Source organism: Colius striatus, chromosome 9, assembly GCF_028858725.1.
Source record: "Colius striatus isolate bColStr4 chromosome 9, bColStr4.1.hap1, whole genome shotgun sequence".
Taxonomy (NCBI): Eukaryota; Metazoa; Chordata; class Aves; order Coliiformes; family Coliidae; genus Colius; species Colius striatus.
In genome coordinates, this window is record NC_084767.1 from 35,090,722 (window position 1) to 35,234,900 (window position 144,179).

Genomic DNA, 144,179 nt, shown 5'->3' on the forward strand with positions numbered 1-144,179 from the left:
AAACCAGGATTTGCTGCTCCAGGCTAGAAGGGTTGAGGGCCAGGGATGGCGTGCTGGTCCTACAACAAGAGGGGCAGGAGGTTTCTGTCCTGCTTTGGTACAGGCAAAGCCAAGAGTGAGAACAGTGCTCCCTGGCTTTGTCCCTGCCCAGAGCCTGGGCTGAAAAGCTCTTTGCAAAAGTCTGCGGAGCTCTCTAACAAGGGCAGGGGCAATAGCTAGTCTTTTCAAAGAAAGCTCACTTAATCTTTTCCTAAAGTCTTTTAAAAGTCACAGTACCCTTTACAAAGTAAATTTGTCCAGGTAAACAATGTAGGCTGACAATACAGCAGTGGAAGAACCAAACACAGAAATATTTATGGTTTTTTCACTTTCTCTTTCTGCCAGGAACTGCTACATCCCAGCTGAAAATGCCTCAACAGCTGGAAGGTCTGTCAGTGAGGACACACATATTGTCAGCCTGTGCCCCTATCCTGGGGCACGGAGCCTGGCTAGAGCCGTGAGCAGAGACTGGCTCAACTTGCAAGCAGACCTGTGTAATGTGGCGGGGCTTCATGAACACCTCTGCACACGGATTAAAGGTAAAGCCATTTCCTAATAATTTGTCAAGTTTTTAAACAACAGCAGCAAGTTCTTAAAGGGCAGGAGACAATCTTTTGTCTACAGGGTTTGGCATGGTAGGTTTTTGCAGGTACAGCTTCTGTCAGTGATAGTGCTGGGTGCACACAAAGCACTGTATTCTTGATACGGTACTCTAGAGGTGAGTAACAAGACTATTGACTGCACTTAGACTTACACCATATTTAATCCTGTTCTGCTTGCTCTGCTACATATTCATAAAAACCAAAAAGGAAACAGAAGTCCAGAGCAAGCCAACAGATGTCTACCTGGCTCTTAATTGGAATTTATGTGTCCCCAGTGTAGCAAATACAGCATTATTTACAGCCAGGCTCTAAGAATTAGATACATCTGGAGGAGTGGTGAAACCTGAACCAGGCTCCAAGAGTTGATAGATTAACTGAAATGAAGAGCTGCCCTATTTCCCCCTGCCCTATTTCCCCCATCTTATCTTCTCCCTTCCTACCTACAACCCATTCCCCATTGTGTGTCGAATCAAACTAAGATATTGCCTGAATGCTGAGAAAAAAAAAATGAAAAATACCAGCAAAAAAGGGCAAATTTCTGCTCTAGAGAAGCTTCATCAGCATTTTCTAATTGTACAACAATGATGATAATAAAAAGGCTGCCCTCTGCTCTCAGCTGTAATTTGGATAATCATCTGAAAGCCATAATGAAACTGTCTGTGATTGCTTTCTGCTGGGCTGCTAGTTCACAGAAACTCACTGTTGGAAGAATTAAAAGTTATGACTCCTGCAACAGTGATACGCCACTGTGTTTCAAAGGAACATGGGACTTGTATTCTCTTCCATATTCCTTTATTACAGGCAAAACTTAGAGCGTAAAGCAAAGAGGTGTAAAGACTTGAGCTTTTTTATTGATTTTTTTTAAGTTGTTAGGCATCAAGGTTGACAGTGGATTTGGGAGGTGTTAATGAGATCTGTGGCTACTTAAAAATCCCTGAGCATGTTGGCTAGTGTCCTGCCTATAGGCACAAAAAACATAGATCAATAGGGAAGAGAGATCTCACTCTGGGAGGAAGGCAGGATCTAGGTCAGGCTGTCTGTGTTCTGGATGTAGTTGGGGATATTTTGGGTGCATGAGATTTTGGCAGGCCTGAAGGTGAACTGTGTTACTGTCTGTGACATGCTGTGCGTACATCTTGGCTAGCAGATCCAGTGCTGGATCCGCTGGTTCAAATTGCCTTTCCATCCACATTCACTGAGGAGGAGTGTGAGGGCTTGAGAGCAGCCCTCGGCTAGAATGAGTGCTGCCATAGTGGGTGCAGCCTGTGGCCCCTAAATCTGGCTTCTGGAGCGGGTCTGTTCCCTGTGTGCCCTGGCCCTGTGTGCCTTGGTAGTGTCGTGCAGGCTTCAGAAGCAGTGAGAGCCGCTGAAACCCGGGCTGGTAATTTAGGTGTTTGCGAGTGCGTGGATTAAAAATCCTTAGGTCGAGCAGTCGAGCGTGAGCAGCGCGGAGGCGCTGGCAGGAGCCCGCGCTACCCGGAGCGCTGGGACGGGGCCTCTGCCCAGGGAGGGTCTCTGGAGGGCGCCGGCTTTGTTCCCTTCCCACCGCGCTCCACCGGTAGCCTCCTGCTCGAGAGGAAGGCGGCTCGTGAAACAGCTCCTGCAACCCCGACATAGGGCGGCGGGCCGGCCGGGACCCCACGCCTGGAATGCGGCAGGGCAGCCTCCTGAGCCCGGCCAGCCGGGCGGGCTCGGTCACGGCCGGTTCCCCTTCCCCGCGGAAACTCAGCTTTCCGGGAGGCGGGAGCGGTGCCGTGCCAGGCAGCCGGGGAGCGGGCAGCAGCAGGAGCTGCCGCCGTGACACTTGTACCCGGGCTGAAGTACCGTTGCCGGAGAAAGGCGAGCCCAGGGCAAGACCCCCTGCATGTCTTTCCCCCCAATTTCTCCCCTCATCCCTTAAGGGCGGAGTAAGACCCCGGCCCCATCCTGCGAAGAGGGCTGAAGGGTCCGAAGATGAGGTGGCGAGGCGGCGGTAGCACCGCCGAGGCCGCCCGCCTCCTCCTCCAGCCCGTGCCCCTGGCCCGCCTGGCGCTGGGGCGAGCGGCGTCGCCGGGTCCCGCGGGGCCCGCGCGGGGTCCTGGGAGGGGCCCGGCGGGCAAGAGGAGAAGGCGCTAGGACCCCCGCAGCGGACGAGGAGGCGGCGGCGGCGGAGCTGTCGGCGGCCGGGCAGCACCGGTACCTCCTCATCTCGGCCGGGGCGGGCGGGGGTCCGCCGTGCCACCTGCGGCCGCGCGCTTAGCGCGGGGCTGCCGCGGGACGCGCTGCCCGGGCGGAGGCGGCCCCGGGGTGCGTTGGCGGGGGCGGGGCGGGGGTGGGGCGGGGCGTGGGCGCGGCGCGGCGGCTCCCGCCCGCCCCAGAGCGCAGGTGGCGGCGGCGGTGGCGGCGGTGGTGGTGGCGGTTGCTCTTCTGCTCCCGGTCCCGGTCCTGGTCCCGGTCTCGGTCCCGCTCCGAGTCCCGGCGAGGCTCCGCTCCAGGCGCGGCGGCGGGAAGTGCCCGGGGCATGCGGCTGCGGTAGGACGCGTGGCGACGATGGGCGGCCGGGGGCTGCCGGTGCCTCTGGTGCTGGGGCTGCCGCTGCTGCTGCTGCTGGGGCTGCCGGCGGCGGGGCGCGCCGCCTCCAAGGCGCTGGTGTGCCAGGAGATCACGGTGCCGATGTGCAAGGGCATCGGCTACAACCTCACCTACATGCCCAACCAGTTCAACCACGACACGCAGGACGAGGCCGGGCTGGAGGTGCACCAGTTCTGGCCACTGGTGGAGATCCAGTGCTCTCCGGACTTGCGCTTCTTCCTCTGCAGCATGTACACCCCCATCTGCCTGCCCGACTACACCAAGCCGCTGCCCCCTTGTCGCTCTGTCTGCGAGCGGGCCAAAGCCGGCTGCTCGCCTATCATGCAACAGTACGGCTTTGCCTGGCCTGAGAGAATGAGCTGCGACAGCCTGCCCGTGCTGGGGGACACCGAGGTGCTCTGCATGGGATACAACCACACGGAAGCCACCACCCTGCCACCTTTCTTCGGGAAGCCCACGCGCCCAGCCAAGGACGTGGCCAAGAACCTGACGCCGCTTGATGGGCAGCGCTCCTCGGGGCTGGACTGTGGCCAGACTTGCAGGTGCAAAGCACCCCTGGTCCCCATCTTCAAGGAGTCACATCCACTCTACAACCGCATCAGGACTGGGCAGGTTCCCAACTGCGCCATTCCCTGCTACCAGCCCTACTTTACTCAGGATGAGAAGAACTTCGCTACCTTCTGGATCGGCCTCTGGTCCATCCTCTGCTTTCTCTCAACCTCTACCACCATGGCCACCTTCCTCATTGACATGGAACGCTTCAAGTACCCTGAACGTCCCATCATCTTCCTCTCTGCATGCTACCTCTTCGTTTCCTTGGGCTACATCGTGCGGCTGGTGGCAGGGCATGCCAATGTTGCTTGCAACCTGGAGCACCACCACATCCACTATGAGACCACAGGCCCTGCCCTCTGCACCGTGGTTTTCCTTCTTCTCTACTTCTTTGGCATGGCCAGCTCCATCTGGTGGGTCATCCTGTCCCTCACCTGGTTCCTGGCAGCTGGCATGAAGTGGGGCAACGAGGCAATTGCTAGCTATGCGCAGTACTTCCACCTGGCCGCCTGGCTCATCCCCAGTGCCAAATCCATTGCTGTACTGGCGCTCAGCTCTGTGGATGGTGACCCAGTGGCTGGGGTTTGCTATGTGGGTAACCAGAGCCTGGAGAACCTGCGGGGCTTTGTGCTGGCACCGCTGGTGGTTTACCTCTTCACCGGCAGCCTCTTCCTGCTGGCTGGCTTTGTCTCGCTCTTCCGCATCCGTAGCGTGATCAAGCAAGGCGGCACCAAGACTGACAAGCTAGAAAAGCTGATGATCCGCATTGGCATCTTCACCGTGCTCTACACTGTGCCCGCCACCATCGTCATTGCCTGCTACATCTATGAGCAGCACAATAGGGAGGCGTGGGAGCAGGCACAGAACTGCTCCTGCCCAGGTGACCCCAACCGCCCCAAGCCCGACTACGCTGTCTTCATGCTGAAGTACTTCATGTGCCTCGTGGTGGGCATCACCTCCGGCGTCTGGATGTGGTCTGGCAAGACGCTTGAGTCCTGGCGGCGCTTCACAGCCCACTGCTGCCAGGCCAGGAAGCCCGCGAGCACCTCTGTGTATGGCGAGGCCAGCCCGGCACTGGTCGCCAGGACGGTGCTGCCCAGCATGGCCTCCTACCACAAGCAGGTCCCACTGTCCCACGTGTGACCAGAGGAAGCCTCGATGACCCCATCCACAGGGAAGAGAGGGTTGCAAAGACCCTGGGCCACAGAAGAGGGAGTGGCATCTGGGCTACCTGTGGCATCCTCAGCCCTACCGTGGCGGTGCTGCCTGGGACCCAGTGTCTGTGCCTGTAGAGCAAGGAGCAGCTGCCGACCCCAGGCAAGGCAGGGTGGGAGGCTGCCAGTGATATGTGGGCAGAGAGACAGGGACTATGGCAGGCCTGGAGCCTGGTGCCATAAGGTATGACCCATTTGGGGTCCTGCGCCCTGTTTTGGGTCCTTGTGTGCTGCTGCCTGTGGGCCAGTCAGATGGTGGATAACCCTCGAGCACTGATTTGTGTCCCACAACAAGTCTCTGGGGTACTGCTGGGGCAAAGGGAAGAGCTGCAGCAGATAGAGAAGGTGGTGGCCCCTGACCCCGAGTGATGCACTGGCACAGGCACAAAGCTGCTTGCCAGAGCCCTGGGCAGTGCAAGGGGCGAAGGGAAGTGGTAGTGGAGGAGTGCCTCCCTGCTGCTGCACCTGGGCCACCAGGACAGAGTGAGACGGTGCTCTCAGGGCCCCCGACAGTACATGGGGCAGAAGCTGGGCGAGCTCCATGTGCCAGGGGCTTCGTGGAGGTGGCAGTGTGGGAGGAAAGGGCTGCGGAGAGGAGCTGCCATCTGTGCTCAATGCAGACAGGGCCAGGGGTCCAACTACCCGTGGCTCAGGTGGGGACCGATGACCCCAGAGGTCCCTTCTTCCCCAGGCAAGTGCTGGCTCTCCCTGGTCAGGGGGCTGGGAACTGGGGGCTGGGCAGGGGCTGAGGCTGGCAGGACTTGGCTCCTTAGCACCAACTTCCGGTTTCAACCCGCAGCTCTGCGATGTGCAGACAGCTCCAGCGCCCGCGGAGCGGCTCCAGGGCCTGCCTGAGTGGCGAGGCTGCCGTCCACATGGGGCTCGCAAGGAGCCCAGGGCAGCGCGGGCACTGGCCCTGAGCTGCGGAGTGCACTGGGAAGGGCTGCATGCCCCTCTACGCCTCTCGCCTCTGCAGCAGGGTGAGTTTCTCGCGTCTCACCCGCACTGTGCGGGTTACCCAGAGTGAGTGGGAGAGGCAACCCTGGTGCCCTGCCCGCCGGCCCTTGTGCTCTGCCCGCAGGCTGAGGCGCACAGCACAGCACCTGAGCCTGGCACAACCAACCCAAAAGGTTGCTTCAGCTTCTTCAGCAGGTAGCATGTGCGGCAGGGGGTTCCGAGCCAGGTGGCAGTCTGTCTCTCCTGGGGAGCAGCTGAGTTTGCCAGCCAGTCGGCTTCAACACTTTGTGCCACTTTTTTCAAAGCTGCACCTCTGCCAGAGACAGCACCCAGCTCAAGAGTGAGCAGTTACTTTAGGAAAACTCAGCAGAGCACCCTTTCCTCCAGCTTCCCAGGCCTTTTTCACTTCCCCACATCAGGCAGCAGCAGAGCACCGAGAGACCCAGTTCCTGGCATTAAATGGTGGTGACAGCTGGATTTTGATAAGTAGAATGATGTCGTGGGTAGGTTGGGAGGGCCTCTTTGTCAACTTCACTGAGCATAGCAAGGGCGAGGGGCTCTGTCTGTGGCACGGGGATGGGGCATATCTGCTGCGAGGTGGCTGCCCCTGTCTTCAGCCCACATAGGAAGGCACCCGGTTTCCCCCTGCCATAAGTGGTGATCGTGTATGTAACCACCCAGCCATTCCTCGAGTCTTTTTTTGCCCTCCTGCAAGCGTGGCACTGTGACCCAGCTCCTCGAACACTGGAGAGCAACTGCTGGCTTTGCTTCAGGACTGCAAGGATCCAAGGTTGTTCACAAAACCACTTCAGTCAAGAGGGTTTCCACCTCATTTTAAAACCAAAGCGTGGGAAGTGAGGGGATGCTTGAATGGCACATCTACTGATAAAGACACTGCCAAGGTAGTGAGTGAGTATGTCTGGGGCATCCTGGGCAGCGGAGCCGGTGGTGCAGGGGCTGCTCAGCTGCATGTATCCGCACTCTTGCAACAGAGTGCTCATTCTCTATAGAGTGTTGCAGTACTCCTTTGTGGACAGAATTACACCATGTTGTGTTAGAAACTGTAAATAATTGTATTATAGCTGAGTTTGTATGTAGAGAAGCTGTAGTGACCTTTGAAATGGATTGGGAACAGGTGTGTTCTCGGCAGTGAGGCAGATCAGGTGCAGAGACCCTGTGGGTAACTGTGTTGTAATCAGGGCATTGAATGACTCCAACCTGCTCCAGTCCACACCTCACTGGACTCCTCTTTCTATAGTGCCTTTTGTAGATACAGCTAAATACACATTATGCAATACAATACAAAAGCATGTCAAAGGTGGTGTTCTGTTTTTTTTTTTCCAAAGTGCAACTGACTGTGTAAATCTTTTTTTTAAAAAACAAAAGAAAAGATTAGCTACAAACCATTGTCTGTTATAAAAAAAATATAAGAGCATGTCCAGCTTTGATCTAACAGTAGGTTCATACAGTCAACTTGTGTTTGAGACTGGCTTGTCAGCAACAAGTAACAGGAGGAGAAAAGGAATCCATTCAGTGTTCCCTGTGTGCTGTAGCCAATTTACATGTTGTTTTTTGCCTGTCCCATTACTGATGCTGTTCAATATTATTTAAATAACTGTACTATGTTTTGTGAAAAGCTGAAGAAATTTTATTTCAAAGACAAGTATGAAGATTAGTTATTTACGAGGACCAAAAAAAGAGAAAGTGTGTGTTGTTTTCTTTGCTTCTGCTGGAATATTAATTACTGTGAAACTTAATGGGGGTGGGGGGGTGTGGAGGCACGTGCTGGAGGGCTGTGCAGAGCTCTCATCACTAGGAGTTGTGGGGGGACTGCTGGGGCAACACTTGCATGGCACAGGAACAGCATCTTCTGGGTGCACGAACCCTGTGTTGTTCTGGGTGCCTTTCAGCAGGGAAGCAAGGAGGACTGTCGTGTATCCCGGCCCTCACTGCCAGCCCTGGGCCTCCCTGGCGTCAGGTGTCCCAGCCTGGCTGTCCCAGCCTGGGTGCAGCAGCCTGGCTCTGCACTGAAGTGGGTTGTATCCTCAGGGCTGGCTGTGCTCCTGCCCATCAACTCCCTGACAGCATTTCCTTGACAGGCCAAAGTCACATCTCGCTGGTAGAAGAGAGTTAACTATATCAACTTTTATTGTCGTTCTGCCATTTGCACAGTATCAGCCTCTCACTCTGCACTGAGATCAGACCCCGAAGAGGTGCCCTTTGATACTTTTCAGGCCAAGCAGATGACAGCCCTTAGCTGAGCAGGCTCCTGCCTGCCAATTCGAGTGTCCACGTTGCCATCTGCTGCATGCTCATTCCTGTTGGGAGCAGTCCTTTAGGAAGGACAGCAAGGGGTTAAGGCTGGCTCCGTGGTGACTAATAGTGCAGGACTCTGCTATCTAGTTAGGTGTGTAGGCACACACCAGGTCCCACTAGATAGGATCTCTTACCTGGAAGCAGCATTCCAGCACTCAGCATAAACCTGCCAACCACACAGACTGACTCACCTGGTTCCTCAGCGCTGGGTAACCCTCCCCTTTCCCTGCCCTGCCCCCACCTCTCCCAAGTACAGGAAAAACATAGGCAGGGGCTGATCTGATTGCACACAGGGCACCTGTTTTGGGGTATGGAGGAGACAGTTCTCAGCACGAGGTTCTTCCTGTTCTTACTGAAGAGCTATGAACATTTGCTGCCTGGAAGTAACTCCAGCACCTCAATGGCAGCCTTGTTGTCATCATCACCTCTCAAGAATCGGCCGCATCCTTAGCTCCATAACCATAAACAGGAGTCTGGCAGAGCTGCCATCCCCCGCCTACCTCAGCCACTGTTTTGGAGCAAGGGAAGTGCCATTCTTTGCAGGCAACCATTTGTGAATCACCTGCAGGGTTCTGCTCCTGTGAGCTCACCTATGCCACATGCAGCACAGTATAATGCTTGTGCTGTTGCAGCACTCCTGTGCTCTTCGTGTCCACTTTGGTCAACTTAAGCCATCCTCAAGCCAATCACTGGCTTCCTTTGAACAGTGCAAGTATAGAACAGTTTCAGGCAGGAGGGCATGGGGAATGACAGTGTTTGACAGCATGAGGACCATGTGGCCTCTCAAATAGCTTTTAACATCACAGAGCAGAAGCCAAAAGGGTTGTTTCATATAATAAAAACCCTTGTCCACAAAGGCAGCCTGAGCCTTTTCTAATCCTATGATGAACAAGCCCATGGTCAGACAGGTAAATGTTCTTGCCTTCATTAGTCTGTTGGAGGAGGGGGAAGTAAGCACACTGCAGTCACTTTGGCAGCACCATTTAATTCACTGTGTATTGTCAGCTTATTTGGTGCAAGGGTAGTTTTCCCAGATAATGTTATAGAAACTTAGTCCTACATAACACTACTGTGCCATTGTACTGTGAGAAATACCAGCGTAGGACAGGGGCAGGAGCCTCCCTGGGGCTCAATTCACCCTATCCCACACATGCCCACCAACCCTCTATGCAAGCTCTTGCCTCAGTTGCACTTCTGTCCTCTTCTGCTTGCACAGGTTATACTTGATACCTAAACACTTATCCAGAAGTAGTGGTGTTGACATTTATTCCATCCCTCAAGTGTCTGTCAGCTGCCAAACCCATGCTGAAGTAGTTCTCATAAAATTCCCTTAGAAACAGAATACACAGTCCTGGTACACAAAGAGGAAGGGCTGCTGCAGCCTCGTGTAACCACAAACCCATCCATGACTTCCTCCTCCTGCTAACACAAGTCAGTGCTGACATCGTGCTTGCTGGGCCCTAACACAGCCGTTGTCTCTGCAAACGAAGTTACTGCCAGGTGGGAGCACTGCCCTGGAACTGAATACAGGCAGAGGTCACCTCAGCATAAATAAATATTATTCAGCTGTTGGGTTAAGAGAAGCAAGGTTCATTGATCCTGTAGCTGGTTGCTCTGCGCTGGGAGAGGTGGGTAACAGCCTCTGTAATTCCAATATTCAGACTATGATTGTATTTTCATTTTCAAGTAGCAGAAGTTACAGGGTCTCCCCCTCCCCCAGTTCATCTTCCAGCAGATCTGCTTACATGTAATTCTGATTCTGTAACTCCTACAGAAATGCTCATACTACTCATCCCCTGAAAAGGCAGATGGGTGGTTTACTATTTTCCTATGAAACCCACTAGCTGTGTTTTCCAGATTCCCTTTAAAGTGGGTCTACTTTTCCTCCCTTAAGCAGCTGAGTTGTAATTGAGCCTTGCTTAGCATCTGCTGAACAGAACAAAATCCCATTGATCATGTGCTCTGGGCTACACTGCAGTAAAACTAAAGCCTGTTGAGGTTTGAGGCAAAAATTAAGCTTGGAGCAGCAGTCCCCTGCAGGGTATATTGCAGAAACAGCCATCAGTTTCAGTTGTCATTGCCTTGCCCTCTAGATCAGCAGGAAGAGGCTCTGTCTCCTTTGGTAACTGAGGGCCTCAGGTCTCCACTGAGCCCCTCACAGCTGAATGGTCGAGACAGCTGAATGGTCGAGGCAGCTGAATGGTCGAGGCAGCTGAATGGTGTGGCTTCCAGGAGCCCTCTGCCAGCCCACAGCCACGTGTATCCAGACCCTTCCCACCAAGTTGAAGGCACTTGGCAGTGCTAAGGAAAGAAAAGCTCGTTAACAATTAGGTCACAAGTCAATCCAAGAGCTGGTCACTTGTAGCTTCCAATTTAGCACTCCTAAAGGGAGGACTTAGCATCAAATCACTTCCAGAGAGACTGGCCCTGGTTAGGGCCATTTAAGTGCAAAGAAACCATCAGTGAGCAGTTATTTGACCAGCCCAAGTCAAATTCTAAATCCAAAGGAGATGTGGGACAAGCCCCAGCAGTTGCCCCAGGCTCTCCCACACCTCCAGCTGAAGCCTGCTGCCAGGGCCCTGCCCTGTGCTGCGACCAAGCAGCACAGGGCATTCACAAATCACTGCGATAAAATGAAGGTGAGGGGCTGCTACAGGGAGTGGAGGGGCCTCACGTCACATCACAGGGGGTTTTCTTTCTTTTTTCATCCTTGAGAGAAGCTGCAGAGCACCAAATACTCATGAGGGAGAATGAAATCAGACAGCTGTACAGAACACACAATTCACCTTTAACTTTTAATTAAAATAGAGTTTATTAGCTTTTCTTTTAATACAAACATGAGAAAGGAAAAACCACCTGAAGATGTAGCATTATTTTCAAAATTGAATTGTTATCAATACCTGAAGTGTCAAGTTCCATGGATTTGGGAGCTCAGGGCTAGCATGTTTACATACCACAAAAGGCTGTATGCATCTTCTTAGCAGCTGAGTGCAGCCAAACTGGTTATTACACTCAGGCAGCCCCACTCTCAAAGGCACATGGACTTGCTATTCAGTGTAAGCTTCTGGGCCTTGGCTGGAAGAGGAAGTGCACAAAACCTGTGCTGTTTGGAGAGAGATCTCTCCTAGGACAAACCACCTAGAACCTATTTGGATCCAAGACGGGAAGATACTACAAAGACTTGTAACAGGAAGAGTCTAATAATACTTATCCTGTTTGGAGTTCCGTTTCAGAGCCTGAAAGTAAGCTCCACTCCAAAGTCTCAGGAAGAGAAAAACCCAAGCCTCTAGAGGAGTTTCAAGAGATAAAATTCACTTTGAAAAAGAAATTAAAATGGGTTTTATAGAAAGCTTTTTGATAACTCTCAACTGAACACAACATTTTTTCAATCTGCCTTTTTAGGTAGAGTCCAGGGTTCTTAAACTCATTACTGGCTCATTATGAACATAAATCCCTCCCAGGAAGCACAACCCCAAGGAGAGACAGATGGGTGCACAATATCAGCTTTAGGAACTCCACTGTATATAGCACAAGAGATCTGCAGTAGAACTCAGAGAAGCAGTGCTGCACACATGCCATTCACCACTGGATTGCTACACTGTTTGGGATGGTGATGATGTTTCCAGACCAACTTTCTCATTCAACGCCTCAGAAAAATATACAGATTGCATCTCTTCCATAGCAATATAAGGATTAGAAAATGAAAGAAGCACCATAATTCACAAGAAATGCAGCATGGACCCCATAACATTTTAACAATACATAAACCCACGTCTCTGCCCCCAGTCAGAACATTCAAAGTCTTTTGACAATCTCTACTGGAGTGAAGCTGTGGGTGCAGTGCTGGAATTCGTTCTTGCTGGCAGCTTCTTAGTTATGAACAGATCACCAATAATAGCAGCTTCTAGTAGCCAAACCAGGGAAAAGCCGTCAACACGTATCTATGCTACTGTTTTCAGCTCCAGAGTGGCTTTATACTTTTAAGAGTCCCATGTTTCCTTTGTTTTTGTTAACACTGCATCGACCTGAAATACAAATGCAGCAAGACTCTGGATGACAGAAGAGAGGAGGGAAAAACACTGTAACTATAGTCATGTGGTTAGTGTTTAAATTCTAAAATTTAAAACTGCTTATTATTAAAAACCTCAGAGTTCACAGCTATAGGCCTACATAGTAAGCAAACATCTGTGGGGGACAGGAGGAGAGAAGTTTGGTTTTGCACCTCTGGATACATTAGGAGGAGAGAGTTGATTAGACGTAGATCTTGTCTTTTTCACCAAGTATGCTCCTCAAGCTCTGGGCTCCCTTGGCTCCCTCTCCTTTTGCTGGAAGACACCATCACTGCTGGCTGGTGTGCAGGGAGTGGTGGTATTCCTCCAATTCACACGGATGCTGGCTCGTAGTGCAGCACCTTTCTCTCTCCTCAGGAGAGGATGGCGTTAGAACGGCGGATACCAACTAAGTTATCAGCACTGAAAGATCGTCTCATAGCAGCTTTTGACAAATCTTTGTATTTGTCTTCACACAGCCGGGAGATAGCCTGGAGACCATGTTCAGATACAAAAGGAAAAGTGTAAGTCAGAAAAGCCTGAACATTTCAAGGCAGCTTTTACAAGTGTATTATGGAGAGAGCAGAGCAGCAACACTGGGTGCTTTTCTGCTGAGAATGGAGGGAAAATACTGAAAGTGTCTAACAAGATGCTACCAAGAACCCTATCCATCTGAAAGGAAGGCATAAAGACAATGAGCTGTTTCCTTATCCAAGGAAACAATGAGACAATGTATTGTCTCATTCTTTTATCAGTCTTACTAGCTAATGGAAAATTTGGATCCATTTCAGACTTAAGAGTCTGTGGAAGCTCTGTTCCAAATTGCACCTCGTAGCTAGGTCTGCTGCCTGCAATGCCACAAACATTTTATTTAACAGTACAAACACAGCCATTTCTATGAAAGAAAAGACTCAAACTGAAAAGGTTTCTGTACTCCCTGGGGAACTTTGTCCCTGGCTACTCAGTGCAAGTTAGCCCACGAAACAAAGCTCTACTAGGACGTACGTCCATTGTGCCTTTGCCTTCCCAATACCCTTGTCCCCAACACGCTCTTCCCAGATCACTAACATGATCAGGCTTCTGAGAAGGGAGGGCAACCCACTGCTCGATGGCACAGCAATGGCCATGGCACTTTAATACATCTACTAAATACTAAGCTGTCCGCATGTGCTGATATTTAGATGCTTTTTCACTCATTTATTGGCTTGCCTCTGCTCTGCTCACCTAGCTACACAGTCAGCCTTCATTCTGGTGCTATTCCAGGAAAAATCTAATTATTTAAACCCAAATAACACAGGATTGTCCAGAAAACAATGTGTGTCTTCCCCTGCAAGGCCTGTTTCTGATTGGAGCCTTCATTATCAATGCAAATATATAAGTGTACCTGTAATAACAGGCTGAACTGATTTTCAGTCCTGAACCTTTCCTTCCATTAATAATTTACCACCTATCACCAGATGAACTTTCAGAGTCCTGCAATCAGCTACAAGCGTACACCTTCCCTTTAAGGCAGCACCCATTCAGCACAGCCGTGTTCTGAAGTTCAAAAGGTGAAAAGCACTCTGAGAAGGAATAAACTTCTAGGTGTATTTTAAAATAATTGTTTACATTTATTTCTGCCGACCTTCTGGAGGCATGCATTTGGCTCGAGAGTGGCATTCTTGGAGACATGGGCTGCATGAGCTCTTGGTCAAAGACCGGACAGACCCTCCATCCTGTCTTAATGTTAGCACATCAATCATAAAGCAACCTGTGTTGACAAATTAGCCCCAGTCACCCATATGGTATAAATCAGTTTTCAATCCCTAGAATACTAATTTGGCGCTTCATACAGGCTCCTATTGACTGCTTATGTGCATGTAACTGAAAGGTAGAGTCAAAAGTTCTAACAAATTGTTTAAATATTTATCAAGTTTTAGAAGTAATCCAAAATGTCCTCTATATATACATTACAGAAAATCACATACTGTACTGAAAATTACGCTGGTATTAAACACCAAGCCCCCAAATGCTACCAAAGAAGAAACAAAACAGGCTCACAATCTGTAAATCATCCACTTATGCCTGGGCACTGAGCAGTTCAGTAAACAATTTCCCGTGGAATATGAACTGCCCTACAACCACATTTACAATTAGTGACAGTGTTAGCTTAAAGCACAAGTAACATGGATGAGACAAAGAAGGAGAGCTGCACTACTTAACTTTAGAGGAGTCTGTAGGTACATCATACCAAGGGATCAGGAGGGCTCACACTTATTCCCAAAGTTCAGCCACTTCTGAGACAAAAATATCTGGCACTTGGCTGAATTATTGGGGGTGGACAACGGAACAATATAAGGCAGGAATACTTTAGCACACCCCTCTCTGAAAGGGGCTGTGGTATCGGTGTACACAGGGCCTGCTGTAATGCCTTTGTTGAAAGGTCAACAAAACAACAGGCAGAGTCATCAATTAAACCTGGACAGATGAAAGGTTATATCGATTCAACTAGAAATTTTCTCTGGGAACTCAGGTAATTTAGATATTTTCAAGACATCTTCCGTATCTCCAGCAAGCAGGAAGACTGACCCTGCAAAAGCTGAAGGTTTTTCAAAGGAGCCTTCATAGGAAAGGCAGCTGCAGGGACTGCCAAAGGGCAGCCTCTCTCACCCAGCAGAAGGGGCCCATTTACACTCATCTAGACACGCTGAAGGACTCCTAAGAAACAGTATTCCAAAAGTTTATCTGAAAGCAAAATTTCTTTGGAAAGGTGATGTTCTAAAAGTTGTGAAAAGAAACATCGTTATTTCTGCAGCTGTCCCCAGACAAATGGTTTATTAAGCCATGAGAGCAGTAACAGTGCTCCCTCTAATTCTAAAAGCAGCTGTGCAGTGGGATGCAGTGGTAAACTTTCAGCTGGTAGTATTTAGGAAGAGCTGAGTGTGACTGACTCTAGGTGCTTGGAATACAGACTATGACCAGGGAAGGACAGACAATCCATTACATATGACACTAATCCTTTCAATCTTAAGTAGCCTAGCTAAGCTACAGTTCCCAAAATAACATACATTTTATTTTGCAATCTGCTAGACTTCAGTCATCTCAGTTCCTTCCTTTCCTCAGAATATTAGCATAGCCTAGGCATGGTTTTAGAAATGTTAACTGTAGTTAACTGGGGTTAAATTAGCCTATAATACACTAATCTAAAAGCTTTATTAGTTTTTCTAACCACCACTTAACACAATTAGCAACAGATGCTCTTACTACACATGCAGACGGAGTTCCCTACTCAGCCACTCTGAGACCATTACCTCCAGTTTCTGTGCCCTCTCCTTACTGAGAGGCTCCAGCAGAAAGCTCAGGTTATTGTCATCTGCTAGGGAGCGAAGATCGAAGTAGTATTTGGCGTAAACACTGGCAGGAACATTGATATTAAACTGCAGTAGCTCCAAGAAGTGTCTTTCCATCTCATTCCTAGGAGGCATAAGGGACAGAAGACAAAAGTAAAAAGATTGGTTTAGTGGTCTGAAAACACTGAAGAGACCTCAAGCTTATTTTTAAAACCAGCAACTTTGAAATAGTAATCGGGAGCTGGGCATTATTAGTTTTGAGAGACAGGTCATTCAGGAGTGCTTAAAGCAAGATGCAGCTTTTGAGTCCTGGCACCTCCAGCCTGGAGAGAAAGGTAGTGCCCTGTCACGCACTCACTCGGCTGACTGGGGAGGTTCATTCTTCAGAGTTCCATTAGTGCAGCTGACAATTCATGCGCCATTCTCACTCTTGTACGGCCCCACACTATAGTTATCAGATGAAAGGAATGATGTATGCTGTTTATTAGCTCTGAAGAACTTGCAGACATTTTCACCAGGCTGATAACAGGAAGGGGGGTTATTGAAGTAGAGGCAGACTAACAAAAGGAGTAGGCAGATCACCACGGCAACAAATGGATCTATGAAGAGCTGCTGCTATTATCTCACAGAAAAAAGCCTCTTGAAGCAACATGGATTCATCTCCAATAAATAAATAAATAAGCAACATTAGGTGGGAGAAGGAATTTTCTCAACAGCATTAGACAGGACAAGAGTACTATGTCAAAGGGCACTGTCCAGTTTTTACTCATTTATTTTTACTGGGCAAAATATTTGGAGGGAAGTGGGGAGAGTGCCATGACACCAAAAAGGCTGCTTCAGATACTCTGCCGTGGCCAGCTAAACCAGAGATCTTCCACAGAGGAAAGCCAACGTTTTACAAGTTAACCTAAAAAAAGCAGTGGTTACCCAAATCAAGTGATTCTGTTCAACACTAACTCAATGATTGTTCCTACTCGTAGCAAGCCTGTCTCAACAGAAGTAGCTGTATAGGCCAACTGTGAATGCACCAGAAGGCAACTTGCCATTTGATGCCAAGGCTGTTCTTGCTCCTTGGAAGCTTTTAAAATGGATGTTTTACTTATTGGGAGCAGAGATGTGGGGGGAAGTAAGTCAAGGAGTCATCCAGGTTGTGTCCTGTGTTGGATGGTGGGTCTTAACATGAATAGCAGCTTTGTGCCTGTTCCTGCCATAGTGGGCTTAAGTATCATTGAACCTAGTACCAAAATTAATTTCCTGTTCATATGGTCATAAGCCTATAGAAATGTAAATCAGATAATGTTTTGATGATCAGCTGATCAGAGCTTGATTTACCCTCTGAATAAATGCTCTTCACTGTCCCTTTTGTACTCACTACACTAATACATTTTGATTGTGTAAAAATACAATTCTTCATTGGATTAACAAGTCTACTAGCGGTGGTTTATAACCTGGGAAATGATAATGCCCATGTGTTTTCTGTGCCTTATTTACAAATATATGTAGCCCAATGAATGAACAGCATGTGTCCCCTTACAAGCAATCATAGCAAGATTCGCAGCTGCACAGGTAATTTTTCAGCGATTATGGATTAACCCTCATCAAAGCAAGCAACTTTTGACAAAAGGTGACTTCCAAATATCAATTTAATTTGCTTTGATATTTTCACCATTAGAAATAAGTAAAGCAAAACAAAACCAAAAAACCCCACACACTGCTCTAAAAACAAAAGAAAAAACCCTTTCAATAAAAGAAAAAAAAAAATACACCTTTGCTTTGGTCAAATAAGAATAGACTTGTGATAGAAAAAAAAGAAAAAGAACCTGAGCAGCCTCTGTGGGAGACACGCACACACACATGCACGTTTGCAAATTGGGAGAACCAATGTGGTGTAAACCACATATAAAACCTTTTGCAGTTCCAAAGTGGTGTAACTACCATGCTTGGCTTGTAATGCCACAACAAGAGCATCCATCAGATTAGGGAGGTCATTCAGGATATGTAGAGCCAATAGGAAAATTCACAGAGAGGTCACAAACAGAAGTTGACACCAGTCCTTGTAGACACGCCTTTCCTGCACAGGAACGGCCCACTCAGGGAGGGACACCTGGCAGAGTCCTGCCAAGCAATCTTTAGCTGGGGAGCTAGCTGGGGTTTTGCATGGAGTTTTTGGCAAGCATCACCAGCCACCTCCAATGTCAGAATGCAACCATGCCCCAAATCCTTGTCTGTCTTCATGTTTTCCCTCAGTAATGTTTGTATTTATAATATCTAATACTGTCAAATGACTAGCTTTAAAAATATTGAAACTACTAAAGCTGACAATTAACTATAGTACCAACTATTAATTAAAAGTAGACATAAACTTAAAACTCAATTTTGTTGAGCATTTTAAAGTTTTCCAAGGTCCCAAATATAGTGATGTTATCCAACCCAGAAGCAGTGAAGTCTGCCAAGCTGCAACAGTGCAAAGCCTGGGGTGGACGCTCCTGGGCCACTGTGAGAAAGGGGTTGTATAGTTTCTGCCCATACTTAAATTCAAAGGTTTAAATCATTCAAATGAGATGGGATTACAAAATTTCCATCTTCAAACTGGAGGAAAAAATAAGCTTAAATTCAGTTTATTTTCCTTACCACTGACACTGCTTTGAAAATATAAGTACTGACAATTTCAGGAGACCCAGCATCAGCAATAGAGAATAAACATCTTGCTTGTTACAGATATTTTCAGTGCTACCAATTTGATTTATCTCAAATAGGGCTAGGAGACATCAAAAAGAGCAAGATGTACACTCCAGCACTCCTAGCATCGCTGACCCCACTTCAGCCATCTCGGAGTTATTTGCAGCAACACTTCAAGTATGTTCCTCAGACAGATGAGCACTCTGAGCCTGCTGAGTGAAGATGTATGTTGTATAAAATCACTAATTATGCTTTCCTGAAAGCAGGGCTGGCACAGCCTCCCATTTGGAGACAAAGAACACCCCAGCAAGGGGCACCTATGAAACAGGGTGCTATGTTTGCCGATGCTGTTTGCAATGTGAAATAACTTGAATAACAAAACTGGTTTGGTGCAGATAGCTCCCTCATTTTTAGAGATGCCACCCCTCACCTAAAGGAAGAAACCTCCTCCTAAAGGGTCCCAAATAAATACCTACTTACTGTATTTTAAATAGTAGCTTTATGGTGAATATGGGGAACAGAGCTTGGGGCAAGAACAGACTCTCCCACAGGCAGCCTCCCAGTGTGGTGTGCAAACCTTCACCACCTCAGTCTGCTGCAGTCCTAGACCTGACTGTAGGCCTGGACACGTGCTCAGTTACAGCACAGCAGTGTGGCAAAACCTAAATACACATAAAATGTGTCATGAAGTTTATTAAGGCCAGAAAGCCTGATATTAAGCCACTCTTCTAGCACTTCTACCACTGTGGTAATAAGGGAAATAGAGGAACAAGCTGGCAAACAGATTGAAAACAACAATGTTGACACCTCAAAGCTCTCAGAGATAGTATTCTGTGAGAAGGAATTTAAGACAAAGTCTAGTAGGCCAAATCCACTGCACGTAAACACAGCTCCAGCCCATAGTATGAGCCTGGAGCCAGAAGGAGAAATATCCTCTGAAACTGCAGAAATCATAGGGCTTAAAGCTGAGTCCAGAAAGACAGCAGATTCACAATTTCTGAAAGATTGAAATCTACATCTGAGACAAGAATATACACAAGGAACAGCCTTATGTAAAGAAGCAGTAGTAAGACTGAGGGTTTTTGTCCTCAGCACTGTAAGCAAGGCAAAAACTCACCCAAAGAAGGTGAGCCATAGCAGTAGCTGGATGTAACACATGCAACCACAGGTGCCAACACAAATGACACCTGTCTGCCAGCAGCAGTTGCTAGGAATTCAGATCTTGAGATATTTAGGCCTTAGCTGGACACAAGAGCAGACACATAACTCATAACTTATGGTTTACCTTGAAGTTTTAAAAATTCTAAATGAGAAAAAGCAAGGAACAAGTTTAGTTCACTTTTTTCTTTCTCCCAAAATGACTTTTGAGAAGACTATAAATTGGGCATTTTAGAGTTACACCAATGCAAAGAAACAAACAGCCAAGTCCTATGGCTCATCACTGGGGGAAAGAAGGTAAAGAAAACTAACTTTCAAGTTAGTCAACCAAGTCATTGGAAATATTAATACAGATATGTCTCAAAGTAGGGCTTATCTAAAGGTTCCTAGGTTAAAAAAGGAAACAAGGCCAGACACCAGCTATACATCATGTACATACAGTCTTAGCACCAGACACAGACACTTTTTCAATATGATCACAAAACTTGCAATTAAAAAAACCCCAAAAAACAAAACCAAAACACAACCCACTCCCCCCTACACCACACCAAAGCAGACTAGCCAGACCTTGCAACTTACATGTCCTCAACAGTAATGTCCTTCAATATTTGGCAATAATCCACATTCCACACAGCCTGATCATCCCAGACTTTAGAAGCCAGCAGAATAGCTCCTAGGACTATCCTCTTCCAGTTACTAGGGCATATGTCAATCTCTGCATAGGTTAAAAGCCTTTCCAAATAAACCTACAAAATGAAAAAAAAACCCAACAGTTTTATGTGTGTAATTGAGGCCTTGAGCTGAGTTCTGAGCAGTAAGCATGCCAGTCTAAATAGCTAAGCCAACTATTTTATCCAATTACTGTTAAGTGTGTCACAACAAATATTAAGGATTACTACTTGCACTTTAGAATCCAAACTTTCAAGAGTTACAAGTTCCATTTTTTATTATAACACAAGAAGTGGATCACAAAGGTATACAATAAAGATAATGAAGAATCAGTTCTAAGCAATGAGCACTGCTGTTTCTGAGAGACACTGCTAGAGTTCTTTCTGTTACCAAATCAGGCAGTCACTGACAGGTTCTCATTTGGGCCTGGGACAGTAAGTCACTTGACATCACACTAGACATGCTTTTGTCACAGTTAAGATTCAGCAACTGTAGCTTAACAGGAAGTGCTAAAAACGGCACTGTGATCTCTAGCCATGGGATGAAGATGCATTAATTGCTGTCTTCCCACAATGAAATGTGTTGTAGTGCTATTTCTGCTTCAACTTGTAAAGAACAGACTTTGTAGATAGCTGAAAGATACCAAAGTCCAAAGCAATGTCTTGATCCTGTATTCATTCTTCCCATGTAATGTCAAATTACAATGATGTTGAATCATCCTTTCCTTCAAAGTTTTCTGCTATTTGACACTCTTGTAATGATCCACCCACTAAGTAATCCGCACTTTTAAAACTGAATATTTATTATTTTCAATGTTCTTTTTCCTAATCTAAGTCCAAGGTCCCAATGAAACCTCAGATCAACTGATGGATGCCAGAAGCTGTTCTACAGGTCTAAAAAGACTTTTTTGTCTAAACAGACCTGTTATACAGGTCTGAGGGCTGGATCAATCTTTATGACTAGGGTCTCCCGTGCTTTGGGTCAGTCCTTTGCTTGCAGCCTTCCTGCAGCCCTCAGCTGTTGCTATAGTAACAGAGCCATCTAGTGGGAAAAGCCACAGCAAAAACAAACTGTTTTCTGTAAATAGTTTGGCTGGCTATATCACCTAGGGTTAGCTATCATCTTACTCTGTCAAAACTGCTTGTTGAAATAGCAAAAACCTCAAACTACTTTCAGAGTTTCAACAGCTCTAACTATCTGTCTTTTAATTACTTATTTCCTTGTTAAAGGAAGTCCTTCAAGTTGAGTTTGCTTAATTGCCACACTGTCTTTTGGTGACAGTTCTCTTCTTCCAGACTGCTTTTCAGAAAGAAGCCACAATGGAGACTTATGTCTAGTATGCAACAAAGTGCAGTTTAAGAGATTATCTACTGCAGTAATTACACAGGTTGTGGTTTTTGTTTCCCTTCATATATTGTATATGTATGCATATATGTGTGTATAAATAATCAGTATCATCGTCAATTTTTTATATACATCTTTCTTTCCAAGACCAAACAACAAACTGTAATGAGATTATTTTCTTACTATTGTTCTTAAGTTCCAAGTACCTCCATGTCACCCAGGCAAAAAAAGATGTAGCCTCTTTGGATTTAATAAAAAAGAAAGTTTGATAGAAAGGCAGCAATAATTCATGGTCAGAATAATGAGAAAGGTCACCTCCTGGAGTTCCTACATACAGTATTGATCTTTGATCCCTTAAGCAGCATTACTTGCACTGTTCTGGCTAATGTGAACTCAAAACTCCCACCTTCCCATCCACACGACTGAAATAAAAGACATCTTTCTGTCTGATCTTATTATACCCCATTGCATATGGTGTCCCACTGTTCTGCCCTTCTTAAGCTTCTTCAGAAAGTTACATATTATGAGACAATGTTTGACTGGACAATTAATTGTTACATGTTCATATATAAAAAAGGTAAGTTCCTTTTTAGTTAACCACTTCTTAACTACTTAGAAATCTTCTCTACTGAACTGACTTGTACAGTATCTTCATTATTAACAAGGTTCATGAGATAAACTATTTACATGTCAGTTCATCTCAGTTTGCTCATCATGGAGACAAAAAAAAGGTCTTCCAAAAGCTCACATTTCAGTGATGGGGCATCTCTTACCAGTGTCACTATTGCACATTCTGCTGTCAGCTGTGCAGCACTGAACAGTGTCCGAACAAACCGGTAGATGTGCTTGTGATCAGGGTCATGTTTGTAGTAGTCATCTGGAACTTCTTCCCGCTGAAAGAAAGTTCTCTGGGTTACTGAAAATCTGTCTTACATAATGCTAACTTTTAAGAACTTATTTCTTTTCACTGAGCAGAAGTGTATATATAACCCCTCCCTGTCACAGGGACGGAACAAAATCATACACTGAAAGACGCCAGCAGCCTTGCAGTATTACAAATATTCCACACAAAACATAATAGCTGTAGCTGGTATGTTTGTTTTGAACACTTTTTTGATATGTAAGGCTAATGGGAAAGAGTATGAACTATTATTATTACAGGTGCTAACTATTGTCTATGGGATATTTTACAGACTAAAAGATCTTTTAAAAATAGGTTTCTCCCTGCAGAGATATATACACACACCAGGGAAACACTGGCTCTTCAAAAGGCAAAATTAAAAGCCTTCACAGATTCCTCTCCCAGCTGAGGAATTGCTGAACAACACATCATTAAATCTGTCGCAGGTAGAACTGGAAGGTAACCTACACTGTCCTCAGAGGACTTGTTCTTGAGAGATTCCAGAAAGACAAAGTTAAACAACAGTTAGATTTAACTTTGGTACGATGCTAAGCTGTTTCTCAATACAGAAGAGAAGAGAAGAAAAGCTTATAAAGAGTCTCTAAAACCAATTCTAAAATGAATGTTTTTGAGAGTTCTGACCCTGTCACCCCAGGCATCCTGATATCCACCACTCTTTCTGGAAGAGTGAAACTTCATGAGCTCCAACTTTATGCACTGGTTCTGCAGGATTGATATTGAACACGTTTCTATCTACAGTCCAAATTAGACCTATGGTACAGTAAAGATACCTGATGAGAACAGCATAGCTGCTTGAAATTAAACAAAGAGTCATAAAGTAAGCAAAGCAGCAGGCATTTTCACATGGCTTTGTAGTTTAAAATAGCCAGATAAGTGTGTCAGGTAAAATGAAGACGGAAGTTAACTTTATACTCTCCACACAGCCTTCTAATACACCAGTAACCAAAGGAGGTTACTTTCTCAAGGGCGGCATACAATATTAGGACTAACATGAGCAGGTTCCCTCTTACATAATTCCTGTGCTATGAGCAGTACAAAAGTTCACCTGAAAGGACATTTTTGCTAACTGAAACTGAGGAGAAAAGGAATGAAATGTATTTGTGACTAAGCCCTGTGATGCTGGTAACTTGAAGTTTGTTACTTCTGCTATTAAGAGTCCACAGAGGCTGGATTTGGACTCCTCCTGATTGAATCATTAGTGGACAAAGTGTTCAGAGACTTATTCTAGCTAATGAACCTTTTTAAAGGAACTGTCGGCACCCAGCCACAACCCCATTGCTATGGAAACTAACAAGTCATTTGTACATTTCCCCTCCAGAAGTATGACACACAGCCATTACTATAGTTCTGTCTGTCTGCTGCAGTACAATAGAAGAGTTTAAGTGTTCCTTTAAGGACACAATGATTTTCCTCTGTTAATACTCATTAAATAGGGAGTGGGTTATGTAAAAGGATCAGAAGATGTCAGGTTGCTAAATAAAGGAAAGAAATTGTCTGATGAAGTCAATGTGAAATGACAGATTCAGGCAGTTAAAACAGTTTTGGACCAGTCTTTTCTCTTAAAGCATCATAGTCCATAAAAGAAGTCTTCTATACAGTTTTTCTCCAGAATTTCATTATTTTTATTGAGTAAAGAGTATTCAAGTGTACAATTCCTAGTACAATGAGTTGTGCTTAAGGATGAAACTGTGACAGAGCTAAAAACTGCTTATTAACAAGCCAAATCTGTGAGACAGATTAAGCTGCACTCAACTCAGGTAAGTCCCAGAGCAAATTGAATTTTTAAAGCCACTAGAGATTTGCTGAATTCATTTGAAGTGAAAAACTAAGTGGTTCCCTAGGACAGTTTTTAAGCTAGAGTATTCAAAAGCTGGACATAAAAAAACACATGCACCACTCTTCAGCTTGTCTATACGACAAGATTTTGCATCCTAAAGATTGTCTGAAAAGGTATACCAGGACCAGTTACATTAAAATAACATGCCAAATGCTCCTAGCTGTAACTGCAAGCAACATGAAGGATATTTGGTTTAAAATTTTGCCTTTCAGGTTTTTTTTAAAGACCAAACTCAGTGTCTGCTACTCTGTGTATATGCTTCACATATTATATTCTCCTGTTTGCAGTCATTTAAAAGGTTAGGCACACTGACCATGTTTTCCTGAATAAACAGGAAAGACTTTTAATTAAGGTAGTATTAAATAAGGTAGTATTAAAAAAAGGGAAGAAAGGGGTCAGATAAAGTTCAGATACAAAATATGCAAGAATCAGCATGTGCTAGCTTCCTATTTATGCTGAAAACACAGGAAACTGAACATACTTTGCAACATTTAGAAAGACTGGGTTCTGTTCATGATCTAGCTGATATCAAAGTTCAGAGGACACTGTCTGCACTGTATTTTATATATGAAGATACAATTTAGTATCAATTTACTTGTGACCTGATACTAAGACATTTTTATGACTTACATCAGATGTTAAAACAAACAAACAAAAAAGTGTGTATTGCTACACATGCAGAAGATAAAGTTAACTTACTGTGAGAGGATGAGATTTTTCATCAAAAATATCCAATGATCTGTCAGAATCTCTACAATGAAAAAATCTGGTTTAGCCACAAGAGTTAATTTGGTAATACGATGCTTCAGTAAAAAAAATCGTATTCATTAAAGAGGATAAGAGATAAAGAGGATAAATGATCTCTAAAAGTCCCTTCCAACCCCTACCATTCTATGATTCTATGATAAAGGGACATATTTTATGGAATCTGGTATGAAATTATGCTGTATTTTTGGAAAGCATTCAATTATGAGGTCTTACATTATAGAAGCTAACCCATGAATAGTTGTCTATGTTTTCATATTATGCTTAGTATAGCTCTCCCTTAAAACATGATGTCTCAGTGACAGCATGTCTTTCAAAAAGGCAGCTCTAATTTTGAAGCACATCCTGTAACTAGCTATAATGGCAACTGTTAATTGTACGTGAGACAGAATGTTTCTTCTCCCATCAAAACTAATCTGTACCTCTGTATTCAGGAAAGGCTAAACAAAGTCCAAAAGCTGATCTGTGGTCAGTTAAGTGTATTTTTCTCACTCCTTCTGTTATGTCTCTATGTCAACAGCATGTGCCATTGGAGGGGCATGACCCTTCTGTATGAGACCACAAGAAGGGTACAGAGACAAAGCAGATAGAGCATATAAACTGCCAGATTTAACTCCTTTAAGTTATACTAGTAGTTACTGAAGTGACTAAGACCATATCCCTGGCTCAAAAAGAAAGTTGTATTTCAGCAAAGAAAAGTTCACTCACCTGTTCTTTATATGGTAGAATATTGCTAATGTTACACTAAAAAAAAACAAAAAACAAAAAACCACAAGACTTAAAGCATATTCTGTGCAAACCATTCTACTATAAAAGCTGTTGTTCAGGGCAAAATGTTCAGAATCAATTATATATTGGTTTCGTCTCACATTCTTGAGAACTGTCTCATTTCTGATGTTTACCTGCCTAAGCACTATCTGGCCAAATCAAATTTGCTAGACAAACTACTTTCATATTCATTGTACAGATATTCATGCCACAAAATACATGTTAAGACATATTTTAACCAAACACCTTCACTGCCTGATCAGGTGACATTTACTGAAAATGTAGACTATTCACAGTTAAAATATAATAAGATTCCTACTTGATGTTACATATGCTGTTGTGGAGATTCTGTTGATGTTTTAACTCTGTGCCTCTGGTTGTCTAATTTAGAGCTTGTTTGAAAAAAAGAGAATAATAAAGACGATATTATGCCAGCATAATCCAAGAAGGAGATAAGAAGAGAACTCAGCCTCTGCTGAGTCAAGTAAGGCAATAGATTTCATATTGACACTTATCTACTGTGGCCAAATTTCATAGTTCATTGGCAGTAACAACAGGAACATTGCCATCACAGGAATTAATCACAGGCAAGCTCTGAGCAGTTGCCAGCTATATACCACTTTAAAATGGCACAAGCACCATCTTTTAGGTTCCTTCTTCCCTAGAAAAGGAGTGACATACTAGATATCTTTGCTTGAAATCAGATTTTAAAGTGACAAATCAACATAGACATTTCCAAACTCTACAGAAGTGTTAAAACAGTAAATTCTTCTAGGCCTGAAGCTACTTTGCCTTCCCTTCCCTTCAAGCACAGTAAAAGTTTTTAATTCTGGGCTGGTAGCATCTATGCGCAAAGAACTGGAAAGCTGGAGCAAGAACCAAAGCCAGTAACATACTGTTATCCACCACTAGAGGGCAGACTAATACCACTGGCAAGTCACAAACACAATCCTGCAAACTTTTCCTGCAACTCAATACGAAATCCATTTCATGTTTTCCCAGACTGAGAGTTTCTGGATTTGGCTTTCAATGTGAAGTCTTTGAGTTCCCCACCCCAATACACACTTCTAATCCCAAAATGTTGACATGCTTCTATGCTGCCTTGGATTCTCAAGTGCACAACAATAACTATTTTTAAGTAACAACAGCGCAGCAGATTTGTAACTAAAAAAGCCAAAAAACTAATTTCAGCAGTCATAATTAACCAGAACTCTGTACCCTTTCCATGACCAACCTGAATAAGCAGTGCTGAGTTCATCTCACTCAAGTGTGCGACTGGCTTTGGAGGAGACAAAACCACCACAAAATCCCAAAGAAACCTTGCAATGCTACTCAGCCCGCTGTTGATAACTGGTTCTTACCACTTTATTGTGCTTCTAAGGTTGGGTTGACTGACAGTGCTGTCATCTATAAATATTGTTGAACACGAGCTGTATTTTTTCGTAAGCTGCCCAGGAGACACCTTAGGTACACAAAAACAAGAAGGAATAGAAATATAGTCAAGAAAAAAGATTCTGTAAGCTTTAGTTTACCACGCTGAATACTGCCTTTACACCTCAAGTAGTTACTGCAGAGGAAGTCTTTATAAATGAATGCACATGCTATGAAAGCTACCCTATAGCCATGAAGGTCCTGAGAATATGCTTTGTCTAAAAGAGGTTTATAATCATCCCTGGTAATATGACATGATATTCTGCTGAAAAGTAATTTTCAGCAGAAATAGCTGCAAATTCACCCAGAACTACTAGAGTTGTTTCCTGAATTTGCAGCTTTTTGAAAAAGCAGCAAGTCCTCTGATTTTCTCAGTTCTCCTCCATTCCATTCTTGACAGTTTACGTCTCAGTCTTCCCTCTCTATGATGTACTTTATTAGATTTCCTTATGACTCCATAATCATTATCTCCTTCACTTTATATCCTATACTTTTACTTTTTCTGGTTATTCAGTATTGCTCCCTGTAAAGACAATTTTGCATTTGGGGTTTTGTCATGTTATATTTTACAGAAAGTGAGCAACATGAGCAATGTCAGGAAGAGGATTCATGTCATTCATGTCTTGTTTAGTATCTGGAATCTGGAAATAAAACACTAGTATTACTCTTATGTTTACTATTTAGAGCTAGCAATATATTCCATCATCTATCCTAATCTTATAGATTACATAATTGTAAGAAATCTTCCGAAAAATACTAAATCAGGCTCCCTTGAGCATTTGTAAAGAATGCCTTGCACTAGAGCTATAATATCATAGAATCATAGAACAGAATTGTTTATGTTGGAAGAGACCTTTAAGATCAAGTCCAACCATTAATCCAGCACTGCCACTTCCACCAATGAGACCACGCCTCCAGGTGCCACACCTACAGGTCTTTTATATACCTCCAGGGATCGTGACTCCACCACCTCCCTGAGCAGCCTGTTCCCAGTGCTTGGCAACCCCTACAGTGAATAAATTTTTCCAGCTATCTAATCTAATCTAAACCTCCCCTGGTGCAACCTGAGATTGTTTCCTCTTTTCCCGTCGCTTGTAGCTTGGGAGAGGAGTCCAACATCCACTTCATCTCAACCTGCTTTCAGGTAGTTGTAGAGAGTGATCCCATATCCCCTCAGCTTCCTCTTCTCCAGCCTAAATGTCCCCAGCTCCCTCAGCCACTCCTCATCAGATTTGTTCTCTAGACCTTTCACCAGCTGTGTTGTCCATCTCTGGACACGCTCCAACACCTCAATGCCCTTCTTGTAGTGAGGGGCCCAGAACTGAACACAGTATTTGAGATGTGGCCTGACTGATGCTGAGTACAAGGGGACAATCACCTCCTTGGTCCTGTTGGCCACACTATTTCTGATACAAGCCAAGATGCCATTGGCCTTCTTGGCCACCTGGGCACACTGCTGGCTGTTGATTAACAGCCCGAGGTCCTTTTATCCTGACGTATAAACTGTCTTGCTTCAGTTTTTCTCTGCAAACTTGATTTTTCATCTTTTGTTCATCTTATCTTAGCCAACCACACACTGTTGTGAACAAAGACACTGCATTCTTGCTTGTTTGTGTTCATCCTAGTGTAAGATAACTATATATATAATAGAGTTGGAATTGAGGGAAGAGTTTTAATCAAGCAATTCAAGATTCACTAGATTCATTTTGCCAGAATATTTTTAAATGCCTTGTCTAAAAACTTGAAAGTCTTTCATATGAAAATGTTGGCATCTTTCACAACTCAATGGCTGCCTGAGAATATCTCCCCTTCCAGACGAAGTTTACTAGCAAAACCAGTCCAATCATACTTCACCTTGGTGCTGGCAGACTAAAGCTGGAACTGTAATTGGAAAAGAAAAAAAGACACTTCCCATAATCATACCAAATACTTGAAATGTCATTATCTTACCAGTAACTTATCAATGGACACTTATACTGCACAGTATTTTTTTAAGCATTGTGTTAATATATTCAGTTCTTAAGCTTTACTAGTCAATAATTTTTTATCCACTTATTAATGACATTGCATCTTTTTTGTTGGGTTTTTTTGGTAAGTGTCAAAACTAACTAATATTTGTGGAAGAAGCTTATACTATACTTTCAGATTTCGAAACTAATGGATGATAGTTTATTTATCACACTGATAATCATGTTTGTTCATCATTCTCTTTTCATGCTGGATACATTTCTTACAAAAGTCCTGCAATTATGCTCAAACAGCAAGTTATTTAAGAGTTGCCATCTCAGCTCAGAAATTAATCCAGTTTTATTTCTGTTAAAAAAAGCCAGTGTAGGCAGTTTGACTGTTTTTCCTTTTACTGTTCTGAAATGCTCAAGGGGGATACAACAAAAAAACCCCATTCTTATTCTTTTGACATCAGCCATTCTATGCTCTGTGATTCTGTGCCTGTTTACATTTTAGACAGGAGAACACAATTCAGTTTTACCTTGTTAAGGAAGACTTGGAACGTGTAGGACTATATACCTAGAACTACTACAGTAGTCTCTTGAATTTGTTCAAATATGCTAATATTATCTATACAGCACAATAATAATTTGTTTTACTTACATGATTGATGTGGTTACTCTTCCTCTTCTCTCGCACTAGAAAGAGGGACAAAGAATATGACTGGAAAGGTTTATAAATACAATTCCAATTTACACTCAATAAAGTCATTCTATGAACCTAATCTTCTGACATACACCAGTATTAAAAGTTAAAAATTTTACTTTAGATGTCTAGGAAAGTAGTCTGAGGAAAAAAAATACTGAATTTTATCAAGCTAGTAAATGACATACTTCCAACTATCCACATGTACACTTAGGAACTACTTTAACCACTGCATTAAGGGAAAAAGGTCTCAGCACTCTGCATCATGAGAAACTTGCTGATTTTAGGGAGTTCAAATAGGCAATGGCCAACAACCAAAAGCAACCACTTAGCAATCAGAAGTAAAATCATCACATCCCCAACCTGGCAAAGACACACAAGGAAGAAGTGAGGTGCCCAGCATTACATATGTGTTCACTCTCCTCCTATTAGACAGCAGAAGGTAAAAAGCACCACTACACAGAAGATGCTGGTACAAGCTATGTCTGTCATATTACTGTAACCATGTTATTTGTGCATTTAAAACTCTTCAGGCTTTCAAAATAACACTGTAAGGTTATAAGGATTCTAAGTTGTGGCAGTAGCTATAATGTCATCCAAGAGGTGTTTGAAATGTGCAGGTCAGATCCTCTGTCTGTTTGAAGACTGACCTTAGAGGCTCCAAAGAAAAGGCCTCCATTTACTTGGTATCATCTCTCTTGTGGAACAATGCTAGTGCTTGTTTCCACTGCTCACAGATTATATGAGCATTGCAAAGTTGATAAAAATTACAATCTTACTGCTTGCCATAAGATTTCAAATAGCAGGACTGCAACTGACAGATCTGTCAAAACAGTTCCACTTTGCTGTGGCAAAGCTATGCCAAGGTAGAAGACACACTGCAGCTTTCCATCAACACATACAATCAAGTGCAATACTGTCTTAGAAAAAAATAGTACTTCAAACAAAAGTAAATTATAAAAGGAACAGAAGCATCTTTAAAATAGTATCTTAAACTCCTTTTTAGTAGCAACTTAAAACAGAATTCTGACAACAGGAAATTTTGATTTGTGCAATAAGGAAATTTTAAACACTTTTAAACAGCATTTTGGAATGCACTGGTTACAGTAATTGTTCAAAACTGTCTTTATTAAGTAAATCAGGGATCTGCAAAGAAACCAAAAATCCTAATACATCCATGTAATTAAAATTATGACTCTTGAATAATATTACTGACATCATTCAAATAGTTTGAAACAATATATTAAAAAACAATTGATATGATGGTTTTAGGCTTATTACTCCTTACAGAAAACTGTCCTTTAATTTTACATATTTTTTACATTTCAAGCAGTTTAAAACAGTCACTGGTCATAAAAAGAACCCGCCACTGTTGAAGCTTGAATTACGTTAGTGAAGAAAGCCTTGCTCCTTCAGACTATTAGTATCCAGACTCTGAAATCTCATGATATTTAAGCATTTAGAAGAATAAATAGTTTTAAGTGTTAAGTAAAACAGCCTACAAACACATTTCCGTGTAAACACACAAACCATTAATCCCTATGCTTTGAAGGAATTAAGGCAATTTCATTCTTCTCAAGCTGTATAATTAAAATAGATATTTTTCAAGTTTTTCCCCCATCTTTTTTAAGTTGAAAAAAAACCCAACTTAGCTTACCATCTGTTTGAGACTTGCTCAGGAAAATTGTGCTTGCTCTGGGATGATCAGATGGATTAGATTCCAAGGCTAAATCTGAAACAGAAAGGACAAAAAACAGAGGAACCTTTAATGGAAGAAGACTACTGCAATGATTGTCATCCAGCCTTAAAGTGCTCATACACAGAGAAAAGATTTGAAACACATAGAATGGGCTGTCACTCTAAAGCAAAACCTTACTTATGCCAAGATAATGACAATTCTGACATTTTCCCCTCTGAAGCAGAGACTGTGGACATATTCCTACTGCCATGAAGTTCTGAAGTAGATTACTGTTTCCATTGAAATGAACTCTGGAAAAGGAGATTGCAGAAAAACAATATGCCTCTTCAAAAGTCTGTATGTGTTAGGGTAGCTGCATGTGGAGCCTGTGCTCAGTACACAGTAGAACGCTAGAACGTTATCAAGAGCATAACTTAAAAAAAAAAAGACACAAGACAGTGCTCGTCTTTCACTCTATGCTTTAAGAATCCAATACTGGAGGAAACAACTGCTGGTCTTATAAAAGAACCTAATAAGGAACTTTTAGAGTGCTGATACATAACAAAACCTGAATCTTAACACTATTGTGTTCTTTTGGAATTTCTAGTAAAACCCAGTACAGCTAATGTATAATTACGGAAGAACAAAGTGATTGCTTTAATCTCCTGTCACAATGAAGATATATTATTCTCTTAGACTAAGATGGCAGTGACTACTAACAAGTTTGTTGATGTAACTGTTAACACCAGGATGAAATTGAGCTGCATTAGCTTTGGCAGAAGAAAGAGCTGTTCTGAGGAAGTTATGCTACAGGCACACTGACTTACATAAACATATGAACTGAATAATCTAGTGCTGTGATCCTGTACATCCTAGAAAGGGCAAATCCGCACACATTTGAATTTGTCATTCTGATCTTCCTCTGTGCTATTCATGTCATGCTAACCATGAAAGCATGCAAGCTTGCAAACTTGAACATTAGTGTTTCAAGGCAGTACACCAATGCAATTGCCACACCCCTAAAAAACAAACTCATCTAAGAATCAGAATCAACTCAATGGAAAAAGAAAACCAACTTAAGAGCTTTTTATGCACTCAACCAACTGAACTCTACTTAAATAGCAGGCAAAGTATGCTGAAACTATGTTGGTACTGGAAGTCTAAACTATGTGAATGTTTTGTGCTACTGCACCTAATCCATGGCACAGCCACAGCCCTCATGCATCAGCAAGTGAATGTAATTGCAGCAGTATATGTGTCCCCAAGTCTTCTCATTCCACATTCCTACTGGCACACAAAATCAGTATCCAGACCTGGATGTTTTCCAAGCACTTGGTTTGCAACATCACTAATCCAGTCCAGTGCTCTGACACTGGTCCAGGATGCAGATTACTGTAATTTTGAACCTTCACTGTAAAGTAAGGTAGCCAATGCCTATTTAGGAACACAAAGGTTGTTCAACCAGGAATTCCCCCTCCACCCCAAAAACGCCAGAGTATGCTATGAAAGCAAACCATCTCAAGCAGTTTTTAAAAGCTAACTTACAAAAACAGTAATTCTATTTCACATTACTCTGCTCATTCACGGCATACAGTAGATACCTGAATTTAATCATGTGGTTAAAATGTAAGAAGTCCTAGTTTAGAAGCCCTAGAATGGAATTTGCCTTACAGCTCATACCTGAGGAACTGGTAATACACATTTGAGTCTCTTAAAAAAAAAAAAAAAAGAATTCCAGCATACAATAGTATCCCATAGTGTCACAATTGAATTACTCTTTGTAACATCTCAACAAAATAGTGTAACTGTTTCAAATTTGGCCACAATCTTCACTAATTTCTAACAGTGATTTAGCAAAATCACTTTTAAGAGACAGTATAGAGACCAACTCTAGTTTCTAATGCTAGCACTCTACTAAAAAAACCCACCAAACCAGATGATACAGACCAAGGAATTCGCTAATAATGGCAAACATTTAACAGCTTTTTAGATTTGAGAAAGGCGTGATTCAGAAGTGGAAGTATTTTGCCAGTTTAACAAATAACTACCATCAACAGGCGAGAGAAGGCTGCAATATACAGATTTAAAACACAGATTATTAGCAAGCTATGAAGCAAACAACTTAGAATTTGAGTTCAGTAGCAACTTTTAGAATAACTCTAATAAGAAACAGAGGGGGAAAAAAAAGCTCAAGGAAGAGATTTATCTGCCTGCACACAATTCGACTCACAACCAAGTGTAACTTCCAATACTTCATCCTGGTAGCACAAATTGAAACCTAAGATATCTAGCCCTAAAAAGGGGTATAGTCTTGGGTAAGTCTTGATTAGGCACTACTACATCAGATGATACAGGACAGAAAGCTCAAGCCTCACAGAACAATAACAGAAAAAGAAAGCAGCATAGTATGGCACAGGTATCATGGAAATTTAAACATGCAGAAAAAAGAATGAGAGAAAAGAGAGAAGTCATGCGATGATATAAAAAGGAAGAAAACAACTCAAAAAACATTTTCATTCTAGAGACTATCAATTCTCTAGAAGTCAAAACACATTTTCTATCAGACCCTCACATGTAGTGATAAAGAGGCAAGAAGATTCCCACCAGAAATTAAGTCTGTGGGAGCAGCACAGCAACACTGCCACACTGCAATGGCCCTCCACCTCTGAGAATTGCGTATTAAAAATAGCCTTGCTCCTTATTTTTCTGCATCTCTCAGTGTCACATTATCTTATTCATAAAGTTGAGATGTCATTGTTACTAAGCAGCAACTCTTCAATAATTTCACTACTTCAGAACACTAAAATATTGCATTTCCTTCAACAATTTTAGTTCCAGCCTTTGCTTTACTAGACAACAGTAACATTTTGGTACAGTCCATCTTTAATGACTTAAAGTGTGAAAGATGCGAGTTTCTTAACATTCTCAATAAAAAATTTTAAATTAAGACAAATTAGACTAATGAATTTGCCAATAAATTTCAGATAGTCTGTTATTCTCAACAGCTTCAAATAAAATGATTTGTCCTTTAAACTATTATTCTGTTTCTACCTCCAAAAACTTTCCTAAAATTATAATTTCTAAATTCAACACGCTTTTTCTACTCCTCACCAGCAACACGTTTTAGTTTTTCCATTTGCCATCTCCTGTAATGTTCCCAGCTACACACAAGTCAATCTGTCCTTTAAATATTTCATGGGTGGCTTCTTCCACAGATTTAGACAGAAAATGAAAGCACTTCCACCTACTGATTACTCATCTTCAACAGAATATATCCCTCTGCCATAACAGGATGGACTCAAAAGGATGCTGTTTACATTAACTAACATAAGCAAATTTGAACACATAAAGGACTGAATGTGTTGTGCAACAAGGTGCTTTCAAACACAACCAGTTCTCAGAATGGAGTATTTTGAGTGAGAATGTTGGTGGAAACTACCTCAACCAACACTTGCATATGCACATTTCGTTCTCTCTTTAAAAATATTCCTAGCTTCACAGAGAAAATAAATTCTAAAAGGAAAACAACTGAAACCGATCCACATAGTTGGCCTTTGTTCTCAGAAATACAGAATCTTTGAGGAGGTTGGAAGAGACCTCTTGAGATCAAGTAATTCAAGTAATTGCCCAAGCAGGGTCAGCTACAGGAGTTTGTCCAGGACTCTTTCAGTCAGGTTTTGAGCATCTCCACAGACAGAGACTTCACAATCTCTCTCGACAACCTGTGCCAGGATTTGACCACCCTCATTGTTAAAAGATTATTTCTATAGATTGTGACATCCTTGTTTTAAAGCTATTTAAAACCTGTCAGTTGTTCTTTATGGCACTACTACAAGAACAGTAATATCATTACCAATACCCAGTACATATCTAAGTGCATTGCAGAAATTACTTCAATATACAACAAGCTCTCTTAATTAAGAAGGAATTATTTGCTTTTTTACACCACACTCTTGAGCTGGGCTCATTTGACAACAAAACGACATTTCAATTTGCTACTAAACCCAGAAGAATTTGGAAAGTAAAAGTGTAGACCATCTACTAAATACTGCGGGCAAGCCAAGGTTTTATGTTATCTATGAATTTCTATGGTTTAAATAAAATCAATACCGTATGAGTGTTCCAAAATTTCTTAAAGTTTAGAAAGACCCAAACTTGCTATCATTGGCCTGCACAGCAAATCTCAATGTGGTCCTACTGCACTCATTCACAGCCCATGTTGGGGAAACATGATAGATCTGTCCCACCCTACACAACACTCAGCCTTTCTCAACTGAGTGAAGCAGAGTAGTTCCATGTGTTTCATGATGTATCTGCCAGGGTTGTAATCACATCTATACATTTTAGCTAGGCAGATGGAACAGATGTCAGGAGTGCCACAAATTCCACAGTGAAGGCAGGACCAATAGAAAGGGACTAACCGCCCCTAGGATTTTATCTTTGAACTAGAAGGAAAATAGTAGATCACAAGATAGATCTTAAGAGTAACTAACATTTTGTTATGTGGTTTTGTACCACATTTAATGTAGTAGCATTTAAAAAGTTAAGCAGAGGAATTAGTTCCATGCTATACACACTTTACTCCCCACACAGACCTTCAGACATACACAATTCACTACCTTGAAAAGCTAAAGTAGAATTCCACAGCTCCAACGTTTTAATTGATATGCCAAAACAAAAATTTCCAATTGTACATACTAAAGATCAGTCAACTTTTATAATCTTAGATCCATGCTGATAATTGCAAGTGTAAAGAAAGTCTTCTCCGTAACAACTTCTCACATGCTCTCTAACTTACCACAAGACATGGTTCAGAAAGAAACACGGGTGAGTACCAGAAATCCCAGCCTCATCTAGTGTTTGCAGTTAATGAAAATAAGATGCACTGTGTGCCAGGTGTCATATGCCACCTGAGGGACTGCATATGTTAAGTTTTTTCTCCTCTTACAATTGCTTGCATTAACACAAACTTCAAATGAAGTCTGAGCTCTCATAAAAGTTAACAGCATCACCAAGTTCTGGGCCATTTTAGGCAGAAGCAAAGCTGTGCCACAGAAACACAGCTCATCCAACACTGTAGAATGCTACCTGGCTAAAGGTTAGTTTTTTGTGTAAGCTATTGAAATAACAGATATTGCCATCACCTGCAAGTGTGATCTTTAGTTTTACTTGCCTGGTTTTACTACACATTTAAATAAATAGCTCTGAGCTTTTTAAGCAAGTTGTGGTTTTGTTTGTCCCTTCAAGTTGAAACGTTACTATGTTTTCAGAAGAAAACTCCATTTTCTAGTGAATGAAATAAAGTACACATTCAAACTCAAGCTATAACGAATGATATAGAAATCTCAAGATGAGCTTGTTGGCAAGGATCTACAGATCCAAAGTCTTGAGTTATTAATGTTTGGTAGAATTTTTCTTCCACTTCCCAGAGTCACTTCTTTCTTCCTACATGTTGAAGAAACGTTGTTAGAAACCTCAATTTAATGTGCAATGTGAAAATGGGAGGAGTAGGTTTGTGTGTTTTATTGGCTCATGCAAGAGTTCAATTCCCGGTTAGTCAGCTTTTCAGTAAGACCTCACCACACCGACCACACTTGAAAGAACAGATACTTCTAGTCACAAAACATCTGTTGCTCTACAACACCTACACTGACAAGTAGGATGGAACAGATCAAGTCTCCTAAAGAAATCCAGAAGAGGAAGGAATCATAGAGGTAAGTTTCCTGGAAATAGTAAAAAAAAATAAATAAAAAGGTCAAGATTAACGTGAATGCAGTTTCCTTGTAAGTTTCACCAAAACCCGCAGGTTAGCCATGTAGTTCCTTTCAATATTTGCATTTCAAGAAAATCTCTCAGTTATAATATCCATTATACTGGATTCTTGAAGAAACACATCAAAACAAATCGGTTTTCCTTCCTATATATATGCTCCATAATAACTATTCTTAAAAACCTAAGGCTTACACAAACTTGCTCACTGCAGAAGTCTTCAAGATTCAGCAAAGAGAAAAGAAGAGGATTCCTTAGCTGTCAGCAATACCCAAGCATAAGAACACAAATACAGGTACAATACTATGGCAATAATTTCTTCTATTTCCAATTCTCAATCTTGTAGATCAATTTCGTCATTGTTCCTGAGGGATTTAGCAATTTGACCATTTCCACTGCAGGCACTTTACGGATCATTTTGTGAAGGCCATGACATTAAGCATCTTAAGCCAAAAACATGGAAGGAGTTTCAGGCTTAGAGAGTGTCAGTTCTTTCACATTGCCAAGATCACAGAGTATCTGTAACTTCCACAAATATATTTGCAATTAATTCCCAGTCAGTTATAGAAGAGAGATATAGAGAGTTCTGGAGAAAGATGAGTGAGTGTAAATTAGGTGAAAAACTCAGTGAATACAAGGAAAAAGGCAAGGGAACACCAGAAAAGGGACCAAAGCATCAGCTGGTTTTCACCCCCAAGTTCCTATTTTTCTAACTAGACGATGTTATTTGTCAGCCTGTGCCACTATAGATCTTCAAATAAAGGGGCACAAAACCCAACACAAGATGGTTAAGCCTTTCCTGTGCTGAAAATTGCTGGCATCAAAAACCTCTCCACCCACATGCTTCAAGTAAGCTGACATTATATGAGAGGAACAAATGAACAGTATTTAGATCTTCTACAAGGAGGTTTATAGAAAACCTGTTGGTGAAAGCAGATGAGAAAATCAATATATTCAAGTATCTATTCATCTTCAACTCTGTTTAATAACTGCAGCACACAGGCAACTTGAAGCTTGTCCCTTTCAACATGGCACAACCTCTACAGACAGGGGACTCCTGCACGAGTGCTTGAAGAGTTATTCTAGGCACTTGTTTGCCTAAGGCCTGTTCAGATAAATCTCACTTATTTCATTCTCCGTTACCTCTCCTCTTCAAAGCCCCCTTGTGTTTGTTTTCCCATCTAACCTCTGCCTGTTGACTATTTCCCTCTCAACACCTCTCCTGATCTGATTTGCTGTTTCTACTCATCTTTCATTGTCTTTTTCCATGTCATCCTCCATTTCCCACTCATCCCACAGTTCTCCAGATGAGGGTATCAGGTAATTTCGGCCTATTGTTCAGGAGGTCAACAATCTTCCCCTTGGGTTCACATGAATCGGGCAAACCTCTGCTCAAGACAGCTGATCTTAGTAAACAGTGGTGGGAGATAACGTTTGCAAATGCAAGTGAGAAAAGCCTGCCAAGTGATCCCTTGGTTTAGTTTTAGCAAAGGATCAAAGAATTTATGAAAAATTAGGTCTATGTTTAAACACTGGGATCTGGTAAGAAAGTCAATCATAGAAGTTCTCTCCCAAATAACCAGGACAAAAAAAAAAAACCAAACACCCAAACCACAAACCAAAACCCCCCCAAAAAAACAAAAAAGACCCACCACAGGAAAAAAGAAAGCAAAAATAAAGGTTAGTAGACACTCCTTTGGGAAAAAAACTAACCAAACAAAATACATAACAACAAAAAACCCACCAAACCTAGTAATCAGCACAGCTCAAATAGCACGTAAAGATGGAAGAGCTGTCCTTTCTAATCCTTGATGGAAAAGCCTTTTTGGTCAACTCAGACTGCTCTGACTTGTTGCTTGCATGCTAAACAAAAGAAGAATTAACTCTAAGCTAACCATTCAACTAGGAGCTTTAGGTTTAACTTTTGATATTTAACATTGACAGTGGGCATGAACCTACTTGGAAGAAATTATGATTTTCAAAGTAATATTTATTTCCATTTACTTAATACAACTTGGCTTGACAAACCACAAATGCAGGCTTAATTCTCATTCTGAAAAAGTGTACACAAGAGGTGATGACTCAGGACCTTGAGAACCAAAAAATACAAAGTCATCCTTTAAATTCTCTTAGCAGTGGATCTGACAATCCTTTCCCATTTGAATTGACTTTTGTTGAAATCTTACACTTTTTGTTTCACAGTATGTTTTATCTCCATCCCACTTAGCACTCCTTTTTTGTCTTACCTAAATACCACTTCATAACCTCCCCATTTTAAGAAAGTGACATTTTTCTTGTTTAATTCTGACCTGAAACAGAGAATCTAAGCAGTGCTGACTGGAAAACAGTGGCTGTTACACAGTGTGCTGGAGAAGCTACAGCATAATCTTCATTTAAGAGCATAGACCTGTCAGGACCACATTCCACTTGCCACAAAAAACCAAGGCAAAACAAAACAAAAAGTCCAAAGCTCAGTTGGTAACTTCTACATTCCTGATACAAGCAAAACAAGTGCAAAAGTATTAAGACAGACCTAAGAACAACAAAGAAAGACAGGTTTTTGAGGAATGAAGCATCTCCATCACATTTGGATGCTAGTTTTCTGATATATTTAACTGTGCTCTTAGAAATTCCTAGAACTGAGCAGCGTATAACAAAAATAGCCATGATGATCCTGACTTTTTTTTTCTCCTGCAGCTTTCTCTTTTCCCCCTGCTAAAGCACTCAATAAAACGCCAGTCAGTAAGTTCTCAGCCTTCCGTTACTGACAGAAGCATCTTAGTTAACCTATTAAACATTAATAAGTTATAGAGGTAATATTTATCCCTCAAATGAAACTGTTGCACTACCTACCACTTACAGCAACAAACCAATGCTCTGTAGTAGTCAACAGCACAGAAACATGTAGGCTGCTGGCATGGTTTGGATATGCAGACAGTTTTTATACCCTAGAATTGAGGGATGGCTATCTAGTATATGCAAGTGCTGCATTTACAGATTTCTTATTTTTATGAAGGTCTTACCACATACCACAGTAAAAGTGATCTTTAGAATAACTCAAAACATATACTGTTTACATAGTTCTAATTTCCATAGCCACAAAAGTAAAATTTGTGATTGATAGCTACATTCTTCCAACTACACGCTTTTATTCACATCTACAAATTCAAAAAATTAAGTACTTCTCTATTTTAAGGCTAGTTTTGACATCTGGATTAATTCACAATTAAGCTTAGTTACTTAGCACTACTGACATTATGACATACTAAAGACTCAAATGCAGCCCTTATTCCTGAGTAGATTTATTTTAGCTTAGGCATTTTTTTCCTGGCCTATGAGACTCTTTAGAGAGTTTAGCTCCTCCTCCCTTAATGAGTATAGGAGAGTTGAGAGATTTAATATCTTCCCACAAAAATAAAGTTTTATTTCTCCTAGATGGCAAATATAATTTCTCCTGCTGCTGTACTGAACAGTTGTCTCAAAGGAGATCCAAGGGGCTATCTGCTCCAGCTCATTTCTGTAACAGTTGCACCATATGGTGCTGTGCAGAACAATGCAAGTTTAATAATTCCATTTCTGAAGGCTTTTTCATACTCTTCTGCAGTCAGTTTCTCTCTGTTAGCAACATTCTTTTTCTTAAGTTCAAGAGGAGTATTGAAGGCCAGTGATAACGATTGTTGCATGCATCATGTGTTAATGTCAGACATGTTATCTTTTTCCAAATGAATATATTTCATAAAGGTGTGGTTATAATTATGAAGAGCAAGACACTTGTTAATGAACCAGATTGCTGTGCTGTACGCTTATGGTATCACGTGAACACACAGACAGAAGCACCCCTAACCTGTTACTCGTCTTGGTAACTCTGGCTGCTGCACAAACCTGCAAGCTATTCCAAGGCTTGTCTCTAAAGGAGATGCATCACAAGGCAAGTCACTGTGACACCAGTGCTCCAGGTACAACTGGAAGGAATCTGAACTGCAAACCTGTACCTTCCCATGAGCTCAAGGAAAGTAAACTGGCAACATGGAAAGCTACATGACAAGGAGTGATACGAGTCCACAGCTATAACCGAGTCCACTGCATAGCTAGATTATACTATCTACTGGACTCACGTCCAGTCACAGTGATGTCCTACGCACACAATCTTTGTAATTCTTAATTCTCTTATTCCCTACACACCCTCTTCCTTCCTCTTGTCCAACACAGGCTGGAAATGCAGCAGTTTTTGCCAAATGCCTGAGCACTACGACTGAGTAACGGCTCCATGGTTAAGGTGGAACTAACAGCCAGATTTCTGCCACGATTCTTTCGGATCGCGGCAGGGCACTCCCCGGGCAGGAGGCGAACCCGCTCCTCCGCCCACAACTGGCCTCCTTGCTAAGCGGCCGCGCCGGCTGCGGTGGCCTCGCGGCTTGTACTCGGGGCAGAGATTCCGGAACCGCGGCCGACTTCTCCGTCCGGCGGCAGACGGGCGGCATGACCGCAGGAAGCCCCGGAGCTGTCAGAGCCCTGACACCACCAGGTAACTTTGCTTGTGGCGCGACGCCGGACGGCGGCAGCCTGGGCGCCCCCCTACCACCCGCCCCGAGGGGTCGCCGGACGGCACGCGCCCAGCGCAGCCGGGACAAAGGAGGTGCGGCGCGGGCCGGGAAGTGCCGCGCCCCGGGCTGCCGGACAGCGCGGGCACCCACCAGCGGCGCAGCGAGGCGCGGGCGCCGCGGAGACAGCCGCTGGCGCGGTGGGGGTGTTGCGGCGCCTGGCGCTTCCCGCCGTCCGCTGGGCCCCACCGCTCGCCCCCCGCCGCCACCGCTCACCATCCGGGAACTCCCGGTCGCTGATGTGCTGGAGGTGGGGGCCGCCACCGCCGGGATCCGAGTCCCCCGACTCGGCCTCCGCCGATCCCGAGCCGGCGCCGCCACCCGCCGCCGCCTGGTACGCGTCCACCCACCGGTCGGGCCCCGGTGCTGCCCCGCCGCCGCCGCGAACCCGGCTGAGCTTGGGGCTGGCGTCCGGGGATACGCAGCAGGTGACGGTGTTGCCCATGGAGCTGGGAGCTCCCCCGCCGGGCCCCAGCTACGCGGCTCCCGGACTAGGGCGGGGGAGCAGGGGGAGCCGAGTCGCCGGCCTGAGGGAGGGGCGGAGGGAGGGGCGGGCCTCAGCGCGGCATCACCGCCATCTCCGCCGCGGCCCCCGCCCGCCCCAGTGGCCGCACCAGCCCCCCCCGCCGCCTCCTGCGCGCCGCGAGCAACGGTCCTCGCGCGAGCGGCCACCTTCCCCCGGGCCGGGGGGGGGGGGGGGGGGGGGGGGGGAAGAGGGGAGGCCCAACCCCGCCTCGCTCCCACCCAATCGCCTCCCGCCGAGGCGCCGCGTGACGCCACTCCGCCAATGGCCGCGGGGTTCGTCAGCGACGGCCACCGCGCCCTTCCGGGCCTGCCCCGTTGCTTCCCACGCGCGCACGTAGCGCCGGCCGCGCCCCTCGGCACCGCCCACGGCACCGCCCACGGCACCGCCCCCTGGGGCGCCTGTGCCCGAGCGCGCACGTGCTGCACCCGGCAGCTAATAAACCTACAGAGAAATAATAGCGTATAGTGTAATCATACACAAAGGTATTAATCAATAATAGCATTGATACTATCACGCCGGCATGCTGCCTCCATTGTGTCTTGAGTACCGCATTCCGGGGAGACTCAGTCAGGGATGTGGCCAACCTTGGTACTGCTCATGTAAGTTTACGAGGCTGTAGGCGAGTCTTGCCGGCTGTTTCTCCCCCTTAGTAAAGGTGTTATGATCTGCCGGGTTGGTCTGGGGTATTTTGCCCACGTGTACCCACGTGTGCTAGGCGGGTGGGTGGCTCGTCTTGCTGGGCGCGTGGCTGGGCTGGGGGTTGCAGCGGCTGCCTGGGAGCTCTGCCGTTCTGTTCTGATGACTACAGCAGAGCCCCTCAAGCAGTCGAGTGAAAGCAATGCTGCATCCTACTGCTCGCTTATGTCTTTCAATTGGCTACTCTGTGCGTTATCTGCCTGCAATCTGAGGAGGAAACTTTAGATGTGGCTGCTGGGATTCCCAGGGACTTCTGTTTTGCTGTATTTAAAGCATCCAGCAGCTGTGTTTCTGCTCTGTGACCCTTAGCTACCTGAGAGCTTCTCAGAGGACTGGAATGCTCAAATATACTCCAGGGAAGATGGGTTAGAAAGCAAGATACTGACAGCAGTCAGAGGCCCTGATAAACATACGTCATACTGCAGTGGATCTCCTCACTGTCACTACAAGAATGTAACTCTGACCCCTGATAGGATGAATGGCTCTGCAGAAGACTTTTCTTAAGAACAGTAAAACAAAGTATTACTAAACACTGGTATCATGCGGGAAGTTATTTCAGAGATAGGCTCAGGGTTTTACTCCCTTTGTAGGAAAAATCCCAACATTGTCTCTCACATGTGATTGTAGAGGCAAAGTCTTCAGACAAAACCCAGTGTCTTTGAAGAGGGGAAGTCACAGATGCTGCATTTCTAGAATCTGTACAACTTAATCCCAGACACAACAAAGGGAGGAACTAAACGATTTATAGTTTAACATGAGGATTATTCCCTCAGACTGATGAATTATACTTTCTTACTTGCCAGCAAGTTCTCTAAGCTGTGTTAGCTAAGCCTCTTTACATGCTACTGACAGTTTGTAAAGCCATGTTACTCTGGAGAAATCTGACCTCGTGGGTTACATGAGGGCCTCGGAGAAGATTTACTTTCAGCACTTTTTGGATCCCTTCAGCCCAACACAGCCTCCTACTCTCAGGTCTAGGACCAGGACTTAATCATCATGTGGACAGGAGACTCACCTGAGTCAGGGAGGGGAAAAAAAAGGTGCTTCACACAAAAACAACCATCCAGTTGTTGTTTTCTTCCTTCTGGCATTGCATCCACCATTTTTTGTTGAGGATGTTGGGGAAAGAGAAGCAAGCTGGAGGGTTGAAGTAATTAATTCTCAAGCAAGAATAAGACCTGGCTTCACCTGCACTATTTAATATTAAAAGTGGCATCATTTACCCTCTTACACCAGAAAATAAGTACCCTTACTTGTTTGCACCTGGCTGACTTAAAAAGCAGCAATGCGTGAGCAAGCTGCACTCCTGCTGTGCTGCTGGGCCCCATCCAACATCTCAGTGCCAAGGGAGGCAAGCCTGCTCCATCCGAAGTGGTGGTAGGAATCACAGGCAAATCTGCACGTCTGGGCCAGACAGCTGCAACACCAAGTGTCCGATTCTGAAACTCTGCCTGTCCTGTTCCTTGCTCCCATAGCAGCATGTGTGATTGGACTGTCTGGCTTTGTGAAGGGAGGTACAACTGCAGCAAGTGCCTTGTGGGATCCCATCAGCCAACTGGGACCTCTGCTAAGTTCACACTTTGGGGCAGTCTCAGGGCAGTCTCCCTTTGCCAAAGCTGTGGTTTTATACAGTGGGAAATCCTTGTTCAAAGGTGAAGAAGTGAGCAAGAATGTCTGCCCAGGCAGCTGAGCTCCAGGACCCAGCTATCAAGGGCAACAAACAAAACCCCACGTATTTGTCCTGATAAATGAAAAATGCTGGGAACTCAGAGTGGCTAGAGTATGTGAGGTGTCTCACTGCTATTTGGATGTGAAGGTTTTGCTTCCTTTACCTCCCAGAGGCTGAAGTTTCCAGTGGGTCTCATACTTGTTATCAGTGTGTAATGCTGCAGACTGGAAGGGAGGAGGGTTGCTCTTCCCCTGCACTAGGGCTGCTGTAGACTATCAGGATTTATACAAACATGCAGAGCGGGAGGAAAGAAATCAGTAATCTGTTTCCCTGTGTAGCCTTATTCATGTAGATCTTAAGCAAGAGGAAGCTGGCTTTAATCCCTGGAACTCACAGAAACAGCAAACTGTTCCACCTCCCCATCATTCCTGGAGAGTTAAGCTTCTGCTTCCATATACCTCAGTATGCCAGCAGAGTATTTTTCCAAATCTGCACGTTTCCCTGTAGCTGCAGTAATGAGAAATATTCATTTCCCACTTGATGTTGGCAAAGTAACTCTTAAAACAGGTCTGATTTATCAGGATAGTATGACAAAACCTGTTGCTGTGTGCATTTTCTGCAGAACCAGGTGACGCTGTTATAGGTATAGCTTGAGCAACAACCTCCAGAGATGAAACACATTATCTTTTATTTATGCAGCTTAGCACTCTATTGACTTACTGCTATGGCAATATACTGAATACCATCTATCATGATTTATTACCAGTCTCAGTTCTCTTCCTATATTCCGGCTCATCTTTCTACTGCTTTGCTTGGTTTACCCCAGTGAATCATCAGTTTCCATTATAAAAAAATCAATTACTTTTATGTATAATGGGCAGCACAGACCTAGTTCCACATTTTGCATGATAAGCAGGCATTTTGGATGGTGGATCTTGGCAATAACACATGCATAATCTGAAAATAGCTTACTACACGTTGTTTAGATTCAACCCCTTTTCCTCCTGCTCTGGGAAGATTGCTCTGTGCCACAGGACCTTCAGTTACTGCCCTTGCTCTCTGAGCACGGCATCCAGTGGGCAGCAAATCCTCCTTGCTTACAGACACACAATACTGTGCTTTGACATAGTTGCTTGGATGGAAGCGTTTTCCACTCTGCTTAAAACGTTTCCTGTTACTCGCAGAGTTCACCCCCTACCCGGTCTCAGGTAGGGCTGTGGCCAGGGCAGGGCAGTTCCCAGCGCAGATGAGGGTGCAAGGTGGGTGGGTCAGTTTTATTGAGCTCTCCTGATGACAGGGCTGGCCCACAAAGATTAGTAAATTCTTGTTGCAGAGTAGCAATAACGATGTCCCAAGTAATGGGGGAGATTTGCTACTATTCCTGGGGGGAGCTGTGGGTAACAGTGGCAAGTGCCTGTCCCTCTGATGGAGACATTGCTACATTGCTACAGTGTACCATTGCCGCACCTCGCTTGGGAAAGATACTCCAGCTTCAGGGTGCACTGGGTGAAAACCGAGTGCTACGAAAGAGAGACTTGTGAGTGGATAGAAATGGGATTCATGGGTGCATTTGCATGCTCGCGTCAAACCAGAGGCAGACCCTTGGGAAGAAGTGCAATTGCACACTGTGGCCTGCTCTGAAGGGGGCTCCAGACTGCATGTTTGCAGACAAAATTCAAACAGATCAGGAAGAGCTTGTGCCATCCTCTACAGTGAGCAAACACTTGCTATAATGGACATTTTTTATGGGAAATTCTTAATTCAGATTTAAATGCATGCAGTAATTGTAGTTTTGATTAGTGCTGAGCATTTATGCACAATTAACCTCTTAGGGATTATCTTTAGTTTCATGTGAATGCTGCCTTGGCACTGCGTTCAACCAGGGTAGCTCAGGCAAGGAGGGCACAGAACAAAGTTCTAGATTTTAGGCAGATATGAGCCTTGAATGAAGGTGTCTGGGGCTGTTATTTTTTTCTCTCTTTTCCTGTTTCTGTTGCATACTTAACAAGTTCAGCTGCCCACTATGGGGAAGAAGAACCAGCTCTCTCCTGAAAGTTGGCACATAAAAATATGCCCCCACTCTGCTGACCATGTAGCAGGGTGATATAGTGAGAGCTACGGCTACACTGCAACCAGTGACCATGAGCTGTGCCTGCTTTGGCTCATGCCTTGGCTCAGGGAGAGCATCCCCTCTCCCACTTGGCAGCTATTCCCCACTGAGGCAGTCATGCCTTAATGTGAACGCAAACATTTCCTGGTGAGTGGGTTACAGCAGGTTTTCTTACAAGGTGCTGCCGAGCTGTGCTGCAGTGGGCAGCACCCAGAGCATGGATGGATGCTGTTGGGGGAGGGACACAGGCCATAGAGCTGCTGGGGGTGAGATTCACCTCCCTGGAAGTCAAGTAACTTCAGTAAGTCTGTTCCTCAAAAGCATAGTGCATCTTTCTCCCAGGGAACAAGAGTAACAGAGCAGCTTTTTACTTGTTTGGGCATTATAGGTTTGCCTGGTTTTGGTTTGTTGTTTTTTTTTTTTCAACCCCAATCTTGCTTTTATGAAGATGAAAAGTAATTTTCTTGCATTTGTGTTCACAAAGAAAATGGGACCTAAATGTAACCTACGAGGTAATAGCTCAAGGGTACTGACTGCAGAACTGATTCCAGCAGGTGTTAATGCCAGCACGGATGGGAGTTTATAAATTTGACACTTAATGTCACTATTCCCTAAAGAGAGTGTTTGTTATATGGGACTTCATTCCTCCTACAAGTGATGGATCATGTTTAACTTTTAATAAGACATGGTGGGGAGAGAGTATGTTTGCTTTAATCTTCACAAAAGGGAAAGCAATTTTCCAAAATGTGGAAAACGAATTCTCATTTAAACCCTCTGGGGAAACTGCTGTAATTGCCAGGAGAACTCAATGTAGCCTTTAAGGAAGACCAGGTGGGACCCTGAAACAAAACCTAAGTGAGATCATGATGACAGCCAAAGGAGGAGCAACCTATATTCCTGATGAGATGCAGAGATTAATTCTGAAAATACAAAGGACCAGATTCACTCCTGATGTGAATCTAATGAGGTCAAAGTATCTATACCAGTGAGGAACATATCCTGCCAACTACTGAAGGCAGCTTCTGGGCTATAAGCTTCTGAACTGTAAGCTTGACTGTATCTATAATTATTTGCAGGGTGCATAATAAATGAAGACTGCCAGGCTCAACAAGGTGGATATTAGTGCAACCAGCTGTGCTTTGGCTTGTGGGCTCACAAGGGAAGGTAATCCTGCCTCTTTACTTGGCCTGTTTGCCCCATACACAAGACGCTGTCTGCTTGTGTTCAAAAGAATTACACTTCTCAGACAAGTCTCTACATTTCCTGTAATGGTGGATTTATGAATGTTTTCATTTAACTCCTTCTCTGAAAGCTTAGTGCTTGCATTCATAACCACACAGCTCTGTAGTACCTTGCTTCATGATAAAAAAAACAGACTTCCCTTCATCTGAGAGCCACACTGTCCCTGAGAGGAGATGTCTGAAACCATAGTTACCAGCCGCTATCTAAATAAGGACTCTTGAAAAATTCCCAAATCCAAGGGTATGCTCTTGCCCACACCAACTGCAACAAGAAGCTGGGAGTCTCCTAAAATACTTGAAATGCAAATGTAGGACTTTCTGTAAACCACTCAGCTTCACAGTCACCACCCGTCCCAGAAATGGAAAATGGCTCCTTGAAAATGCTTGCTTATGCTTCACAGGGCCAAGAATCTTAAATCATGTAAATTCTGCTGTTATCTTCACCTTGATTTAGTACTGCACATGCCTTTCCAGGGCCATGTGCCTCCTTGCTGCCTCCTTGCTTTCTACAGGACAATAACATCAGCTCTGGGATGTGTTTTTCTCCAATTTCTCCCTTCTTAGAAAGTGTTCCAGCTGCAGGAGAAGGAGTGCTTTCTCATCTTTTTCTCAAGCAGCCTATGGATAACCTGGAGAAGAGCCAGGACTTGTCTTTTTCTGGAAACGTAGCTGCAGGAAGAATGAATCACCAGGTGGAACCTGTATAACCAACTGAAAACAAAAGCTCAAACTTTTGTGTCTCACGGTTGCAAATAATGGGGGGAAAAATAGGCATCCTGTTTTGAAATCCATTACCAGCTGACAGGACAAAAACATTGCATGCAAGATTGTGTTTTAAAGCTGACAAATAATATAAGACTATGGCCATTTAAGGAAAAAAACTGAAGCAAAACAGCAGTTAGAGAAATAGAAAATTTCAATCTTTTTGGGGGAAAAAAACCAACCAAAAAACAGTGAGATTGTTCAGAACAAATAAGGTGAATTTTCGCTAGCCCTAAATTTTCATACTTTCAAATCTTCTGTATTACGGCTAGCAGAGAACACATGCAAACTAGGGCCAGAAGCCTGTGTTTCAGAGCATAAGACAGACTGCAGTGCTAGTGTCATTGATTAAATCTGTCCTTTTGCCTCTGCAGCAATCTAAGATGTCATTGCAGGCAATGTGGAGGCTTTCCAGCTAGCATGCAAGCATCTGGATCACTGTAGGGATATCAACAGCACAAAACGTGTTTCCTTACCTTGGCTTCTCTTTTCTGATCCTACCTTCATTTGTGTCTTAAGGTAAAATAAAACTAGCTTCACAGTTATCAAAGACTAACGTAGAGTTAACAGAGACTTAGGACCTGAGAAGAGAATTCTAGATGTGCTGAAGCCAAGAAAAATTGAGGCCTGCAAAGCTGTACTTTGTGTACTCTTGGGCAGAGGACTACTATTTTGATGTACCAAATGTTAGAAATAGCTGTTACTGCAGGACATGATACAAATTTCCTATGAGGAAAAGGAAAATGCTTTCCAGTATTTTAACACAAACATTAACATAGATGCAAGAAAAGTCAAATTACACGAGTAAGCCCTGCAATAAGTTTGTTTAGAGCAAAGTTCTGAAGGTTTAATTCCAACCTCAGGCCATCAAAGTCTGGAGCACTTCCTATTAGCTTTAAGGTACCTGAAATTACTTAGACTTGACTCTTGCTTCTTCTTTACTGTCTTCTAAAGAATGGAGAAGAAAACCACTGCCAATACCATTACAAATAACATTAAAACTCCCATAGTTTTAGTAAACCTGGATTCTGCTTCATTGTAACAACCTCCGCACTGAGGCAGGTGCTCTTTTATCTGTAAGAATGCTATAGCTGTTGTCTGCCTGTCCATATAATTGTGGGTTTTTAAAAAAAGTTAGTTGTTGTTAACTTAGTTTTAAATTAATACAGTGCATTGCTTGCACTGTAATTGCCTCTCCAGTTATATAACACTGTGCCTATGCAGCATATTAGAAACGTGGCCATCTAACATTAAGCCTCTAGGTCCATACTCAAGACTCCAAAAAAGTGTGCTTTTTGCAGCATTTTCCCCGCCCTAGTATTCCACACACAAGACGTGTTACTGTGGCCCACAACCATCAACTAGCTGCAATAAGTACAGAAGGAGGAGGACGGGAAGCACAGTACTGCAGTATGATTTCCTTACCACAGCCCTACGCTCACCAGAGCACTGCTGAGGCAGCCCTTCCCAATAGCCACCCATCTGCACACCGATGCCCACTCATTCACTTATCAGTTGTGCTTCAGTGGCTTAGAGACTCTCCCGTCACAAGACCTGACCTGTGGCGTCATAGCGTGGAAGTCCATTGACTGGTAACGTGGGTAAGGCTGTAGGTCTGTGGACATCTGAAAGTGCAGCAGTAAGTGGAGGAGTTTTCCAGGATATGAGGTGCAGCTGGAACTGCAGTGGTTGTTTATGAAGAAGAGCTTACTCATTTTGCTTTTTGTTCCTTAATTAAAACTTCAGAATAATGTCAGCTTTCAGACGCACAAGGCCTTTGAGAGAACAGTCATGTAACTCCACTAAAAGCAAAGTGATCTTTCCGTAACAAGATGTTTTAATAAATGTGGTCATTACGTATGACAGTTTATCAAGATGCAAAGTTGAAGGTGTGAATGTAGTGTTACTGACAGGAACTATTCCCTCTTTGGAGGCTCCAGAAACTGCCTGCGTTTCAGCTCAAGCACTTATATTATACATCTTCATATTTCTGATCATTACTTCCATTGTGTAATGTAACTCTGTGTGTAAAGGAAATGACACACTAGAACAGATCATACATTTACTTCAGTATTTAACATCTTTTTGAAGAAGCAAGTTAAAAGGTCTGCTTATAACCCACGAGTTCTGTAGAAACCTGAGATTTTATTTCTAATTCACCTCCTTGGTTTAAAAGACGATCCGGGTCGGTTCAAGCTGAGGCTGTCTAGATTCTGCAACCACAAGCTGTCATCTGACAAGTTAATCTCTGGGTTATTTCCTTTGTATTTAACATCAAATGATTCACCGCCCCATCTGTCTCATTGGTGTGGAGAATCTGGAAACTACTGGTGATGATGAGGTTCAACAAGGCCAAGTGCCAGGTCCTGCACTTGGGCCACAACAATCCCAGATAAACACTACAGGCTTGGGGCACAGTGGCTAGAACATGAGCCAGCTGTGTGCCCAGGTGGCCAAGAAGGCCGATGGCATCCTGCCTTGTATCAGAAATAGTGTAACCAGCAGGAACAAGGAAGTGATAGTCCCCTTGTACTTGGTGCTGGTGAGGCTGCACTGTGTCCAGTTCTGGCTCCCTCACTACAAGGACATGGAGGTGCTGGAGCATGTCCAGAGATGGACAATGAAGCTAGTGAAGGGTCAAGAGAAGAAGTCTGATGAGAAGCAGCTGAGGGAGCTGGGGATGTTTAGCCTGGAGAAGTGGAGGCTGAGAGGAGATATGATCATTCTCTACAACTACCTGAAGGAGAGTTGTGGTGAGGTAGGAGTTGATCTCTTCTCTCATAGTACATGAGGAAATGGGGTCAAGTTATGCCAGGGGAGGTTTAGATTGGACATTAGGAGGAACTTTTTCACTGAGAGGGTTATTGAGCATTGGAATGGGCTGCCCAGGGAGGTGATGGAGTCACCATCCCGACAGATATTTAAAGGACACACAGATGAGCTGCTGAGTGACACGGTTTAGTTTAGTAATGGGCTTGGCAGTGTGAGGTTAGTGGTTGGACTTGATAATCTTAAAGGTCTTTTCCAACTGTAACAATTCTATGACTTTTAAGAAGAAAATGTAGAAATTGTTATTTCAATGCTAGTCATTTTAATGGCCACTTACAGTGATACTTAGGGAGTAATACAGCTTTCTTTTCTAGGTTTTCTTCCAAGATTTGTGTTAGGTTGTTTTTGTTTGGTTGTTGAAACTCTTAACAAAACAGATATTTGGCCAAACTTTACTTCAAAGGCAGTTTTTGTGTTTCAGTGGAAAGACAGCCAGAAGAAGCTGCTACTTACTTAGAGAGGAAAGGATTAAATATGTACAACCAGACGTTTCTACACAAATGGAGAACAGAACCATTTGGAACAAGGCATTGCTGTCAGAGGGTTATCAACAACACAGGTTTCTAGATAGAGTTAAAAAAAAATCAGATTGTTTCTATTTATACCTGCCTTTGCCTTGGTAACCAGAGACTGTGTGAGGGATGCAGCATTTTCCCCACACCACGGATGGCTCCAAAATCCATGCACAGCCATGCAGTACATGCAGTGTCTGCAGAACTATCACAAGAGCTGTCACATTAATTTCTAAGGGAGGATTTTAAATATTAAGCAGGAAAGAGAATATTCCAGAAAGGGAGGTATATTAGTATAGCTTCAAAATAATTTGAGAGCATTTCTGTCTCATTTACTTGATTCTTTGATCTACTAAGTATTACAAGGATCATTGCTCTTAAACACTTTTTCTTAATTACTCCAAGCATCTTACCTGCATCTGAGGAAGCAGGATTTACTTACAATTGGACACATTATGTCTGGTCTATCAAGTAGCTGAATGAGATAAGAATGGACTTGAATCAATGTTTCTTTATACCCTAACTTGTTCTTACTTACCTTAAAATCAGCTGTTTCCTACTTTGCAAGTTTATCTGCAGCTTAGGTCTCCTTATATAGCCTTCTGCAGTGTTTAAAAGTTGAATCAGGCTATGTTCTTGCAACTTGACTGTTGTGCTAAGTTCTGACCCTGCTTAGAGAAAATGCATTTCAGTTCTGCGCAACTGTTTTAGCCAGAACTCTTTGTTGTTGCATATTCCTTATCCTTTTGCTGTCAGGAAGGATGGAAGAAACCAAGAGGCTTTGCCACCATTATACCTGGATACTGTATCTTTTTAGAAAGAGGACATGAAAAGGAGAAAAGCAGGTAAATACAAGCTTAGAATGTGTATGAAGAATCAAGGCCCTTTTACTGAACTTCTAGTGGACTTGCTTCCCTTTTAATAGCTTCACTATCCAAGTCCACTGATTCACTCCCTAGTTATGATCTGGAAAGTAATTTCTAATCTTCTGTCTAAGGCTCGTGGAAGAGTGCCAAAGTAGCATTAGCAGGGAAGAAGAGAAAATACTTTTGGGAAGCAGGACAGGATTGGTAGAGAACCTGCTGGGATCCAAAGATATTCAAGGATATCTCACAAAAACACTTTCTTAAGATAAAAGTACTCACTGCATTATCATCTTTGGGAACAAATACATAAATTTCCACATGTAGCTTTTTTTTTTTTTTACTCTAGTTGCTATTAAGCCAGACTCTTGGTCTTATAAAATACTGCAGGGGAAGAAAACTGATCTAGGGGGGAAAAAGAAGAGGCAGTAGAGCACACTGGAGCGTTGCCACACTCCTCCACTTCCTGTCTGAAGATGCCAGGGCTGCCATGTGGTGCAGGAGGTGGAGGCAAAAGCTTTCTGCTATTTGGGAGTTTCCCTCCATTTGCCTGATGGTGTAGACTGGGCATAGCATAAGTGATTCACAAACGCATCCATGAAGGGTTCTCATTTCAAGTGTAATCATCACTCTCATTGCTTTTCCCACACTGCCTATGTAAATAATTTTTAAAATAATCAAAATAATAGCACAAGCAGCTTCAAACTCTCAAAAGCAGAAGAAGTGGCAAGGGACTAGCATTTTAGAACATAAAACCACAGCAAGCTGAATCATCGTACCTGCTCTGGCATGTTTATGAGGAGAAGTCTGAGTTGCTGTAAGACAAGTATGAACTGGTCTGCGGCAAGTGAAATTCTGGTTTCCATTCCCCTACAGTTGCAGAACCCTAAAAACAAGCTTTAGTTCCTGCTACCCCTGTGCATCCTGTAACGCTCCTCCACAAAGGCTTTCATCAGTCTTGAGCCACTCTGTTGAGGTTTGCTTTTGTTTGCTAGACAGATTTGCTGCTCTCTGTGGGAAAGAGTGGGGATGTTTTCTGGTGCAAGATGCTCCCTAACATTGAGGGCCGTCCTTGCCCTGTTATTGGTGACATTGGAGCCGCTGAACCACAAAGGCACTTGCAGATGGGTGGAGGGAAGGCATGCTGCTCCCCTGCCCTGGTCCCCCACATGGGTCACTTCACACACGAGGTCCAGTCCCCTGAGAGGCTGAGGGGCATGGCTGGACGTCCTGCGCTTTTTTGTGGAGTACCAGCAGCAGCCTCTCCCAGCAGCCAGAGCTCAAGTGCTGCCAGGACACTTCCTTGGCTTTCCCCTGGCCTTTAGCAGTCTTTGGAGTAAGTTCAAGTAATTGGAGATGGAGACACACCAAGGAGAGGTGCACAGTGTTGTTTTGCCAAACAAGAGTAAATGGAGCCAAAGGTGAAGAGAAGCCCATGCACAAACAACCCTGTTACTGCCACACCACCAGCTGGGAGCAACTTTGGCTTTACTGCCTTGGTCGATGCTTCTCTGAGATGCACAAGAAGTGTTGTGTTTCAATGATGGTTACATAGTTATTTGGCCACTTCCAAACTGGTGATGAGCACTTACAGGGACAACGTTCACCCCGCCAGCAATGTAAGACAAGGCCCTTGAGCTAGACAAAAGCCTTTCAAACCCCTGAAACATGAGCCAAAACAAAGATGCAGCAGATGTAGCAGAGACAGCAGACAATGTCCAGCAGGGCATTTTACACCTCATACCTTTTTGTATGGCATGTAGATCTGAAAATGTGAGAGCCTCTCAGCCCCAACCTCCCGCAGGAAGCAGCGAGTTGCTCTTCCACTCCGGTATGTCCGGAGGACCTGTACAGGAAGGGCACTGGTACAGCCCTCACTCAGCCCGCGGCTTCCCAGTGTCATTGCCCTGCGGACAGCGCCGGCTCGCGTTCTGCCCCGAGCCCTCCCCCGCAGCTCTGCTGCCGCAGCTGCAGGGCAAGAGAGCTTTGGAGACCTTCCAGCCCCAGCCCTGGCCTCATCCCTCTTCACCGGGGGTTTGATTCCCGCTCCCCGAGCGCCGCCAACCCTTCTCCAGTCGGTGGAAGCCGCACCAGCAGCGAGCTGCGGCGCTGGGGGCTGGGCCGGGCGCTCTGCGACGGCCTCGGGCCTGAGACACGTGAGTAGCGGGCGGGCTGGGCGGCAAGGGGCCGGGCCCGAGCCGAGGCAGGCCTTTCCCTGCCCTCGGCGCGGCCTCGGAGGGCGGTGCGGGACTGGGCCTGTCAGCGGGCAGGGCGGGCCGGAGTGGAGCCAGGTGCTCGGGAGAGGCCGTGCCGGCGGTGTTGGCTCCAGTCCGCCGGTCGCGGGGGCCACGGGAGCAGTGAGGTGAGGCGGGCCGGGCCGGGCCGGGCCTGGCCTCGCCGTGCCGCGGGAGGCGATCGGCCGCCGGCGGGATGGCCCTGGTCCCCTACGAGGAGGGAGCTGGCTGGGGAGCGCGGCAGCTGCACAGCCCTTGGGCCAGCTACCGCTTCGCCAGCCACACCATCCGCCTCAAGCAGGACTGGCGGCGGCTAGGGGTGGCGGCGGTGGTCTGGGATGCGGTAGGTGTTCACACTAAATGAAATCTTTCTGTACCCGATCCGAGCTTTGTCCGGGCTTTCAGAATCACCGTAGGAAATTACGTAACACTGGATTGTTAAGGGAAGGTGGTTTTTTGTTTGTTTTGTTTTTTACAAAAAGTTAAGCTGTGCTTTACAGTTTTTTCCTCCATAAGATATCCTGGTGTCTGCAAGGGAAACTGGCCGCGGTAAACTCTGTGTGGCCGGTGCCAAAACAGGAAATATTACAAAATAACTCACAGAAGTCTCACCCATTTCTTAACGGTAGCCTGTGATGGTTTGTGTAATGCCCTTCATAGCACAGCACGGGTCCTGCTTCTGCTTGTAGCATCGACAGGAACTGCTGATAGTCTTTATCTTGGGGATAAGAACTGTCCAGAACAGAGGGATTTGCAGCGGGCTCAAGGCTACAGAGCAGTTGAGTTGTGGTATTGCTGTAGGAATCCAAGGGCTTCCCATGGGTCAGGTCTCTGACCAGACACAAACTGCACTTTTACCTCTAGGTTTAAAGAACAAGCATAGCAATTTTAGTAAACTCCTCAAATGAACTGGTGCATAGGGCTGTTGACCTTTCCCAACATAGGCTTTAACCAAACTTGCTATGAAGAGAGCTCCTTATCAAGATTTCTGTAAAATATGATAGATACAACTGGATAGAAGTGTTACAACTTTACTTTCCCTGTGTCCTTCCTGATGGCATGCTAGTGTTCAAAAGGCAGGAATCTTTTGAAATACCACACAGGATAGTATGAAACTTTATCCTGGACTTCTGCAATACTATGTTCATTCACATCCCCCAGCTTTTCCTTTACAAATGCAACTCTTTCTACCTCCTGTTATGTTTGGTGATTCATGAAGCAACGTTACCACATCTGAGTTGTAGCCTCTGTGGTTCTTTTTTCCTTTTGCCTATCTTCCATAAAACTCACAAAAAGACCACATGTGCACACAGGAGGCAGAGAAGGGCTGAACAAAGTCTTGTTGCAGACCTGAAGTGCTTGACTCTTCCCATAACCTTCTCTATCTGTGTAAATCAGAAATCCTGTGTTCAGTATGACTGAAATGAGCCCTGTGCTTAATTGTCCTTCTCTCTTGGCTTAGGCTGTTGTCCTGTGTACTTATCTGGAGATAGGAGGCATTGATCTCAGGGATCAGTCTGTGATTGAGCTGGGAGCTGGAACTGGATTGCTGGGAATAGTGGCCACATTATTAGGTAAGAGCTTTTTTATTTAAAGCTTGTTTAAAACAATTTACAACTGCAGTAAACCTGGCACTATTACATCTACATGCCTGGGATAGAAGCTAGCACCAAAGCTGCATGATGTGCACCAAAACTATGATGTTTCCTGTCTGAGTCATCTTCCTTTCTTGTTATACTTCAGAGCCTGCTGTGCTATTTATTATGGTGATGGTGCCATTGCATTTACTTTATGGTGGGACCTTGTTAAGGCTGCTGCCTGTTACCATAGTACTGGGATCAGCAGCATTCAGTTCTGCAGCTGTTCTCCCCCAGGAAGCAAGTGCTGTGCTAGCTGTCTTCTACATGTCCTCTGTGCAGCACAGATAAAGCTACAGACGGAAACCATTCTCTGAGCTGGTGTCAGCCTTGTTAGCCTGACTTGCAGGCAGGGAAACCAGGGTTTGGAGAAAGTGAAGCAACTTGCCTGTGATCTGTCAGCGGCTGAAGTAGGGACTGGGTACTATGTTAAATCTGTGCTAACCATCCCAGGTTAACTTTGTAATAAAAAGCTCCAGTGGCTGTGGAAGGTGCATATTGAAATAATATAAACAAAGCAGTTTGACAAAATACAGTCATGCCATGCAAAATCACATGACGGTAACTTTCATCTGAGCTGTGAAAGTGGCTCTGTAGCTGCCTCTCTCCTGCTGAACAAATATGGAATTGGAGCAGGTTAATTCTAACAATCCCTGTAATTTACTCTGTTGTCACCTGTGGAAAGACAGAAAGTAACTCCAAGCACTGAAAAGCTCCAAAAACCACTTTTGATTCCCTACCCAACTTAATCTTCATTTTATACTATTAAGTGGCTGATGAAGGGTAGATATGTGTAGATAGTGGGCTTTTTGCTTGTGTTTTTCTTTTGTTTGTTTCTTTTTAATCAGGCAGCTCAGGAGAATTGTTAATGTTTAACAGGAACTAAGGAGCCTGCTTGACTTAGAGCACTGTATTCCAAATGTTATATTTGGAGACACCAACTATTTGCTTGAGACATATACTCCTGTACCACTTAGGTGCTCATGTCACTATCACGGACAGGGCGGCAGCCCTGGAGTTCCTGGAGTCAAATGTACAGGCTAACTTACCTTCTGAAGTACGTCCAAGAGCTGTGGTGAAGGAACTGACTTGGGGAAAAGACCTGGGTAACTTCCCTCCAGGAGCATTTGACTTCATCTTGGGTGCAGACATTGTCTACCTTGAAGAAACTTTTACAGAACTGCTTCAGACACTGGAGCACCTGTGCTCAGAGCAAACTGTTATTCTTCTTTCCTGTCGTATCCGCTACGAACGGGATCACAGATTCTTGAAGATGCTGAGAGGCCATTTCTCTGTATATGAGGTCCACTATGATCCCAGTAAGGATGTTCGTATCTACAAAGCACAGAGAGGTAGTCACAAGGTTGACTTTTGACTCTATGCTGTGTTCATAAACTACTGATGCTGTTCAATCCTCCCCTTGTTTCTACACAATACACTTGTTTCTAAGCATTTAATTGCCATTGTGTTATTTCATTGGCTTCTCGTTCTGATGGTCGTCTGCACACTTGGTCTGGTACAGCAAGGATTATACTTCTGCCCCGCATATTGAACCTTTGATTCATTTCTCAGTTGAGTTGTATAGGGCCTTTACTGACTTCTTATTAAATGTAATCTTTGAAACTGGTCTAAGTTGCATAAATCTCCAGGCATGGAAAATGTCATCAAAAGATCTGATGTTTAAAATCAAGCCCCACTTAGTTTCTGTGAGAAAGTTAAACAGATTAGAGAGGTTTTTTTCCTCTTTTCTCACTTCCTTAACTCTAGAAAAGTAAAAGTGGATGAAGTAGAAACTGAGATTTCTTTAAATGCTCTAACTTTCCAGGCCTTCTGCATCTTCTTATTATGGTAAAAGAAGCGGCAGCTGCTATAAAATTATTCTATTGCTGTCACTGCTGAATTAAAGAGGCATAGGGAAAAAAAAAAAAAAAAAAAAAGAAAAAGAACAAGATGTGTATGTGGGGATTGGTCGGGAATGGTGTTTTTATCTGATTTGCAAGGGTGAAGGTTATGCGTGCAGTGCCAAAGCAGCCATGGCTCCTGGGCTGTCCCTAACACGGTACACAAGTAAAGGCTCCTTGGAGCAGATACAAGTGCACGTGTACCAGCAGGGAAGGTGAAACAAGGAGGCTCAAACTGTTCTTCAAATATCAAATCAGTCCTCTACTGAGTCTCAAAGTACCACTAAATAATGTTCTATTTTCTGCTTTTGCAGCTCACTGGTCTCTGAGAGATGTTATTTATGAGAGGTGGGTGCTGCTGTAAAACTCTTTGTAGCTGTGGGAGTACTTGTTCTTTGTTGTGGTTTAGGCCCATCAGGGAACAAAAGACCACGATTAGCCTCAAGTACCAAAGACCTGAGACTTGCCAAAGGGCAGGGAGAGCTTAATTGCCACTTATGGTCCCAGACAAAACAAATGAGGCTACTCGGCTTGGGGAAGAAAACAGAAAATAATTTAATCCAACACCCACTAAAACATAACCATAAAACCCCAAAACATAACCAACACAATACAGAATGGTACAATGATGAAGAGCACAACCAGCCCTTTAAGACCACCTTCTCCCCACCCCTCCCCTCTTCCCGGGATCAGAGCCCTGATCCCAGTGTCTTTAACTCCTCTCCCCCTGAACGGCTCATGGGGGCAGGGGATGGGGGTTTCAGTCAGTCTGTTCCTGATAACTTCTGCCATTTGTCTCTCCTCAGGGCAGGTGGGCTCCACACCAGTCCTCCCTGCATGTCTGTGGGGTACCTCACACACAGCAGCCCTGCATGGGCTGCTCCGACATGCATTTATCCCAAAACTGCAGCTCCTCTCTGCCTCTCGTGTGGGGCTGCTCTGCGGCGCACAGACTCTCCAGCACAGCCTGCACCATGGCCACCTCCTCACACAGTCTCGCGCATCCAGGCACACTCACATGGAGCTGCTGGTGGCTCTCGGTCCTGCCATTGCCCTCCATGGGTTGCAGGGGCACAGGCTGCATTCTCACCATGGCTTGCAGAGGGGTCTCTGGTCTGGTGCTCCTCCTTCCTTCCTCCTTCTCTGACTGTGGGGTCTGCATGGTCGCCTCCATCTTGTACCACTCTTATACCTCCTCCCAAACACTTCAAATTCCCGTCCCTAAATAGTGATGCCAGAGGCGAAAGATTGGCCCAGCCGGGTGGGTCTGAACTCAAGAGCTGGGGGAGAGTCTGAGGATTCTTTACCTGGTCTTCACTGCAACCCACTTCCCCTGTTACCAAGCAAAAACTGCTCCTTGCTAAACCATGACATTCTTGTATTACTTGGGACCTTGGGGCAGCGTCTATGTTTTGGCTTGCTTTCTGTGCACAGCGGTAGTTAGACATGGTTCTAAGTGACTGCTTTCAAACTTTAACCTTGTAAAAATAGCTGTATGTGTTTATCCAACAAGATCCTACATGGAAAATGCTGCGGCCTAGAATCCAGGCACTCCAGCAGCAGACTTCCTTATTTCCCTAGCTGTGGAAGACTGAAATTGGTGAAGATTGGTGGCTACGCTTCTGCATGCTGGAATTGCTATAGTGCTCTTTTTTTGGTGGAACATTTCATTTTTTCCTTCAAATGTGGAACATCTATTTTTCCTTCAAACTTGTAAAGTCCCAAATCAGGTTCAGGCGTTAAGCATGTGCATGTCTTTGGTACTGGCATGTCTTTGGTACTGGCAACACCAAACACCAGCAGCTGCTTTGGGCCATGGATGTTAGGAGCTCTTTATAATTTTTCATTGCATCAAACTTCCTAACTGGAAAAAGATGCAAAGGGTCTGTGGTCCAGAAGTAATGTATAGACTGTAATCTAGAAACGACATGTTCTTACAGCTCCCATGAATGAGGCCCAGAGGTCTTGGGTGTCATCTCCGACACATCTCTCCGTGTTTTCACTCTGGCCTTAGCACGAGTTGCTGCTCTGAAACACTTGCCCACAACAGTATGCTCGGAAACCACACGGTGTCACTAAAACAGCACTTACGCAGCTGGCTGGGAATTTGAAGCCTGAAAGCAGAGTTGAAGTTCTTTGGAGGGAAGGAAGACAGCACCTTTAATTAAAACGAGAACATGATATGAGCTTTATCTCTGTCCTATCAACTGGGTGAACAACAGTTGAAAAAAACTTATGAGCTCTTCCCATTCTTGCTCTGGCCTTAGTTTTCAGATTGTAGCTCTAAGTTCTCACCACTCTTCTTCCTTTTCCTCCCCACTGGTGTTTCTCTCTGAGCTTGCCTGTGGTCACTGCAAGTTAGGCTCCCCTCTGGGCTGGAGTTGGCAGAAAGCAGCGTGCTGGTGCTTGGGCTTTTGAGCACATGTGACTTGCCACCTAGCTGTGCTTAGCCCTTGTGTGAGGCTGCCACTTGCAATACTGAGAGCCTTAGCAGTTTGTGTTGTTGCCACAGTAGAAACATGCTTTAAAAACCTGCTTGAATAGCATAGGATAAAGCCCAGCATAGTACGGAATTAAGCCTAGCGCAGCAACCGACGCACTTTAAAGAAGGAGCCTTGCTTTGATGATAGAAAAGGTTTTCTACTTTTAAACCAAATCAGTTTAATTGCATTTCATTCTAGTTGTTCAGCAGCTTTCAGTATCTTTTTCTCATTGCTGCTGTTACAGCCCATAGCCTTCCTGCAAGAGCAGGCATGTGCCAGAAGACAGCAGGCCTGGCTTTTTTTCGCTGTGTTGCTGTTACACAGCAGCTGTATGCAAACCCAAGGGAGTATGTCTGAAGGCAGAAGCAATGCTGCTGCCCATAAGTAAATACTTCTGGAGAAAAGTGTGAGATGATGCTGGCAGCTCAGGTGAATGCCTTTCCCCTGACCTGCAGGGCTGAGCTCTTGGTGGTCCCTCCCCAGCTCAGGGAGTGGCATTCCCTCAAGGGGATCCCTTCTTCTCTGACTCCTACTGGGGTGCAGGCACTCCTTGGGATTCAGAACAGTCCCAGGAACATGGCTTAGGTTACCACCACACGAGCATCAGTTCTGGTTGCTTTTTTAAGCTGCAGTGTTTAGGGGCAGGCACCAGCCATGAGAATGTAACAAGGCAGTGAGTGGTGCCTTCTGTTGTCCCAGGTTGGGCTTTTCAGCTTTTTTACACTCCCATCACTCTCAGCTGCAGGGAGATGTTGGTAGTGAACCACCCTAGACATGCAGGACAGAAGTAGCAGAGATGTAACTGCCCGCTGGGTGACACGCAGAGAGCAGCCTTTCGCGATGATGCCCACAAACTCTGGTGTCCTGACACACAGGTCCCTTTATTATGAGGTCATGCACAGTAATATTTCAGTGGCTGTTTGGCAATTACACCCTGCCCAAGCACTTTCTGTCACCCTGGTCACGCCTGCACTAGAGAAGTCTGTGTGATTTTGTCTGGTTCCATTGTATTGGTCCCGTTTTGTAACGTATCTATAGGGACTCATCTATAGGGAGTATGTGTTTTGCCATGGGTACCCGAGTAGTGGAGCAATGCATAAATAGTCTCTTGAGAAATTACTCACCCTAGGGAGAGGATCCAAGTCACAGGAAAGCAACCAGATAAGACATGAACATGTTGTGAGATTGTGAAACCACTCCTGAAATGTGCCATTCTGCAAAGCAACAAACTTTTCTAAAATGTCATTGGAACTGAAGTCACAGAATCACAGAATGGTAGGGGTTGTAAGGGACCTTGAGAGCTCATCTAGTCTAACCCCTATGCTGAAGCAGGTCCACCTAGATCAGGTTGCACAAGAACATGCCCAGGTGGGTTTTGAAGACCTCCAAGGAAGGAGACTCCACACCCTACCCGGCAGCCTGTTCCACTGCTCCGTCAGCTTCACAGTAAAATATTTTTTCCTTATGTTTAAATGCAATTTCTTGTGTCCCAGCTTCTTTCGATTACAGCTTGTCCTGTCACAGAAGACAACAGAAAAAAGTGATGTCCCAACCTGCTGACACCTACCATTTAGAAGTTTGTAAATATTAATGAGATCCCCCCTCAGTCTCCTCCAGACTAAACAGCCCCAGTTCCTGCAGCCTTTCCTCATATGAAAGGTGTCCACTCCCCTGATCATCTTGGTGGCCTCTCTCCAGAAGTTCTCTGTCCCTCTTGAGCTGAGGAGCCCAGAACTGGACACAGGACTCCAGATGAAGCCTCACCAGGGCAGAGGAGAGGGGGAGGAGAACCTCCCTTGACCTGCTGGCCACACTTCTTGATGCATTCCAGGATGCCATTGGCCTTCTTGGACACAAGGGCACATTGCCGACTCACAGTTAGTTTGTTATCAGACAGGACTCCCAGCTCTCTCTCCGCGGTCATGTTTGATTAACACTATGAAATTTGGCTCTGTATCTTATGAAGGGCTTCAAGGTGCAGCAGTGTCCAAAGAACCAGGTTTACAAGCTGACCTACTGACTGCACAGGGGTCTTGTGTTAACTGATTCTTTTCAGTGCGAAATTCAAGCCAAACTGCATTTTTATCTCATGGACTAACCCTTTTGGGATTCTCCGTCATTAATGAGATGTAGATTTTTCTGAGCAAGTAGGTGAATGGCATTATGAAAACATTTTGTTGTGAAAACCACAAAATCCCAGCCATAATGAGCTGACCTTACTACTTCCCCTTAATGCCACTGGAGGTGTGTTTACCTTGGTGCTGAGTTTGTTCTCCTGGCTTTCATCCCAGTGCTTGGATCCAGCCTTGCAGATTACATAACCAGGTTGCAACCTTGCAGTGTTCGCTGCCTTCTGTTCTGCTCTGTTATTAACATCAGTGGCACATGGTTTACAGGAATGCTTAAAAGTGAGAAAGACAGCATATTTGAACTGTGAAAGGGAAAAGTCTTTTGTACATAATTGAACAACAGAACTAATTTGTGACCAGAATGGATACTCGAAAGCAGTTTCTAAAGCACTAGGAAGTGGAAGAGAAGCTTTGCTTTTCAGGACTTAACTTCTCACTAACCTAAATTCAATTTAATTAGGATTTTAAAAGCCTTCCCTTTGGGGAAAATCTCTCATGAATACTTACCACAGATTGTGAAAGGACACCATAATCTGCTTAAAATACACCTTTTGCCATATTCCTATCTAGCTACCATTTGCCACTAAATTAGTGTAAATGCAACATCCTGCTCAAAAAAGAGACCTCATAGAGTTTTTTAAAGCATGTTTATGTGACTGCACGTAAATGTTTGTGTAAAAAGGGAGTAATGACAGTTTATACCACAAAGGTTACAGTAAGAAAAAGCACTTCTTTATGACAATTCACAGATTCACAAGAATCACTTTAATATACAAAGCAATTACTACCATTCTGAAACACAAAGCAGCTAATATGTACATAGTGTTAATAAAATGCATCATAACCCAGTACATTTTTTTTTAACACAGATAAAGCACAAAAAAATAAAGGCAAAAAAAAAAACCCAAACCACAACAGGGATGTTTCTAGATTTTTGGGGAGATGTAAATAAGAATTTATTTTCCCCCAGTAATGGATTTTCATTTAGTTTTTTAACTTTCACGTGTATGTGGAGTCGAGCTACAATACCCTGTTCTCTGCTGACATAGTTTAGGTAAATAATCAGAAATGCAGATGCATGAACTTACTCTTTCCAGCTTACATTACGAAGGGACGATAACAACCCTTGCTCTGGAAGCTTCCTTGAAAAACACTGTTTCAAAACAATTTCAAATTATAAATCCAAAGTAGAAACAACTCATTTTTGAAGTAAACAACCAATCTGTAGACAAGTCTGTGGAGGGGCTGGCAGCCAACTAGCACCTTTTCTTGCCTTGTTCCCCATCCCATCCCATCCCATCCCATCCCATCCCATCCCATCCCATCCCAAAAAGTCCATGTGAGCAGCTCAGTTTCAAATCTCATACAACCTCAAAATTCTAGAACTTAAAAAAATTAATGTTTTAATATAAATAAATGTCTTAGCACACACAAAAAATGGAGTGGCACCTGGATAAAACACAACTTGTGGAGAGCACCCAAACAACCTTACTTCTGAAGAGTGGACATTTCTAGATAACTTATTGGCTCAAAGCCTTCCTTCCTCTTGCTCTCACTCAGCTATCCCCTGCTTCAGAAAAATACGCAGCTGAGGCTGAGTGAACCGACTGCTCCCAAGTTGTGAGTACAGTGAGCAGTCAGCTTATGAAGTGTGCCAGCTGTGGATCATCACAGCCTGGCCCTGGCCACACACAGCCCCTGAGGACAGCTGACTTCTGCCTCTCACTGGTGAAAGTGAGACCTGAACTCACCACTTAGACAGCAAGTCACAAACTGCACTTAAGTACCAGAAGACAACCAGGTCACTGTCTTCAGTTTGTGCTGCACCAGCTAGCTCAAGCAAGTCTCTTTGTGGGGCAAAGCTTAAATACATTTATAAATAACACATTCCAAGGCAAAACACTTGAAATGTAAACCCTCTTTACCAACTGGATCTGCTCCCTTTCCCCCAGAGAGACGTACAGATTTAAGCCATATCCATCCACAGACCTGAACCCTGTCACAAGCACACAGTAGACAGGACTTAAGCACCCTGCTTCTTTTCATCAGTCTGGCTCTGTCCAGACCAAGTGAGCTTCACGATACATTCAGGTTTCTGCAAAATCGGTGTCTTTTGCAGCTAGCAAATTCAAAAGCTCAGGCACAGTACAGAGAACCATCAATGTACTTACTGTATGCTTTTAAAACCCACTCACGGTTACAGATTTCAGGTTACAGCTAAATTACCATTGCTCCTGCAAAAGTAAGGTGGTCATGCTTTTTTTTTTTTTTAAATTTTAAAGCAGGGTGACACACTGTCAATGTAACTTTACTACCTGGTGCCAAAGAACTGGAAAGCCCTTTGATTTATTTTCTTGGAATGCAGCTTGTAAAATCTACAGCCAAATCCCAATCTAGAAGAGAGGAATAAAGTGTCTGACAAATAGTTTAGTTTTCCTCCCAATTTAACCTCCCTTTCCCACTTGGGATCAGTGAACTAGTTCTCATCTAAAAATAATTTCACATCCATCCTGTATATACTGCTCTGAGACACCACACACTTAATTCTTTCCAGTCTTCAATAGTGCCAGTTCAGATCTCCTGCCATTTTGAAGTAATGCCTGCTGGAGGCCAGGTGCTAGTAAGTTAAATTTGTGAAGGAGTCAACTTCTAGGGAAGAGGAGTGCATTGTGCGCAGGCGACAGGATTACAACTTTGCCAGGAAGCAAACCCAATTGCTCATACATTTTTTTGCTCTGTGTTTGTTTCTTTTTTCCCAAAAAGTGCACATTTTAATTAAACATTTACAAAGAATATAGTGTAACAAAAATAAATACATGACCTTTTGGTTAGATCACTGGCAAATGTTACATCACTAACCAACCTGCTTCAGGGTGGAAAAAATAACAATAGAAACACGGTCTTAGAAAATCAATTAAATCCTCTATGAATTGTCATAGATTTGCAACCACTGATACTGAACTTGCTTTGATGGAGAGACTTGTTTTTACTTGAACCCACGAAAAGCACTCTGTCCGTCACACATTAAAACTTGTAGTACAAATTTAGATTAGAAACCATCAGGGCTTTTTTTCCTTATTAAATTTTTGTTGTTTGTGTTTTTTTTTTTTTCTGAGCCTCTTAAAAATTCCAAACACATCACCAATTTTCTGATCAACATACAGGTACTGGAGAGGAGGAGACAGTGGTATACAACACAAATGCCAACTGCAGGACATAGCCAGAACCTACAGGTGTCTGTACAGTCCTGCTGTGCATGACAGGCTAAAATTGTGCTTTCAGAGATGAGCAATGGTGCTGGCAACCACCTGGTTCTGCTGAAATCACTACTTAAAGAAAAATACATCGGCACTACCCCAGAAGGAGAACTGAAGTCTTACCAGTGGTTCCTTTAGAAAATACGACCTTAACAACTTTTCCAGTTGTTTTGCCTCTGCAATATAGCTGCCAAAGAGAAAAAGCATGAAAATGAATGATTCTAGGGGGTGGTGGTTGTTGGAAACCCACTGTTTGTGTAATTTCAAAAACCTCCATCAATAAAAAACCAAAAAGAAACCTCACAAAAACCATGAAGGATGAAATAACATTACTACAAATGGATAACTGAGAAACAGCACAAAACAAATCTGTAATAAGCGCTAGAATAATGCGGCCCAGAACTACTGGGGTGGGGGAAGCTTTCACACGCGCGCACACATCCACACATACCCAGACACACAGAGAAAAGGTAAAAACTTCTTCTGACCTCCATATACTATAATACTCAGCATTCCTGACTTAAAAGCTCTCAGAGCTGTAGATTATATACTGTGTGTATATATATATATGTACATATATTATACATACGTATTTTCCAAGAATATCTAAATTAAAAGAGCACCTCTGACAATATCTTAACTGCCTGATTGGTGCTGCTGTTTTGCAAAATAATGACATTACAAAAATTATATTTCAAATCAATTCTTGTTTATTATGAACATGGATCTAGCCCTTTCTAACCCTCTCTTCGGGTAAAACAGGCTATCAGTTCTTGAAAACTCAGAACTGTGAGATAGAAAACTAACCTTCCCTCCCCGCTGCCTCCAAAATTTCCGCCCTACTTCCAAATGGCCTTAGAAGCTGGTAACCCCAACCTCCCTACTTCGTAAGTAACATATGAACGGATTCCTATGTCATATTATTTCCCTTTTTTGGGTCAATATGAATAGTAAAGCACGTATGGGTACCCCTAGCCAGCCGTGTGCTTCATTCTAAGATATTTTTTATTACTGTCATTTAAAATTTCCATTAAATAAATTCAAGTCCCTAAATCCTCAGTATAGCATAAATAAAAATAAAGATTCTTGCAGATTGCTAAGTACTTTAAAATAACGTCCTTAGTGAAACATTAGTTGCTAATGAGGTCTAGATTAATAGCACTAGACTACTTGCAGACAACGCACAGACAAACTGGTTTCACAGTTCTCTCACTGCCACAAAAATTTGCACAAACCCTGTATTAGAAGTAGCCAGTCTGGGAACCGGTTTAGGCTAGCTGGTCCATTCAGCTCCCAGGCTTTGTACTGGTGACTATCAGCAAGCAGCAGACACTGCTCATTACCCACTAAAACAGTTCTTGGATCACCGCTAGCCTCATTCAGGTTCTCTCCAAAACCTCAATTTTTCACAAGCTGATGGTTCTACAAAAGAAACAGCCTTAACGTAAGCATGTACAGCTTTTCTATGTTTCTCCAAGCTTGAGGAATCATTCCATGTAACTCTGTAACTTAGGCCATCATGAATTTAATATTTTACGAGAATGACTCCTGCATTATCAACATTTCTGCTTCAGCAACAGTTGTGAAAAACCAGTAACCATTGTACATATTTGTATTCTCTGACATCAAGAACCAGATACTTTTAATAAAAGTAACTGCTGAGAATTTAGGGTCTTCTTTAAATTTGCATTGCTAAACTAATAAATTCATCTTCCATTAAATAAAAACATGAAAAACAATTCTCTATGGCAGATAAAAATAGACCATTTATAAATCCCCTTAAAACTTCTGGAAACATTTAATAATTCTGATACTTGTGTTCTCAAAATACAAGCCTAAAATGAAATTATAGAAAAGTCTAGATTTATCAATAATGCTGTAAGTTTATCTCTGTTTCTTTTAAAGTCTCTTGGAAATTGAATGCCCTCTCAAATGAGAAAACTAGAACTTTTAATACTGCTTAGCTGTTTGAGACTCAACTGCACAAAGTCTTTCAAATATTTTTTTTATAATGTCACACTGATTGTATAACCTTTTAGAAGCTCATGTTTGAGATTTATCTTAAAAACAGATAGAGCAAATGGGAAAAAGATATTAGCTAATACTTCGGTAGGCAAGGCATTAGTACAGACCAGAGTCTTACTCAGATGTCTCTATGCATAGAAGTTTGACTGGAAACCTAAAGTGAACTTACTCCATCAAATGACCCAAGTTGACATATCAAGAGACTGACTTCAGAGGGCTAGGAAAAAGCTGCACATGATTCTTTTTGACACATTCTCTTTGACAACTTGTTGACATTCTTTTTTGGTTCCTTTTGAGCATGATTCTTTTGAAGTCCTAATGATTACTACAGAGCTGGGTTTTGAACATGAACTATCTTTTTAACAATTGTGGGAGAGATCACAGTTCCTCAGTGCACACAAAAAAAAAATGATCTTGCAAACATCAGAGGCACATGAGTAACAGGAATAAATTACTCAGTAAATCTGACCCCTTTACATAAAAAAAAATCCTCCAAATAAATTAAGAATTTAGCTAGCTTGGCCAGGTTCAAATAATTAATATTGTCCCTTGCAAAGCAGGAGTTGGAATATTTGTGTCTGAAGTCCTCTTCAATAGTTGAGGTTTTCCTGGTAGTTGTCATACTGCAATTAAATTTATATATGGAAAGCATCCTCAAAGTTTGACCTCAAAGTCTGAAAAATAATCCAGCAAACCAGGCTGCTGTTTCCATTGAGTATGAAAATTTCCATTGCATAAGATAGTGGTAGGGAAATAGGAGTTTCCTCGTTGCTTGAGAGGACTTTGGACTCAGACTATACTGTTCTCAGACATGTGGAGTTGTATGTGGAGTTGTATGTGGAGTTGTATGTGGAGTTGGCCACACTTCAACTGCTTACTTGTTCTAAATACATACGAGTATGTACATGTAACACATGCTTTCATGTGTTACCCATGTTTTTGAAACATTACTACTGTACCTTTATTATTCTGAATGTCTTTCCCATCCAAATACCACTTCCCCACCAATATCCTATGAAGCTGGTGTTTGCTTTTTGTGCATTCAGAATGCTGAACACACATGCGCACGTAAGCTTCGAGAAGCAACACCTGACTGGTAAAGCTCATGTCAATGCATTTGTTTCTGAGGTACGGAGAAGTTTTCACTAGTCCAGGAAGGGCTTAATAGACATTACAAATCAAAACCCCTCCTGGGCTAGTTTGCAAAAGAGTTATTATCTCCACACCAATAACGTGACTGTGAAGCGCCTTTCATTTGGCATGCTGTTTAGCCATGGATTTTTGTAGTCCATAATGAATATGTGAAACCAATTTGGCAACCATTGCTTCTTCATTGCACCATGCGTGCTCCACATATGTGTCCCACAGTTCTCTGGACCAAGAGGTTGTTGTGGTTCTGTCTCTAAGGCAATGGAAGGAGCTCAGCATAAATTCTTGAGATCACTACAAAAGGACCTCCTTGCAGTGACTTCCCGAGTGACCACTGTTACTCTTTGAAGAGGATGAGGAGACAAGAAAGAAGCCTGTTCTTCACGCTGAGATTTTATGATGAAAATAATCTTGAAGGGGGAGAAGTGGAGGCAAGTACTTGAACATTCACAGTTTGATGCAAAGCACAGATGAAATATATTCTGTAGTTGCTTCAGGCAGTTTCGCGCATAGAAAAAAAAGAAATGTTTAGAAAATAAAAAGTTTACTTTGTCTTTCTGGGTATAGCCAGAATCAGTCTCTATCCCACCTGGACAAGTGAAAATGGGAATCCAAAATTAATCTGATTTGTGGCAGTAAAGGTCCTTAAGTGCTTTCAACTCCTCGATCAGTGTCTTGTTTTGGTTTTCAAGCACAGCCACTCGATTTTCTAGACATTTCACATACTCCTTTTTCTTCCTGCGACATTCACGTGCTGCCTCTCTGCAAAGTAAAAAAAAAGCCACTGAAATCCAGAATGATTACTTGCAGACATAGGCTTCTTAACTGTTTGGTCAAAACTTTACCCAGTACTGTGATATTTAGAATATGGAGGTATTGTTAAGAAATGCAAGTTAGGAAAAAATGCTGAGTTTCTAAAAACTGCTCTTCACAAATCATGCTCCTCATACTCAAGATCCACAGATCATTTCAATATGCAGATCCCACTAAGTCAACACCAATAAAGTTCTGCTTCTGTGAGTAAAGAATCTTAATGAGAAAATTCTGCTTGCAGGATTTACAATAAAGTCTTTAGTCCCAGTTGAATGGTGCTGCAATAATTTAATTGATTTTACGATAATAAATACATAAAACATGGATAAGACTAATATTCATCTACTAGTCTCTTTATAGTCTTAATTCTTCCATTTGCTGCAGTCTAATCAAATACTAATGGTCAAGATGTTCAACTGGTGAAAACCCCCCTGTATTTAGAGCACTCATGTATTTGGTCTTGATAAATATTTTAATTGTCTTAATAATGTCTGCATCACTGCAATGATAATATAAACAACTATAAAAATCACAGAATAAACAGTCACTAGCAACTGTATAATTCTTTAGTCCTTGTCTGCTGTGCCAAGAACATGGCAGTGTCAATGTGCTGAAGCAGACCTCAAGACAAATTTTGAAGGCTTGCTCGTAAAGACTGAGCTGCCTTCAGGTGACTTGGCAACATACTAGGAACACCAATGAAAAATACCCGAAAGGTGTTACTGTGCTGCTGAGCATCCTGAAGGCAGTAACACCAAGGCAGAAGCTATCCTGCATAGCAACAGTAATGGTACCACTGTACAAATTAAGCACAAGACTAAAGGCTGCAGGTGGATGGGAGTCCAGGCAGAGGGCTCTCCTCCTGCAATGCAGTTTGGCCAAAGCATCATGCAGCAGATTCATGTAAATGTACATGCTTGCTTGCCCAAAGGTGCAAAGCAGGGCAGATTCAACAGGAGAGTCCAGGTGTCCCTCCATTGCATAGACTGATGATACGGTCAATCTTCTGGGAAATGAGAGAGCAAAATTTAACCTTTATTTAGACAAATAGTAGGTGTAGTACTAGGTAAAAAGGAATGTCTGTTCCAGGACCTACCTGTAGGAAGACTCTAAAACCAATTTTCAAAATTCAGCTCCACAAAAGAGACAGGATGAAGAAAACACAGTTTGTAAGCCCTGAAAGGACTCAAGCATCCATTTGTCACCCCTACAATTACAATTCCATATGCTTGCAGCACTTCAGTGGGCTGTGTGCAACATTTAGAATTTAAGCTATTTGGTGCTGTTACTTGTGTACCCAAAAGATTAAGTACTACTGGATCAGGAAGTGCCTCTCAGTGCTAACTGCTAACCTGTCCTCCTGGGTGACAACTTTTTCTTTCTTTTGGTGATTTTTGTGCCAGGTTGTGATGCATATTAAGCTACCTCAAGTCTGTTCCCATTAGTTATTTGTTTTGAACAGCTAGAGTTATATTGAATTACAAGAGTGCCTTTAAAATCTAAAATCTAAAATTTACATAGAAAATTTGCACAATAATATCTACGAATATTTATAGCATAATCCTCTAATAAGTACCACCTCACCATCTGCCTCTATCCCTTTCCCTTGCTCCATAAGGAACCTAGATTTGCAAATACCTGTTAAGCTGGCAGGCTAAAAGCACCTCATGCAACAGGATACTGTTGCAAATGCTGTCAATTTAACTCAAGTGAGGGTAATTCCTCATTGTTTTTCTTGGCTTTCCCAAACACAAAAGATTTCTTTTACTGGAATAAGACTGCTAACTAATGAGGGGATTCATCATGCTAATTAATTTTTTCTCCAATGCAGAACCTGAAAGGGTGATGTCTACTATTCACTGACTCCAGAAAAATGTATAAAAAGGGGAGATGGGAGACATTCTGTACAAAAAGAACTTTTAAAGAAGTGAACTCTGCTGTTCAGCATTATTTACTTCATTAAAGCCCCTCAGAAAAGCATTAGGTCTGCTAACTAACTTTCTATTGTGTTCACATCTCAGCAATCTGTGGAAAATAAATGCACCTGTACAACACAAGGGTTTTTTTTTTTTTTTTCAGACTGACAGATGAAGCAAACAATGCTTCTGTATCTGCAACTGCTATCTTCCCAGAGTCATATGTAACATACAAGCTCAAACATGTGGCTTGCAGATGGAGTTCAAGCTTGCTGCGACAGGTCAGCTCAGGCCTACCTCTTCTTCCTCCCACAGCAGTAGGCTTAAACAGCATCATGTCCAACTTTTCTCTGCTGTTCCCTTCCTTCACTGCCTCCACTAAGTCTCACCTCGGCAGGCCTGGCTGTTCATCCCGACACACTAAATACTACAGGGACAAGTCTCCTCTCTCTTTCAGCTTCTCCGCTGCCACTACTGTCTCCACATGACTTCAAAAGGAGCAGCTGCTCATTTAGCCTTTCCTTGAGTCTTTCTGCCTCCAGAAGTTAAAACCCAAAGGGCAAACAGCTAAAGTGAACAAGTAAGACAATCCAGAAAGTACTTGTGAAGAGTGCAAGGTGGGTCACCGAGGATAATGCATGCAGGAAGCTAAAGAATCTGGGAAATGAACTACATGAATGTATTAACTAAAAAAAAATCAATTCACCTCCATGTTTGTACAAATACATCTGCAGTCATACAGGTCTCTCACCAGTGACTTTTCTCTTTACAGCAACAAATTCACACACCTCACAGAATGAGTCTGACACTTTTACTTAAAGTTTCATACTCATAATACATGACATTAGCAGATGTGCTGCTTTGCATCTCTAAATAAAGGCAAGTTCTTTGGAAAGCATTTCCCAAAATGACTAAGATGAGGATTCCTAGTGCTTAACATTCTAGTTCTATGCAGGGCTGATGGAAGAAAAAAAGTGTTGTAAAATGTACATGCCTGTTCTTCATTAGACGCACTTCTCTCTTCCGCGCGGCCTCTTCTGCTGGCTGGGTTGGAAGTGCCGGAGAGGATGCCATGACTACGCCTGGGGCAATGGTGCTGGTAGGGGCAGTGCGAATCTGGTAGGTCTGCACGTCTCCTGAGGCAGCTGAAAGACACAAGGGAACATGTTTGGTGACAGTGCTGTTAAATGCAGTGCAAGAGCATCTAGTCATCTTCCAAACTACGCATTCTGGGCTACAGTACAGGAGGGATGACTGTCATCTGGGTCATCATCGCCAACTCTGTCTTAGTTTAACATGCACAAGGTTTTGGGGTATTCCGGCTGAAGAAGTGTTCACTTGAGCTGGATAACTCAATTTGTCTTGCTATATTGCTGTGCTTTTTTCTTCCTTAGTACATTGCTTTTTACTTCTCTGTTTTTTGAGCAGTTTTAAGAAGATGAACGATGGCAAACAGTATTTCTAGCTATGCTCCAAAATGTCTACCTGGAAAAGGAGAAACTACATGTGTAAGTATGTGACACAGAAAAAAGGGTGTAGAAAAGCAGCATTTACTCCAACGAGAGAGACACACACAACTTCACTGCTTCTCCAGAATGAACAAGGTTGTTGGGTTTCATTTTTTTTGTTGTAATGTAGGAGTGTATTTGCCCGAGCTCAAAAAAAAAATGATACCACCTAAAGAAATCATATTAAGAACACAAAAACCAAAAAATCAGTGCAACAAGAGTATTTTTTCTGGCTATGTATATTTACTGAAGACTGGAGACATCTTCACTGGGTAACTTTCAAATCACCTTCATTACGATCATAAGTACAGAGGTACGTTTTTCCATTACTTTTAAGAAATAATTTTAAATACCCCCTATTTTTTAATAAATCAAACCATATATTATAATACAATAACCCCCCCAACTTATTCTAAGTTGAAATAACCCTTGTTCTAAGTGGAGGGCTAGACCAAAAAAAATCTCTGAAGGCACTTTCCTAAATTTAGAATGATTCTAAGACTCAATGATTAAGTATTTGGTAATTAGTTACAAAAGCCACAGTAGTAAGAAATTATAACTTGTAATTGAAAAAGGGAAAAAACTACTAACTTAAAATGTCTTTATACAAAGAATCCAGCAACTTTATTTCCTAACTTTAATGCTTCACTTTAAATGTACTGCTGTTGCAGATGACTACCTAGGAGAACTCAAAAGTCTAAAGTACTATCAGCTTTTGCAGAACATATTAAAAAATACTTGTGTGGACAAAACATCAAACATTTAGCATGGAAAATAAAAAATAAGATGCAAGCCCAAAATATTCACAATTTTATCAATCTGAAGGGAAAGGCTCCAAGAAAATGCGACAAATAGCTTTGTCCAGAATTCCCTGTAATTTTGGAGACTTATCTGTGCCAAATCTGTTAATTCTGTTTCCCAACACATTTGAAGGAGTTAGGTTGGCAACTTATATCTGCATGGAGAAAATGTTATACAGAGTGACTAGCAGTGAAGTTTCTCACCTTGTACAACAACTTGATTGCTGGGTACAAGGATCTGTTGTCCGTCTGTGGTCTGTGCATATTGTAAAATGGTGGTGCCAGGTTGGGTTGCAGCTGCATTAGTCATAGTCAACGTCTGGAGACCTTGTACTCCGTCTGTGCCATTATTAGACAACTGTATTGCTCCTCCTTGGGTAATAGCAACTGAAGACAAAAAAAAAAAAAGACATAGCATTTAAAACACTAATTTACTCATTAGCTTACAGTATTAAACCTAGACATGGAAGAATACTGATCTGACTCAAATCTCTCAAATCAGGGAAATGGTTTTAATGTACATTAAAGAAATCATGCTTTGAAAGTACATTTTCAATTTTCTGTCGGACTCCTATTTTTTCGGAGTGGCCAAAAACACAGCCTAAACCACAAATTAGTTTCTCTGATAAACAGCATCACACAGAGGAGCTAAAATCACCTTCTAGAGAATACATTTTAATTTGTCAGTTAAGACTTTCTTCTTGATTGGTTTAGGTCTTTTCCTCAGTCCTTCCTTTTTTCTTCTTATCTGAAATTCCTCTCCTCTCCCATGCTTTATGCCCTTCAGTCTCCTCTGCTGCTACTGCTGTCCATCTTGTGTTTCACTTTCTTCTTGCTTTGGCTTTTTTTTTTCTTATTATTGTATCCCCCCTTCTCTACAACCTTCTCAGCATCTTCCTAGTACTTTTTTGCTTAAGAAATGTCTGGTTTCACACATTTTTTTCCCCTCAAGCAGTCTTACTTTGCTGTTTGGTTTTTTTTTTGTTTTCCTGTCTTTCCCTCAACTGTCATGCAGTTGTACTAAGACATCACCCCTCATTTGCGATTCCACAGAATTTCACTATGTTCCTATAAACAGACATATATCAAAATATCAAGTACTTGTGCAAGCAGTTATTTTAGAGTTAAAAAAGCAGAAGTGACCACATATAAATAAAATTAAGTAGGATACTAGTCAAAGTGGCCTAATAGAGTTACAATTTTAAAAAGACTTTAAGAGAAAAATGTGAACAAGTAGTTCTTTCTCCCTTTTGTATATTTAACACTGTGTGAGACAGCATGTCTACCTTTACGGCTGTATCCCCAATCTTTTAAGACAAAGCACTATATCTGTAAAATATAATGAATAAAGAAAACATAAGAATGTGTATTTATTAAGTATTTTATCTAAGGTTGCTAAAGTCCTTCTTTTTTCAGAACTTTCTAAAAATGTGACTGCAGACTGTAATGTTTTTTCTATTAATGAGGTTACAATTTTATGAACTAGTATTAATAATCTGCCAGGAGAAAACCTCAAACTTCTGAATTACCTCATCTGGCTCCTGAAGTGAAAAATTTATAATAGTGATATGGTTAGTTCGTATTTGTCTCAGGATGCACTAACTGGCAAGCAGTTCCAAAATCTTAACTGAACATTTCAAATACTTACAATGTGTTTAAAAGGCATCGTTACCAAACAGTAAAACTCAAGTAACCTTAATTTTCACCTCCTGCTTTGTCCTGCTTTCTCCAAACAGTTACAGAAATAACAGTTCTTCCTCTTCTCATCCCCACTTACTAGCACCACTAAGAAATTCAGACTACATACTGTACTGCCCACTGCTGGTTTGGTAAATGGGGGTTGGCACCGTAACAGTGGCGATGGCAGGTGCTGCTGTTTCCTCTTCAGACTTCTCTTCTTCAATCCTTGGCACTCCTGGGGCGTCTGAGGACAAGTCATTCAAAATTTTTCTGGCAAAGACAGTGTGTTGTAGAGATTTTAATAAATTTGTTTTTTTTAAAAATAAGTCCATTTGATACATAATGCTGGAGCAAACTGAAAAAGCGCAGTAAGCCAGACGGGAAAATATAGGTGCAGAATGAAAAACTATCTTCAAACTCTTATTGGAGAGGATTGCTCAAAATGCCGTGCACAGATGGGCAAGGAAGCCAGCACAGAAAAGCTGTGCTTATTAACACAAGATACAGGTGCTTCTCAATTGGTTCTTGTCAATTCAAGATATAGCTATGACAATCTTCCCTTTTTCTAAAAAACGTGTCTCCCTCATCCATTTTTATCTGTTTCCCACTTTTAGCCACATAAAGATTTAAGAAAGCAAAATTATGTAAAAAACCTGCTTCCTCACTTACATTAAAGGGAACTTCTCCATTTCAGAGATCATAAAGAGAGCTGAGTATAAAATTAGCAGAAATGCTTGTGAAGAGCAACCTGTTTACAGTGTAAGATCTACCTGGGAGACAATACCAAGTGTTTGACTGAAGTCACACAGTTACATTTACAGCTGCCCTGCCTGAGAAAGCTATGAGATTAGCATGGGTAAAGGAAAGAGCAATTAGTTTAATTATTTCCATGTGTTATTTATCTAACACCAAAACTGCTAAAGCATCACAGCTACAGGTCCCACTGAATATGAGAGTAAAACTGACCACAGCAGTTACTATGATATGCATTGTTTAGACCACACACTGTCCCTCAGAGAATTGTCAAGCCCTTTTCATTGCTGGTATATTCTGTTATGTCACTGCAAAATGCTATTTGGGTAAAGGCAACATCTTTTACAACTATCTTTGCATGTTTTCCTGTGGATCATTACTAGAACTCAGAAGTGCAACAAAGACAACACTCACTTCTTAGATAAGGTTTTTAAGGCTTTGGGAGCCAGAACATCTGTATGCAGCTATTTGGAGAGAGCAGTCACTCTGCTAAGCAACTTGACAAACAGAGCTGTTTCTGTTTTGACTCTGCATGCATGCAAGAACCCCAAGCGCTCCACTGTGCCTAACACCACTTGGACAAAACAAAAAATTCCATCCAGAGAGTTTGTAATGTAGGTATTAGACCAGAAACACTAGTGGACAAAACAGATAAAGAAATATGGAGAGAGAAAGGAGAACAAGGAACAAAATCCAAGATCCTAAAAATAGAAAAGAAGAATCTACAGCTCACTGGTTTTTAAGGTCATGTCAGATTGCTCACCACTTTTTAAGCTCATGTCAGATATGATCAGGTGGCTAAAACCTACCTCTGACATCATAAAGTTGGGTTTAAGATAGGAGGTAAGGTGGCAGCTTTACAAATATAGGATCCATGAACTGACATGGGGAACACATGATGTACTTCAGTAGCATAAGCAAAGTGTAGTTTCTGAGGAATCACAGAATCTTAAGGGTTGGAAGGGACCTCTAAAAATAATCTAGTCCAACCTTCCTGCCAGAGCACAGGGCCACTTACAGTATAGCCTTCACTTCTGGGAACCTATCTGCATCTATCTTGTCTCTGGAGCTAGTTATAGCAGCTTGAATAATGCCAAGCAGAAACAGTAGTCTGCCTTAGCCTTTCTGACATGACCCCTACGTTGTCCCAGAGTCTGCACTGTGTATTAAGTTTTACAAAGTTTTGCTGAGTCACCAGGATCACCAGATTTGAGGACAGAGGCTGTGGTATGGTGGCATCAGTGTGTGTAAGGGAGTCCATCTCAATGAGGTTAGCATGCACAAGTACCCTCTTCTCAGTTTGCTGCTTGTCTCATGGTATACAGCCGTTTGTCCATATATAGTAAAAGCAAGTGTCTCACTGCAGAAGCAGACTGCAAGGAAGTCTGTGGCAGCCCTGAGGTTAGCAAACCCTGCTCCTCACAAATAAAAGATATTTTCCCAGATCTATTATGGCTAGGGATCTTCAGCAACTATTTTCATTACCTTCTGCAAAACAGTCTTGAAGGCTGCTGCAGAAGGTAGAAAATAATCTGCAAGTGCTAAAAAAAATAGAAATGGGTTAAGATATGTTCAGGTCTAGAGTCTAGCTTATATTTCTAAGGCTATACTTATAAAGCAAAAAGGAGCATCTGAATTTTCTGAAGTAGCAGAAATACACAGGTCACTTAAAACCTGCTGAGCTCCAGAGCTGTTCCTTAAGAGAGACAGAAAAAGCTGAACAAGGGCTGAATTAATAAAGTAACATATGACTAACACCATGTGAAGAAGTACCTAGTTGGTCTTACCTGGGAAGTATTTACCATGACAACTAAAGATACTTTATGCCTATTACCACATTTGGCTCGTACCCTGACTTGTTGAACTTTGAACACAGCCAACTTTGCTCAAGTAGAAATTCTCTAAGCCACAGAATACCACATGTTCACTGAAAATCTCATGGGAGAAAGGAATTGAGTTTGATTGCTGCTAGAATGTCAACAATAATGAAAAACAATAGAGCCGATTCTTTGCAGACCAACAGATTATAGAGAAGTCACTTGACTGCAAAGCTTCAGTGTATTTCATGTATTAAGTATGCATTAAAGCTGTCTTTAAGGTACCTAGCACAATGATACCTCAGTGTTTCACAAATGTGGCAATTGGCTTATTCTCAGCTCATTTCTGTCTTTACCAAGTGCAGCAGCTGAGGATTCTTCCTCCTCCTCCTATTACAACCTATTCCATGGGAAGACATTGCAGAAGAGAGAAATTTCATTTAAATGGCAAATCTAAAAATAACTATACAATCACATTATGTCTCCATTTGAAGAACGCACCCATCAAGCAAAGTGCTTTTCCTCTTAACCTCCGTACCTGTAGGAAGGTCGTCTGGAAAGAATTTCTCTTCGTTTCTGGGAGTCTGTGACACTGTCTACTGATTCCTGTGAATCTTCACTCTCTGCTATAGTGGAGATCTGTAAACAAGAATAGCAATCAAATTTAACAAGACACTTTGATTGTCTTTAAGGAAATGTTGATATCCTGTGAAAAACACTACAATGCAAGTATTCTAAACTGCTTATACCTAGGCAGTGAACAGAAAGGGGAAGACGTTCAGTAACAGATCAAGAACATCCTTTATAATTTAAATAATAAGAAAATATAAACAGTAATTCCATGCACCTTTTACTTTTCATGATTCCTTGTTTCTATCCATTTTAATGAAACAAATATTTTAAAAGTAAAATTTAGGGAGAGAATAACTAAAACCGAATTAAGATAGCAGAAATAATAGGAAACAAAGAGCAAAATCCTGAAAAATACTGGACTTGAGAAATATCAATTTATAAATAATTGCGTAGATACATTATAGAGAGACTGTCTTTTAGGGGTGAAATTGTCAGGAAAATGTCACACATGAAGATGATAAAAAATAGTGCAGTGCTGTAATTCTGAATATCTGTGCGAAAAAAAGACAAAAGTTTATGATGGAAAGTTAAAGTGTTTTATCAATCATATTGCAATAATTTTAAACTCAAAATGTGCCAAAAATATAAAAACATCTCCAATACAAAAAAACCCAGAGTCTGTTTTCCAAATTACTATAGTTGCTTAATAAATACAGAAAAGCCAATAACAGTGAACAGAGAAATGCCTGTGTGAGAAAGACTGCTCACAGTCTGACATTTTATGCACTATAGGGAAGATTGCTGAAGGCTCGAAAAGCTTGCTGGTGCCCAAATCTCACAGTTATCAGATAGAGGACATGAATAGGTCCAAGGCTGACTGTGAAATACCAGCTTTGAATATAAAAAATATGCTGGCTTTGCACTGAGCCAGGTGAGTTCCAAGCATGGTTTCATTGTCAGTCTCGTATCTTCTACCTCTGGGCTAGTAACTTGTGCACTTATCTGAAAACTGCTCACCTCCGACAGATTAAAACTCTAAACTTTAGACTCCAATGGCTGAAGAGTGTAGTCTGCCAGAAACTCAGAACTAAAGCTGACAAGGAGTAAACAAAGATTATTATCAGAATGCTCTAGTTCTCAATTATGCATGCCTTATATTTTTCTTTAATAACACCTAGATATATACCTCTATCAAATAGTCACAATATCTACTTTTTAAAATTACCCATTGCCTTGTGTAGCCACTCTACGCCAAGCAATTTCTCTTTCTGCATTCATTAACAGTGAGCTTGAAGTGGTTAAAAAAAAAAGTTACAGGTTTTAAAGTTTTCAGACTATTTCTGTCCTATGTCTTCAAGCTACCTCATCATATTGCATTGTCTGTTTTGCTTTACAGAAGAGAAAATGCTAAGGCTTTACAAAGCAAACAACATTCCACGGGCAAATTTTAAAACCATTCCTATGAGAGAACTGATAGGTTTATTTTAAGGACTACTGACATACAGACATCTCTTTTGTTAACCAAAGCAAATGTTTTCTAAGTATAAAGGACTCTCATCCCAGAATATCAGCCTCATTAATGATTAAAGATTACATTATTAAGAAACCCCCTTTTGTTCACTTCAGAAGCAGTATCAACTCTTACTCAATAAGATGTATAAAAACAGAGAGAAAAAGTAGAGTAATAGTGAAAAAGAAACCTATGGAGCTGCTAAACTCACCAACGAAATTCTAGACAGAAATGAAACTCAACAACATTTGAAAGTGATAAGTGGTTAAACCAGAACAGAAAAAAGTCAGAGAGTAGCAAATACTGTACAGATTTTGCCTTCAACATGTTTCTAAAGTTTATATAAGCAAAAACACAATCCAGAACATACACACATTTGAAACCAGTGAATTGGCAGGACTAATCAAAAGGCCCAATTCATGTATGAGGAATTTCTTCAGTCAGTACCTGAACTGTCTGGACCTGTGGAGACTGAATAACTGACGGCTGAGCAGCCTGAATTACTCCATGCACTTGAACTGTCTGCCCATTGGGCAGCTGAACTAAGGTCACTGTGGGTGCAGAAGACGTTGCGTGAGCTGCTGGCATAGATACCTGCAAGGAAGAGACAGCAAGCATAAATTAAGGTATTGCAAAATCTTATTTCACTACCAAGAACACTTTTTGGTGAAAGAATTATGTCTCTTCTAGACCCCAGTTAGATGACCCAAATGTTTCAGTGTAATATAAAAGCCTCTGAAATGCCTAAGCCCAACATCTGACCTACTTTCCGAATTAATCTAATGCAGAATTTCTGCAGGCTGAAAACATTGCCTGTAAAACACTGTTAAGAAAGAAAAACACAACTGCCTCTATTTTGAGGTAATCTAATAAAGCCATATTATTACCTTTTGCTTACTGCAGTTGGATATTGCTAGGACTTGGGTGTACTCCTACAGACACTGCTGAGTCAAAGGCAGAAACATATGGGAGTGGAGCTATTTTTGCTCTCACTCAAGAAAATGCAAAGTGTTTGCCAGATGTAGGAAGTTAAAATTTTTTGGGAGTCATACCTTTCAGACTTTCTAGAGACTAAACCCCACTGAGTTGGTGGCAATGTCCAAATACATGAAGGAAACTGACCATGTGTTCAGATCCATGGGTTAGCAGCGGAAAGGAATGGTTTGTAGCCTGTTATAGCGATTCAGTGTAATGGGTCAACACAAACTCTAGCCTCAGAGTTAATTCTATGAGGAAAAAATGCCCACATTTTAAACCCTCTGTTCCTAACCAAGACTATTTTCTCCAGCACAAACCAGTAGGCATGGTGACTATACCAACCGGGATAGGCAAATGACTTCAGCATGGTACGTTAGGACAGCATACACAGCCACACGTGTTCTATGTGGGGGCTCAGGCTCTGGGGACAGCCATACCCACACAAAGCTGCCCAGGTCACACGGGGAACTCTCACTCCAGCAGATCACAAGAACCATTCTAGCTGGCTGAAGGGCCATGCACCAAGGTTGCTATGTGGCTGGGCAGATGCCTTGGTGCATATCCAGTACTCAGCAACTGCGTGGTGACATGATGCATGTGTTCATGGCTGGGGGTGCTCCTGAAAGGCAGGAAGGTGCCAGGGCTGGCATGCCAACACACACAGCCATTGGTTTGTGCCCAACTCATACCACCATAGCCTTCATGCAAGGACTGCAGGCAAGTGTTGAGCCAGGTCACAGGTCACTGACCAGAGAAGTCTTCCTCTAGACACCCAAGTCTGGAAAATGTAACAATCCTCCAGTATTCAATGGCATTTTCAAGAAATTTGATCCATGTAGCTATTACGTGAGAATGGGCTGCACTGCTGTCCTACCTAATCTCAAAGAGCTGCTATGTACCGGATGCAGAAGTAAATCCTCTGCTCTCCCCACGAACATGTTCTCAAAAAGCTGCAGTAGCTGATCTCTGAATTGCCATAAACATCTGCCAGGGACAGGAAATCTTGCTTAATAACAAAATTCAAGGGAATTACATGTAGGTCTCTCTCCTTCACAGCTATTTCTCCCTAATACATAAATTTCTGTTTGCTTTGACCTTGCTCTCTTGGGAAAAGAGCTGCAGCATTACATGGTGGTACTTAATTAACATCTGAGTGAAACCGGGGCTGAGATTAACATGAGTGCACTTTCCTCTGGCAAATTATATTCCTTTACCAAGAGATCCTTTTTAATAATGCACATTTGACTAAACAGTTCTTGGCAAAGCTGATCAACTGGAGGCCACTCTGTGGTTGGATTAAGCCATCGGCAGTGTAACTTCCGCAGATGTCTCTGACTCATACCTTGTGGAACTGGAACGAGTTTCCTTTTGACTCTGAAAACTACTCTGAACTGACTAAAAATGCAGTAATTAAACCAAGCTTACAAGAGGGGTGATCTTACAAGAGAGAAGAAAATAATTAAATTGAATTAATTAGTTATTTGGATTTGCCTAAGCCTCTCAGGGCACTACCTAATGCCAAATACTGTCACTTCATATATTAAAAATATCATAGTAACGTAATACTGGTGTGAACAAGACAAGGAATTATGTTTAAACTGTTATATCAGCTCCATAAGGAATATAAAACTTGGGGAAAAGCTAAGGTGCAAATAATACAGTGAATGATAACAGAAGAAATTAGGAAAAACGTAACATGTTTCTTTCACATGGATTTTAACCATAGCTGTACAGCTTTTTCTTAGTGGGAAATTAAAATCTCATTCAAATAATCTCCTTTTGCCTGAGTAACGTGCATTCAACCCACCATACACTTCAGATACCTGAAAGTTTGTATGTTAATACACCAATTTAAAATGTGGTTGCTTCTCTGGACTAAATTAAAGGCACACCAGTGAGAAGCAGTTTACTGGTTTTGCAAGCGAAATAAACTACTTCCACTCAGTTCACACTGAAGTGTTATTCACACCACCTACATCCTGTGCCTAAGTTAGAGAGTGAGAAAACTGCCCAAAGAGGCAAGCTGGTGCAGGGCAGCTGGTGGCCTGTAAATCCATGCTACAGCTTCACTCAAAAAAATAATCCTCTGCCTTTTAACAACTCCAACCCCTATACTATCATTTGAATGGAAGTGTACTACCTCTGGTGTACCAAAAGGCGCAATGACTTTAAAAAGATGTCAATCATTTACAAAATGGTAAGTGATCTGACACTTGTACCACTTAGAAGACACACAATTCTCCAAACTACAAGATCTAAAAAACCTGTTTGTTCTTTGCAGACTGTGAATAGTTTTAAAATTAGAGAAGAGAGCAGAACACATTCTGTAGCCATTTACACAATGGAATTACTTCTACCAACCATCAGTATATCCAAGAATGAAATCAGGCTTCAAAATTAGAGATGTAGCTATGATAGCATATCTTGCCTCTCCAAAATAATTTCAGAATAACAAATGATCTACATCTGTCTGTCTGAACAGACAATAATTCTTTGAAATTCTGAATACAGCAGGATGACACGAGCTGCTAAATGTCAAGTTGTTTCACTTGATAATAATGTTTATAATACTAACCCCATCTGATAAGGTGGTATATTTGCTGCACTATTTCTCTCTATTTTCAGTTTGTTTTCTTTAGAATTAAACTGACCACTACAGACAAGTGTCTAGTGGAAAACATAACAGCAAAACAATCCAGTCAACATAAAAAAAGACAGTAAGTTACATGTTTGGAAAAAAAAACCAAACCAACCTTTCAGTGGTATGGTTGTGGTAAAGAAAGCTAGAAATATTTTCATTCATTACACAGTTCACACACATACAGTTGTTCAGAATGAACATGGCCTAGTGTGATGAGAGGTTAAAAATCTCTATCTCTTTAAAAATACGAAGACAAGTAAATAAAGGAACTATACATTGCACCTGTTTCAGAACTGTATCAATGGAATCTCCTCTTAGGCCCATGAGTAGACATTATCCCTCTTAAAAAATTTACCCAATAGGTAAAACTATTACACCGTATGATTTTATACCTGGGCTAACGTTGCAATCTGTGGTTGTGCCTGTACTGTCATCTGTTGGGTTTCTGCCTCTGTAACGGCTGCATCTCCACTCTGCTGGTTCTCTGCTCCAGATTCCATGGTCATTTAGTTACCTACAATCACAATATTTGTCGTAAGTCTGGGTTGGTATGCAAATCCATTATTCTTGGTGGATCTGGTTGCGATCACTGCAGCTGAAGTCCCATTACTACATACTCTTTCCATTTGCTTATGAAAATGTTGCCAAAGTATTAGCATTCAGGCAATATTTTTTCATGCCAGGTGTCTGCCTCAGGCTGATTTTTCTGTGTGTAATGTTTCTGAAAAACAGGTTCAGTCTCCTACAATAATGAGATGAGAAAAACTGCATTTTGCTCATCTTAAAAAAATTGCTTGAGGAATTGTGATATGATGATCCCGTACCTCTGCAAAGTGGAGTAACAACTGTCAGTCTGTCAGGAAGGGTACTCCCTCTGAGACAATGTGACAATGTGCCCTGCTGCAGCCCTCCCTCTCCCTCCAGCTGTAGCCCTCCCTCTCCCTCCAACTGCAGGTAACCAACAGCAATTGCTTCTGCATTGGGCACTCAGTTTTCAGTCTTCTTCTGTCTGAACTAAATATGTAACATCTCCATGCAAATTCTTTCCACAACCAGGATGTGTATGGCCCTGTGTAACAGCAACTCAGTCTTTTCTACTCAGCAGTGTTAAAGCCCATACATATAATGATGAAAGTAATTTCTATGTGAATCTTACTGCAAAGAAATATTTTTATATTTAGCAGCACATAGCAGTTTATCATGACCTAAGGTCTGTATTATACATAGCTCCTAATACACTTGTATTTCTAAACAATAGCCAAGGAAGCCTAGGTCACCAGAACACACACTCCATAAATTATAAAGAGGTCGCATAACTACCAAAACGATGCATGTCGGCAGAGTGCAATGAATGTTCAATTCTGCACTGATCTGTGAAAATTACTCTTCAGTTCTTCTGCAAAAATAGATACGAAAATATTTAATATTTTAAAAATAACTTTAAAAAATAAGGAAATGCTCCTAATGATGAAACAGTAATACCACTGTATTATATACATAACTCCAAGTAACAAATATTAAAAATGGATATTACTTCCATAGCCACAACACTAATTCTGTGTCCTGCCCTGTCCTGCCTCAGGCCCCTGGTTACTCCGAGGCAGCACACCTATCTTCAGTGCTGCAGCAAAACAACCAGAAAAGCATTTCTGTTTTGGGAAAGGGCCCAGAGCCAAAGGATGCTCAGACCTGAAGAAAGGCGGAAAGAAGAGGAAATGCCCTTCTCCCTGCTCAATTTTACTGCTCCATCCCCCACCAGGAAAAGACTTAAAAGAGTCAATACAGGGATGACATTAAAAAAATTTCATTTGGAACACAAAGACAGGGAAACTGTTATTTCAATGCAAACTACACTTCAGTGTTATAGAAGAGAGAAGGAATGCTCTTCGGAGATGTGCTGCCTACAGCAATAGAGTCACACTTCAGCCCTGAGTATAATATGAAAAGTCTGCCTTACAGTAACGGATTGCTAATCAACACAGATAAAACAGCACTTCAAAGTAGCAGCTGCATCTCACATGAAACGAAAGCAACTAAAAAATCTGTATATATAGTATTAAAGTGACTGTTCAAATAATCATGTGTGTATGTGTGTGTATGAACACTGCAATGTTTTAAGCAACAAATATTTAGTTCCGACATCAGTTTAGAAACTAGTAGGAAATGAAAAGAAGGGAAAGAACCTCATTCTCCTTAAAAAAAAAGAAAGAAAACATAAAAATGTTTGGAAAAAACAAATTAAATTCTAAGCTCCTCTAATTTTGTTATGCCTCTCCCTGTTGCCATGATTTTCATCCCACATAAACCAGGTATTAGTCTGACAAATGCTCCCATGTAAACAATACTCGTTTACCAATAGTGCAGGAAGATAAAAACTCATGAGTCAGGATTTAAATCAATCTCTAATCCTTAAAAATTTTTAAAAAAAAGATTTTCATGAGGGACGGAGATGATGTCACATGTAATTCTTGCATGTTCCAACAGCCTTTTGAGATATCAACTGTTCTCCAGTATTTTAAAGACAGGATGCTGAACTAGGTGTTCTACAGATAATGGTAACTCCTGTAACCTCTGTTATTTAAAGTCAGCATCAATGCTGTGTACTCAAGAGCATAAGCTGAGTTACCCCTCCCGTCTGCTTACAGAGCAGGAAGAGACAATTCTGTCTTCCCACAGCTTTCATATAATTTTCTTCACTCTTTAGTACCCATCTATTGATTCATCTGTGGTCTCCCTGGGGTATCTTGCTTTCTTCTCTTTCTATCTGAAACCCTCCCATAAACTCCAGCATCTCTCTCAAATGTTTACCTCTGCCCTTTGGTTTCTCCTTTCTCACATGAGCCATAGAGCTTTCCTGCTCTGCAGACAAGGCTGCTTTTTGCCTCCCAGGATGGTCTAGATAAAAAAGGTGGAGGTCCTTTCCCAAGCACCATTAAATCCAAGAATCAAAACACCTCACTGTGGCTGTAACAGCAGATGAAAACTTTCCATCCACTTTATAAAGCCATAGATCCACCATGCAAGCACTGAAAATGTCATTAAACACTACTCTTGTATGCTATTATTTGTTTTCACTATTTCAGTGCAATTATCGAGGACACTCATATGACATCAGTAAACATTTCCACTGTTACCTTTCAGCTGTGGCTCAACAGCTGGTTTACGAACTTCATTCAATGTCTGCCAGACTGAAAATGTTCAGAGAAAAACAATCTTACAGTTAACACATGGGACATCAAATAGCCAGCAATAAATCCTCAACAAGACAAGATAGGCCCATAATTATGTCTCTCTGTCAGTAATGACTACACTGGATTGACACAGGAATTGCAATTTACACCATAGCTTTTCTGTCATCTCACACTGGCACTGTCTCTGCTGCTGCTCTCTGGATATATCCTTCTCCAGCCCTCTCCTTGAGGTGACAAGACTGTATGCCATACTGTGAACACAAACTACATTTGCTGCTTCATCCTAAATCTACCTTTTGCCACTTCTCTAGATGGGTTCACCATATAACCACTCAATGATCACAGCAGCTTCTGGGTTGGGAGTGGTACAAGAGCTGGTCAAATTGAAGGGAACTGGAAGTATAAGAATGGCTTCCACAACCACGTTCACTGAAAGTGCCATAACTGGAAATGCCGTAACTGGAGAAGTACCTTCAGATTATCTGCATTCACACTGAGCAATTTTCCAGGCAAAATGAAGAATAAAAAGCCCGGAAAATTATTCTTGCTGCTGAAGTAAAGATCTTGAACTTAGAAGAAAAACGGAATCTCAATGTAAAAGATCTTACACAAAGCAGAAACAGACCACTAATTAAATGTTACACCTGTAGTTCTACTTCTGTCTCCATCAATACGATACCTGGGAGAGCTGTCTGAAAGCTCTTCGCTGACTGAATACATACTGTAATAGTGAAGGCAAGAGAAGTGAACAACATAATAATTTTATACAGATCACAGAAGAAATGCAACCAGGAGCTTTGATTATATGTAACAAATGTTTCTGGCTCAGGACTTTCCCAACAAAGTTAGTGCAGCTGCAGTTGCAGTTCCACGGTCACTGAAAATTTCTTGTACTTAACAGATTTAGACATGTAAACGATGAAAATGTTGGAACAAATTACTTGCATTGCATGCCCAATCTCCCTTTCACTAAAGAAAAAGCAGTGGCAGATTTTAAAACAAAGGCAGAATAGCAAAAAACTAAACTCACATCTACAGTGGCAAACATCCAAATCAGGGATCACCTCTAGCTTTTGTGTCCTGTTAGCATAACACAAGAAACCTGACATTTACCAGGCAGATGGTGAATTAGTACACAGGTAAGCTTCACGAGTGAAAGTTGCTTAAACACTCTTTACTGATGGATGTTCCTGATTTGACTCCACACTCTTGGCATTGTACTAGTGTCTAGTGTTTCTGCCTTCAGGTTTTTTAAAAAGACAGTAATTAATTGCATTTTTTCTTTTATCACAGATTTTATGAACAAATAAAAGAGCATCCAACAAGCACTTGAATTAAATGATGTGCATGTACCAAGATTATACTGCCTTTTCTTGCTCAATATAGAATCAAGGGACATAACTGAATTACAACCTTTCCCTTTAAGACTGAATTTGTCTTAAAAGTAAGGGTGAACCCTCCTGCACAACTTAAAAAAAACCCAAAAGACATACTTTAATTCTATTGATAATGTATGTATTTTAGAAGCTCCAACATTTTCAAAATCTTATTTAATAGTTGGGTTAGGTCTTATGTGAATACACCCGTTCTACTAGGAGTGCAGTAGAAGAGTCTGAGGAGAAAGATCAGACAAAGCATTTCCTTAGGCATTAACAACAAAAAAGAAACAAAAGCTTTTCCACTGTCTTACTCCATTGCCATTCAGAAATTCCCCCCAAAAACTGACACTTCACTGAGATAAAATGTCAAAACAAATCCCTGAAAGGTTATAGAGTAACTTATTATTATTGAATAAAATAATCCAAGAACACGTTCTATTTATAAACACTCTGTCACTGAATGTACTTACCTATTAAAGATCTAATTCACATTATTAATGTCTGTGATCCTTAGTGTGGGACAGAATTGTGAGAACTACTTATAAACACCCTCAGTGAATGTGGAGCACTGGAACAGGCTGCCCAGATAGGTTGCTGAGTCTCCTTCTCTGGAGACACTCGAAATCCACCTGGACAAGTTCCTGTGTGACCTACTCTAGGTGACCGTGCTCTGGTAGGGGTGTTGGACTAGATGATCTTTCGAGGTCCCTTCCAGCCCTTTTGATATTCTGTGATTCTGTAGTAACTTGTCTTCCCCCAGAAAAAAAAATAGGGAAAAGAGACATTTTTATGGATTTTCTGGGCAGTATATACGACTTATTCACAAAGATTGAATAAGAATTTGCTTCTGAGAATTTAGCACATTTTCTTATACATTAGTTCTTATACATTTCCTGCAATTATCATATTAATGCAGTTCATTTATATGCAAACTGATCACACTTTACTACAGCTTACCATCTTTTCTCTGACGTTCTTTAGTACATAAAAAGTAGCTAATTTTCAAACTATGGTGAATCTATGGTGATTTCTTGCAATTCTTACTAACTGTAGAAAGCAGCTTTACTTTCATAAAAATGAAGCCATGTGAAATTGTCAAAATACACACCTCTTGTGTCCATGGGTTTGCTGAAAGTAACCTGGCTCACTTTGCCATGCTTAGCTACTGGTTACTTAAGAAAAATTATCACAGCGATGTTATCTGAAGAGTATCATTTACATAAAGATACCTACCACAACATAAAATATGGGCATCAATTTTTTTTTTTTTTTTTTGTGAGAGCATGTGGGAGCTAATGGTCCCACTGAACACATCACAACCTCCAGGAACAGGCTCTTTGCAAGTGGTACAGGTCTAGCAAATTAATAATCAGCATAGCCACTCATGACAAGGTTTAATTTCTGGCCCTAGTCAAATGCTTCTTTTAGCTTTGACTGAAACAACAGTGGGTGGAGAACTGAGACTCCATGAGTGATGCTGACCTCTCAGCACAACTGACTGCAGTGACATGACATCAGCCACCTCTCATATTTCCACTTCTAACTTCAGCGCTAAACTGTGACTACACAGTAGTCTGATGTCAGCTTTTAATAAAAAAAGGAAGATAACATTATGTCTGTATGAAGACTAACGAGGCATCTTTGTGTGTGTGTGTGTCTTCAAAAGGCAGCCCCTGTGATGCTATCAAATGCTGCAGTTTATTATTCTGCAAACATGGAGGTGGGGACCGGATGTGCTCAGCTCTTGGGGAAAGCTTGCTGGATGTGAAGGATCTAAAAGCCATGTGGTGTATTAATACAGCCTGAACCAAAATAATCTTAGTAAAGCAACAGGTATAACAAACTTCTGCTGCTAACTGCTGCTAACAAGGCCTCATACCCAAATTAGTACACCCTACCTCTCAGGGTTGTTGGCTTGGGCTCAGGGGTACGCTAAAGCAGCTTGCATGATCCATGTGCAAGGAGGTGGGTTGTACCTGGCTGGAACACCCAGCAACTTGAAACAGTGTTCTGGTACCACCCAGATATACCAAATAAAGAATTGATCCTCTCTGCTGGTCAACAAGCAGAACATTTTGGGACACTTCCTCTCATAGCAAACACTGGCAGGTGAAGATGTTCCAGCAGAAGAGCAAAAACACTCCAAAGTGCCAGAAAGGAGAGTTCACTCTGCAAGTGGACAGAGACTTCTTCCCCAGGGACAGGGAGAAAATGGAAGGCAATGTTAGAAAAACTATGTCTCTATTGACAATGAAAGGAGTACTGGGAGCAGAAAATGATGACAAATTAGCATGGTTAATCTCTATCTATGAAGCTGCATGTGTTCCTTCTTTCCACTGAGTAGACCTGTCAGGACTCAAGATTTGAATTTGGCTTGACAAGCATTCAGATGGATCATATTTATTCTTCTCCATATGCATTTCTGTGTCTTGTGGCCTTGTATTACCTTCATTCTGGCAGACTAAGAAAAATGCTAAGATGCTAAATGCTGCATGAAATATTTGACAATGTTTTGACCTGTTGAAAGGATCTGTGTCCAGGTGCCAAATGACCCTTACACATCCCAGGTCAGAGGCATCAGCTGGACGAACTGCTGCAATCCCAAACCTGTGGCAGTGTGCAACTCTTTAAGAAGAGACTCTACAAACGTTTGTGTTAGTTATCCCTGAGGTGGGGAAACTACTCAAACTTGTTCTCAGCAAACAACTACAGGAGCGATGACTGTCTGCTCAACATCGCTACTCTGGTCCTAGAGAGGGAAGTAGGACTACGATGTTATGATGAGAGTAATAACAACTGCCTCCTGCACAGGCTTTGCTCTATACATGTGGTACAGAGATTCACAGTCTTGACCACTGTGTCCATTACAAATGCTTAAGTGAACAAAGTTAAAGCTACTTTTGAATTTATATAGATCACCCATCTCTCTCTTGGTGCTCACAGGTCATCAGGAAAAACTTACTAAAACATAAAAATAAAAACCAAATTAGATGTCTGAATTTTGTCCTCTGTTTTGTGTATTTTTTTTTTTTTAAAGTCTGTGGTTTGAATACTGTAGGTCACCTCAGCACAATCCTGCAGACTGAAAAGGATCAGATATTGGAATCCCAAAGTGATACAGATCACATTTGTTTTTATATCATTCTTCAGTCTCATAGAACTATGAAATCAGTTAAGAAATTCAGGGTAAGCATGGTGTTTTACATGGTATTTGTGTCTGTGCTGAGATTTTATCTGTTGGGTGAGAAGAGACAGCTTCATTTTTAATCCACTTCTCAATGTCAGTGGCTAAAGACTTCCTGTATTTATGCTGCAAGCTTTGTAGGCATAAATATTAAAACAAACACTGCTAATTTTATTTGGTGTTTGGAACATATGTGGTATTTCTAGATCTCAAACCATAGTATCAGAGGATGAAGCTACGTAACTTGGTAAACATTGAGAAGTCTTGCTTAAAAAGCCCATACTGCTAATGTGTTCAATAAGAAAACACAACCAAATGGATGTATCAACCCAATGCTTTCATTGTTTTATTAATAGATTATCTTTAACTGGTCTTCTGAAAGTAAGACAGACTGAATTCTTTATACAAAGCTGACAGTTACCAGATGTAAAGTCGAAGGTCTGAAACAAATTAAAAATAACCTGCACCAGCAACATACTTATTGTTACAATTTAATAGCTTTGTTTCTTTCTTAACAGGTAGTAGAGATTATTTTTTTGCTTCATTGCTTTCACATAAGTAAAAAACTTCAAATTCTTTCTGCAGCTGGAGCACTACAGTAGAGTATGTCCAGGTACGCGCAAGAAAAATAGCACTTCCTTACAAACCTTACCCTTGTCCAACTTCTGAATGCATCCTATCCACAAAATTTATTGCAACATTAAAATGAAAAGAGTTGCAGCTTAAGCCACAGCTCAGACTAGGAAATGTTTAAATCCTGACATTGCTCTGGTTTTACTAGTTACATTGAAATTACCATTGCTTGGTCAATTAGCACTAGTCTTGAAGCATCAGCAGACACATTATCTTGCTTAATGTACTAAAATTAAACCTATAGCCCATCCGCTCCCTAAAAACCAACGGAAATGAAACAGCAACCATTTTTTTTCTGTAAAAGAATTTTGACTGATGTTATCAACTGAGTGGATTCTGGTTTATTTTTCAAGTTATTTTGATATTTGCCTAGATGCTGTAGGAGAGCTTTTTACATGTGAAAGATCTCTCATCTGCTTGTCAGGCAGGCTTACTCTGCAATAGTATCACCTCCAGAACAAAGAATAATTTATCTTAACTTGAGTTTATGACCTGCATTACCTGTGAGCAAAACAGCTCTCTACAAGGAACAGAGATGTGATTTGATGGCAATGCTGAAGGTCAGAACAGTGACCCCAAGTAAGCAATGGGAGCTATTGATGAACCCGAAAGGGTCAGAGGAAGAAACAGAATCCGTGTTTCACATCAGTGTGTTGCACACAAAATAAAATCTCCATTTTCCTTTCTGCAACTACACTCTTACAAGCATTTCTACTGGCAGCACTGCCAGCTCAGGCTCTGTTTTCCTCCAGATTCTTTTTTATTTGCACTTTCACCAATCTGCACTACACACAGACCAGAACAGGCAACTTATTTTTATCCTGGGACAGTTCTCCCATCCAGTTCACATCACTGCCTCGTGGACAGCTGTACCAGCGCTACTGGCACAAGAGCGGGAACAGGGCAAGTGGAGAAGAGTCTACGCTGCTGCAGGCAGGCCTGCCAATAAAAGCAAAGTAGATCAAACTATGGGTATAGATGCCATAAGACTGCAGGAAGTCAACAAAACAAAGATGCTGAAGAAATGTTTTTTACTCACAACTCTGGAAGGCTGGAAACAGGATGATTATTTTTTAGTCAACATTAGCTTTCTGAGGATGGGCAGAGATGCAATTTTCAAACAGCTCCATTGCTGACAAAGCAGTTGTTTGCTGCAGGTAACAAACTTCTTCCTCTACCCAGCCCAGGATGTTATGCACTGGTTACGCTCTCCATATTAACCTTATGCTACAACTTTCTTGCTTGTAGTTTCAGCCACAGTTATTATTTTAAAACCAGGAAGATAGGCCAAGGCATCTATCAGTTTGTAGCAAGACTGAAACTAAAGCAAGCTCCCTTGCCTATGCCTTGGGCCAAGTGACAGGATTTACACCGAGGTGTTGGCTCCCTTTCTGGAGCTCCACCTTTCAACTTTGCTTTGGTTAGAAAAATGTTTTATATATTTCTCCCCATCTGACTGCACTCCTCATAAAGAGACCAAAGACTTACATTGATACAACTGCTTGAGAGGACTGAAACTTGCCTCTGATATGGAATAGCTAGTTCAACAAACCACAGAGGTGTTACTAGGCTGTCAAAAGAGGGAAACTTTCATTTCCCCCCCTCCTTCAATTGAGACACTCATGGTCCAGCATTCTTAGCTAAAAAGATGAATTGATGTGGCTCTGATCACCACAGGCAGAGCCTGACACCTTCTCTCACTGTGCTGTACTTCCCCAAGATGGGTCTGTTCACTCAGCTCTCTACTGCTGAATTGAAAGTTGTGTCCCCTTCCCCTACAATCTCCCTGTAAGTCTGCATCACTGTTCATGCTAACAGCATCTCAGTCACCAAAGATTCAGTTCCCTCCTTCAGAAGAAAACTAACCTAACAAAAAAAGCTCAGTTTTCTCCTGGGTTAGTGATTTGAACTGGATCATTAGTTTTCAACACTCCAGTCAACATAAGAGATGGCTGAACACCAACACAACCAGGAGCAGAAGAGAAGGAAGGAGTAAGAGACAGATGTCTCTGGAGAGCTACATGCTCAGATGAAACCTCAGCAACCCATTTCTGTTAGTATTATGCTGTTGCATTAGTACACAGTGCCCATTTTCATGTCTTCTCTCCCTTGGTATCTCCCAGAATTTTTCTATCAGCAGAAAAGAGAAAAATTTTGTTGAGTTTCATGAAGAGGGGCAGGGGTCCTACTGCTATGGTAATGTTCTAGGATATTTTCCAAGACAAAGCTTTCTACAATCTACGAAGGCATAACTTCACAAACCCTGCTCATATTGCACGTCGCTTGGAGGAATGGACAGGCACCAGAAGAGTTTGAGGTCAGGCCAGCTACACAGAACCAGGGGAAGAGGCATCAGAAAAAGTCAAGAAAAGAATGCTTCCCATCCTTTACTCCATGAGGTATAAAAGAGAAACTAGATGAGATTTTACATTTAAGCCCTAGGAAAGGTGCAAAGGAAAGTCAAATCTAATTGATATTGGAATAGCAGTAGAGAATGAGAGAAGATTTAGGGTGGGATCTGTAAGAAAAATGCATGTAATACTGGAGCCAAAACAACACAGAATATTGCCGAGTTTCTGGAGAGATGATTAAGAAGATTGTGGCAGAAAGCTGCCACAGGAGGTTAGAAGTTAAAATAAAACAGGTGAGAACTGGACTGAGGAAGTGAACATAACAGTTTAAAAAAAAAACCCACACAAAAATTATCTAAGCCATATAAATAAGTATCACAACAAACAGAATGTATACATGACATTAACATCTAGGAATATATATATGTATATCATATATATATACACATGATATTAACATCTTATGTTCATTTGCTCATATTTAGTACATGTAAAAACTTAAATTTGGGTAAATGATCCACTGCTGCAACAAGAACAACAGGATCTATGCCATCCAGTTTAGTTATAAACACAGCAATAGCTTAGACATTTTTACTTAGGCTGCACTTTTTCACTTAGCAGCACTGCTTTTTGAGCTGCCCTTATCTTCCTGCTCATTCCACTCCTCTTGATTATGCTGCCGGCTGTGCAGCCCTGCAGCAACCAGGAAAAGGAATGGTCCACGTGGACAATAATCAAGCTCCCAACCCCTCATATCCTGATGGATCATCTCCTCAGTCAGGTCGACCATGCAGTAGCCCAAACACTTCTGCCAGCACAACGGAGAAGATATGAACAAATTGCCAGGCATGAAGGATGCTTCAGCCAACATTAGTGTAAAAAGAAGCTTAAGTGGAACTATGTTTTCAATCCACCAGGCAGTGATAAACTTCAGAAATTCCTGGATTTCTCATGCATACTTTTTTAAGTCTGCTCCAGAAAAGAACCACCTCTTTTCTACATTTAGAAAGCTATCTGAAAAAAGTTTCTGCCACAAAGAGGAAAATACAACTCAGCTTCACAGTTCTTCCAAATGCAGGGATAAAATGTTTTGCTAGTAACCAAACGTGGTATTGACCAAACGTGGTATCACTGGAATGACACTTAGAGGATCAGAGAGAGATTTTTACACATCACTTCAACTCTCCCCTCCAAAAAGTGTTAAAACATCAAGTGCAGATATTTTTGTTTTAGTTTCCTGCATAAAGGTAGCTTCAATAGTAGTTCATTATAAAGCTTCCTGCAGCTTTATCTAAAGAAGCTAGTGTAGTCTTTCATCAGAGACCAATTGAAAGCTAATGAAATCCAGAACAGCACCTGTCAGGACTCTCCTGTCTTTGGAACTAGTTTTCCATCTTTCGCCTAATGACAAACACCTAATCTCAGAAACATCAAATTTCTCAGGAGAAAAACAGGAATGCTTATTATCTTAGGCGGTAAAAGAAACCCTGTACCTATGCATTTTACTCAAAATCATTGAGAATATTGGTGCTGATGTAAACTTTTATGTATGTATGTTTTATATATAGAAAAATATATACATGCATGTAAACAGGAACACACTTCCTACAAATTATTTATCCTCCCCCCTTCAAGTGTCTTTTCCACCACCTATTTCCTATTCTCCTGACTTCTCACAGTATATTCTAAATTCAGCACTGCCAGAGGAAAAAAAAAAAACAAAACAACCCAGCAGCAGTATGAAATGAGAAAATCCTTGTCTGTTTTCAAATAGTTTTTTTTACCTAAAAGACCAACTAGACACTGGCATATCTTCATGTCCTGCACAGCTAACAAAGCTGGTTTAGAAACATGGAAAAACTGAAGGTACCATATTGATTCTCACTCACCTTTTTAACTGCAGTACAATCAAGCGATCTAAAAGTTTTGAAGAATAAAATAGGTATCAATGCCTTCATGTTAGGTGATATACTAAGATAATTAATGGCAGACCGCTCAGGTTTTCATAATCACCATGAAATACGACAACATGGACTGCAGATGAGGTAACACAATTTTGGATTCAGAGAAAAAAAACAAACTGTCCTGCCGTGAAACTTCAAATGTATACAGCTAGGGCACCAGAGAGCTCAAACCAAATTCTGTAGGATTGTTGCTGTTGATGAGGATTGCTGTCATATCCCATGAAACTAACTGGAGATTAATTTAGATTTAGTTGCAGAAAGCTAAAACAGCCTTCCCACTGCACAAAAGCCTTGCAAAGTACAGCATGAGTAACTGATCTCCACTTCGCTCAGGAGATCCGAAAATAGAGGTGAAGTGTGAATATCCCATTTGTTTCAAAACGGTGTCAACAGAAATTCCTAGACAGGGCCTTATCTGCTATCAAAGTCTGCATCTCCAGAGCTGTAGCTGCACTTAGGGAAGAAGAGGCTGTTTGCTTCTTCAGCTGCAGCAGAAAAGCTACTCTCCAGAATAACATCATCTACTACAGAATATTTTATATTTGACATCAGTAACAGCAATAGCTACGCTGGTGTAGGCTTCCAGGAAAATGAGAGATGACAGTCAAGACATTTCTAAATTTTCTGTATCAGCAGACCTCTCTCCCCTTTCAGAGCTTTGTTGGTGTTTTTTTTTTTTTCTTTTTTTACCCAGGGTAGCAGACACCAAAAGTATGGGAGAAAAAACCCAGAAAGATCAGATGTGGACCATTTATTGCAGATCCAGACACAAAGCTGAGAATACTAATCTAAACATTAACATTCTATCAGTGAAATTAAAGCATTAAGAATTATTATGCTCTTCTTTCCTACACAAACGTATTTTACTTTAGGTAACCTATAAGAGATGTTTAGCAAATACACAACCACCTCTCTGTTCTCTTTCATTTGTGAGGATACAAAGCTGGTGAGGAAACGCAGAGATGTGTGTTGGCAAGTATGGATCCAAAAGTCTTGCACTCTCTTATTAAACAGAATAAAATACAATGTTGTGTTTCCAAAGCTATAAAAAACAAGCAAGGATTTATGGTCACATTTTTTGTATTTAAAATGAAGAATGAATGAAATACACTGACAACATTCACTTAAATCACTATCAACAGCCACACTGATGACTGAAATCCTCAGATGTCTATTAATGAGTTACAACTTTAGAAACCCTCTTCTCATGTTGATATTATTCCAAGTGAAGTGATGTAGAGTACCTCTGGCCATCATTTCAAAAGTGGCGGAAGTGACAAAACCCAGAAATTCACATACAAGGAAGGACAGGCCTATTAACACAGGTGAATAAGAAATACTCATCTTGAACAAAAACATATTTTAGTGACTTCACATTTTACTGTAAAAAATCCACATTCCTTGATACAGGGAAAGGAAGCAAGCAGAGTCTCAAAATTCCTGCAATTTGAAATAGTGTTTGGCGGTCATAACGGGACTAAATAGAGATAGTAGATATTCCCAAATAAGTTTCTAGTCCTTTATTTAAGGAATAGGAAACTTGTTTCTAACTCCAGGAAAAAAAAAAAAAACAAACCAAAAAACCAGAACAGAAAACAGAAATTAATCACAGGTGTTATTCCAGAACTAGATTATGTGCAGGCATTTCGATATTTAAGAGAGAGAAGGGGAAGAAAAAGTTTGGTGAAGAAAAGTCAGATGACCTATAAAATATTTTTATCCTTGTATACATTTGAGAGGTGTAACAATCTGAGGTTAAAAGAAGTTTTGTAAGACTGTCACGTCATTTTTACTTACTACCGTACACAAAACTGCAGGTATCCAGGTTTTGAATGCAGAAATAAAGCAAAAATACTGTCTTCTACGTTAAGCAACAAAAAAGAGAGTCCACCTTACACCAGCCTTGCTGCAGCTGTGAGGCTAAGGTGGAAAAGGCAGCGGAGCTGACATTTGCTTTTTAAACAGGGCTACAGGTCAAATCCTGCTCTCCCTGCAACAACAGCCAAGAGTCTGTAGAAAATGGGCAAAAAGCATAACCAGATCCGAGATTTACTAGCCATGGCCAGGCTCAAATTCACTTTGGGTTAAAAATACTAACAGGAAAGAAATAAGGCAGCAAAACGGAACCGTATCTCTGCTACGTGATCTGCGCACCGGGCTTAAGAGCTCTTCCCTCCGGTATTTCCCCGGAGCGCGGTGTTGGGTGACCGAGCACCATTCCACCTTCACAGCCTCCTGGAGACGGCCGTGCCCCACGCTGCAAATAAAAGTAAACCACCAGACCAAGCGCTGGCCCGACATCCGTGCACAGATTTTATTAACAGCTTGTCGTTACAGAGCCTAGGAGCGTGTTTGTTACAGATCCTAGAAGCACCCCATCGTGTCCGTCACGGCAAGAGTTCCTTTATTTATTTGTACAGCGCACTCTGTCACTGGGGAAGAGAAACTCTGCGGATGCGGAGCGGCGGGCGCAGGGGTCCGCGGCGGCCCGGCAGGAGGGCTTCCCGTCCGCCCTACCGCCGCGGCGGGCTCCGCGTCCGGGAGGCCGCGCCCGTGGCCGGCGCCGGAGGCGAGCAGCGCTGGGGGAGGGCAAGGGGCGCGCGGCGGCGGCGGGACAGCCTGCCGAAGCGCACACGGAGGGGCGCCCCGCCGCGGAGGGGGCGCGAGCGAGTGCGCGGCCGCCCCCTGCCGCCGCCGCTCCCCCCTCATCGTCTTTCTCCGCCGCCACCTCCTCCTGGGGCCGGGGGGCGCGATCCCCCTTCACCGCCGCGGTGAGCGCCGCCGCTGGCTGCCGCCAGAGTCGCCGCCGCCCGGCCGTGGTGGCGGCCGCCGCCGCCGGAGCCGGCTCCCATCCGCCATTATCCTTTGTTCGCGGCGCGGCGGCGGGGATGTTGCAGGGCTCGGCTCCATCTTTAAAGCGGGCGCCCCTCCCGCGGGCGGTGCAAGGCCGGGCCCCCGCGTCCTGCCGCCCGGCGGCTCCCCTGGTCCCCGCCGGGCTCCATTTCCTTCCCTCCCCCCCGCCCCTGTTTGCTGGGCGCCTTCCTCCTCTTACCGGTTAGCAGGCTGCTCCGTCACTGCTTTCGTTCGCGCCTAGGCTCTCGCCGCAGTTTTATTCTCTCCCCCACGTAACACACCGCGTCAAACTACACCTCCGCCGCGTCACTCACACACACACAGGCGCTCCCAGCCCGGCGACAGGCAGGCAGCGGCCGACTGAGGAGCGCCAGCCAGGGAGCAAGCGCCGAGCGCGCCGCGGCCCGCACGGAAAACGCCGAGCACTCACGGAAAACGCCGAGCACCCTGCAGGCGGCGGGAACGGCCGAGCACGCCGCCAGCTCCTGCGGAAAGAGCCGAGCGGCCGCGGAAACGAACGAAGCGCCCCGGAGGGGAGGCGGAAAGAGCCGAGCGGCCGCGGGAAGGCGCGAATGGCGTTTCCGACCGCGGCGGCGCACGCAGGAAAACGCTGAGCGCGGCTGAGGAGGGTTAACAGCTCCCCACCCCTCTCCCGCCGGGTGCGCTAGCCGGAGAGCCGCGAGTACTCGTGGAAACTGCCAAGCCGCTCCGGAGGCGTGTGGCTGAGCGCAGACACGTCTCCTCTATAGCCCACCCCGGGACCGCTGTCCCCCTCAAGTTCACCAAGTACCTTTCCCACTGCGCCCCGGGGGTCCACAGCCACTTCCAGACCTGCAGCACTTCTCCTCAGGGGATCCTCTTCCTGGCTACTCCCTGCTAGGCCTGCCTAGGCCCCCATTCTCAGTTCCCCGATTCTCACTCCCAAGAGCCAACCACCTCTTTCACAAGTAAAACATGGTGGGTGAGGTGCCATGGACTGGTCTGTCAGGTGTCCCCACACCACCCTCTCCAAACCTGAAGTGTCCTTCAGGTTGCTCCTCTAAACCTTCTTCTGCTGTCTAGTTTTCACTCTGGGCCATGACTCCTCTCTGTTATAAATTGCTGTTATAAAGTTCACAAGCCAATTTAGATGAGTCATTAAAGCAATTTATTAAGCAAGCGGCAAATAAGCAAAACAGCGCTGGGCAGCACGGAGACTCTGCTCCATCAGCGGCTCGCGACTCCCTCCGTAGCACAGTCCTTTGATACAGTCCTTACCGGTCGGGTGCATCGCTCCCTGGTGTACTCTGCGCATGTGCCTGTCTTGTTACTAGGGGATCTTCTTCTGCCTCCTGGTGGTCGTAGGGTGGTCGCTCGGATGAAGTCAGTAGTCTTCCTCTAGTGGCCCACTCATGCACTCTTCTCTTGGCTCTTATCAGCTTGTGCACAACCTATTGTACCTCCTATAAGCATCTTAGCCAACTGCACCTGTTCACTTTGTAGGAAGTTTACGGTTAAAGTTTTACAAGACTTTTACAATGACTTTAAACGGCTTCTCGCACAACTATTCTTTCATGATTTGATTAACGAACATGACCTTTTCCATTAGACTCTCTACCCTTTCTGACTCTCTGGCCAGCCCTGGCAGCCCAAAACCAGGCACAGGGTTACTGCCACTTTATCATGACACAAATGGCTCTGTGAAAATCCCCAGGCCTAAGCTGAATAACTCTCCTCCTCTGGTGTCAGAGGGACAAACCTGTTTTGGCAGACACTGGGCACTGGTAAGATGTAAGCCCACAATTTTTAGAGCATCTGTGGTAGCATCACGTGATGCAACATTTTGTACTCATGGCACCAGTCCCATGTTTTGCCACCTCTTGGGAGGGACAGATATTGTCAGGATGGGACAAGAAACAAGATACAAGTTTGTTTCTTAGTAGAGAGGAGAAGAGGGAAGGGAAGGGAAGGGAAGGGAAGGGAAGGGAAGGGAAGGGAAGGGAAGGGAAGGGAAGGGAAGGGAAGGGAAGGGAAGGGAAGGGGAAGCATCCATGTGCTGTAGCACTCCATCTGCAGTGCCAGTGTGATGTCTGTTGCTTGGCGTTTTCTTAGGAAAGTTTTTTTCAAAGAGTTCATGCTACCATGGAGCTGGGAATGGGCTGGTGGTGCTCCAGCTGCATGAGCCCAGCCCTGTCTTCAGTTTATAAGCACAGTTGAATGAAACCAATCATACACCCTGGAGTGAACCACTCAGACTCCAAGAAGATAAAAAATTATAGATAGCCTTGAAAAAAATACTTTTCATTTAATGACACCTCAAGATGGCGCTACTAACAAGATTTGAAGCTCCAAATCTAACTCATTTTTGCAACCAGTCTGGCACAGCTACCCTGTGAGACACGACTTTGAGACTGTTAACTGCCATCAGTGCTACGTTGGACAGCAGCACCGGTGCACAGTTTAAATTAGTTTTGCTCTTTTCAAGTTTTGTTTTCTCAAGAAGGTTGAACTGCTTTTACTCACACTGAATTTTATCTATCAAAGAATTGCAAGAGACAATGCAGCGAGGTTATAGGTTTACTTTGCATTTGATTTTGTTCATTACAGTTCTAAAATGAAGTGGAAAAGCCCTCACTTCTGACATTAGAAAAAAAAACTAACTCAAACAAGCAGCTCAAGTTAAACCAAAAAAGCATTGCTTATTGACAACACATACTATTATGACTTGGACTGAAGCTTATTTTCTGCTTCTGTCTCACTTTTCCCTCTGCCCTGCCGGCAGACAAGAGCTCTGAGGTTGCAGCACAGTATAGCCCCTGCTGTCACTAACCCCATGCCCACTTCCCCTGACTGTTTTGGACCTGTGCTGTACTGAGTTCATTCCCAATGAAGGCTCCTGTTAGAAACCTTAGCAACACTTTGAACCTGAGTGATTAGAGTGGAGTGATGCTGATGGTAATGAATTATACTAGGACTACCCTTATGTAGCTATGCAGCTCCTTGCATGGCTCTGATCCTGCTGCCCATTTAGGGCATGGCTGATACTTGCCAGCCCTGCTCTCACTCAGCTCTCTGACTGACTCCTCAGCAGTTCTCTGAGAGCCTGTCAGATCACTGATGAATTTGCAAAGGACATCTTGCAACGGTGACTACTTCTGTGCCAGACAGCATAGGCTTCCCATGTAACAGACAATTTAGGAGTGCAATTTATCTCAGACTAAACCAGATCCTCAGATAGACCAGATGCCTGAAGTGATTTGAGATTATGCCTAGTGTTGTGTGTCTTTGGTACCTTCATCTTTTGTTCCTTCGCTGAGGGGGTGAGACCGTACATGAATTCATCCTGACTGGGTTCATCCTGACTCATACCGCTCTAGTGACAGGGCTGGGTGAACATCTGATACACAACTGCTGTGAAACTTTCTGCCAGGCATTTTGTACATTCCAATTTTCCTTATAAGCTTTGTGGGATTTGGTTGTTTTGTGGGTTTTTTGTTATTGTTGTTTGGTTGGTTGGTTTTTTGGGGTGGGTGGGGTTGCTTCTCACCACATCTGAACAAAATTGGGACACAAAGCAAAACTAGAACTTCTTTGGGAGCAATGAAAGTCCTCCAAAGCCCTCTTCCCTCACTTCATAACTATGAGTTGTTTTCATAGTTGCCTCTGGGGGAATCTGAAGAAAATAGGATATCAATGATGTGCCTTACTTTGAGGGTAATTACCCTCAAAGTCCAACAGGGAGAGACTGACTTGGACAGTGCACTGGAATGCTCAGCACTTTTCTTCTTCATCAGCAAAAGTTTGCTTGATGATGAGTGAAACCCAGAAAGATTAATGACTTTTCTTACAATGAAGCCTCAGAGGGAAATTCATTAGCTTTGCAGCTTCCAGGCTGGTTACCCTAGGCTGTGAACTCCTTTTATGCAGCATTGCAGTCTGATTGTTCATGGCTCGGGGTTTGTAGAGGCTGATGGGTGACATATATATAAAGAAAGGTTTGCTCTTGGCTGTAAGGTGTGCCAGAGCACAACGCAAACAATGGAACCTGGAGCAGTTGACAAGATACTATTTATTATGGAAAAATAGATACATGTGGTTTTTCAGTCTACACATAGCTGTAAAGAGAGCAACAAAAGCATATTTTTTACAGGGCACAGTGAATTCTGGGGATGATTTATAACAAAGTTGTCTTTCAGCATCAAACATGCACGGACAATTTCTAGAGGAATAGTGTGGTCTCACAGTGTAGGGATGTAGAGAACGTGTTTTATAGAAGTATGATGCTAAGCACTAATATTGCTGGGGAGGAAAGATGTCATGGTGTGCTCTGAGGATTTACATCTACATTTCTCTTAAGGAAAGTGAGAAAAAGAGTGTTTGCAAACAATGTGAAGAGAGGCAGATGTTACATTAAGGTGTAAGGTGTCCATCACTTTTTTAAGGAGCATTGCACTTTTTGTCCTATACAAAGACAGCAACAAAGACTAGGGAAAAGTCTAAGGTTTCCCTTCAGTTCATAAATATACATCTTGAAAGTAATTGTTTTTTGACACTACAGCTTCACTTTTCTTTTTCTTCTTCATTATGAGAAACAAAACAAGTTTTCTCGCGAAGGACTCAGGTCAGACTCTGCAGTGAAGCACTTTTATTAAGCGTTCTTGCAAGAGTGGGTGTCCTAGCTCTTGCAAGAACGGGTGTACACCCGATAGATACAATATTCAGCTTTTTATTCACTATCCAGGCCACAAGGTTCCTCCTTTGATTCCCCATTGATTAGGTACTCTAAGATTTACAACTTCTCGCAACACCTAAAATCCTCCCCAGAGGATGTCTGTTTTTTGTATCTTATCTTAGTGGATTTCCCCCCACTATCCTAAGATTTGAACTCTAATTAACACTTCAAACAAACATATATTAGTTGCTACATAGAAACAGATAACAGTCCCAAAGTTAATTCACTGATTTAGGCAACACAGAAACAGACAAGGCCAGTTCACTGACTGATACTATACAGAATCAGATAAGAGAAAAAAACTCAATTATCTTCATTTCTCTTCTAATTCTGCCAAAACAACATCAGCATTTCTCACATAATTAAGCTGATTTTTCTTCTCACTTTGGTGACCCCTGCTTAATCCCCGCTTAACTATTTGTTTTTCATGACTTTGCTGAGTTAACTGTGAATTAGATCAAATTTTTCACATAGTGCCTTCTTGTTGGCAGAGATGTCCTGGCTCATGTAGTCTCAATGGCTTTTGAGGGTCCTCACTCTTTATCCAAAGATAAAAGATGAATTATGTTCCCACTTAACCCCATTCCCACTAGACTGTCTCCTTTGTCTCTCAGTCCCCTCCATGAGTTAGCAAAGGTCTGACTTAGCATGGTACAAGCCTGGGTATGGCCCATCACCCTCCCTCCTTCTCTGTTCTACTTCATTGCCTTGGGTTCAACAGCTGATGGCTCCACAGAAGCTGGGTTATTGTTGTTATTCCATCTTATGGCAAGTGCCTTGTGTGGCAGATATCAGTAAAACTGCTTTGGGCTGAACCTCTAAAGGTCACATTAAGCTTTGAAGAACACTTTATGTTTTCAAGTGACAGAGTGCCACACAGAGGGTAAAATGAATTGCTAACAAGAGAAGGGCTTAGATATGCTATAAATACCTGGTTACTCAAAAAAATCATAGAATTGTGATGAAAAATGGTGACATTTCTTGTCTAGTAAGCCTTTTTAACACATGCTTCACAGCTCGTGGACCTGTGTATACTAAACACCTTTCTGTTGCTTTAAGAGATAGAAAAAATGATGACCAATATTAACACCCTTTAAATTACCACGTATGACAAACATAATATGAATGAAATACTGACCTGGCATAGACAGGCTCTATGGTTACACTTGAAGCCCTGAATGCCATGAAACAATTGTTATCATAAGGCTACATTGGTCCTATGCATGAGAGAGTTCAGGTTTCCTAGTAATGCACCAGTCAGAGAGATTTTTCTTTCAAATGGAAAGGGAATTTCATCTGCCACACATTGAGGAAAAAGCTGTTGGATGAGGTTTAGTGGAAGTCAAAGCTGAAATGAAAACCCAAACCCAGTAACTTCTGTCAGAGTGAAATGGGGAGAAGAGGAAGCCATGCCTTAACAAAATAGGGTTTTATATGTGTCCCAGTACAGGGCCCTCATACTGTAATACCCCAGGACACTATTATTGCGCTTACTGGGGGTGTGAAACAATTGCCTCAAACTGGCCAGTTCCTCCGGCAAATGCTGATAAGTTTTTAAAGGTCGGATGGGGACCTCCAGGATGCATTCTCCCTACGGGAGTCTGGAGTCGGTGTCACCGTCATGCTTGTAAGCAAAACGAGAGAGAAAAGGACGGCAACTGTGAATATATATTCCTTAACGTAACAGATCCTGAGCATAGTGGGTGGCTTGTTGGAAAAACCTGGGGAATGCGGTATTATGAACTGGGAGATGATAGGGGAGGCATGTTCATCATAAAGAAGGAAGAAATTAAATTGACCCCTCGAGCGATAGGTCCCAATCCAGTGGTGAAATCCTCTTCCCCTCTGAGTAAGGATACAAAGGCAGTAGAAAAAGAGAATATAATAGTAAGAGAGGAAACTGTCGCTGAAGTCCTGAAATCTCTAAATACTGAAGCCTCGGAATCTTTGAATCCTTTATGGGAAATTATTCAGGCTACTTATCAAACCCTAAATTATACTCGACCCAACCTAACCACTGGTTGTTGGTTGTGTTATAATGTTAATCCACCCTTTTATGAAGCTATAGGGGACAGTCGCCTGTATACCATAAGCAAAGAGTCTGTGCCTAATCAATGTCTCTGGGAAAAGCAAAAAAGGGGAATAACTATGCAACATGTAGTTGGGATAGGAACTTGTATAGGTAAAGTACCAAATTCCAAGAGGTCACTTTGTGGGAATATCATACCAAGCCTTAATGAAACCACAGGATATATTATTCCCCCAAATGGAACAAAATGGATATGTTCCAGGACGGGACTTACTCCATGTGTATCTTTAAAAGTGTTTAATAGTTCCCGAGAGTATTGCATGTCAGTTACCATTATTCCAAAGACATTGTATCATCCGGAAGATGTGATGTATAATATTTGGGATACAGGGATCCATCATACCAAGCGGGAACCCATTACGGCTATTACCATTGCCACGTTGTTAGGGTTAGGAGCAGCTGGCGCAGGAACAGGGATAGCTTCACTTGTTCAACAAAATCAAGGATTCAACTCCTTAAGGACTGCAATAGATGATGATTAACTAATATCATTCCGTGTGTGACTAATGCAAAAGAAATAGTGATTTGACACCAATGATGAATGATATCAAGATTAATTCGCAAAATTACACAGCTGGCACTGGCTTTATCAGACACAAAGAATCTTTTACCAGTTCTCACTGAAACCACCACAGTAGCCTCTCCTCACCAAAACCTTACCACACAAACCCACTCCTGCCCTCCCAAAAGCAAGACCAGATCTGCAGGGAAAGGTGACACCCAGTGATGCATTAAAACAGACAAAGGAGTCTTGGTACCAATAGTGTCCTGCAGGCCAGCTGACAGTCACTCTTGTTCTGGGCTGCATCGCAGTATGGGGAAGGACTTGGGCTCAAAGTTTGCCTATTATTTCCAACTGCATCCTTGTTCAGATCAGAAATATCACCACTCCTTACAAATCTTTCATCACTTGAGATACCTCTTCACAAAGATGAGAATCGTGGGTAAAGAAATGATCAAAGAATGCTATTGTAAGGATATTTGGCAGCTGAAATATCATTCCAAATGTAGGCAGAGCAGACGCTGCTCCAAAGCACTGGTGGGCTGATGGCTAAATAGGAGCCCACACGGGGTGAAGTATCCTTGAAAAGCAGGGATCTAGGACAAAGAAATCAGTGATGGAGAAAAAAATAATTCTCCCTCAAGGTGTCTGACCTGGGGTAGCTCATGTGAGCTAGCCTAACAGAGCAGATACCATCATCCGAATATTACCTTGGTTAAGTACCCAACTAAAACTAACCCCAGGTTATCTGGACTTCACAACTGTTTGACGCAAGCTTATTCCTCTCAGGCTGGGGCTGGTGTGCTCTAATAGTGCTGTGCCTATAGAAACGACATGTTTCTCCTAAGCAGGAATTAGTACTGTAGCAGATACTTTCTCCAGCATTTCAGTGGCTGTCACACTTCTGTCTCAGTGACATGCTTGTGTCAGCCAACCCATAGACACTTAGCACTGATATAGTACCGTGTTCCACTGTTTTCTCACTGTACAAGCTCATGATTCATCCTGTTCCTCACAAATCATAGTAGTCATAAGGGCTGCCAATCCTCAAAGACAAAAGCAGCTTTGAGATATTTGCCCCACCTTCTTGTTTGACATTGTTGTGGTTGATATTGTAGCCACAATGGAAATGTCATTGAAGGCAAACCCAGAAAATAAGAGGTTGACAAAATTTTGTGTTCAGGAGCACAAAAACCTGTTGTAACTAGGAGCACTCCTATGTCATCCGTGAGAATCTGCTGGGGATTGGGAAGGAGATGAGACCTGGCTTCGCAAACTACTGAATTCCTACTTACTGCAATTCCATTTTGCAGAAATCAAGATTCATCCAGATGCAGTTCACCAGAAACTCTAGATTTCAGCAGCAAGAAACCTGGATAGACAGCGTCCAATTTGTTCCTTCTCTGCTAAAAGTATTAATGAATGAAACAAAACCGTTGTTACAGATCTTTACATAGGTTTTATTTGTTTTCTTTTGCTAATGGAAGGACTAAAGATTTTGGCAGATTGAGACAGGTGTGCTGGACAGACAGTTAGAGATCACCCCTGCCCTTGAGCTAAATAAAAGTGATGAAATAGTCTCTGCTAAGCAACCTCAGATCCCCACTTGCTGCTTTCTGACAGCATCCTTGCTACTGTCCTCTCTAATCTCATCCTACATATGGAAATAAGCAGGAGAGTTCCTTTGTCAGAGTAACTTACTATCCAGGCACAAGTCTTTCCAACATTCCAAATAAACCACAAATTTTTCTCTTTGCTGCCGCTTTACTGACTTCCCAAACCTGTTTTCATTTTCTTTTGCCGTTTTGACACCATTAGTCTTCTGCAAGTGCTAGGACACACACAGAGATCATCTCCAGGTGGAGAGATGGAGGCAGACAGTAATCATTTGTCCCCAAATCAACGGACTAAGACCTTTTAAATCAGTAGACACTTTCTCTATTTGTGTTTTTTTACTTCAAACACAATCAGACATTGCTGGCTGATAGACTGCATGGAGACCTACTTACTACTGTAGCTGAAGTCTGCCTTCCTGCTTTCTTGCAGCTCCCATACGCAGTTGTATAACTTAACCGACAACATGTATTTTTTCAATGGGAGCTGAGCAGTTAAAATGGGTGGGATTGAATATAGCTCCCACAGGAAAGCAGCTACAGCTCTGAGACAGTGCTGGCTGATAGACTGCATGGGGACCTATTTATCACTGTAGTTGGGGTCTGCATTCCTCCCTTCTTGTAGCTCCCATACTCAGTGTTATAAGTTTAGGGAGGGCATGTGTTATTTCAATGGCAATTGAGCAGTCCAAATGAGTGGGATTGAGGATAGCTCGCACAGGAAAGCAGCTGCAAATATGACATAGTGGTGACTGATAGACGGCATGGGGACCTACTTACTACTGTAGCTGAAATCTGCCTTCCTGCTTTCTTGTAGCTCCCATAAGCAGTTGTATAACTTAACCGACATGTATTTTTTCAATAGGAGATGAGGAGACAAAGAGTGTGGGATTGAAGAGAGCTCCCACAGGAAAGTAGCTACAACTGTGACACAGTGCTGGTTGATAGATTGCATGGGGACCTATTTATCTCTGTAGTTGGGGTCTGCATTCCTTCTTTCTTGTAGCTCCCATACTCAGTGGTATAAGTTAATGGAGGACATGTGTTATTTCAATGGGAGTTCAGCAGTCCAAATGGGTGGGATTGAAGATAGCTCCCACAGGGAAGCAGGTGCAAAAGTGAGACAGTGCTGGCTTATAGACTGCATGTGGACCTACTTACTACTGTACCTGGGATCTGCCTTCCCGCTTTCTTGTAGCTCCCATACGCAGTGGTATAACTTAACCGACAACATGACAACGGGACTCTTCCTTCCCAATCAGTAAAAGTGAAAGAGAATTCTGGGGAGGAAAGAAAATAGAGCCTGGTCCCTGGGTGCTCACCGATTTAAAGGATGCTCCTGTAACAACTCCTGAGCAGAATGCAAGAAAGGTGCCAGCAGTTAGGGTGTCGCCCACCGCTCCATTGCCACCTTATTCTACCCCAGTGGGTCCTGCACCACTAGATCCTTCCCTAGTACCATTCCCCACGGATGTTGACGAGGAGGTGCAACCCGGCCCATCACAACTTTATCCGTCCATAAATAACCTTGACTTACAAAAACAACTTCAAGATCAAGAAAAAACTATGAGAGAGCTATTGATACAAATGCAGCGTCTCGGTAAAGGATCCAGTAAAAAATCGGTCAGAGATGAGTATGCAAAGGCACATCAAGCTATAATAGAAGGGCTTCGTACGGCGGAAAAGCATTTTTCTGATGAAAGCTCCACCTGCAGCCGAAAACTAACAACAAATACTAAAGAATCAACGTCTGTAGTGCCTGCAACTAAAAGACAAATGAGTGGGTGTTACAATGTCTGGAAGATCAAGAATGGGCTATAGAGGAGGCAAACAATTATTTACAATCTAAATTTGGTAAGGAGGGATGACTTACTCGACAGGAGCTTGATAGAGTTAAAAAACTGTGAGATCAATTAACGGAAGGTCATGTTTCCTCGTCTGCTCCACAACAGACAAATGATGAGGAGGCAACAGGTTGGACTGATTGGTTAAAAAAGAAGTTAGATACTGTGACAACGACATCACCCCAGAAAGGTAAAAACTCTATTAGCAATTCATCAGGGCCAGATGATTCCCCATCTCCACCGAAGGATCCTAATGATGATCAAGGACAGAGATGGAAAGGAGTAATGGAAAATGCTGTAATTGAAGGGATAATGCTGCCATCTAGCGTCACAGCACTGCCAGTGACGGTTATGATGGAAATCGGCAATGGCATCCCTTTGATTGGAAAACAGTTAGTCACTTACAAAGAACGGTCCTGGACTATGGGTATGATAATAAACACGTCCATATGCTAGTACAGGCATTCTTCAAAAATCAAATATTGGTGCCGGCAGAGATCAAAAGTCTGATGGAGATTTTGTTAACACCTACGGCATACATGATGTTCAAAGACAAATGGAGAGAGAAATGTGACTATGTTGTTTATCAGAATTTACAGGACTGTGATTCTACAAATCCTCTGTGATATGCAACCTTGGCAATGATGATGGGTGAAGGACAATATACTGATGGTGCCACGCAAGCGGCTATGAATCACAGAATAATACAACAAAGCCAGGCACTTGCTTTAGCTGCTTTTCAAGAATTACCACCAATCGGGAAACCATCTTTACCATATACAAAAATTGTGCAAGGTCCTGAATATGCAGTTTATTGATAGGCTCAAGACAGCTTTGGAGGCAGCAGCAAATTTGGAACCAGATGCAAAATCAGCAATAGGAAAAGATTTAGCATTTATAAATGCTAATATAAAATGTCAACAGAACATTGCCACATTACCTGCTGGATCTTCACTCAGTCAGATGGCAGAGGCCTGCTCCTGAATCCCAAAAATTATGGAAGAAGAAGAAAAGGCAAAGATGTATGCACAAACACAAGCACAGGCAATGGCAACAGCATTAAAATCAATAGGTATTCAAGGAAAGGGAGATTTTAAACCGATGAGATCTGGGTATTTCAACTGTGGGGATAAGGGGCACTGCAAAAAACAATGCTCAAAATGTAAAAGGGGAAGTTTTGAAGGTACATGTCACAAATGTGATAAATATGGTCATAAAGCATCAGAATGTCTCTCGTTTTCAGAAGGATGGTACTCCGATACAGGGAAACTCGAAAGCCAGCGCCTGGACGGGGAGTGCCAAGACAGTGAAATACCCCCAGAGAGCGGCTGCCTCGACGAGCTTTCCGCAGCCACTCGAGGAAGCGCAGGCGTTGATCTGGCCGTGGGTGAGTCAGTAACTCTCCTTGATACTAAAGTACACACAGTTCCATCTACCTGCACTGGGCAGTCCTCTCGGCCATGGACTGTCAGCGCTCCTCCTGGGGCGCTCATCCATGTCTAAACAAGGAGTCATTGATGCAGACTATCAGGGTACCATTGGTATCATAGTGTATACTTTAACTCCTCCAGTAACCATCACTCAAGGAAGCTGTATAGCTCAATTGGTTCCATTTAAGGCTCAAGTACCTCGAGCGATTAACAAAGAGCGAGGTACTCAGGGATTCGGATCCACAGGCTTTCCTATGGTAGCCTTTGCACAATCTATGACTAAAGAAAAACCTCTTTGAGAGGTTAGCATTCACAGACCTGGTGCTCATGTTTTGCGACACTAAAAGATGTTACTTGATTTTGCATCTGATGTCACTATTGTCCCTCGTAAAGAATGGCCATCACACTGGTTTGTGAAACAGTCACGGGCATTGGGGGAGCATCTCCCACCCAAATCAGTACTGAGTTTGTGACAATCGGAGACTGTAAAGAGAACCTGCAAGCACACGTAAAACCATATGTGCTTAACACTACTATCTGGATTTGAGGACGAGATGTCCTTGCACAATGGGGCTGCCAACTTATAACACCTTTTTAGCAGCAGCCATTGATGTAAGCTTCTCCCGACCCACTTTAAAATTAACTTGGCTCACTACTCAACCAGTGTGGGTGGATCAGTGCCCGTTACCTCAAGAGAAGCTTGCCCATCTGGAAACCCTTGTCGCAGAACAAGTTGCAGCAGGACCTTTAGGACCATCTAACAGTCCATGGAATAGCCCTGTATTTACCATTCAGAAAAAATCTGGAACATGGCATTTGCTACGGGATTTGCGAGCAGTAAATGCAGTTATGCAGGACATGGGAAGTCTTCAACCAGGAATCCCAACTCCAACAATGCTACCCACAGAATGGGATGTTTTGATCATTGATTTGAAAGATTGGTTTTTTACTATTCCATTACATCCTGCAGATTATGAGAGATTTGCTTTCACTGTACCGTCGACACTGTACAATCGACAAACTCCTGCAAAAAGGTATCAATGGGTTGTTTTGCCACAGGGCATGAAAAATTCACCTACTATCTGTCAATGGTATGCAGACCTGGCCCTTGAAACATGGCAAAAGAGCCACCCTAATGTGATTTTGTATCACTATATGGATGATTTATTGATGTGCCAGAAAGAATCTATAACAGAGAACTTAAGTAATTCTTTGGTTAAACAACTGCAACTATGGGGCCTGGTGATTGCACCTGAAAAAGTTCAGGGACAAGCCCCCTGGAAATATTTGGGGCATGACTATTACTAGTTCCTGCATCTATCCTCAAAAGCTTGCTCTCACAGAGACTGTAAATACCCTCAGAGATGTACAAAAATTAGTGGGAGACATTCAATGGATAAGAAACACCTGTGGAATTACCAACGAGGATATGAAACCACTTTTTGAACTGCTTCACGGAGGAACGGGACCAAATGATTCTCGATCTTTAACACCCCAGGCAAAAGTAGCACTTTCTCACATTGCTGATCAAATTGCTCGTAACGTATATTACTGAATAGACGCGCAACTGCCAACTACTATTAATGTCTATGGCACTGACAAAGAAGTCAGTGGTATTATTGCTCAGTGGGATTCTCATGCAAGGGACTCATTACGCATTTTAGAATGGGTCTTTCTTTCATGTAAGCTTCTCCCGACCCACTTTAAAATTAACTTGGCTCACAGTTTTGCCCAGTCACAGTTTTGCCCAGACATGAAGCTATAGCCTCATTACTAATGCAGGCACAAGAGTGATTGTATACTATATCTGGAAAAGGGGCTGACACCATTATTTTGCCAATTAATCTTGATATCATTCATCATTGGTGTCAAATCAGTATTTCTTTTGCATTAGCCACAGACGGCTCCCCAGCACCCAAGCCCCCTCCACAAACCCCTCCCCAGCACCCTGAGCCCACCCCCAGCACCCAAACCCCCTCCCCAACCCCCTCCATAGCACCCAGAGCCCTCCCCCAGTACCCAAACCCCCTCCCCAGCACCCTGTCCCCCCCAACCCCCTCCCAGCACCCAGACCCCCTGAGCCCACCCCCAGCGCCCACACCCCCTTCCCAACCCCCTCCCCAGCACCCTGAGCCCACCCCCAACACCTAAACTCCCTCCCCAGCAGCCCAAGCCCTCCTAACCCCCTCCCCAGCACCCTGATCTCTCCCAACCCCCTCCCCAGCACCCAGACCCCCTCCCCAGCACCCTGAGCCCACCTACAGCACCCAAACCCCCTCCCCATCACCCAAACCCCCACCCCAACCCCCTCTCCAGCACCCTAGAGCCCTCCCAAACCCCTCCCCAGCACCCTGAGCCCACCTCCAACACCTAAACCCCCTCCCCTGCACCCTGTCCCCTCCAACCCCCTCCCAGCACCCAGACCCCCTGAGCCCACCCCCAGCACCCAAACCCCCTTCCCAACCCCCTCCACAGCACCCTGAGCCCACCCCCAACACCTAAACCCCCTCCCCAGCAGCCCAAGCCCTCCTAACCCCCTCCCCAGCACCCTGATCTCTCCCAACTCCCTCCCCAGCACCCAAACCCCCTCCCCAACCCCCTCCCCAGCACCCTGAGCCCTCCTACAGCACCCAAACCCCCTCCCCATCACCCAAACCCCCACCCCAACCCCCTCCCCAGCACCCTGAGCCCACCTCCAGCACCCATACTCCCTCCCCAGCACCCAAACCCACCCCACAACCCCCTCCCCAGCACCCAAACCCCCTCCCCAGCACCCTGAGCCCACCTCCAGCACCCATACTCCCTCCCCAGCACCCAACCCCACCCCACAACCCCCTCCCCAGCACCCAAACCCCCACCCAAACCCCCTCCCCAGCACACTGAGCCCACCCCCAGCATCCCTACCCAGCACCCTGACCCCCCACAACCCCCTCCCCAGCACCGAAACTCCCTCCTCTACGCCCTCCCCAGCACCCTGACTCCCCCACAACCCCCTCCCCAGCACTCAGCCCCTCTCCGCAACCCTCTCCCCAGCACCCAAACCCCCTCCCCAGCCCCCCAACCCCCTCCCATTCCCGTTTACTGTGTGTGGGGGTCCCCCATAACCCCCCTCTCTCCTCTCTCTCTCCTCCCCCCTCCCCAGACGACTTCGAGTTCCTGTGCAACGTTCTGCGCTCCCCGGGCTACGCTGCGCCCCCCTTAGAGCACCACCCCCCGTTACGCCCCCCCTACCCCCCCCTTACAGCCCCGACTATTTCGGGGGGTCCCACCTCGCCCCCCCACTCTGCCCCCCCGTTCCGAATACGACCCTTCCTCTTTCGGGGCGGGGCTTGGCGGCATCGGCGCTCACGATCCTCTTTACGCCCCCCCCCCGGTACGAGGGGGATGATTTTGAGGCCCCCCCTTTACCTTTCATCCCTCACCGACCTCGGGGACCCCGTTATAAACCCCCCGACCCCCACCCTGACCCCCACCCCGACCCCCACGCCTGTTCCTACCAAGCCCACGGGGCCTTGGTGGAGGAGGAAGAGGAGGAGGGTGAGTTTGGGGAGGGGGTGGGGTGGAGGGGGGGTGGATTTTGGGGTGCTGACCCCCAGCCTGACCCCCCCAGCCCCAGGGGAGGAGTGTGGGGTGCTCAGTGGGTGCCGCCACGGGCGCTGCGTGCGGCTCCCCGACGGTTTCACCTGCAGCTGTGACCCCGGCTACCGGCTGGACCCGGCGCAGCTCGACTGTGTCGGTGAGACACCCCCACCCCAGCCTGAGCCCCCCAAAACACAGACACCCCCACACCACCCTGAGCCCCCCAAAACACACTGTCCCCCAAAACCAGCCTGAGCCCCCCAAAACACAGACACCCCCACACCAGCCTGAGCCTCCCAAAACACACTGAGCCCCCCAAAACACAGACACCCCCACACCAGCCTGAGCCCCCCAAAACCAGCCTGAGCCCCCCAAAACACAGACACCCCCACACCAGCCTGAGCCCCCCAAAACACAGACACCCCACACCAGACTGAGCCCCCCAAAACAAGCCTGAGCCCCCCAAAACACAGACACCCCCACACCAGCCTGAGCCCCCCAAAACCAGCCTGAGCCCCCAAAACACACTGAGCCCCCCAGACCAGACTGACCCCCCGAAACACAGAGTTCCCACACTAGCCTGAGCCCCCCAAAACCAGACTGAGCCCCCCAAAACACAATGAGCCCCCAAACCAGACTGAGCCCCCCAAAACACACTGAGCCCCCAAACCAGATTGAGCCACCCAAAACACACTGAGCCCCCCAAAACACAGTCACCCCCACACCAGCCTGAGCCCCCCAAAACTAGCCTGAGCCCTCCAAAACACAGACACCCACAAACCAGCCTGAGCCCCCCAAAACTAGCCTGAGCCCCCCAAAACACAGACACCCCCACACCAGATTGAGCCCCCTAAAACAGACACCCCCACACCAGCCTGAGCCCCCAAACCAGCCTGACTCCCTCAAATCAGCCTGAGCCCCCTTTCAGTCTGACCCCCCCAACCAGACTGACCCCTCCCCCAGCACCCTGACCACCCCCCAACACCAGGAGTCCCCTTTCAAGACTGAGCCCGCCTCAGCACCCAGAGCCCTGCCCCAGCACCCAAACCCCTCCCAAATTCCCTCCTCGGCACCCAAATTCCCTCCCTATCCCCCTCCCCAGCACCCTGAGCCCTCCCCCAGCACCCAAACCCCCTCCCAAACTCCTTCCCCAGCACCCAGCCCTCCCCAGCACCCAACTCCCCCTCCCCAGCACCCTGATCCCCTCCCCCAGCACCCGATCCCCTCCCTAGCTCCTCCCCCAGCATCCAAACCCCCTCCCTCAGCACCCAGAGCCCTCCCCAGCACCCAGCCCCCCTCCAAAACTCCTTCCCCAGCACCCAAACCCCCTTCCCAGCACCCTGAGCCCTTCCCCCAGTACCCAAAACCCCTCCCCAGCACCCAAACCCCCTCCCAAACTCCTTCCCCAGCACCCAAATCCCCTCCCGAGGACCCTCCCCTGCACCCTGAGCCCAACCCAGCACCCAAACCCACTCCCTCAGCACCCAAACCCCCTCCTCAGCACCCAAATCCCCTCCAAACCTCCTCCCCCAGCACCCAAACCCCCTCCCCAGCACCCTGAGCCCTCCCCATCCCCCCCCCAATACCCCATTAACCCCTTCTGTGCCGCCGCCCTCCCCAGACGTGGACGAGTGTTCGGGCCCCCCCCGCTGCCAGCCCGGCCGCTGCCTCAACACCGCGGGCTCGTTCCGCTGCCTGTGCCCCCCCGGCCTGGCCCCGCCGCTGCCTCCCCCGCGCCTGAGCCGCCCCCCGCCGTATTTATTGTGTAGATCAAGAGATTTTAAGGCGGGGGGGGGGGCGGCATTGTGGCCCTCGGGATGATGGCGGGGGGGGGGCACCTATGCGTGTGTCCCCCCTTGGCACCCGCTGTGCTCCCCCCTCTCAGTGTTGGGGGGTCGCGGGGGGAGGTTTGGGGGACCCCCCCACCCCAACACACACTGTTACAGAATAAAGGTTTTGTATAAAATGAGGGGGGTTTGTTTCGCCCCCCCCCGTGAGAAATGGACGGGCCGAGGGGAGGGGCGGGGCCTGGCGCTGAGGGGAAAAGGGGCGGCTTTGGGTCTAAAGGCGGGAAAAAGGGGGTTTTGAGGGGGAAAAAGGGGTTTTGGGGTCTTAAGGGATAAAAGGCAAGTTTTGAGGGCAAAAAAGGGGGAGTTTTAGGATCTTAAGGGATAAAAAGTGGTTTCGAGGTGAAAAAAGGGAGGTTTGGGGATCTTAAGGGATAAAAGGGGTTTTGAAGGGAAAAAGGGGGCATTGAGGGGAAAAACAGAGATTTTGAGGGGATAAGTGGGCTTTGGGGGTCTTAAGGAATAAAAGGGGGGTTTTGAGGGGAAAAAGTGAAGATTTTGGGGTCTTAAGGGTTAAAAGAGGAGTTTTTGAGAGGAAAAGCGGGGTTTTAGTAGGAAAAAGGAAGGTTTTGAGGAGAAAAAGGAGAGATTTGGGGATCTTAAGGGATGAAAGGGGCTTTTGAGGGGAAAAAGGGGGGTTTGGGGGGAGTTTTGAGCCAAAAAGTGAGGTTTTGGTGAAGTTTTGAGGCAAAAGTGGGAGTTTAGAGGAGATTTGAGGGGAAAAGGGGAGTTTTGGTGGAGTTTTGAGTGAAAAAGTTGCGTTTTGGTGGAGTTCCGAGGGACAAAAGGGGGAGTTTTGGGGTGTTTTCGGGGGAGTCTTTGGAGTCCCCAAGCGCATTCTGCGGGGCCAGCGCGGATCTGGGGGTGTGTGGCGCTGTGCGGGGGGTGGTCGCGGCGCGTGACGGCAGCCCCCCGCGCAGCGGCGGCGCGGGCCGTGTGCTGGCAGGAGCTGCGGCCGGAGCTGGTGTGCGGGCGGCCGCGGCGGGACGGGCAGGTGCCGTACAGCGAGTGCTGCTGCCTGTACGGACACGCCTGGGGCGTGGACTGCGCCCTGTACCCCGAGCGCCGCTCAGGTGGGAGCCTCGGGGCACCCCCCCGCTAACACAGGGACCCCTCAACATCCCCCACTCACCCCGTGGCGATGGGAGGGATCCAGCTGACCCCTCCATGCACCCCCATGATGGGACCCCAAGTGCCTCACTAAGAAGGTCGCGCGTAGCCCCCCACCCCCCCATCTCACGACCCCTTTGGGGGCCGTTTTTATCCCCCCAGCACCAATCCCCCTCCCCCTCAGCACCCTGACTCCCTTCCCAGCACCCAGAGCCCACCCCAGTGTCCAGACCCCCTCCCCAGCACCCAGAGCCCACCCCCAGCACTCAAACCCCCTCCCCAGCACCCAAGCCCCCTCCCCAACCCCCTCCATAGCACCCAGAGCCCTCCCCTAGTACCCAAACCCCCTCCCCAGCACCCTGTCCCCCCCAAGCCCCTCCCAACACCCAGACCCCCTGAGCCCACCCCCAGCACCCAAACCCCCTTCCCAACCCCCTCTCCAGCACCCTGAGCCCACCTCCAACACCTAAACCCCCTCCCCAGCACCCAAACCCCCTCCCCAACCCCCTCCACAGCACCCAGAGCCCTCCCCCAGCACCCAAACCCCCTCCCCAGCACCCTGAGCCCACCTCCAGCACCCACACTCCCTCCCCAGCACCCAACCCCACCCCACAACCCCCTCCCCAGCACCCAAACCCCCTCCCCAGCACACTGAGCCCACCCCCAGCATCCCTACCCAGCACCCTGACCCCCCACAACCCCCTCCCCAGCACCGAAACTCCCTCCTCTACCCCCTCCCCAGCACCCTGACCCCCCCACAACCCCCTGCCCAGCACTCAGCCACTCTCCCCAACCCTCTCCCCAGCACCCAAACCCCCACCCCAACCCCCTCCCCAGCCCCCCAACCCCCTCCCATTCCCGTTTACTGTGTGTGGGGGTCCCCCATAACCCCCCTCTCTCCTCTCTCTCCCCTCCCTCCTCCCCAGACGACTTCGAGTTCCTGTGCAACGTTCTGCGCCTCCCGGGCTACGTCGCCCCCCCCTTCGAGCACCTCCCCCCCTTACGCCCCCCCTACCCCCCCCTTACAGCCCCGACTATTTCGGGGGGCCCCACCTCGCCCCCCCACTCTGCCCCCCCCGTTCCGAATACGACCCTTCCTCTTTCGGGGCGGGGCTTGGCACCATCGGCGCTCACGATCCTCTTTACGCCCCCCCCCGGTACGAGGGGGATGATTTTGAGGCCCCCCCTTTACCTTTCATCCCTCACCGACCTCGGGGACCCCGTTATAAACCCCCCGACCCCCACCCTGACCCCCACCCCGACCCCCACGCCTGGTCCTACCAAGCCCACGGAGCCTTGGTGGAGGAGGAAGAGGAGAAGGAAGAGGAGGAGGCTGAGTTTGGGGAGGGGGTGGGGTGGAGGGGGGGTGGATTTTGGGGTGCTGACCCCCAGCCTGACCCCCCCAGCCCCAGGGGAGGAGTGTGGGGTGCTCAGTGGGTGCCGCCACGGGCGCTGCGTGCGGCTCCCCGACGGTTTCACCTGCAGCTGTGACCCCGGCTACCGGCTGGACCCGGCGCAGCTCGACTGTGTCGGTGAGACACCCCCACCCCAGCCTGAGCCCCCCAAAACACAGACACCCCCACACCAGCCTGAGCCCCCCAAAACACACTGTCCCCCAAAACCAGCCTGAGCCCCCCAAAACACAGACACCCCCACACCAGCCTGAGCCCCCAAAACACACTGTCCCCCAAAACCAGCCTGAGCCCCCCAAAACACAGACACCCCCACACCAGCCTGAGCCCCCCAAAACCAGCCTGAGCCCCCTAAACCAGCCTGAGCTTCCCAAAACACAGACACCCCCACACCAGCCTGAGCCCCCCAAAACTAGCCTGAGCCCTCCAAAACACAGACACCCCCAAACCGGCCTGAGCCCCCCAAAACACACTGAGCCCCCCAAAACACAGACACCCCCACACCAGCCGGAGCCCCCCAAAACTAGCCTGAGCCCTCCAAAACACAGACACCCACAAACCAGCCTGAGCCCCCCAAAACACAGACACCCCCACACCAGATTGAGCCCCCTAAAACAGACACCCCCACACCAGCCTGAGCCCCCAAACCAGCCTGCCTCCCTCAAATCAGCCTGAGCCCCCTTTCAGTCTGACCCCCCCAACCAGACTGACCCCTCCCCCAGCACCCTGACCACCCCCCAACACCAGGAGCCCCCTTTCAAGACTGAGCCCGCCTCAGCACCCAGAGCCCTGCCCCAGCACCCAAACCCCTCCCAAATTCCCTCCTCGGCACCCAAATTCCCTCCCTATCCCCCTCCCCAGCACCCTGAGCCCTCCCCCAGCACCCAAACCCCCTCCCAAACTCCTTCCCCAGCACCCAGCCCTCCCCAGCACCCAACTCCCCCTCCCCAGCACCCTGATCCCCTCCCCCAGCACCCGATCCCCTCCCTAGCTCCTCCCCCAGCATCCAAACCCCCTCCCTCAGCACCCAGAGCCCTCCCCAGCACCCAGCCCCCCTCCAAAACTCCTTCCCCAGCACCCAAACCCCCTTCCCAGCACCCTGAGCCCTTCCCCCAGTACCCAAAACCCCTCCCCAGCACCCAAACCCCCTCCCAAACTCCTTCCCCAGCACCCAAATCCCCTCCCGAGGACCCTCCCCTGCACCCTGAGCCCAACCCAGCACCCAAACCCACTCCCTCAGCACCCAAACCCCCTCCTCAGCACCCAAATCCCCTCCAAACCTCCTCCCCCAGCACCCAAACCCCCTCCCCAGCACCCTGAGCCCTCCCCATCCCCCCCCCAATACCCCATTAACCCCTTCTGTGCCGCCGCCCTCCCCAGACGTGGACGAGTGTTCGGGCCCCCCCCGCTGCCAGCCCGGCCGCTGCCTCAACACCGCGGGCTCGTTCCGCTGCCTGTGCCCCCCCGGCCTGGCCCCGCCGCTGCCTCCCCCGCGCCTGAGCCGCCCCCCGCCGTATTTATTGTGTAGATCAAGAGATTTTAAGGCGGGGGGGGGGGCGGCATTGTGGCCCTCGGGATGATGGCGGGGGGGGGGCACCTATGCGTGTGTCCCCCCTTGGCACCCGCTGTGCTCCCCCCTCTCAGTGTTGGGGGGTCGCGGGGGGAGGTTTGGGGGACCCCCCCACCCCAACACACACTGTTACAGAATAAAGGTTTTGTATAAAATGAGGGGGGTTTGTTTCGCCCCCCCCCGTGAGAAATGGACGGGCCGAGGGGAGGGGCGGGGCCTGGCGCTGAGGGGAAAAGGGGCGGCTTTGGGTCTAAAGGCGGGAAAAAGGGGGTTTTGAGGGGGAAAAAGGGGTTTTGGGGTCTTAAGGGATAAAAGGCAAGTTTTGAGGGCAAAAAAGGGGGAGTTTTAGGATCTTAAGGGATAAAAAGTGGTTTCGAGGTGAAAAAAGGGAGGTTTGGGGATCTTAAGGGATAAAAGGGGTTTTGAAGGGAAAAAGGGGGCATTGAGGGGAAAAACAGAGATTTTGAGGGGATAAGTGGGCTTTGGGGGTCTTAAGGAATAAAAGGGGGGTTTTGAGGGGAAAAAGTGAAGATTTTGGGGTCTTAAGGGTTAAAAGAGGAGTTTTTGAGAGGAAAAGCGGGGTTTTAGTAGGAAAAAGGAAGGTTTTGAGGAGAAAAAGGAGAGATTTGGGGATCTTAAGGGATGAAAGGGGCTTTTGAGGGGAAAAAGGGGGGTTTGGGGGGAGTTTTGAGCCAAAAAGTGAGGTTTTGGTGAAGTTTTGAGGCAAAAGTGGGAGTTTAGAGGAGATTTGAGGGGAAAAGGGGAGTTTTGGTGGAGTTTTGAGTGAAAAAGTTGCGTTTTGGTGGAGTTCCGAGGGACAAAAGGGGGAGTTTTGGGGTGTTTTCGGGGGAGTCTTTGGAGTCCCCAAGCGCATTCTGCGGGGCCAGCGCGGATCTGGGGGTGTGTGGCGCTGTGCGGGGGGTGGTCGCGGCGCGTGACGGCAGCCCCCCGCGCAGCGGCGGCGCGGGCCGTGTGCTGGCAGGAGCTGCGGCCGGAGCTGGTGTGCGGGGGGCGCGGCGGGACGGGCAGGTGCCGTACAGCGAGTGCTGCTGCCTGTACGGACACGCCTGGGGCGTGGACTGCGCCCTGTGCCCCGAGCGCCGCTCAGGTGGGAGCCTCGGGGCACCTCCCCGCTAACACAGGGACCCCTCAACATCCCCCACTCACCCCGTGGCGATGGGAGGGATCCAGCTGACCCCTCCATGCACCCCCATGATGGGACCCCAAGTGCCTCACTAAGAAGGTCGCGCGTAGCCCCCCACCCCCCCATCTCACGACCCCTTTGGGGGCCGTTTTTATCCCCCCAGCACCAATCCCCCTCCCCCTCAGCACCCTGACTCCCTTCCCAGCACCCAGAGCCCACCCCAGTGTCCAGACCCCCTCCCCAGCACCCAGAGCCCACCCCCAGCACTCAAACCCCCTCCCCAGCACCCAAGCCCCCTCCCCAACCCCCTCCATAGCACCCAGAGCCCTCCCCTAGTACCCAAACCCCCTCCCCAGCACCCTGTCCCCCCCAAGCCCCTCCCAACACCCAGACCCCCTGAGCCCACCCCCAGCACCCAAACCCCCTTCCCAACCCCCTCTCCAGCACCCTGAGCCCACCTCCAACACCTAAACCCCCTCCCCAGCACCCAAACCCCCTCCCCAACCCCCTCCACAGCACCCAGAGCCCTCCCCAGCACCCAAACCCCCTCCCCAGCACCCTGAGCCCACCTCCAGCACCCACACTCCCTCCCCAGCACCCAACCCCACCCCACAACCCCCTCCCCAGCACCCAAACCCCCTCCCCAGCACACTGAGCCCACCCCCAGCATCCCTACCCAGCACCCTGACCCCCCACAACCCCCTCCCCAGCACCGAAACTCCCTCCTCTACCCCCTCCCCAGCACCCTGACCCCCCCACAACCCCCTCCCCAGCACTCAGCCACTCTCCCCAACCCTCTCCCCAGCACCCAAACCCCCACCCCAACCCCCTCCCCAGCCCCCCAACCCCCTCCCATTCCCGTTTACTGTGTGTGGGGGTCCCCCATAACCCCCCTCTCTCCTCTCTCTCCCCTCCCTCCTCCCCAGACGACTTCGAGTTCCTGTGCAACGTTCTGCGCCTCCCGGGCTACGTCGCCCCCCCCTTCGAGCACCTCCCCCCCTTACGCCCCCCCTACCCCCCCCTTACAGCCCCGACTATTTCGGGGGGCCCCACCTCGCCCCCCCACTCTGCCCCCCCCGTCCCAAAACACACTGTCCCCCAAAACCAGCCTGAGCCCCCCAAAACACAGACACCCCCACACCAGCCTGAGCCCCCCAAAACCAGCCTGAGCCCCCTAAACCAGCCTGAGCTTCCCAAAACACAGACACCCCCACACCAGCCTGAGCCCCCCAAAACTAGCCTGAGCCCTCCAAAACACAGACACCCCCAAACCGGCCTGAGCCCCCCAAAACACACTGAGCCCCCCAAAACACAGACACCCCCACACCAGCCGGAGCCCCCCAAAACTAGCCTGAGCCCTCCAAAACACAGACACCCACAAACCAGCCTGAGCCCCCCAGAACACAGACACCCCCACACCAGATTGAGCCCCCTAAAACAGACACCCCCACACCAGCCTGAGCCCCCAAACCAGCCTGCCTCCCTCAAATCAGCCTGAGCCCCCTTTCAGTCTGACCCCCCCAACCAGACTGACCCCTCCCCCAGCACCCTGACCACCCCCCAACACCAGGAGCCCCCTTTCAAGACTGAGCCCGCCTCAGCACCCAGAGCCCTGCCCCAGCACCCAAACCCCTCCCAAATTCCCTCCTCGGCACCCAAATTCCCTCCCTATCCCCCTCCCCAGCACCCTGAGCCCTCCCCCAGCACCCAAACCCCCTCCCAAACTCCTTCCCCAGCACCCAGCCCTCCCCAGCACCCAACTCCCCCTCCCCAGCACCCTGATCCCCTCCCTCAGCACCGGATCCCCTCCCTAGCTCCTCCCCCAGCATCCAAACCCCCTCCCTCAGCACCCAGAGCCCTCCCCAGCACCCAGCCCCCCTCCAAAACTCCTTCCCCAGCACCCAAACCCCCTTCCCAGCACCCTGAGCCCTTCCCCCAGTACCCAAAACCCCTCCCCAGCACCCAAACCCCCTCCCAAACTCCTTCCCCAGCACCCAAATCCCCTCCCGAGGACCCTCCCCTGCACCCTGAGCCCAACCCAGCACCCAAACCCACTCCCTCAGCACCCAAACCCCCTCCTCAGCACCCAAATCCCCTCCAAACCTCCTCCCCCAGCACCCAAACCCCCTCCCCAGCACCCTGAGCCTTCCCTATCCCCCCCCCCCAAATACCCCATTAACCCCTTCTGTGCCGCCGCCCTCCCCAGACGTGGACGAGTGTTCGGGCCCCCCCCGCTGCCAGCCCGGCCGCTGCCTCAACACCGCGGGCTCGTTCCGCTGCCTGTGCCCCCCCGGCCTGGCCCCGCCGCTGCCTCCCCCGCGCCTGAGCCGCCCCCCGCCGGACTTCTCTGAGCTGTGTCTAACTTGATTCTAACAGGGCCTTGGATGAAGCCCTCAGATATTCCTTCTCGTGTGGATGACCCTTGTTGCAAGTAACACAAAATTCAGTGTTAGTCTTTGTTTTATTCTGAAACTAGTTTCCTGGTGGATTTTGGTTTTGTTGTATAAACTTTTCCAACAAGAGCTTTTTGGCCACTTCTGTCTAATCTCCAGTCGTTGGTGCTACTTGAAACAGAAATTGAATACTGAGGGCTGATGAAATGTTAGTGTGAAAAGATGTTGTAAGCCACATCAAAAATAGTTTACAACTAAAAGGGCTTTGTTCTAAAACCAGTTTTTAAATATGTAGAAACAGAACAGTGTGTCTGGATCGTCGTCAAGTTAATTTACAAATGGACGTGCCCCAGCATATCCCAGATACGGTGACACAAACACCTGGATATCTGATGGTAAGTTACAGTTATTGCTTTTTCCCTTGCTTTGGTGTACCAGGAACACATCTTAAATACCTCCTTAGCATATTACCTTCATGTTAATGTAGTACATATCCCACATCTCTTGGGTATTTGGGAGAGTTTTAGCTTTTTTAGTTTCTCCGTTGCTTAAGTGTGTGTCAGATTTTCCCTTAATCTTTAGCTTGACCTAAAATTGTTTTGTAGGTGGTTCTGAGTTTACCTTAGGTTTTCTCCTGCATTGGAGCCTCGTGTTCTATGGGAAGAGGGCATTTGTTCTGTTTATTCCTTTCCTCTATCAATTTAGAACATAAACCAAAATAGGCAAAGATTAAAGGTCCTGTAAACGGAATTACTTTTGTAGTAGAGCAAACACAATCCTCTGGAGTGAAGAAACGTTGCAGTGGAAGATCATGCCTGTTTAACAAGAGTTAAAGGGAGGATTTTTCCTTCTCTGTCATGTTGATGCAGACTTCCTGAAAAATGAGTATATTCTGGCCTTGTCAATTGAACCAAATATTTTCTCTATTTGCACTGTCCATAGACATGGGATATAAATTCTCTCTTCTAGATGGAGCAGTTGCTTCCTACTAAGGTGTCATTGTGGTTTTGAAAACAGTTTTGATAGAGTCCTGTTACATTCAGACTGCCATTTTTAGTAGTTAAATAGTCATGAAACCTTCCTGGTTACCGGTTTGACTTTGCTATAGTGGCTCTTCACATCTCAGTAACAGCTTGTATGTCAAAACTCCCTTCACTTGGCTTTTCAGTCCCTACTTTACTGGAGAGTCTTCCTGTACAGCAGTACTGTAGAGTCTGTCTCATCTCCACCTTGGATAATGATTGCTGAGGGCAGATGTGTAGACACTGGTGCTTCCTTTCAAGGTTAGTACTTGGATCTGAGAACTGCTGGGTGCTTTCCTTTTTGGATGAGCTGCTTACACTTTCTTCCTGTCCTGTCTTTAGCTAGAATTCAGGTGCACTCAAGTCATGCAATCAATGGGCATTCCCCATTCCCAAAAATCATAGGTTGTGAGAATAGACAATAAAAACTGGGCGGATTCCTTGGTGTCACTCCATTTCTGCCTAATAAATAAGCTTTTGTTGGCAGCTGGTAGTTGAAACTCGTTGATAACCTATAGATACAGTTTGAGTGCTTGAAACCTGGACAGATTTCGTAATACTCCTGTTATAAACTTGTACTTTTCTTTTGTGCACTCAAGACAGCAGTTGTTGCCTCTTTCCTCATCTAGTTCTGCTTCTGCTGACTGCAGAGCCTAGATATATGTCTTACAAATCAGTTGTCAACTGGATAAGTGTTCACTGTCTCTTTTGTTTAGAACTCGGTATAATGTTGCTTTCCTTTAAGAATCTCTAGTTGCACTGTGAGAGTTTTAGGGTTTTAGTAAGTGGAAATTACCTTTCTGGTGGTCTTTTCTGTCTGGCCTCATACACTCAGCTGTATCTCAGTACTTGTGCCTAGCATGAGCCTTTGGATGAAATGCACCCAGCATTTTGTGAATTGGTGTTCTTGATAGCTTATGTCAAGCATTTTCCGTGCAAAAAGAGGGAAGGCGTCACGCTTCCCCAGTCAGTTCTTCTAAATCTCATTGTAAGGTTGGAGACCACTTACAATTAAGCTTGGATGATGTGAAATGCCTTAGTGGTTAGTAGCTTGACAGGTAATACTGTAGTTCACTAGTGTTCATTTAAGTGGAATACCACCAAGACCTATAGATCTTGCTCTATAAACTTGTGTCCAGTCTGGACTGGGCTATGGACGGTTACTATTCATAAGGATTCATTCATTCAGGATTATTCCTAATCTTTGGAGCAATAAGAGGTCATCATCTTCTGAAATGCATGTGTACAGCAGTATTTGTCATCTCTTTAGGCTGGAAAGAGGTAGGTCATCTTCAATATGAAAACGTCTCATTAACTTAAGAAACCATCAGTTGTCTTTTTCATAACGTATTTTATGCTTTCAGATTCTGCCTCTCCACGTTGTAAATGCAACAAACTACTTTGGTCGAAGAGTAGATCAGCAGAAAGACCAATATACAATTCTTGCTGAAGGAATTAATGGGTATTTTAAGGAACCTGGTAATAAGATTGCTGTTAAAAATGTGGAGAAGCTGGCATTTCATGGTTTGTGTCAGAAAACAGTTGTTCACAGGTAAAAATGTGGATTTGTTTTGGTTTAAATTATTCATGTGCACTTTTTAATACAAAGTAGTTTAGAACTTTTACTGCTAAGTTAAAGTTAACCCACCATCAAAACTAGCAAAAAAATCTCTGCTGTACAAATTGTTCTTTAAAAAGCTCTCCCATGCTGCCTGAGCTGAAGGGAAGCCAGAATGGCTCCACATACACACCACTGAACATTGTGCTGTGAAAGTTTAATCTCTTTTAGACACAAGTAGGTGAAGAAACTTTACAACTATAATACTTCTTTGTTTCCTCTCCAACTCTGAAGGGCTCAGGTGCTAGATATTTCCCCAAAAGAGAAGGAAAATATGTTCTGTAGTGTCAAAATTAACTATATAGATGAAGGCAGAACACGCGTGAACACCTGGAACTATCCAATTAGAAACCGCTGTTACACGTGTGAACACCTGGAACTATCCAATCAGAAACCACTGTTACATGTCTGAACACCTGGAACTATCAAATCGGAAACCGCTGTTACACATGTGAACACCTGGAACTATCCAATCAGAAACCACTGTTACACGCGTGAACACCTGGAACTATCCAATCAGAAACCACTGTTACACGCGTGAACACCTGGAACTATCAAATCGGAAACCGCTGTTACACATGTGAACACCTGGAACTATCCAATCAGAAACCACTTTTACACGTCTGAACACCTGGAACTATCCAATCGGAAACCACTGTTACACGTGTGAACACCTGGAACTATCCAATCAGGAACCGTTGTTACACGCGTGAACACCTGGAACTATCCAATCAGAAACCACTGTTACACGCGTGAACACCTGGAACTATCCAATCAGGAACCGTTGTTACACGTCTGAACAGCTGGAACTATCCAATCAGAAACCACTGTTACACGTCTGAACACCTGGAACTATCCAATCGGAAACCACTGTTACACGTGTGAACACCTGGAACTATCCAATCGGAAACCGCTGTTACACGCGTGAACACCTGGAACTATCCAATCAGGAACCGTTGTTACACGCGTGAACACCTGGAACTATCCAATCAGAGACCGCTGTTACACGCGTGAACACCTGGAACTATCCAATCAGAAACCACTGTTACACGTCTGAACACCTGGAACGATCCAATCAGAAACCGCTGTTACAGGAGTGAACACCTGGAACTATCCAATCGGAAACCGGTGTTACACGTGTGAACACCTGGAACTATCCAATCAGAAACCGCTGTTACAGGCGTGAACACCTGGAACTATCCAATCGGAAACCGCTGTTACACACGTGAACACCTGGAACTATCCAATCGGAAACCGCTGTTACACGTGTGAACACCTGGAACTATCCGATCAGGAACCGTTGTTATACGCGTGAACACCTGGAACTATCCAATCGGAAACCGCTGTTACACACGTGAACACCTGGAACTATCCAATCGGAAACCGCTGTTACAGGCGTGAACACCTGGAACTATCCAATCAGGAACAGTTGTTACACGCGTGAACACCTGGAACTATCCAATCAGAAACCGCTGTTACACGCGTGAACACCTGGAACTATCCAATCAGAAACCACTGTTACACGTCTGAACACATGGAACTATCCAATCAGAAACCACTGTTACACGTCTGAACACCATGAACTATACAATCAGAAACGGCTGTTACAGACGTGAACACCTGGAACTATCCAATCGGAAACCGCTGGTACAGGCGTGAACACCTGGAACTATCCAATCGGAAACCGCTGTTACACACATGACCACCTGAAACTATCCAATCAGAAACCACAGTTACATGCGTGAACACCTGGAACTATCCAATCAGAAACCGCTGTTACACGCGTGAACACCTGGAACTATCCAATCGGAAACCGGTGTTACACGCGTGAACACCTGGAACTATCCAATCGGAAACCACTGTTACACCCGTGAACCCCTGGAACTATCCAATCAGAAACCGCTGTTACACGCGTGAACACCTGGAACTATCCAATCAGAAACCGCTGTTACACGTCTGAACACCTGGAACTAACCAATCAGAAAGCGCTGTTACACGCGTGAACACCTGGAACTATCCAATCAGGAACCGTTGTTACACGCGTGAACACCTGGAACGATCCAATCAGGAACCGTTGTTACACACGTGAACACCTGGAACTATCCAATCAGAAACCACTGTTACACGTCTGAACACCAGGAACTATCCAATCAGAAACCACTGTTACACGTCTGAACAGCTGGAACTATCCAATCAGAAACCACTGTTACATGTCTGAACACCTGGAACTATCAAATCGGAAACCGCTGTTACACATGTGAACACCTGGAACTATCCAATCAGAAACCACTGTTATACGCGTGAACACCTGGAACTATCAAATCGGAAACCGATGTTACACATGTGAACAGCTGGAACTATCCAATCGGAAACCAGTGTTACAGGTCTGAACCCCTGGAACTATCCAATCGGAAACCGGTGTTACACGCGTGAACACCTGGAACTATCAAATCGGAAAATGATGTCACACGCATGAACACCTGGAACTATCCAATCAGAAACCGCTGTTACACGCGTGAACACCTGGAACTATCCAATCAGAAACCACTGTTACACGTCTGAACACCTGGAACTATCCAATCGGAAACCACTGTTACACGCGTGAACACCTGGAACTATCCAATCGGAAACCGCTGTTACACGCGTGAACACCTGGAACTATCCAATCAGAAACCGCTGTTACACGTCTGAACACCTGGAACTATCCAATCAGAAACCACAGTTACACGCGTGAACACCTGGAACTATCCAATCAGAAACCGCTGTTACACGCGTGAACACCTGGAACTATCCAATCAGGAACCGCTGTTACACGCGTGAACACCTGGAACGATCCAATCAGAAACCACTGTTACACGCGTGAACACCTTGAACTATCCAATCGGAAACCACTGTTACACCCGTGAACACCTGGAACGATCCAATCAGAAACCGCTGTTACACGCGTGAACATCTGGAACTATCCAATCAGAAACCGCTGTTACACGTCTGAACACCTGGAACTAACCAATCAGAAAGCGCTGTTACATGCGTGAACACCTGGAACTATCCAATCAGGAACCGTTGTTACACGTGTGAACACCTGGAATGATCGAATCAGGAACCGTTGTTATACACGTGAACACCTGGAACTATCCAATCAGAAACCACTGTTACACGTCTGAACACCAGGAACTATCCAATCAGAAACCACTGTTACACGTCTGAACACCTGGAACTATCCAGTCAGAAACCACTGTTACACGCGTGAACACCTGGAACTATCCAATCGGAAACCGGTGTTACACGCGTGAACACCTGGAACTATCCAATCAGAAACCACTGTTACACGCGTGAACCCCTGGAACTATCCAATCAGAAAGCGCTGTTACACGCGTGAACACCTGGAACTATCCAATCGGAAACCGCTGTTACACGCGTGAACACCTGGAACTATCCAATCGGAAACTACTGTCACACCCGTGAACACCTGGAACTATCCAATCGGAAACCGCTGTTACACGTGTGAACACCTGCAACTATCCAATCGGAAACCGCTGCCACACCCGTGAACACGTGGAAATATCCAATCGCAAACCGCTGTTACACGCGTGAACACCTGGAACTATCCAATAAGAAACCACTGTTACACGTCTGAACACCTGGAACTATCCAATCGGAAACCACTGTTACAGGCGTGAACACCTGGAACTATCCAATCGGAAATCTCTGTTACACGCGTGAACACCTGGAACTCTCCAATCAGAAACCACTGTTACACGCGTGAACACCTGAAACTATCCAATCAGAAACCGCTGTTACACGTGTGAACACCTGGAACTATCCAATCAGAAACCACTGTTACACGCGTGAACACCTGGAACTATCCAATCAGAAACCGCTGTTACACGCTTGAACCCCTGGAACTATCCAATCAGAAACCACTGTTACAGGTCTGAACCCCTGGAACTATCCAATCAGAAACCACTGTTACACGCGTGAACACCTGGAACTATCCAATCGGAAATCTCTGTTACACGCGTGAACACCTGGAACTCTCCAATCAGAAACCACTGTTACACGCGTGAACACCTGAAACTATCCAATCAGAAACCGCTGTTACACGCGTGAACACCTGGAACTATCCAATCAGAAACCGCTGTTACACGCGTGAACACCTGGAACTATCCAATCAGAAACCGCTGTTACACGTGTGAACACCTGAAACTATCCAATCAGAAACCGCTGTTACACGTGTGAACACCTGGAACTATCCAATCAGAAACCACTGTTACACGCGTGAACACCTGGAACTATCCAATCGGAAACCGCTGTTACACATGTGAACACCTGGAACTATCCAATCAGAAACCACTGTTACACGCGTGAACCCCTGGAACTATCAAATCGGAAACCGCTGTCACACCCGTGAACACCTGGAAATATCCAATCAGAAACCGCTGTTACACGTGTTAACACCTGGAACTATCCAATCAGGAACCGTTGTTACACGCGTGAACACCTGGAACTATCCAATCAGAAACCGCTGTTACACGCGTGAACACCTGGAACTATCCAATCGGAAACTACTGTCACACCCGTGAACACCTGGAACTATCCAATCAGAAACCGCTGTTACACGCGTGAACACCTGGAACTATCCAATCAGAAACCGCTGTTACACGCGTGAACACCTGGAACTATCCAATCAGAAACCACTGTTACAGGTCTGAACACCTGGGACTATCCAATCAGAAACCGCTGTTACACATGTGAACACCTGGAACTATCCAATCAGAAACCACTGTTACACGCGTGAACACCTGGAACTATCAAATCGGAAACCGCTGTTACACATGTGAACACCTGGAACTATCCAATCAGAAACCGCTGTTACACACGTGAACACCTGGAACTATCCAATCAGAAACCACTGTTACACGTCTGAACACATGGAACTATCCAATCAGAAACCATTGTTACACGTGTGAACACGAGGAACTATCCAATCAGAAACCGCTGTTACAGGCGTGAACACCTGGAACTATCCAATCAGAAACCGCTGTTACAGGCGTGAACACCTGGAACTATCAAATCGGAAACCGCTGTTACACACGTGAACACCTGGAACTATCCAATCGGAAACCGCTGTTACACGTGTGAACACCTGGAACTATCCGATCAGGAACCGCTGTTACACGCGTGAACACCTGGAACTATCCAATCAGAAACCACTGTTACACGTCTGAACACCTGGAACTATCCAATCGGAAACCGCTGTTACAGGCGTGCACACCTGGAACTATCCAATCAGGAACAGTTGTTACACGCGTGAACACCTGGAACTATCCAATCAGAAACCGCTTTTACACGCGTGAACACCTGGAACTATCGAATCAGAAACCACTGTTACACGTCTGAACACCTGGAACTATCCAATCAGAAACCACTGTTACACGTCTGAACACCAGGAACTATCCAATCGGAAACCGCTGTTACAGACGTGAACACCTGGAACTATCCAATCGGAAACCGCTGGTACAGGCGTGAACACCTGGAACTATCCAATCAGAAACCGCTGTTACACACATGACCACCTGAAACTATCCAATCAGAAACCACTGTTACACGCGTGAACACCTGGAACTATCCAATCAGGAACCCTTGTTACACGCGTGAACACCTGGAACTATCCAATCAGGAACCGTTGTTACACGCGTGAACACCTGGAACTATCCAATCGGAAACCACTGTTACACGTCTGAACACCTGGAACTATCCAATCGGAAATCGCTGTTACACGTGTGAACACCTGGAACTATCCAATCAGGAACCGTTGTTACAGACGTGAACACCTGGAACTATCCAATCAGAAACCGTTGTTACACGCGTGAACACCTGGAACTATCCAATCGGAAACCGCTGTTACACGTGTGAACACCTGGAACTATCCGATCAGGAACCGTTGTTATACGCGTGAACACCTGGAACTATCCAATCGGAAACCGTTGTTACACACGTGAACACCTGGAACTATCCAATCAGAAACTGCTGTTACAGGCGTGAACACCTGGAACTATCCAATCAGGAACCATTGTTACACGCGTGAACACCTGGAACTATCCAATCGGAAACCGGTGTTACACACGTGAACACCTGGTACTATCCAATCGGAAACCGGTGTTACACGCGTGAACACCTGGAACTATCCAATTAGAAACCACTGTTACACGTGTGAACACCTGGAACTATCCAATCAGAAACCGTTGTTACACGCGTGAACACCTGGAACTATCCAATTAGAGACCGCTGTTACACGCGTGAACACCTGGAACTATCCAAGCAGAAACCACTGTTACACGTCTGAACACATGGAAGTATCCAATCAGAAACCGCTGTTACAGGAGTGAACACCTGGAACTATCCAATCGGAAACCGGTGTTACACGTGTGAACACCTGGAACTATCCAATCGGAAACCGCTGTTACAGGCGTGAACACCTGGAACTATCCAATCGGAAACCGCTGTTACACACGTGAACACCTGGAACTATCCAATCGGAAACCGCTGTTACACGTGTGAACACCTGGAAGTATCCGATCAGGAACCGTTGTTATACGCGTGAACACCTGGAACTATCCAATCGGAAACCGCTGTTACACACGTGAACACCTGGAACTATCCAATCGGAAACCGCTGTTACAGGCGTGAATACCTGGAACTATCCAATCAGGAACAGTTGTTACACGCGTGAACACCTGGAACTATCCAATCAGAAACCGCTGTTACACGCGTGAACACCTGGAACTATCGAATCAGAAACCACTGTTACACGTCTGAACACCATGAACTATACAATCAGAAACCGCTGTTACAGACGTGAACACCTGGAACTATCCAATCGGAAACCGCTGTTACAGGCGTGAACACCTGGAACTATCCAATCAGAAACCGCTGTTACACACATGACCACCTGAAACTATCCAATCAGAAACCACTGTTACACGCGTGAACAACTGGAACTATCCAATCAGGAACCCTTGTTACACGCGTGAACACCTGGAACTATCCAATCAGGAACCGTTGTTACACGCGTGAACACCTGGAACTATCCAATCGGAAACCACTGTTACACGTCTGAACACCTGGAACTATCCAATCGGAAATCGCTGTTACACGTGTGAACACCTGGAACTATCCAATCAGGAATCGTTGTTACACACGTGAACACCTGGAACTATCCAATCGGAAACCACTGTTACACGCGTGAACACCTGGAACTATCTGTTACACGCGTGAACACCTGGAACTATCCAATCGGAAACCGCTGTTACACGCGTGAATACCTGGAACTATCCAATCGGAAACCACTGTTACACGCGTGAACACCTGGAACTATCTGTTACACGCGTGAACACCTGGAACTATCCAATCGGAAACCGCTGTTACACGCGTGAACACCTGGAACTATCGAATCGGAAACCGCTGTTACACGTCTGAACACCTGGAACTATCCAATCAGAAACCGCTGTTACACGTCTGAACACCTGGAACTATCTGTTACACGCGTGAACACCTGGAACTATCCAATCGGAAACCGCTGTTACACGCGTGAATACCTGGAACTATCCAATCGGAAACCACTGTTACACGCGTGAACACCTGGAACTATCTGTTACACGTCTGAACACCTGGAACTATACAATCGGAAACCACTGTTACACGCGTGAACACCTGGAACTATCGAATCGGAAACCGCTGTTACACGTCTGAACACCTGGAACTATCCAATCAGAAACCGCTGTTACACGTCTGAACACCTGGAACTATCCAATCAGAAACCACTGTTACACGCGTGAACACCTGGAACTATCCAATCAGAAACCGCTGTTACACGCGTGAACACCTGGAACTATCCAATCAGAAACCGCTGTTACACGTCTGAACACCTGGAACTAACCAATCAGAAACCGCTGTTACACGCGTGAACACCTGGAACTATCCATTCAGGAACCGTTGTTACACGCGTGAACACCTGGAACTATTCAATCAGAAACCGTTTTTACACGCGTGAACACCTGGAACTATCCAATCGGAAACCACTGTTACATGTCTGAACACCTGGAACTATCCAATCGGTAACCGCTGTTACACGTGTGAACACCTGGAACTATCCAATCAGAAACCGCTGTTACACGCGTGAACACCTGGAACTATCCAATCAGAAACCACTGTTACACGTCTGAACACCAGGAACTATCCAATCAGAAACCGCTGTTACACACGTGAACACCTGGAACTATCCAATCGGAAACCGCTGTTACACGCGTGAACACCTGGAACTATCCAATCAGGAACCGTTTTTACACGCGTGAACACCTGGAACTATCCAATCAGAGACCGCTGTTACACGCGTGAACACCTGGAACTATCCAATCAGAAACCACTGTTACACGTCTGAACACATGGAAGTATCCAATCAGAAACCGCTGTTACAGGAGTGAACACCTGGAACTATCCAATCGGAAACCGGTGTTACACGTGTGAACACCTGGAACTATCCAATCGGAAACCGCTGTTACAGGCGTGAACACCTGGAACTATCCAATCAGAAACCGCTGTTACACGTCTGAACACCTGGAACTATCCAATCGGAAACCGCTGTTACACGTGTGAACACCTGGAAGTATCCGATCAGGAACCGTTGTTATACGCGTGAACACCTGGAACTATCTAATCGGAAACCGCTGTTACACACGTGAACACCTGGAACTATCCAATCGGAAACCGCTGTTACAGGCGTGAATACCTGGAACTATCCAATCAGGAACAGTTGTTACACACGTGAACACCTGGAACTATCCAATCGGAAACCACTGTTACACGCGTGAACACCTGGAACTATCTGTTACACGTGTGAACACCTGGAACTATCCAATCGGAAACCGCTGTTACACGCGTGAATACCTGGAACTATCCAATCAGAAACCACTGTTACACGCGTGAACACCTGGAACTATCCAATCAGAAACCACTGTTACACGTCTGAACACCTGGAACTATCCAATCGGAAACCACTGTTACACGCGTGAACACCTGGAACTATCGAATCGGAAACCGCTGTTACACGTCTGAACACCTGGAACTATCCAATCAGAAACCGCTGTTACACGTCTGAACACCTGGAACTATCGAATCAGAAACCACTGTTACACGCGTGAACACCTGGAACTATCCAATCAGAAACCGCTGTTACACGCGTGAACACCTGGAACTATCCAATCAGAAACCGCTGTTACACGTCTGAACACCTGGAACTAACCAATCAGAAACCGCTGTTACATGCGTGAACACCTGGAACTATCCATTCAGGAACCGTTGTTACACGCGTGAACACCTGGAACTATTCAATCAGAAACCGTTGTTACACGCGTGAATACCTGGAACTATCCAATCAAAAACCACTGTTACATGTCTGAACACCTGGAACTATCCAATCGGTAACCGCTGTTACACGTGTGAACACCTGGAACTATCCAATCGGAAACCACTGTTACACGCGTGAACACCTGGAACTATCCAATCAGAAACCACTGTTACACGTGTGAACACCTGGAACTATCCAATCAGAAACCGCTGTTACACGCGTGAACACCTGGAACTATCCAATCGGAAACCGGTGTTACACGTGTGAACACCTGGAACTATCCAATCGGAAACCGCTGTTACAGGCGTGAACACCTGGAACTATCCAATCGGAAACCGCTGTTACACACGTGAACACCTGGAACTATCCAATCGGAAACCGCTGTTACACGTGTGAACACCTGGAAGTATCCGATCAGGAACCGTTGTTATACGCGTGAACACCTGGAACTATCCAATTGGAAACCGCTGTTACAGGCGTGAATACCTGGAACTATCCAATCAGGAACAGTTGTTACACGCGTGAACACCTGGAACTATCCAATCAGAAACCGCTGTTACACGCGTGAACACCTGGAACTATCGAATCAGAAACCACTGTTACACGTCTGAACACATGGAACTATCCAATCAGAAACCACTGTTACACGTCTGAACACCATGAACTATACAATCAGAAACCGCTGTTACAGACGTGAACACCTGGAACTATCCAATCGGAAACCGCTGGTACAGGCGTGAACACCTGGAACTATCCAATCGGAAACCGCTGTTACAGGCGTGAACACCTGGAACTATCCAATCAGAAACCGCTGTTACACACATGACCACCTGAAACTATCCAATCAGAAACCGCTGTTACACGCGTGAACAACTGGAACTATCCAATCAGGAACCCTTGTTACACGCGTGAACACCTGGAACTATCCAATCAGGAACCGTTGTTACACACGTGAACACCTGGAACTATCCAATCGGAAACCACTGTTACACGCGTGAACACCTGGAACTATCTGTTACACGCGTGAACACCTGGAAGTATCCAATCGGAAACCGGTGTTACACGCGTGAATACCTGGAACTATCCAATCAGAAACCACTGTTACACGTCTGAACACCTGGAACTATCCAATCGGAAACCACTGTTACACGCGTGAACACCTGGAACTATCGAATCGGAAACCGCTGTTACACGTCTGAACACCTGGAACTATCCAATCAGAAACCGCTGTTACACGTCTGAACACCTGGAACTATCCAATCAGGAACCGTTGTTACACGCGTGAACACCTGGAACTATCCAATCGGAAACCACTGTTACACGTCTGAACACCTGGAACTATCCAATCAGAAACCGCTGTTACACGTGTGAACACCTGGAACTATCCAATCAGGAACCGTTGTTACACACGTGAACACCTGGAACTATCCAATCGGAAACTGCTGTTACACGCGTGAACACCTGGAACTATCTGTTACACGCGTGAACACCTGGAACTATCCAATCGGAAACCGCTGTTACACGCGTGAACACCTGGAACTATCCAATCAGAAACCGCTGTTACACGCGTGAACACCTGGAACTATCCAATCAGAAACCGCTGTTACACGTCTGAACACCTGGAACTATCCAATCGGAAACCACTGTTACACGCGTGAACACCTGGAACTATTCAATCGGAAACCGCTGTTACACGTCTGAACACCTGGAACTATCCAATCAGAAACCGCTGTTACACGTCTGAACACCTGGAAGTATCCAATCAGAAACCACAGTTACACGCGTGAACACCTGGAACTATCCAATCAGAAACCGCTGTTACACGCGTGAACACCTGGAACTATCCAATCAGGAACCGTTGTTACACGCGTGAACACCTTGAACTATCCAATCGGAAACCATTGTTACACCCGTGAACACCTGGAACGATCCAATCAGAAACTGCTCTTACACGTCTGAACACCTGGAACTATCCAATCAGAAACCGCTGTTACACGCATGAACACCTGGAACTCTCCAATCAGAAACCACTGTTACACGCGTGAACACCTGAAACTATCCAATCAGAAACCGCTGTTACAGGCGTGAACACCTGGAACTATCCAATCAGAAACCGCTGTTACACGCGTGAACACCTGGAACTATCCAATCAGAAACCACTGTTACATGTCTGAACACCTGGAACTATCTAATCGGAAACCACTGTTATACGCGTGAAGACCTGGAACTATCCAATCGGAAATCGCTGTCACACGCATGAACACCTGGAACTATCCAATCAGAAACCACTGTTACACGCGTGAACACCTGAAACTATCAAATCGGAAACCGCTGTTACACATGTGAACACCTGGAACTATCCAATCGGAAACCACTGTTACAGGTCTGAACCCCTGGAACTATCCAATCGGAAACCGCTGTTACACGCATGAACACCTGGAACTATCCAATCAGAAACCGCTGTTACACGTCTGAACACCTGGAACTATCCAATCAGAAACCGCTGTTACACGCGTGAACACCTGGAACTATCCAATCAGGAACCGTTGTTACACGCGTGAACACCTGGAATGATCCAATCAGGAACCGTTGTTACACACGTGAACACGTAGAACTATTCAATCAGAAACCACTGTTACACGTCTGAACACCTGGAACTATCCAATCAGAAACCACTGTTACATGTCTGAACACCTGGAACTATCCAATCGGAAACCACTGTTACACGCGTGAACACCTGGAACTATCCAATCAGAAATCGCTGTCACACGCATGAACACCTGGAACTCTCCAATCAGAAACCACTGTTACACGCGTGAACACCTGAAACTATCCAATCAGAAACCGCTGTTACATGCGTGAACACCTGGAACTATCCAATCAGAAACCACTGTTACACGTCTGAACACCTGGAACTATCCAATCGGAAACCACTGTTACAGGTCTGAACCCCTGGAACTATCCAATCGGAAATCGCTGTCACACGCATGAACACCTGGAACTATCCAATCAGAAACCGCTGTTACACGCGTGAACACCTGGAACTATCCAATCAGAAACCACTGTTACTAGGCTGAACACCTGGAACTATCCAATCGGAAAATGATGTCACACGCATGAACACCTGGAACTATCCAATCAGAAACCGGTGTTACACGCGTGAACACCTGGAACTATCCAATAAGAAACCACTGTTACACGTCTGAACACCTGGAACTATCCAATCTGAAACCACTGTTACACGCGTGAACACCTGGAACTATCCAATCGGAAACCGCTGTTACACGCGTGAACACCTGGAACTATCCAATCGGAAACCGCTGTTACACGTCTGAACACCTGGAACTATCCAATCAGAAACCACAGTTACACGCGTGAACACCTGGAACTATCCAATCGGAAACCGGTGTTACACGCGTGAACACCTGGAACTATCCAATTGGAAACCACTGTTAAACCCGTGAACCCCTGGAACTATCATATCAGACACCGCTGTTACACGCGTGAACACCTGGAACTATCCAATCAGAAACCGCTGTTACACGTCTGAACACCTGGAACTAACCAATCAGAAAGCGCTGTTACACGCGTGAACACCTGGAACTATCCAATCAGGAACCGTTGTTACACGCGTGAACACCTGGAACGATTCAATCAGGAACCGTTGTTACACACGTGAACACCTGGAACTATCCAATCAGAAACCACTGTTTCACGTCTGAACAACAGGAACTATCCAATCAGAAACCACTGTTACATGTCTGAACACCTGGAACTATCAAATCGGAAACCGCTGTTACACATGTGAACACCTGGAACTATCCAATCGGAAACCAGTGTTACAGGTCTGAACCCCTGGAACTATCCAATCGGAAACCAGTGTTACACGCGTGAACACCTGGAACTATCCAATCAGAAACCGCTGTTACACTCGTGAACACCCGGAACTATCCAATCAGAAACCACTGTTACACGCGTGAACACCTGGAACTATCCAATCAGAAACCACTGTTACACGCGTGAAGACATGGAACTATCCAATCAGAAACCGCTGTTACACGCGTGAACACCTGGAACTATCCAATCAGAAACCGCTGTTACACGCGTGAACACCTGGAAGTATCCAATCGAAACCACTGTTACAGGTCTGAACACCTGGGACTATCCAATCAGAAACCGCTGTTACACATGTGAACACCTGGAACTATCCAATCAGAAACCACTGTTACACGCGTGAACACCTGGAACTATCAAATCGGAAACCGCTGTTACACATATGAACACCTGGAACTATCTAATCGGAAACCACTGTTACAGGTCTGAACCCCTGGAACTATCCAATCAGGAACCGTTGTTATACGCGTGAACACCTGGAACGATTTAATCAGGAACCGTTGTTACACACGTGAACACCTGGAACTATCCAATCAGAAACCACTGTTACACGTCTGAACACCAGGAACTATCCAATCAGAAACCGCTGTTACACACGTGAACACCTGGAACTATCCAATCAGAAACCACTGTTACACGTCTGAACACATGGAACTATCCAATCAGAAACCATTGTTACACGTGTGAACACCAGGAACTATCCAATCAGAAACCGCTGTTACAGGCGTGAACACCTGGAACTATCCAATCAGAAACCGCTGTTACAGGCGTGAACACCTGGAACTATCAAATCGGAAACCGCTGTTACACACGTGAACACCTGGAACTATCCAATCGGAAAGCGCTGTTACACGTGTGAACACCTGGAACTATCCGATCAGGAAACGCTGTTACACGCGTGAACACCTGGAACTATCCAATCAGAAACCGCTGTTACACGTCTGAACACCTGGAACTATCCAATCGGAAACCGCTGTTACAGGCGTGCACACCTGGAACTATCCAATCAGGAACAGTTGTTACACGCGTGAACACCTGGAACTATCCAATCAGAAACCGCTTTAACACGCGTGAACACCTGGAACTATCGAATCAGAAACCACTGTTACACGTCTGAACACCTGGAACTATCCAATCAGAAACCACTGTTACACGTCTGAACACCAGGAACTATCCAATCGGAAACAGCTGTTACAGACGTGAACACCTGGAACTATCCAATCGGAAACCTCTGGTACAGGCGTGAACACCTGGAACTATCCAATCAGAAACCACTGTTACACGTCTGAACACCTGGAACTATCCAATCGGAAACTACTGTCACACCCGTGAACACCTGGAACTATCCAATCGGAAACCGCTGTTACACGTGTGAACACCTGCAACTATCCAATCGGAAACCGCTGCCACACCCGTGAACACGTGGAAATATCCAATCGGAAACCGCTGTTACACGCGTGAACACCTGGAACTATCCAATCAGAAACCACTGTTACACGTCTGAACACCTGGAACTATTCAATCAGAAACCACTGTTACACGCGTGAACACCTGGAACTATCCAATCAGAAACCGCTGTTACACACGTGAACACCTGGAACTATCCAATCAGAAACCACTGTTACACGTCTGAACACATGGAACTATCCAATCAGAAACCATTGTTACACGTGTGAACACCAGGAACTATCCAATCAGAAACTGCTGTTACAGGCGTGAACACCTGGAAAAATCCAATCAGAAACCGCTGTTACAGGCGTGAACACCTGGAACTATCAAATCGGAAACCGCTGTTACACACGTGAACACCTGGAACTATCCAATCGGAAACCACTGTTACACGTGTGAACACCTGGAACTATCCGATCAGGAACCGCTGTTACACGCGTGAACACCTGGAACTATCTAATAAGAAACCACTGTTACACGTCTGAACACCTGGAACTATCCAATCGGAAACCGCTGTTACAGGCGTGTACACCTGGAACTATCCAATCAGGAACAGTTATTACACGCGTGAACACCTGGAACTATCGAATCAGAAACCACTGTTACACGTCTGAACACCTGGAACTATCCAATCAGAAACCACTGTTACACGTCTGAACACCAGGAACTATCCAATCGGAAACCGCTGTTACAGACGTGAACACCTGGAACTATCCAATCAGAAACCGCTGTTACACACATGACCACCTGAAACTATCCAATCAGAAACCACTGTTACACGCGTGAACACCTGGAACTATCCAATCAGGAACCCTTGTTACACGCGTGAACACCTGGAACTATCCAATCAGGAACCGTTGTTACACGCGTGAACACCTGGAACTATCCAATCGGAAACCACTGTTACACGTCTGAACACCTGGAACTATCCAATCGGAAATCGCTGTTACACGTGTGAACACCTGGAACTATCCAATCAGGAACCGTTGTTACAGACGTGAACACCTGGAACTATCCAATCAGAAACCGTTGTTACACGCTTGAACACCTGGAACTCTCCAATCGGAAACCGCTGTT

General features: G+C 44.8%; 4 protein-coding genes and 1 long non-coding RNA gene across 17 annotated transcripts; 3 read left to right on the plus strand and 2 right to left on the minus strand.

Annotated features, from left to right (window-relative positions):
• The first annotated feature begins 3,050 nt into the window (after nt 1-3,050).
• On the plus strand, nt 3,051-7,598 carry FZD5 (frizzled class receptor 5). Its single transcript, XM_062002744.1, has one exon. The coding sequence runs from the start codon at nt 3,171-3,173 to the stop codon at nt 4,905-4,907; it is 1,737 nt and encodes a 578-aa protein (XP_061858728.1). The 5' UTR covers nt 3,051-3,170; the 3' UTR covers nt 4,908-7,598.
• A 3,446-nt stretch (nt 7,599-11,044) lies between these two features.
• Nucleotides 11,045-42,576, minus strand: CCNYL1 (cyclin Y like 1). 2 transcript variants are annotated; one of them, XR_009819228.1, is made up of 11 exons: nt 42,119-42,576; nt 31,512-31,586; nt 29,813-29,847; nt 27,133-27,233; nt 25,712-25,747; nt 24,938-24,989; nt 22,253-22,372; nt 20,046-20,212; nt 15,591-15,753; nt 13,909-14,050; nt 12,705-12,791 (listed from the first exon to the last, which is right to left on the minus strand). XR_009819228.1 is itself a non-coding variant. In XM_062002012.1 (10 exons), the coding sequence occupies exons 1-10, from the start codon at nt 42,345-42,347 to the stop codon at nt 12,675-12,677; spliced, it is 1,095 nt and encodes a 364-aa protein (XP_061857996.1). In that variant the 5' UTR covers nt 42,348-42,576; the 3' UTR covers nt 11,045-12,674. The 2 variants fall into 2 exon arrangements, 1 of the variants encoding a protein (XP_061857996.1); XM_062002012.1 differs by lacking the exon at nt 13,909-14,050 and having other exon boundaries at nt 11,045-12,791.
• Nucleotides 41,513-50,749, plus strand: LOC133626024 (uncharacterized). Its single transcript, XR_009819232.1, has 3 exons — nt 41,513-41,826; nt 47,980-48,067; nt 48,709-50,749. It is a non-coding gene; the product is annotated as an uncharacterized LOC133626024 (long non-coding RNA).
• Nucleotides 50,750-55,307: 4,558 nt separating this feature from the next.
• Nucleotides 55,308-86,975, plus strand: METTL21A (methyltransferase 21A, HSPA lysine). Of its 11 annotated transcripts, XM_062002022.1 has the most exons (5): nt 55,313-55,687; nt 56,807-56,918; nt 57,685-57,693; nt 57,830-57,851; nt 57,936-58,438. In XM_062002022.1, exons 1-5 carry the CDS (start codon nt 55,541-55,543, stop codon nt 58,354-58,356), a joined length of 711 nt encoding a protein of 236 aa, XP_061858006.1. In that variant the 5' UTR covers nt 55,313-55,540; the 3' UTR covers nt 58,357-58,438. The 11 variants fall into 11 exon arrangements, 8 of the variants coding, with proteins under 8 accessions (XP_061858007.1, XP_061858000.1, XP_061858001.1 ...); XR_009819229.1 differs by lacking the exons at nt 57,685-57,693; nt 57,830-57,851; nt 57,936-58,438 and adding exons at nt 74,083-74,162; nt 86,497-86,975 and having other exon boundaries at nt 55,310-55,687; XR_009819230.1 differs by lacking the exons at nt 57,685-57,693; nt 57,830-57,851; nt 57,936-58,438 and adding exons at nt 74,083-74,162; nt 81,182-81,408 and having other exon boundaries at nt 55,310-55,687.
• CREB1 (cAMP responsive element binding protein 1) lies at nt 64,820-100,868 on the minus strand. 2 transcript variants are annotated; one of them, XM_062002015.1, is made up of 9 exons: nt 100,669-100,868; nt 85,307-85,428; nt 81,743-81,889; nt 79,751-79,851; nt 76,770-76,912; nt 75,167-75,349; nt 73,649-73,799; nt 70,515-70,687; nt 64,820-70,416 (listed from the first exon to the last, which is right to left on the minus strand). In XM_062002015.1, exons 2-8 carry the CDS (start codon nt 85,418-85,420, stop codon nt 70,543-70,545), a joined length of 984 nt encoding a protein of 327 aa, XP_061857999.1. In that variant the 5' UTR covers nt 85,421-85,428; nt 100,669-100,868; the 3' UTR covers nt 64,820-70,416; nt 70,515-70,542. The 2 variants fall into 2 exon arrangements, with proteins under 2 accessions (XP_061857999.1, XP_061857998.1); XM_062002014.1 differs by having other exon boundaries at nt 64,820-70,687.
• Between the last annotated feature and the right edge of the window lie 43,311 nt (nt 100,869-144,179).

Coding starts and splice junctions, on each gene's coding strand:
- FZD5 (XM_062002744.1), top strand. CDS start 3,171: ATGGGCGGCCGGGGGCTGCCGGTGCCTCTGGTGCTGGGGCTGCCGCTG.
- CCNYL1 (XM_062002012.1), bottom strand. CDS start 42,347: ATGGGCAACACCGTCACCTGCTGCGTATCCCCGGACGCCAGCCCCAAG. Junction 31,587..42,118: donor CGACCGGGAGTTCCCGGATG/GTGAGCGGTGGC, acceptor TTTCTGTTTCAG/ATTTAGCCTTGGAATCTAAT. Junction 22,373..24,937: donor AAAAATCTCATCCTCTCACA/GTAAGTTAACTT, acceptor ACTTTCTTTCAG/CGGGAAGAAGTTCCAGATGA.
- METTL21A (XM_062002022.1), top strand. CDS start 55,541: ATGGCCCTGGTCCCCTACGAGGAGGGAGCTGGCTGGGGAGCGCGGCAG. Junction 55,688..56,806: donor CGGCGGTGGTCTGGGATGCG/GTAGGTGTTCAC, acceptor CTCTTGGCTTAG/GCTGTTGTCCTGTGTACTTA. Junction 57,852..57,935: donor AGCTCAGGAGAATTGTTAAT/GTTTAACAGGAA, acceptor TATTTGCTTGAG/ACATATACTCCTGTACCACT.
- CREB1 (XM_062002015.1), bottom strand. CDS start 85,420: ATGACCATGGAATCTGGAGCAGAGAACCAGCAGAGTGGAGATGCAGCC. Junction 79,852..81,742: donor CACAGGTCCAGACAGTTCAG/GTACTGACTGAA, acceptor TCTTGTTTACAG/ATCTCCACTATAGCAGAGAG. Junction 73,800..75,166: donor CAATCAAGTTGTTGTACAAG/GTGAGAAACTTC, acceptor TGTGTCTTTCAG/CTGCCTCAGGAGACGTGCAG.